This window comes from Amia ocellicauda, chromosome 17 (genome assembly GCF_036373705.1).
Source record: "Amia ocellicauda isolate fAmiCal2 chromosome 17, fAmiCal2.hap1, whole genome shotgun sequence".
NCBI classification, from domain to species: Eukaryota; Metazoa; Chordata; class Actinopteri; order Amiiformes; family Amiidae; genus Amia; species Amia ocellicauda.
The window spans coordinates 11,458,781-11,566,842 of record NC_089866.1 but is presented as its reverse complement, the minus strand read 5'-3'; the positions used below and the strand labels follow the sequence as shown (position 1 = coordinate 11,566,842).

Here is a 108,062-nt window from a genome sequence, read left to right as displayed (position 1 = left end):
AGCTGCAGCCTCACTCAAAGAGATGGGGCAGATAAAGCAAGCATTGTGGTTTATTGTCCCAAAAGAATACGATAACCGATGTCTTGGCCAAATCAAAGCCTTAATCAAAGGAATGTTATGCCTGTATTTCTGGTAAAACACATGAAGGAGAAGACGTGAAGAATGTATAAAACTACGAAACGCTCTAGACTTTTATGTTAGAGCTTGACGATGATACAGAGACAGGGAACAGACTGTTCAGGATCTCCGAAATTTCCCTTGTGGGTTCTCATTTCAGGTCATGTGAATTAATGTCCTTCAGAAATGGTGTTCTCTTTTGCTCTCTTTGCTTTAAATGCATATTGTGAATAATCCTCCCCCCCTCCCATCTCTGATCTGGTCTGAACTGATCTCACCCCTGGGTTCACTGACCTTATTTTGGTACTGCAATGATTTAAAAAAACAAAACAAAAAAAAAACACACATTACAGCATTAGCCTTGTAGTTCGAGGTGGTGCACACAACAGCAATAGCTTAAGCCCTAACCAGACATTTTTCATGTCCAATAATGGACTGTGTTCTATATAATCCTTCAAAGCTTACATCAGATATGAAAAACTAATTGAGCTTGAAAAGCCTTCGTAGGTAGTTGGTGCTAAGAGGCACACACGCACACACCAGTACAGCACAGGGTTACACCTTCTCTCTGAAACACCGAATGATTAATTGCAATTAAGCAAGATGTGTTGAGACTCAGGGTCTTTAATAGGCATATTTGTATTCTTGTATTAAAAAAAGTCTCCACAATAATTGCATTGAACCGAATTGAATATATTTAATGTGCATGTGCACATAAAAGGCAGACACCACTTTAAACTGATCCTCTCTTCCAAGAGCAGTAGTAATGATAGGAATTCACTTCTTGCATCTCAGTCTCATGTCTCATGTTAACTGTCTCATGGTTACTGCACCGGAGTACAAAATCCCACTCTACAGAGTGTTCCTGTTGAGGAAGACAAATTACCATTGGAAAACTGGGGCACCCGATATTAAAACTATAACGGTTTCAAATACAGATAAGCTTTAAGCTCATTCCAAAAAGGACAGTATTTCAGCAGATGCACAAGATTCAGATCATCAATGGCAAGCAATTAACAAATATAGTTGTATACTTTAATGTAGAAGGGAATGTGATGTCCTGTAGGTAGGTACTCTGTAAGTCCCTAAGCATTACAGTAACAGATTATTTCTAGCGCTTAGGAGAGCGTGGATATAGTCCATCTATCAGAAAGGAGGAATTACCAGACTAAAAACACTGTTGCTGCTCAGACCCAGACAAACAGATTAGGCACTATTCCCCCCAACCCCCTCCCCCTCTCCGCTCTGCTTTTCTGAGCAGATAAAGTTGTTCAAACAAGTGGAGGGAATAAAATTCAAAATCCACTTACAGAAGTCTTTGGACGCGCAGCGAGAGCCAGATTTGCTCTGCCGGAGAGAGTATCGGCTTTTCCGGTTTTTCAGAAACTTCTTCATTTTGTTTCAGGATTTAGTCAAAACTGAGGGCTGGGAGGCAATAGCCAAGGGCAGGGTCCGATTGCCCCCTCCCTCACTCTTGCAAAGAGAAAAAAAAAAAAAGGAGGAAAAAAGGCCCCAGACCCTCTATCCTGCAGACATAAGAATCCAGAAGATGGAGAAACCAGGAAGTCAATGGATCATATTGAAACAAAAAGCCTTACTACACATCATCCAGGCCAAAAAGAACCATAAATTCAAATAGCTGTACTGAAAAGGAGTGGAGGAAGACAGCAAAGTGGGACTGAAATGTTGTCACATGAGTGGATGCAGCATCTCTGGCGAATTTGGCCAGTCCTGCCTGTTTGCAGAGTTCTAATCTCAAAACTAGGACACATCGCTGGTCTCTTTAATAATTCTTTCACAAGAAAGGGGACTGTGAGGCCCACTTTTTCTATAAATACCTCTCTCTCTCTCTCTCTTGCTCTCTCTTCATCTCTCTCAGAGGAATGGAAGTTGGCCCAGAAACAGCATGGTGAAACCAGGGAAGGACGAAGTTGGCTAATTGGTGTGTCTGTGTGAGCAGCAGCCCCAGACTCCACTCAGAAGGCCACAGCGAATTAGAGGCCTCAGTCTGGGATAAGATGGATTACTGGAGGAAGCAGCAGCAGATCCCCTTCCCCGCCAGGCAGATGAAGACTGCCCTCTAGAGCTTGGGGTCACACTCACACACACACACACATGCTGATGGGGGGGGGGGGAGTTGAGAGTTATTTACACAGAACTCCCTCCAACACTTGCAGCCCACAGTAACACATCACCGGTCCACAGTTATGGCCAACTTCCAAGATTCTATTCCTCGAGGGCTGGGATCCCCCACTGGCCCCGAAATAACTTTGTGGCTCTCATAGCTTGACTCAGGGTTCATTTTAAGAGCAGCAACTTTTTAACACGGACAGATCTGAAAACCCTGTTTCAGAGCACAGGGAACCCCCAAGGTGGGACACTGAGCAGGCAGCAGTGAGAGACGCAAGCAGAAGGAGGTCAGGGTATTTAATGCCAGTGTCCTGGGGGTGGGGGAGAGTTTGTTAATGTGTTAGCGGGGGGGGAATCTTCACCTACTTTCTATCTGACAGATGTGCCAGTCACAGAAAAGGCATTGGTGTGTCTTCTTACAACATGAGTCTATGGAGAGCCAAGACTGACAGGTGTACAGTGAGGGTATAAACACTTCACTTCCTTTTTAAATGCTTGACATTTGAAATATATTCGATCTCTTTAGTTAAAGGTATTAATGCATATAGTCTTAGTATTGATCTCACTTTAATTATAATGAGGAAGGACCGTTTCTTAAAGGGCTCTGGCAGAATGATTTTGACATGGACGCTGGGCGGGTCTTATCCAATGATGGTGTTCAAGTTCAGTGGTCCTGCCCCCATTGAGTGTGGAGATGTGGAGACAGGCATAATGGTTTGTTATCAAAGTTTATATTAAGTACTCCATCTCTCTCTCTCTCTCTCTCATACACTATAGTAGATATCTGTAGTGAGTGATCTATTTAAGAAAAGAAAACAGCAGTTTTGGGGAGGTGGGGTTTAACTGCTCTGCTCTGCTCTGCTCCCAGAGTGTGATGTAAGATGAGAGGAGTTCAGACACTGAGACCGGCAAGTTTTCAGTGACACTTAGGGCGGACTGCATTTTATTATTTATTAATCACGAAAAGAAGAACCCCAGAACACAATAACGTTTTTTTTTGGTATTATTTCATTATTATTAAGTATTATGAACTTATGGATTATACGAACATATGGCAATGTGAAGCATACATAGAATAATACCACCTTTCTATACTGGTCTAGAGAGGGGTGTGGATGCATGTGGTCATGCTGACAACAACACAGAAGGTATCAAGTTACCTAAGGTCAAATAAAACACAGTGTACAAAATCTGATCACAACAGCAGCACAAAATGGCCTGTGACGCTTTTCCAACATGTGGAAGCCAGTGCGTTTATGTGGGATAGAATTAATATGTTCTAAAAACAAACTTTTTTCTTGTTTGGAAAAGCTTGAGTTATTCATTTTGTCACATATGCAAATCACTGGGGTTTCTCTCTCATTTATAATCTGAAACAGCTACACCAGCAATATGACATGACATGACTTTTCCACACAAACAAAAAAGCTGCAAATTACAATTTTGTGCACAATCCCCATGATACATTCAGCACAAGGTTCTATAGTCAGAGAAAAGGGCTTTGTTTTCATGACACCACACTGACACTTTTGTCGACTTTGATGTTTGTACAGCGGCAACAATGTTGGCATGAGGGATTATTGAAGGAAACAGCCTACTAGCGATGCTCTGACAGCCGTTTTCTTAATACAAGACAGATTTGAAAAAGGAGTAATACTGTCAATGGATGATGGATTGAGGTCATCTCCTTCACAGGTGTGAATTAGAGCAGGCACTATCTTGTCCAGAGCAACACGGTTGAGTATCGTTTGTCATGCAATCAATTCAGAATGAATCTTGGCTCTGTACTTGCCACACAGGATAAAAAATAGTTTAGTCCATTACAGCTAACATGTTTGCCTGGGAGTGTATCTGATAAGCAAGACCAGTTATTACTACAGGTTACACAGAGAATAATTCCTTTTAGAAAACAGGTTCTTCATGTGTCATTATTCAATTAATCAGCAAGAGAAGAAATTAGGGAAATTGATTTCCCTGCTGAGAGAGAGGAGAGGAATTCTTCACCTTTTTTTCTGGGTCTTTTGTTCCGTCTCTCTCCAACTGAATCCATTTCTCTGATTTTGTCCCACACTGTGCTGATTCATCAGTACCCTCTCCTGCAGCACTTTTCCAAAAGAGATTGAGAATACCCCCTCAATCACTGTCAATCTATACCCATCCTCAAAACACCATTATAATACTCAATGATTTGTTTTATACAGCGCTAACAAAGTAACACAATAAGAGCAACAGCTAGAAAATTCAAGCAGGGAACGGCGACTGCAACTAAAACAACACCCATCTAAAACCCCCAAAAATAAGAAAATCACAGCTCAAATACAGTGCTTGATGTGGCATTCCCCCCAAAACATTAAATGTTTATTTGAGGAGCGCTGATCTAAGACAACATGGAGAAATGCAGGTGGTTGCTGGTATCCTGTGGTCTGGTGTGGAGCAGGCAGGAAGCCACAAGGTTAAGAGACTCCTGAATAATTGAGCACCGCTCCCTGGGTCCCCACAGTGCCAGTGCTCCTCAATCAAATTCTCAGCTTACACCCGACTCACACAGCCTCGAGACAGACCGAGGCCAACAGGTAAAGGGGATGGGGGAGTGGGGGTAAGGTGAGATTATGATCTCTGGAGACAATATAAAGCATCAGAGTAGCAATAGCGTTTATAGATTGGTTACTGTGTGCATGTTACATTGCACACAGGGGCATTAGGCAATGATCAACTGCAACCCAGTGCATGATGGGAGAGTGTGTGTGTGTTGGGGGGGGACACAGAGAAAATAAATCAATAAATCAAAGTGCTTTGGCCTCTTCCTGGGAATGGATTAAGAGCACATTTAATCGGAAGCCCCTCAAATTAACTACCTGTAGCCATTCCCAAATGCATGTGGTCAGACATTAAGGCTGCCCCCTGGTGGGAGAAATAAGAAAAGAAGCAGCAACAACAAAAAGGGACCATGGGGGGGCACACTTTTCAAACCACCCTGCCCACACACACAAATTTAAGGGGGATTTAGGATTTTTGGCAAAATCAATATTGATCCAATAACTATTATAATGATGACATTTCAGTTTTGTATTTTTAATTAAAGAAAAATCCACACTAAAGACTTTGGTTCCTCTTAACATTGTGGAGTATGGTGTGTAGATAAGTGGAAAAAACCCTCATTTAAATGCATGAAAGGGTGTACGCTTTTTCTATCTGTCCTGTGTGTGTGTGTGTGTGTATATGAGAAATACATTATCGCTAAATATTGGGAAAATTTTTTTAACTTGCAAGCGTACCGACAGTACTTTAAGATTAATGTGATTTTTCCAAATATTTGATGGAAAAAATGTTTAATTTTTCCAGTTTAACTGTTTGTAATAGACAACCTTCAACCTTTACAGATTCTGTAAAACAAGTAGGCCTATAATAAATGCATTTAATATTGTAATACAGTATTGTATTTACACTCCATTACAATCAATGCAATATCACTTGTCCCAGTTTCAGAAACCCAAATCTTTCTATTCAAGTATCTGAAAGGGTAGTTATAAAAATACATGGGAGGATATCTATTGTTATATTGCTTTAATTTACAATGTTGTCCATATAAATTAGAATGCTGAATGTTCTATTATTTTGTTTGTGGACTGGCTGTTTTACACAAGTGAAGTTAAATTAATTTGGAAATTGAAAGCTGCCTATACCATTTAATTTATATTGTAAAGAAGTAGAGATAAAACACAATTAAGTGGTTTAGCAGTTCATTTCTCCCTGTGTCCCACTAACCAGCTCATACTGTAGTATCACTATTCCATCTGTACGGTATAAAATAGATAGTCTTTAAAGTATCTAAGCCGAGTAGAAATGTGATGTATGAGGGAGTATCGGATAATAACAATTCTATGCTATAGGTCCGCTCCCTGTCTGTGATTCTGGCCCCCTCACTTTTGGACCTTAGGTGGCACCCCTGCATATTTTGAGTGGTGCAAATTGAAAACATTGTGTGTGTTTAACCGATATCTCTCTCTATGATTCCCTAATAACAGACAAAACAAAACAGCATGCTATCACAAAGAAAACCTCTTAACAGGCAGTCTTTTGAACATAGACTAAGCTTATAATAAGAGAGTTCAGAGTGTATTATTGAATGTCTTCAATCACATTAAAAAAAAACAATAAGAAGAATGAGATGGCTGAACAAATCTCCAAATGATCTTTTTCAATTCCTGAAGTAACACCCAGACCATCCTTTCTGTTTTTTATGTTCTCCATATTTTGGACAAATAAAAAGCACACAGTGCCGCAGATTGAGATTAAACTGGGTGAAAGCATTTGAACTTGTTAATGTAATACAGGAGGCTTCCCATCTCATCAGCATCTTATGGGTCTAGAGTTTTCTAAATAATATCCTATGTGTTCACAAGAATATGGTTCTCCAAAAAATTTAAATAAACTAAAATATGAATGTCCTAAAAAGAAAAATGAAACATAGTCCTAACAAAAAATGAAACAAATGTAGGAAACAGCTCGCTCCAGCATTCGTCTCTGATGTTTTTGTCACACTCCTTAACCCTGTGCATTGTTTCCCTGCAAAGAACTGTTGCTCCTCAAACAAATGCCCCTAAAGGGAACAATAAACAAAGGCAGGCCTTCTTTCTTACCCTTCTAAACAACGACCAGCACCCAGAGAAACCCTTCACAGCTCCACAGGCAGACAGATAATCGACCACAAACACATCAGAGCATTTTAGCATCTCTACCGATCGGCTTCAACCTGATGCCAAGTGTCCGCGGTTCCCTTGCTAATTCAATCCAGCCTGTGTAACCAGATAGGCCACTGAGGACGCAGGCAGGTCCCAGCAGCCTTGCACAGCATAGCAGGCACACAGGTTTCAGGTGAAGCTTTCATAGCCACCCCCCAGGCTGAAGGAGCGCACAAAGAACACAGCAGCCTATAACAACCAGAGGGCCCTCAGTGAATGTCCTACATAGTGCCAATTTAGGTGCCTATTAAAGGTAACCAGGCATTTGGGTGGGGGTGCAAAATTCCAAATCTAAGCTTAATTTAGGCTCAAACAGTAGGAAAGCTACAGCAATACAGTTCCCTGTCCTGTACCAGTTTGTATAGTTCTCTTTCAATCACCGACACTTTAAGAACTGCGAAAACTTGAGAATTACTTATAATAAAAATTTTGCAGAAGCAGGCATGCATATTAACACTGATTTTTCCTTGAACAGTTCTTTCAGCATGTATATATTTATTTATACATATCTAGTACACTTAGTGATTTCAGCAATGGTTATTATTACTGAATGGTGAGCTTAACGTTACGATAAAACACGACCAATCACAGGCCACCGAACCACCCGCTCGATTCTAATGCAAGGCGCCCATTGGCTGTTCGTGCCGGCGCTAGTTCCGCAAGTTGAACACCAGGAAGCAGGAAAGAGAAGACGCCGAATGACTGACAGATGTTAAAGAAAACACCGCATGGCTACCAGTGAGTCTGCCATGCAACTTTAATGGGAGGTGTGCTCTTGTGATCTGCTCAAGGACAGGAGGTTAGCACCCCGCTGCGACACTGGGCTCGCACTCTTGAAGATCTGGGACACGGAAGGACACACTAAAATCAGCCTCAAACGTAAGACGTGTATCCCTCCAGTTGTAGTAGGAATGTGCATAAGGTACATATAGCCTTTTCCTGTATTAGTTCATTAAATGTACATATATATCGGTGTGCATGACATGCAAAAGTGTTCACGAAGTTTTAGAAATGTACTGATACTTAGAGCCTAGGTTCCAGTTCACAAGTTCCAGTGTTTTGATTGAAATGTGTGCCGAAAAGACAACTAAATCGAAATGCTGAGATGTGTTATAAGATCCCACTCGACTAAAGTTGAGACATTTTCTTTCTGAAGGCGATCACATGGATTTCTTAAGTCTGTTTGCCATCTACGTGGTTTGCGTGCTGACGTGCATCTTCCTGGTGTGCAAGTGTTCCCGCTATGAGCAGACCCCTGTGGGACGCTTATACAGCTGCTGGAGTGAGGTCAGTGCACAATATGATTACACTTGCTATGTGACACGATCACATCATGCCATGTGTAGAGGAGTCGAATTATTTTGCTACATGTAATTTGTTTATATACAGCGCCACCTTCTGGCAAGTCTGTAATATAACTCGTTTTACAACCAGTCGGTATACAGTAGGTCAAAAATAAGACTATACTGTACACATTATCTATAGTTTACACACTTATTAGAAGCAGGTTGTTTCAATTGGTGACTCACTAAAAAGTATATGAAGATGATTTAAACCAAAAACCAAACAAAAGACAAGATGTTATCCTTCACTAAGTGGTTCTCACTTAATAGGACTAGATGGTGAACCCCATAAGCACTGGAGAGGCTGCAGCTTGTTTCTCTAGTCTACAGCAACATTTGAGTTTTTGTATTGATATATTGAGAACATTTGTATTTGTTCATGATAGTGCGGGGTGAGTAGCAGTGCGCATGGGGGAATTTGTGACCAAATGCAACGTTAAGCAAGAGCTGACACAGAGAAGATTTTAGAGCACCATAATATCCACTGTCAGGGAATCAAAAAGTAGTTTAACATCTCTACAAAAAGTCTGTTCTTGATTCCTGTAAGGAGGCACAGGGGCTCTTGGGTTAGATACACTGAAACAGGCAGTCTCAAATTTAAAACTACTCCTTCCCATACCACAGTGGTAATCTGTGGGCAGCTGTTGGAAGAGGAGTAAAGCCTCTGCCATCTGCTGTCACTGAACTTACTCTTGAAAATAAGTCATGCTTTCAATCATCTTAGGGAATGGGTGTTTTTTTTTTTTTTTTTCTTCGGGAACAGTTCTGAACTGGTTTAAACCCAGTTGAACAGATTTTTGAACAAATATCACCATGCCCTAAAATGAAATACAAATCCCATGGATATAGCAATACCCTCTCATTGATACCTAATTGATACAGGCTCCCAAACAATGTTCTTTCCTTTTGTACAACCCCAAGCTGTCACCTCATTCGATCTTATGTTTGACTGACAGTTGGGGTCTCGCTGGGTTCCAGAATGGATGCAGAGATTTTCCCAGAAGGCCTTACACAGGATCTTCCACCAGCGGTAAGAGGTGACCCAGTTCTAAGAAGTTGCAATGTTGTCCGTTTGCTAGGATACTGTAGAACCGGCCGTAGTTATTAACTGTAGTGAAAAGAATATCAAAATCTACAAGTCATTACTGTAGTAGCAATGCATCTTTTTCACAAGACTCGGAATGCTCCATTTTCTGAAGCGCACAGTTAATCAGATTTCTATATTGCGGAGTGTTAATCTAGATTTGTGATAGAAGGTGGTGTAAAAGGTTTGTCAGGGGAAAAGATTGCAATTGCAGAAGCTGTACTCTCTCCCATTGCAGGAACAGCCTGTTTGTGATTCTGCACTTGCTGCTGGAAGGGGCAGTGTATGGGGAATTCAGCTATGAGGTGTTTGGCTTCTGCATAGAGATGGACACTGGTGTGCCCAGCCTGGTTGTGCCCTACCTGCTGCTAGCAATGAAAACCTACTTTTTCTACCAGTGCTGCCACAGAGATCCTGGTGAGCTAGTGACATTCATCCAGAAACAAACCCTGGCCTGGTTTGGGTCTTTGAGGAATTGAAGTCACAATGCAAAAAGATGTGTACATAACTAAAAAAAAACTGTATGCATTACACTATGTTGTCCACCATTTCCTCCTCCCATACTGTCCTTAAACCCTGTGTAACATTACCACAGCATCAAATGTCTTTTCTTTATTATTATTCAGAAAATAATGCTATCCTTTGCCTCCCTCCTCTCCTGTTTTGCAGGCACTGTGACAGAGGAGAACCATGTGGCCCTGGTGGCGGTGTACCAGTATGACAGGGTGCTGTTCCAGCCAGGCGTCTCCTGCCCCACCTGTCTCTTTGTGAAGCCAGCCAGGTCTAAGCATTGCCGTAAGTGCAGTCGGGAGCAATTGAATGAAACCAGAGCTGCCTTTGTCCTTCCAACACAAAAGCGCCATTACAGAGCTCCTGTTGTGTGGATGTATGGAGCACGTTTGATCCTGCTGCTTACAGATATGGAAGAAGTGTTTCTGCGTGTCTCGTTCTCCATTACAGGCCTAATGTGCTGCTTTGATGAGTTTTGATTACAATGGAGCATTGACAATGAATTATATACCCCAGGTGTGAGTGAAACTGCTCTAGCAACAGGAAATGCTGACTTTGATGATGCCAAGATTTACCACCAATTTTACTACTGCTACCATTTCTTAAATATAGACATGTAAGAAATGAAGTGTTTAGGTACTTTCACTGATCTAACTTCATAGTTGGCACCTTTGGCAAGATTGAAGTGCGTATGCTATCTCAGGTATTTGTCTTTGTGTAAACCTGTCCATTTGTTCGTTCGGACAGGAGTGTGCAACAGGTGCGTGCACCGATTCGACCATCACTGCATCTGGGTGAACAACTGCGTGGGGGCCCGGAACGCCAGGCACTTCCTGCTGTACCTTCTGTGCGTGTGCGCCATGGCGGGGGACATCATGGTGCTGACTGCCGACATGCTTTTCCACGCAGTGCTGCACTCCAACCTCCTCCATGCCTATTACATCGACCAGCAGGGGCAACAACAGCCAGTGGGCTTCCTGTTCATCATCCAGGTGGGTCTAGGCTACGGAGCAACACACACAACATTGTAACAGTGATATCGAAGGTCAGAGCCCATTGAAACATCAACCTTCCTATATTCTCCTACACTGACTTAGTGCAAGGGTCTCAATGAGGGCCAGAGTAGCTTAGATTTTGTTCTGGCCTAGTCCCCTGACCCTCTGTTAGTAAGCTGATTAACCACACATTGTTGCAGGCAGGGTCAACAATCTTAAACAGTGATCTCTAGAAACACATTTAAAATCTGTTATATCCGTCTGTTTGAGAAAATAAGATTAATGAAGTACTGGAGAGGTCCAGTCGGAGAGAGACAATTGCAGGAGTGAGACCCCAGCATCAGTCGCCACACTCTTTCACTTCCTTTGATCCCTTTTCACGTTCTCTCCACAGCACCTCTTCCTGACGTTTCCCCGGATCGTCTTCATGCTGGGCTTCCTGGTTGTGGTCTTTCTGCTGGTGGCAGGATATGCCTTGTTCCACTTGTACCTGGCGCTGGTCAATCAGACCTCGAACGAATGGTACAGGCGCAAGGGCCGGGGCTGCCAGCACTGCAACGGCTCCCCCTCCCAGGGCCACTGGCACCCCCCTCAGCACACCCAGTCCCACCGCTTTTACAGCAGGGGCATCCTGAGGAACTTGAGAGAAGTCTTCCAACCCCTGACTCACAGCGAGAAGAAGGATAGATAGCAAGCACTGCTACCACCTTCATAAATCACTACATACCTACCAGAACCTCATACTCTCGACCAAGAGGCACAATTCCAGTATAGTCCGGTTGCTTTTCTCGCTACCCACAATGCCTACTGCGCATTTCTTCCCTTCTCTGCTTTTCAAAATCTGGCACTAGGCTTGGAGGCAGTCAAGGCAGTTCATCGTTGAATGGGACAGCATAAGTTATAGGTTTTCAACGCTACAGTAGTGTGATATAATTTGGAAGATATTTTTTCCTTTTAATGCTACCAATGTTTTTACTGTGCGTTCGTTAACTTTAGTCAATAGTTTTTGTTTTTATATTCTGAGATGGTTATTGCCCCACCTCGCTCTCATAATTTATTACTGGGTTCAGTTAAATCATTGTTTCTCATTCGTATATTACAAGATCTTTATAGACCCTTCATAAGGGTGATTTTACTGCTGGTACAATGACAGCAGTGAAAGTGTTACTCCCTCACACAGAAGACAATAGACCTGTGCAGCTCTATGGAGCAGTTCAGAGTGACAGAGTTCTGTTCATTTTTTTGAAGAGGGGAGTGTTTTTAGCAAACATCTAGGACATTGACCGGGAAGTGAAATGCCAAATTTACCAAAGTACTGCAGCTTTAAAAGGATGCAAAATATTTTCTACTGCTGGGAGGATGTGGAGCTGCAATCCTGGCTTCAATGATACCCCCAACATTACAGTTGAGGGGTGAAAGTGGTGATACACTTCCCTGGTCTCAGTGACCATGACTGCTCCACTCCCCAGCCCTGATCCCCGAGGGTGCATGGCAGGAACAGGTGTGACTGTGTATGGGTGCATCTGCCCTCATTAAAACATGCAAACCCAAACACTGTGGCACTGCGGCAATGGCCATCTGAGAACAGCACAGCCTCCGGCAAGGGGAAGTACAGTTGCCTTGACCTCAATCCGCAAGACTGAGAAACTGCCAGCCCGCCACTGTGCTAATCAATAGATGTCTGGTAGATGCTACAATATTTCCTTTGCAAATACTTGTTTCAAATCTCTCCTGTAACCAGCTTTGTTTTTTTTTTTTTGTAATAAAAGAAGCCAAGTAAATGTTTTTTTGTTGTTGTTTTTTTTCCAAACTTTCTCTTATGGTTCAGGGACTGTTTAGATGTCTCTATTGATCTGCATTGTAACAGCTTCCAAAAGTACTGTACATGGCCATAACTGATGTACTGTGTATATACATGGTTGGAAAATTACCAAGATTATTCAGTCAATAATTAGTTCATAACACATGGGAGGTATCCATAACCTAAAAGGAAAAATATAATCTGTAGAAAGCTTAAAGAAACATCCACAGGTCATGGGTGCTCAGGAGGTGAGTCAGTATTTGAAAATGCAGCACTTCAGAAGTCATAGACATCCCAGAAACCAGCTCATATTTGGAAAAAAACAGTATATAAAAATAAATAGTTACAAATTTTCCCTTATTTCAAATTATTCTCTCTCATCTTTGTCCGCTTTTCACACTCAGCTTCCACCATGGCTTGTGTCTTCAGCAGCTTCCTCTGTTCACTGTAACAGGCCTCTCTGCAAGAGCTGTAGTGCTGCATGCTGGGAAATTGCTTTTGTACAGTACAGCTTGGCTTGTGTAACAGGTTTCCAACCCCAAAAAGTACATTTGGGTTTCAACAGTAGCCAACACCAAGCTTCTCCATATGTACGGTTGTCAAACACAGAACTGAAAAGTAACACTTCAAGGAACGTTTCCAATTCCTAAGCCTGAAGCAGTGGTATTGCCGAGGAATTGAAAATAAAACAAACGCAAACAAAACCATTATTTTCTGGCTATAGTCCACCCCTCTTTTCTTTCTCCCATGAAAACAAAAGTAAAATCCAGTCATTGATTTCAAATGTCTCGAGAAAAAGTCCAGCACTGTCCATCTTCTGTGAGTGAAGCTAAGGCTACCGTGATCTGGGGAAGACAATTTCACAGATCCAGAAATGCTCCTGTGTGGAATGGACGCCAATATTGAAAAAGGTCTCTGCAATATATTCAGTAGGTAGTACAATTACAGCAAGGGGGGGTGGAAAAGAGGCGGTTTACATAGAGAAGAGCACATTCGATCCACTTTCTTCCAGTGTTTAAGGCCCGTGCAAGGAAAGGCTTCTTTAGGAGAATTGCTTGAGACCAGGCAGAGGTTTTCTTCTCTAAAAACGTACATTAAGGTTTTCAGGAAAACGTTCGGGGATTGTCTCAATAGAAATGTTTCAAGAACAGGCGAGAGAAAAAAGTGGAAAATGAATTGTTTGACTATTTACTTTGCAGTTTTAAATATTAAAACTGCACATCAAAATCTTGGCAGTCACAACAGCATTCAGGACTTGATGCATTTTTCACAGCTCCTCGAGACCCAATTCTTGACGCCAAGTCACAGCTCAGTCCTGTACGATCACAGTCTGGATCTCCACCTCCTCTGGGGAGGTAATGACAAACTCTTCCGCCTGCTCCATCACCTCGATGTCCCGGGCCGCTACCATCGTGACCGTGCCATCTCCCGTCTCCAGCCCACCCTCCGTGGTCAGAATGGTGCCGTCACTGATGGCGGAGGCGAGCGTCATGGCGACCTGCTCTGTAAGGCTCTCGGGCGTCGCAATGGTGATCGTGTCGCCGCAGTCGGAGGAGAGCGCGGCGGCCTCATCCATGGTAACGTTCTGCACGATGATCTGGTGGCCCGCGTGGGACTGGTTCACAATCTGCTGGACCACCTTCATGATGTGGCTGCCCACCTTCAAAGAGAGGGAGATTTAAAAAAAAAAAAAATCAGCAGACAAATCAAACAAAAAAAATAGATCTCCTCAGTTAGTCATCCTAATTTTGGGGGACTACAATTACACAGACTGACACACATTAATTTATTAATTTATGGGACTTACATTAAAAACAGTGAGCACATTTGAGTAGTACTGTTGTAAAAATGCAGATGACAAGATCACGACTCATTGCGCATGTTCAAATCCTTCACTGTTCTGTTAATTAAAATAAAGTCACTTTGAATGTCTATTTTTTGGTATTTTAACTCAAATTCCAAACACTAAGCAGCAATGTAAATGTTGTCAAGATACTATTTGTAATGCTCCAAATGCAGGATTATGCTAGTTTTCTTTGAACAGGCATATTATAAGATGTGCTGAAGAAAAAAAAAAAAAGAAAAAAACTTCCACCCTTCACAAACGCACTGACCTCATTTCTGTCATCCTGCATCAGTGCTACTTCTCCTCCCGACTCAGCTGTTTCTGACGGTGCCTGAGACAAGGGGAACAGGGGTGATACGAGATCTCAGCAGAGGGCGCCAAACCAACAAGGAGAATTCTGACTTTTTCTTTTCTCCATCAGTGGAACCTACATTAAAGCAGTCGGGGGACGGGGGGACGGGGGGGGTTTGCTTGTGTGTGCTGTGGACTCGTTGCAGTTCTCACCTCAATGATGTACTCCTGTGTGTCCGCCACCACAGAGGAAAACTCGACCAGCACGGCGTGGGGGTCCTCCGAGATGATGGTGGCGGCCACACTGTCTGCAGAAGCCTGGTCCTCCGTCTCCTCGGCCTGCTCCCCATCCTTCAGCCCCCCGAAACAGCCCCCTGCGACACAGGCAGACAAGTCAGACCCCACACACAGACAGAACCAAGCCTATGGACCATAAGGAGCTTCCAAAATGATTCCACCATTGTCAAATCGAGTGCAAGATCTTTCTATGTGGACGTTTATTCTCTTTCATTCCTTATATAAAAGTATTTTGTGTTTGTTTTCCTGACAGGCCTTACAGTCAAATGCAAAGGGAATAGGAATGGATTTAGCCAGCGCGATTCAATATCCTTTCTATCCCCCCTCGCCAACACAATCCCATTTAAAGTATCTCCCGAATCCCTATACACCAACTGACTTGCTCCTGGGACTCACCTTTGGCGCGCAGGTGCCGGTTCAGAGTGCCATGCTCGGCAAAGCCCCGGTCACACTTGTAGCACTTGAATGGCTTCTCTCCAGTGTGGTGGCGGATGTGGCGCACAAGGGAGCCCTTCTCCCGGAAACCCCGCGAGCAAAACTGGCACACATACGGCCTCTCCTCCCCGTGAGTCCGCTGATGCACCTGCAGAGCGTTCTGGAGTGGGGAGGGGGAGAGAAAAATAAACCGTGAGAGTGTGGGGGGGGGGGAGGGGAGGAAGGAAGGAGGGGTTGCCATCTTTAAAGCAAACCTTGGTCTTGTAGCCCTTGTCGCACTTGTTGCAGCGATAGGGCCGGTCATCAGAGTGCGCTCTCATGTGCTCCCGGACATGGCCAATGGTCTTGTACAGCTTTCCGCACTCCCCGCACTTGAAGCGCCGCTCGCTCAGATGGGCCTCCATGTGTTTCTTCAGCAGGTACCCTGTGAGGAAGTCCTTCTGGCAGACCACACACCTGAATGGCTTGTACCCTACAGAGGAGACGAACCAAGCAGTTCACTCACCATCTTTCAGCACAGCACAGCTCGGGGGAGGGGACCCTATGGTTTCTGCTTTTTGGTGATCCGTTTTCTTATCCCTGCTTTGCCTTTAAATTGTAATTCATCGTCAGTACGGTATCTGCATCCTTACGTGGAAACATATACCTGGGCCGACACAGTTAACAAAGGGGTGCCAACAAATTCAAAGCTATAGACATCGTGAGCTCACCCAAGTGTCCTTTCACATGTATCCGCAGGTAGTTTGGAGCTTTGAAGACCCGGTTGCAGTGAGGACATTTGTGGCCCTTTTCCTCACCATGTCTCTCCAGAGGCTCCTAAAAGACAAAGAATTGAGTAAAAGACTTGTACTAATGACCAGGTCTACTGTCCACATGCCAAAAATATATAACAGGTAAAAATTCATCAGGAGTCAACAGGTCAATTAGCCTCAATGAGGTCATTGGCAGCCCAAATATTTGGCTACTGATAATGAAGTGCCAAGTAGGAACAACATGAACAGAACTTAGCAAACAAATACATTTCAGTCACGATATGTGAACTGGAAATCTCTTCAATCAGAAGTTTAATCTGAAATATCTTTTGTACAACAGATTTTCACTCCTAGTTTTATTACTATAATAATGAGAACACTGATTCTCAATCTTGGTCCTGGCAACACCCTGCCCAGGTGCTTTTCATTACAACCAAACTAAATTACTTAATTGAACCTTCAATTGAACTAATCTGCTTCATTTGCCTTTTTAAATTGTGTATCTTATAATAAATTGGAGATTTTAAATTCCATATACAGTTTCATGCTTAACATGAATTATACAACGGTTTAAAATAATTTAAGATCTCAGATTAGTCAAATAATTAGTTAAATTAGGGTTCAATACAGGGTACCCTACAAGTAATTAAGTAATTGAGAGATCAGATAGAACAAAAAACAGCAGGGCAGGCAGTCCCCAGGACCAGGATTGATAACCACTGGATTAGAATATTAATCCTGGAATTACATATGATGAGATGGATCCAGCTAACAAATGTGACCTCCGTATAAGATGTAGCCTAACTCACAGTGATGTCCTCTGAGTCCACCTCTACGCACTCCTCTCGGACCTGGATCTCCGCAATCCTGTTCTCTGTGTCATGGGCAGGCAGAGGCAGCTCCGGCTCTTTGCCCTCATCCTCGCCTTCGTCCTCCTCCCTGTCGCCCTCCAGTGCAATACCCGAGTTGATGATGGCCTGGCTGATCAGATTGTCTCCCTCTGTGTGCTCTTCGACCTGGTGCTCCTCCTCAGCAGCAGACTCCATCTGCTACGGTGCAGCTCATACAGATGAGTGAGGGAACGGGGGGGAGGGAATTACTATCTATTAATGACCACAGGCAGTGCCGTAGGATTTTGGAGGGAAGGGATGATTGAAGTTACCAAAACTTGAACTTGCAACTGCTTTTACAGAAACTCGTATTTATGTTTCACCCCTTGCTTTAAAAACAAACTGATTGCCTGTATGCAGATGCCAATTTAATGCAACATGCAGGCCACTTATTGACAGATAGATGCACGGAATGCAGGTACATGAATTGAGCTGTGATTTGTAAAGGATGACTAGTAGACATATCTACTATCAATCCACTGCTGGATGAAGGCCTCCCCAAGAGGTTTCCACACATCAAAAAGATATAGGTAGAGAAGAGGTGTCCCTGGTGGAGTTTAAATGCTGCGGTTCAGGAAGGATGCTCGTACATGTTTCGGTCAAAAACAGAATAAGGTTTGTAGGCAAAGCAAACAGTCACAGATAACGATAGGGACAATCATAAAAACTGAAGAAAACTAGGAGAACGTGGTGAAAGCACAGGAAATCCATGTTTTCTTCTACATTTCAATTTGAACACTCGTGCTAGATGTTTAAAAGGGCGTGGGGATATTTAATATGGGTTCTAAGACGGCAGAAAAATGAGACATTACATCACAAGCCTGGATTCCCTCGTGTCACTGTTCTGTCCATGCAATCCACCCTTTCCAGTAGTCTCCTCTGACAACAGCACAAAAGCTGTACGTGCAACTAACCTGCACATGAACACTGGGCTTTCCTCTTCGTTTGCATGACGATGTGCCAACAGCAGATTTTTCAGAGTAAGAAACTCAACCCCCCAGAGGGAGGGTGTCATTTATTTGGCACGAACAAAACGTCTCGAGTATGCTTTGAAAACACCCGTAAACTCCACCATTGCAGCCAGTCGAACATGAGCCATTTGAGATCAATTCAGTGTGATGCAAGAGCTCGACAGAGACGTACCTGTTGGACCTCCTCAGAGCTGTCCACCTCCATCTGCACGTGGACTTCCTGGAGAATGTCCTCCTCGGAGCCGGGTACCACAGTCACCACGGACACCTGTGCCTCTGTGGGCGTGCCAGGGGGTGAGAGGGCTGTCGGCAGCTCTGTCACAAGACAAAGATGCATAAATAAAATCTGAGCGAAAGAAAGTCACCGTGCAGGTCCCCTTTAAATCAGCCCTCAATTCTTCTTAGGTATTTTTCCTCCCAACCGGCACAGCGAGTGTGATAAAGGTAAAGTCACACTATGTCTCCCCCAATGCTAGGTCCCAAGCCAAATTAATAGATAAAGATCACTCTAGGAATGTTAATCACTAACGCACAGACAAACAAGATTCAACAAAGACAAAAACTACAGGTGCAGCAAGAATTGATAACCGATAATTTTTTTAGACACAAACATTATTTTCGGCATAGAATTACTTGGGGCTGCACTATTTCTTGTTTCTAAAACATATGCAAAATATAATGGGAAAGGGGATGAGGAGAAAGTCCTGGGGGGGCTCTCAGACCCAGGTGTGCGGAGGACTGCCGGACACTCACCTTTCTGCACGCCGTCCTTATTGACCAGGATCTCTTTGCACTGGCTGAAGCGGATCTTCTCCGTGCAGGGGGTGATGGACTTCAGATGCCGGGTCAGCGCCCCCGACTCCCTGAAGCAGAGGCCGCAGAGGTTACATCTGTAGGGACGCTCGTCTGCAAAGGACGGCACACTTCAACTCCAGTGCCACATGTAGATATCAACAAAACTCCGTCGGCCAATGAAATTAAAGTGAACTTGGCAGGAACAAAGACGAGATACTCCGGCCCTCCAGGAGACCCCCTCACCTGTGTGTCGCCGGTTGTGTCGAATCAGCGAGCCCTTGGTCCGGAAGGCGTTCCCACACAGCTTGCACAGGAAGCTCTTCTTTTCACTGTGAGTGGTCAAGTGTGCTCTCAGAATGTTGGCCTGAAACAAGACACAGCTCCCCTTAATCAATGTGGCTCAGTCTCCCAGAAGCCTATGTCCGAAGAAATGCAACTAACCTACACAAGCACAACCTAACGGCAAACAAGCCAGAATCTGATTGAAACATTTGTAACTACAGTACTTTAAATATTTATAACGCAGGCAGACAATAAAGGAAGTCTGCTTTTTTCTTTCCTACAGTTTGCATTAATCTTCTCCAGGATCAAGTCTTGAGAACAAACTCTGGAGTTGTACCTATTTCTCCCCCCGTCGTAGTTCAGGCCCGTTGGGAGCATACCGTTTTAAAGGTCTTCTCACAGAGCGGACAGACGAAACGCCCATCTGAATTCAGCCTGTATGCCGCCTTGTTGACCTCTGACCTGCTCTCCTGCCCGCTATCTGAGCCCTGAGTGGTTGGGGAGCCCCTGGCCGCACTGCCTCGCCTCCGACGCCCCCCATGAGCAGTGCCCATCTCCCCCGCTTCATCTGAGGAGAGACATTGCAGATCAGGTAAGAAACTGAGCGAACATCTCGGCAAAGACACTGAATCAGAAGATGTGAGGAAGATAGAGTGATGTACAGACTTAGTCCCCACACAAACTTCAGATTATAGCACAGACAATTTCAAGTTAATCTTATCCATCCAATTTAGTTTACAGTGTCAACGCCCTGTGAACAATGGCTTATCTTGTGAATGATTTCAAATTAATGTACCTGTGTTTCTGGCTCTGTCAGCCTCTTCTGAGGATGCTGCACTGTCATCTACTAGGATTGTTGTGACCGACACTCCTTCAGACAGTATAACCTGCTGGGATAAAGATACAACTCCAGTGAAGACAAGCACAAGAAAAACAAACATGCATAGGATGTGTTGTTTCAGTACTATTTAAATAATGCATCAAATGCAAAAACAAAAGATCAGTTCTGTCACAGATGCATTACATTCATCTCACTATGAGGCACACTTGTGTATAAAAGAAGACCGTTTAATAGCCAGCTGAAGAAAAATACACAGTATAAAATGTTTTACAAGTTTGCCTTGTTTTGTACAAATAATTATTAGGTAAGAAGATTGTAACTAGCAAACTAATATTGAAGAAAAAAATCCCAAATTTTAAAATAGCAATTATCTTGCTCAGATGTATTATCTTTATCTACCTGGAAATCTAGTTTTGATAGGCTGACAAAATGGGGTTCATAAAATGAGAAATGTGAAAGAGCAGGTAACGATGCTCAGTATTTTGCAAAATAGGATAATTCTTTAGATTTGAAATGGACCATCAGATTGGCAGATATTTCTAAAATAATGCTGGAATTTACCAAGTCATTTTTTTTTTTTTAACCAAGCAAGTCTCCATTTACAACATTTCCTTATTACATTAGAAGAGTTATAATTTACTGCCTTTTCTGTCATTGTAATCATTTGCATTAACTACTTTAAAATTTGAAAGCTCTGTGACAGACAAGAGACAGCAAGTATTTTGAAAACTATACATGTGATATGGATCTTATTTATAGTTTAATTAAAAAAAAAAAAAAAGTATTTAATGAAAGTTAATAAGGCAATTCTGCTACTTAATCTGAAGAGCTGGGGAACATCCAGTGGGCATCTCAAGTTCATTGCAATTGGGAACATTTTTAATGCACACCTGGGGACTATGCCAAAGTTTTGGTCATTCCAATTGAGGAGAACTAGCGCACTAACTTTGTCTAGTCCTGCAGTACTACCTACTGGATCATACACAGCTTTGCGTTTGTTGAAATGGACACATTGTACTATAATCCAACTTCACTCCAATTATTATTTTTGCAGACACCCTTACCCGGTGCTACATAAACTGTGTACTGTACTCCAATTCTGCTTCTATAGAAAACCGTCTACTTGTGGGTGTCAAACCACTCCACTCCAAACCACAATTATAAGATGGAACTTTTCACAGTTCTCTTTACATTTGTAGCGTTTTAATTGAATGCAGGGAATCAGGGTCTTTACCTCCTGGCTGGACCTATGCAGCTCCTCATTGGGCCCTTGAGAGCCTGGGACCTCCTGGATCCTCTGGCAGTTGTTCTGGAGTTTGTGTTGGATGAAAGCTTCCAGGCTGGTGAACTCCACCTGGCAGCGGCCACACTTGTGCACATCCTCATCTGCAATCACACACACACAAAAGCCGGCACAAATTATTTACATCTACTTTCACTCCACGTCCTGCCTCAAAGATTGGCCATTTGTAGTTACATTAAGTAATATACAGACACAAATATTAGAGGTTCTCTCCGTGTGTGAAATGCATTGTTTACCAGACACAAGAATCCTGTGCTGGTAAGACCTACCCTGCACCCTCTGAAGGTCACAGCGATATATGTATGGTTCAACACTGTTTTGTGTTATACTTATTTCCTTTCAATATCATAGTCCAATAAGCATCCAATTGTTGGACACAGTACAGCTTTCGATATGTTGTAAAACTTGTCACTTATTCGCTCTTAAAACGTTTTTATTCCAAATCCTCAGAAAATGAAATAAACAAATAATCAAATACATAAATGCACCCGTTAGCAATATGTGGAATGGGGTCAATACTCAAGGAAAGCGTTAATCACACCGATTTATTTTTTCGTTATCTTTTTGCCTACCCGAACATGTCAAGTTTTTTATTTTTATTTTAGTTGTTTAACAGATGAGCCCAGCCCCTCCACTTCACTACCTACACTGAGAATAAATAACCCACGGTGTAGAAATGTAATTAAGTACATTGTAAATAAAGGAATTATGTTTTGTATCGCTTTTCCAGATATCTCGTGTTCAAAACGTCAGTCATGTACGTAGACGGAGGTACAATGCATGACAATATATTAATTCAAAACGAGCGTGTGGAAATAACACAACATTCCCCATGCACTTGCATGATCAAATAACGTACTGTTATTTTGTAGGATTTAATTAAATGCTGGCCAATTTAACCTACAAGTTCAACGCCGCACACTCTCTCCTCCCCTCCTCGCTTTTGTGTATATTCCTTAAACAGGCATCAATCGAGGCCTAATGCGGGGCCTAATTTATAAGAATATTTTCTGAATCTTTAGCACACATAAGATGTGAATGAGAAAGGCCGCTGCGTCTACCTTCGTCTCCGAGTGTGGTGTGGATGGTGATGATGTTGCCGGCTACCGTTTGCTCATCCACTGTTTCTGCCGTATTATTATTTTCTCCACTCATGTCGTCTGTATTCTCCGTCTCTGTCGCAACGCCGCGACCAGGAAAACATGGCGGATTTACGACCTCGTCGTCATAACAACAATAGGGGAGGGGAGGGAGGGCGCAGATGAGCGCGAGGTCGACGCACGCACGACGCACGACGCACGACGCACGACGCACGACGCACGACGCACGACGCACGACGCACGCCCCCCCTCCCCCGCCGGGCCAGAGCGCACATACACTCATTTGTGATCAGGAGAAAATAGCTTTATTTTCTAAATATTAAAACTCTAACTTATGCATGAATAATTATAAATGCAGATGGAATCACTGGAATATTATATTTAATCTCTCCATTTTCAGATGAGGTCCATCTCTATAGACTATGTAAAACAGTCTCACAGAACATTCATAATTGGTTTTAATTATGAAATTGTATGTGGATACATTATGCTATTACCCAGGAGTTATATACACAATATAACCGTTATAACTTTACTATTTGTGATGTAAACCGGTAATTGTATTAATATATGTATTTAAGAAATTCAATACGATTATAATCCAGTCAATGTAATGCATTTTTGTCTTTAGGTAATAATATTGACAATAATATAAGTTTATTGTCTAGCCTAAATCATATCATTATCTTACATTGTAGAAGTTGCATTTATACACAGCTGTAGATCAATATTTACACATATGATTTGTATACATTGTCCAGTTTCCCACTGTGGGTGACCACTTTTACTGTCATTTTTAAATTGCTTTCCAGTTGTTCAGGGTGTTCATGTGTACCAGTTCAGGATTGCATATATACAGTGAGGGAAAAAAGTATTTGATCCCCTGCTGATTTTGTACGTTTGCCCACTGACAAAGAAATGATCAGTCTATAATTTTATAACAACAAAACAATCCAGAAAAACACATTTCAAAAAAGTTATCAATTGATTTGCATGTTAATGAGGGAAATAAGTATTTGACTCCGTCGACTTAGTACTTGGTGGCAAAACCCTTGTTGGCAATCACAGAGGTCAGACGTTTCTTGTAGTTGGCCACCAGGTTTGCACACATCTCAGGAGGGATTTTGTCCCACTCCTCTTTGCAGATCCTCTCCAAGTCATTAAGGTTGCGAGGCTGACGTTTGGCAACTCGAACCTTCAGCTCCCTCCACAGATTTTCTATGGGATTAAGGTCTGGAGACTGGCTAGGCCACTCCAGGACCTCAATGTGCTTCTTCTTGAGCCACTCCTTTGTTGCCTTGGCTGTGTGTTTTGGGTCATTGTCATGCTGGAATACCCATCCACGACCCATTTTCAATGCCCTGGCTGAGGGAAGGAGGTTCTCACCCAAGATTTGACGGTACATGGCCCCGTTCATCGTCCCTTTGATGCGGCGCAGTTGTCCTGTCCCCTTAGCAGAAAAACACCCCCAAAGCATAATGTTTCCACCTCCATGTTTGACGGTGGGGATGGTGTTCTTGGGGTCATTCCTCCTCCTCCAAACACGGCGAGTTGAGTTGATGCCAAAGAGCTCGATTTTGGTCTCATCTGACCACAACACTTTCACCCAGTTCTCCTCTGAATCATTCAGATGTTCATTGGCAAACTTCAGACGGGCCTGTACATGTGCTTTCTTGAGCAGGGGGACCTTGCGGGCGCTGCAGGATTTCAGTCCTTCACGGCGTAGTGCGTTACCAATTGTTTTCTTGGTGACTATGGTCCCAGCTGCCTTGAGATCATTAACAAGATCCTCCCGTGTAGTTCTGGGCTGATTCCTCACCGTTCTCATGATCATTGAAACTCCACGAGGTGAGATCTTGCATGGAGCCCCAGACTGAGGGAGACTGACAGTTATTTTGTGTTTCTTCCATTTGCGAATAATCGCACCAACTGTTGTCACCTTCTCACCAAGCTGCTTGGCGATGGTCTTGTAGCCCATTCCAGCCTTGTGTAGGTCTACAATCTTGTCCCTGACATCCTTGGACAGCTCTTTGGTCTTGGCCATGGTGGAGAGTTTGGAATCTGATTGATTGATTGCTTCTGTGGACAGGTGTCTTTTATACAGGTAACGAGCTGAGATTAGGAGCACTCCCTTTAAGAGAGTGCTCCTAATCTCAGCTCGTTACCTGTATAAAAGACACCTGGGAGCCAGAAATCTTGCTGATTGATAGGGGATCAAATACTTATTTCCCTCATTAACATGCAAATGAATTTATAACTTTTTTGAAATGCGTTTTTCTGGATTTTGTTGTTGTTATTCTGTCTCTCACTGTTAAAATACACCTACCATTAAAATTATAGACTGATCATTTCTTTGTCAGTGGGCAAACATACAAAATCAGCAGGGGATCAAATACTCTTTTCCCTCACTGTACCTACTGAACTACATTCCCCACAACCCTCCTGTTCACATATTTAAAAAGGCAACGGGTTCTTAAATTAAAATCATTACTTACATTCAACCCTGTCATAACACAATTGTACTAGCTGTGTAAGGTATCGTAAGTTAAAAACAAACAAACTATTAAATCAATAAATAAACTACGTTACACAACCGAGTGTCCGTATAGTGGAGCTTGTCAACGGTGTGCTGTGTTTGTGTAATGATGATTAAGGTGTACTGTGTCTTTAAGAGCCGGCGCGGAAGTGAAATCCGCTACTCGGCAGATCCCGCAGAGGTCAGCGATGAGTGGAGCCCGATGCCTGACAGCCCGCTCTCCTGCCTGCGGCTGATCATGCGGCTGTACTGAGGATCAGATTCATTTCTCTCAGTTATTAACTGTTAGTTTCAGACAAGAGGATATTTTTCTACCTGTGTGGGGGAAACATACAGGTCCCCAGCTGCACTGACAGCTCCGGACACCCGGCCGAACTGCGCTTGCCCGTGCTTTGCAGCGCGCTGTCGATGGCTGTGTCGAAATGCAGCCGGCTTTGCGGTCCCTTAATACGGGAGCTGCTGGAGTCGGTGGACGACGTCCTGTTCGACTGCGATGGGGTTATTTGGCGAGGGGATCAGGCCATCCCGGGCGCCCCGGAGGTCATCAATCTACTGAAGAAGAACGGTAAACGGGTCTTTTTCGTGACCAACAACAGCACCAAGACCCGGGAGATGTACGCCGAGAAACTGGGCAAAATGGGCTTCAACGCCAAGGAGGAGGACGTGTTCGGGACGGCGTACTGCTCGGCGGTTTACCTCAAGCACATCTCCAAGCTCCAGGGGAAGGTCTACCTCATCGGGAGCGATGCCATGAGACAGGAGCTCCAGAGAGTCGGCATCCAGCAGGTGGGCGCCGGCCCCGACCCCATTTCCGGAGGGCAGAGCGACTGGGCCAACGTGCCCCTGGACCCCGAGGTCAAAGCTGTCGTCGTGGGCTTTGATCAGCATTTCAGCTACATGAAGTTGAACAAAGCGCTCCTGTACCTCAGCAACCCGGACTGCATTTTCCTGGGCACCAACACGGACACCAGGCTACCGCTGGAAGGTGGCAAGGCCGTGCCAGGTATGTACGACAGATAAGGAGTACTATGCAAAAAATATCAGCTGTACATTTTTACAGGGTTAATGTATTTGTACTGCATGTCAAGTGATAATCTCCTGAAAAACTGTTTGCCAGGACTGGCATCAAAGTTAATATGTCGCCTGGTGAGGAGCAGAGGGGCACAGTGTTGTAGTCCTGCTCCTTTACTGAACACTTGAACCAGATTCCTGTCCAGAAGTTATTTTCAATACTTTTTACTACATGGGTTGATTTGCATTTAGGACACACCAGCCCCCTGGCTTTGTGAGTGGTGTGAGACACGGTTGCTATATAACAAAATAGACATTCATTCAGAAGACCAAACCGTGCAGTCTTTGATAGATTCAATCAACAGGCTGGTTTCAAGCTATCCTTGCTGTGTGCTGTGCAATTTGCAGGGCTGCTGAGAGACTGGGGAAGAGTCCTGGCTAGAGAGGTTATTGCCAACACCCAGGATGTGGAGACTGTTAAAACCACAAAGTGAGGAAATCATGACACACAGGAGGAAGAACTTTGTCAAATATTTGTTCATCCTTGCCATTGCTTCATCACTGCGCATGAGGTGTCACTTACCTATAACACAGATACCAACAGAGCAGTCTATGTAGCCAGCATCTTATTTATTCAAAGTGTGATATATCTAGTTTTAAATATTCCCCAAAAGACTAGAGCCATTACTAGGCACTGCAGTCAGTTAGTTAGTCTGGGTTGATGCCTGTATAGTTGAACCCTACACCTGATCCGATGTATACGGTGCCTTTCTCTCTCAAATTGTATCGTTCTCCCTATCTCTTTGCAAATGTTATTGTGCTGTAACTCCCCCTCCTGATTGTGTGCTGTAACCGTTTGTAAACTAATCTACTCTACTCTGTGTCCTGTATCCCTTTATACTGCAGCTCTCTCATCCCCTCTCTCCCTCTATTTTATTATCTGTGTGTGCTGTGTCCTTATCCCTCTGTCTTTGCTGATGCCAGTGAGCTGGGCCTCTCGCTCTCCCTGCTGCTCTGTCTCTGTCTCTGCTGATCATGGTCTGTTGAATTTGCCTCCCTCTCTCTGCTAATATTCCCTGCCCCTCTCCCCAACTCTGCTGAAAGCTGATCTCTCGCTCTTCTCCCTCTCTCTGCTAATCCCTGATATGCCTCTGCTGATTTCTCTGTATACTGTGTCCCTCTCTCTCTGCTGATGTCTGTGTTGTGCTCTTCTCTCAATCTTTCTTTCCATTGATCTTTCTTTGCTGTTCCACTCTCTACTCTGCTACTCACTCTCTGTACTGTGTCCCTCTGCCTCTCTCTGCTCATCTTTCCGAGCTGGCCCTCTCCCTCTGCTGACCCCTGTGTGCTGTGCCCCCCAGGAACAGGCTGCTTGCTGCGGGCGGTGGAGACGGCGGCCCAGCGGCAGGCCCATGTGGTGGGGAAGCCCAGCCACTTCATGTTCGATTGCGTGGCCAGCACGTACAGCGTGGAACCTGCCCGGACCCTCATGGTGGGCGACAGGCTGGACACCGACATCCTGATGGGCTCCAACTGTGGCCTGAAGACCCTGCTGACCCTCACGGGTGTGTCGGCACTGAAGGATGCACTGGCGCACCAGGCTAGCGGCTGCCCCACGCGCCAGGGGATGGTGCCCGACTACTACGTGGAGAGCATTGCAGACCTCCTCCCAGCCCTGCAGGGGTAGACGGAGCAGCATGGCTCGGAGTCTGGGGTCGCCCCTTTGATTTTGCTCATTCTACCCTGCGTCACAATATAATCCGAATCATTACTTGACTGATCACCTTACGTTTAGCACATTTTATCAATACCTTTTTAATAAACACTTCCATCCTAAACGAACACATACAGACATCTCTGCAATAAGGAGTCTGCACTAGTCACTGTTGCACCAAACCACAGCTGGGCTCGGTGACAACGCTTTAGGAAACTTTGTTCCTAAAAGCATCTATTCAGAGTCCCTAGTTTTTTACCCTTGATTTCATCCATATCACATCATAAAATATGCTGGATTTGACATTTGAGATTACTATTTTCTAGGGATTCATATACAGTATATATTAAATAGTATATAAATTACTGATATAGAGACACGGCAGCTAGAGCTGTCTTGTATGACAACACACTGTTGTAATGACAAAATTAAAGATACATTTAATATAAACAAGACTGGTTTAAGATGATAAATACATTTATTTTTTATGCTTTCTTTAATGTTAGTGTTAGAGAGATTGATTTGATATACCCTGGAAGACACATGATGTTATTCTCTTTGTAATGTTGGCTATCACAAAGTGGCAACAAAATAACAATATTTTGTAAATGGGGAGTTCTTTAGTCCCAAATGTATGAAAGCCCAAATGTATTAGAATACATAAACCCAGACACAAGTTCAAAGAAATACAAAATAATACATTTACCAGTTTTCGCTTTATTCAACACGAGGAGGAAATATAATTAGAGATAAAAATTGGGATGTCTGTAGTGAATCACTTTTCCTCCTCTTTAATAAAATGTGTTGTTTTGCATTTCTTTTCATTTCATGCACCTCTGTTTATGTTATCATACATTTGGGTTCTACTTACTGCGGAACTCCCTGTTTGCAAATATAGTTTGTTTGTTGCCACTTGGTGGTCATCAACACTACACCTTAAACCTATTCTATGGCATATAACCCATTAGGAAATTTGTAGGCCATCATTTTGAGTATATTGTTAATAGTTTAATGGAGCGGGGTAGCAGGTTCCTTATAAATCCTCCTGGGCCATGTTTTATGCCTTTTAATGACTGATCAAATTTTTTAGTCTGACAAAGAAAAAGGGGATTTTTTTTTTAATAACTTCAGTACATAACTAATTTAAAAATTGCACGTTCTCAATCTTGCTCCTGCTTTCCTGCAAAGTCTAGTGTGGGAAAATCACAGATATTTGAAGACACTGAATATATGCATTGTTGTATCTGCGCTTGATGTGCTTGCTGCTCTGTATGTGACGTTACATGCAGCTACAATAGAAACGTCTCCTATAAACCTAAACTACTGCCTCATATCCACTGCCGAAGGGTCCAGCCGTGTCTGGCCCAGGCCCTGTTTCTGACTTTGTGAAAGCAGCCCACAATTGGAAGTGCTGTAGCAGGTCCTAGAGGGATTGTGGGATAGTATTCTATTTTCCATGTATTAATTTAGGTTTATGTAATGCAATGTTAACCAAACAAGAAATCTGTTCTGTATGGAAAAATTAAGTTGTATATAAATATTTGGTTAATAATAATAGTTGCTCGAAGCACGCTACCATTGTTTAGAAGTTGTGGAAATAATATTATTAATATAAACATTGTGATTATTAGCCTATTATTATTAAGCAAATATCTATTTTTCCACATGGAAGGGATTCTTTTACCAGTAATTTAACATGTTTGAATACATATACATAGCTCTTCATAATGTTGCACTATTTGAACATAAATACATTCACTAAATAAAAATGTGTTCTATTAGTGACAGATTTATTTCATACATATACAAGTAATATAAATAAAATGTGTTTTTTCATAGGCTAAATGCATAAGTAATATTGGTAATATAAAATATAAATGGCATTTGAACAAGTTAAATTATCAATAAGACTAACAATAAAGTAACTATTTGCATAATAAAAATCTGAGCTCGAGTTAAAGCAAAATTAATTAACTGAACGGACAAATCTGTTAAGTTTCAGAGCTCATAGTTTCTCTGAAAGGATGCAGACGTATTTTTTTTTAATATAAATGAATCTTGAAAAAATCTATTTTTTAAAATGAAAAGGAATAAAAAACACATATTATGAATGCAAGAAGAAATACCAGTACCAATACCAGTGACATGTCCTGTTGTTTGTGAAAAAGCTTCTCTGCAGTTTTGTATTGTAATAGCTTTCTTCAATTTTAAAGACTTTATTAGGTTAGAACTATAAGCACTTCTACAAATATGTATATAATACTATAAGCCTTTATTAGTTAGGTTATGTACAAAATAACCAAATTATGAATATGCTAACGCAAATTATGTGCATTGCAGATAGGCAAGAACAATATTAATACTGAATAATAGTTTTATAGTACTATTGTATGTGTAGACCTCACTCCATGCTGCTAATAAAACCTTAATGAATTTCTTAGTTACCTCATAAACATGACATTTCATCTTTCACATAGCTTATGCGTGTCTCCATTTCTTTGGAAGGGCTAGACCAAATCAAAACTTAGACCTACCTGCGAAATCACAAAGAGCAAATCCATCCTCTGTTGCAGTTTAATTTATTGTTACACGTTCTATTATATATCAATCAAAACAACTGGGTACAACTTCCTAATTTGTGATTGCGAAGTTTTGATTTGGTCTAGCCCTAAATCCAAATATCTAAAGCAGTGCTGCCCAAACCCGGACACCGACAGCCCTTATTCAACAGGTTTTATAGGTAACCTTTAATAATTTCTTAACACCTGGAACAACTTAATTGTGATAAATTAAGCAGGTGTGTTGATCAATTAAGTTATTTCGAGATTTGGTATATAGACAGTGAATTACCATTTTCAGCCCTCAATGACCAGAATTCCCTAGGCCCACGTGGTTTAGTGATTTAGGGAAGTATTGGGTCAGTAGTTCTCACATATTGGCATTTCTAACTGTTAGAGCTTTATTTAATTTCTTCTGCTAAATCCTCTTTTTGTCACCCCCTCCTAAAACTGTAGACCCACCCCCCATTTACGACAACATTGGGGTAAATCCCTCCCTCACAAAATATGTAATTCAAGCCTTGATATGACTTGAACGATTTAGAACGATGCTTTAATTAAGCATTTAATTAAGCAGAGCATTGTAAAGTGAGCATTCAAAGGAATTAAATTACAACTGGAACATTAATTTATTATGATTTCAATAGACAGTACAAACTAGGTTTTACCCAGTTACTCCGTAGCACATATAATTCTAATTGCAATTGACCAATACAATGATTCCTAGTACCAAAACCATTCAGTTCAGAGCAATTGATCATTTAAATTTGAGATCTGAATTTGGAATGGGTATGACACAGAAACAAAGGTATAATAAAAAGCCCTGTTTTATACTTTCTCTTTGTCCAAAGAATGCACTATGTAAGTACTGAGATTCTATTCAATCTTCAGTTACTCCTCCTTCCACTGAGGTCAACAATTGTGTTTTTTATGAAATTCTGCATGTTAGTAGCTGCAGGCTCAACTCTACAAGTAAATCTCTTGCTCTAATCCTTTAGATTTCCAGAAAAATTTGTAGATACGATCTGTCAGTCTGCCAACCTGCAGACAGATACCAGAAAAAACAACAACAAAAAAGAGATCCAGTCAGTAAGAGTTTACAAGGCTAAGTCTGCAGCCATTGAAGCAAGTGCAATCATCTAGATAATAAATACAAAATTACGAATTAAAACTGTTATAAAAGTCTTTGCACAATCCACTGGATAAGCTTGAGCACGGTGGGAGTGATATATTTAAAAACTCAAGGCTTTTCATTGCCATAGAACTAGAACATTTCTCCTGGTGCTTCTTAAACGATGCCAAGATCAAAATAGTTGTTATATCTAGACTGTGAGTGGGTGAGTGTAGTTTCTGGTAGCTAATACAGTACATGTTAATTTAATATAGTGTGAGGGTATGGCTGGGAAGCTAAAATAATGTACCCCCTTTTATGAAAGCTGTAATGTCAGTCTTACCCTTCATGGTAATGCAATGGTGATTTTGGAAGGCTTTCCTGATAATTGAAATTGTTCTAATTGTCCTTAACCCTTAGGAACCCAGCGTGGTGCAATTCATATACAGAGGCCTAGTAAATTGGGATGTTTGTCAAACCTGTTAATTTGGTGACCTGTACATCACACTGGATATATAAAAAGGTGAAAAACTCCAGCCAACCTTTAATTTTTCAGCCCTTTAACAATCAGTAGACACAGAAAACACTCAGCTGTTTCTGGTAAATTATTTCAACATTGGTAAAAAAAAAAAAAAAAAAAACATTTGAAAGAGAATGAAGATCTATTTCCAATCCCAGATTCACACACAATGTTTAAAAAGCACTTGACTCTGAATATTAACTTGCCTGTTATGTTTGTTGGAGGCATTTTTTCAAAATCATTATCCATCACAAGTACTGTACTAAGAGGATGTGCTGCAGATCTTCATCCAAGCTGGATTATTTTGTTGTTTGAATTCCTATTGCTGTATTCCTTTCAGACTGTAAGCTGTGAAGTCCTCACAAGTCCCTCGACTGTGCTTGAGCAAACTGCTATGTCCGAACTGGGATGTGTGATGGTTTACAGTAGATTCACCTGTGACTGTATCGTACTGCGGATGTCTGAGAAACTGTACATGTGTCTGTAATTCCTGCAAGATCCTTCAAGGGGCTTTAATTATAAGATTTTTCAACTTAGATTTTTTAAGAAATCAGTCTAATTTGTCATGCAGATATTATCAAGAGATTGCTATGCTACAGCAATGAACAAAATACCATTTGAATTGCAGTCTTCATGTCTGGATTTCCAGTGTGGGTTTCCATCTGTAGTTTAAATAAATGTTTTATGATTAAAGCTCAAATCCTCATAACAAGTATGTACTGTAATCCATGTGCTGTCAGAATACTTGTAAAATATGTATGTTTATGGTCTGTGTGTGTTTATGTTTACTTGACATGCAGAAATATTACATATAATGAAGTATTTAGGGTAACAGGGTTCAGATACCATATATACATTGGATGAATATGATGTTGATATATATGTATTTTTATTCTGTAATTAAAATACAACATATGAGTATTCAGACACCACTGTGAAAGATTCTCCTGTTGACACCAAGTGCAATAGATACATATTTTACCATGCTGTCTAACTACAGTGATTGCAGACAAGTCTGAAAATGTGCTGTAGTTCAACTGATCAAGCACCTAATTGTTCTTGAAAATATGCTTCTATGTCATAAACCCCTTCACCCCCAGTGTCCTAAAATGAGTCTATGCAATAAAAGACACCTAAAACCATGCTCTGCTTTGTTTCATGCAGTCCCTATTTACAAAATGAACTGTTGCGACAATGTCATTCAACTACACACATATTTCATAATTTCAGTGATGTATCTATATATTGAAATGGTTCTAGATTGTTTTAAGACTTCATTTATCTCGTGTGGCTGATGTAGGGTCCAAAACACTGTAACTTCCTGCATTTTCCCCGAGTCACCTTGGTCAGTCATCGGTTAGCAAAAGACTGTGTGCTACTGCTTATCTGCCCCGGCACGGTGACAACACCTGTCGGCGGCCGCGCCTTTCTCCTGCTCTCTTTGTCCATTGTCTGGGATATTGTAACTGGGCTGTATCAGGTGTGTGTGTGTGTGTGTGTAAGAGAGGGATAGTGGGCTGCAGAAGGGGACGTGGCTCAGTCTATGCTGCTCAGGTGTGAGGCTGTGTCGCTCCTTACTCCCCGGTCATGCACACGCCCTGTACCATTGGCGCTGGGCAGTGAAGCCGTCTGACTGGACACAGGATGGAGAGGAGCCGGAACGGTTCTGTGGTTGGTCTGGAGGACCCCCAGTGTGTGGTGAGATTGTAGACTTTTTCTTTTTGTTTTAATTCCTAAACAGAAATTAAGAACTTGGGGGAGTTTTATGTAACCTTCAACTTCAATCTATAATACTTTTTTTTTTTTTTTTTTTTTACATCTGCTGTAATCGTAAAAAATAATCTTAATTGATATTAAGTAATCTTAATCTTAATTGAAAATGGAGACGTTAATGATATTTTGATAGGTTGCCTTTTTTATATGGATGTCTTTTTCATTTAAAAATCATTACAATTGTTAGAGAGTACATTTTTGGTTTGGATTCTCTGCTGTGTATTAAAGGATTTTGAAATGCTTCATACGTGTAGGTTTATTTAATTAAAGTACTAGATAAATAATTTATTATTTAAGTCAAAATACGGAAGTATATATACTAATATTTAGGGAAAGTGAGGTAAACTAGAACAAAAGCTGCTGTTAAATGCTCAAGGTACATTTCCATTTTATAAAGTGTAGCCTACAATCAATAATGTGGCAATAAACCACATAAGAATTGTGGATTCGCCAGTTTCCTTATGGTACCTTGTGGGAGCAGCGACTTTTATCTGCTACTTAGAAACATGAACCGAAAAATGCAGCAGGAGAAATACGAGCAAAAAGAAATGCGCTATGTAGATGAAACCGAACACAATTTCAGTGCAATCATATTTGCGCAGCTGTTTTCATGGAATCCAGCCAACATCTGTGAATTAATCCCAGCCACACACAAGGTCAAGTAAAATTATACTGTCCTCTCTACGTCCACAGGACAGGAGCCCAGAACTGCCACCCCAGGTTTCTCACAGGACACTCTGGGGTTCTCTGACGGCCCTTCTGCTCTTAGTTTTTATAGCAGGCAGTGCTTTAGGAGTGCTGGGGATCAAACGGAACAAACCGCAGGTAACACTAGATTCACCATTAGCTATGCAACTCACTAACTTCAGTTTAGGTCAATAATAAAACATAGATCAGCTTAAACATGGCCACTTGAGTTTCTGTAAGTCCCAATACTCCCATTATATCTTCAAAGATTGCACAGTTGTAAATATCTATATCTATGAATATGTCCCTTTTTGGCAGAAATTGCTAGTATTGCATGTTACCCAATCTCCTGTCTGTTGCACAATTACATTGAAATTATAAACAAAAAGGCATTTTCATAAATCCAGTGTGCTAATTTGTTTTGTTAGTTTTTTGTTTGTTTGTTCTTAATATATTTACACTGCACTGAGCAGGAAAGACTAGGCCCCGCGTCCCTTCACGCCCAGTAAGCCGGCCTGTCCCCATGCAGTCTGTTTTGCAGGTTGTCCGAATAACTCTTCAGGGCCAGAGCGGCTCTCCGGTCAACCAGTCCGTGGTGGTGGACGAGCGCAACCAAATCGTGACATACTACGTGACGTCCCACAGTAACCACACCTCCGTGGTGCTCTTCGACTTGAAGAATGTGAGTTGCACCTTCAGTGCTCACTTCACAACGGCACGCCCTGTATAGTGACAACAACATTGATCTGCATTCTCAGCTTTAAAAAAAAACAAAACTAAAAATCAAACACTTTGTCCAATATACTGGCTGGATTTACTGCTTTATTTGGTTTTGCTTGCTTGTTTTGTTTTTTGTTTTGGACTGAGAGAAATAAATCAAGGCCATTCAGCCTAGGTTCTGAATGTCTTTGAAGCTTGATTCAGTTTTTGGCTTCTCTATTTTGGTCCAGGGTCTAATATGCTACAAACCTGAGAACCAAGGGAGCTGCTTCCTGAGACAAATGGATGTGTCTGACTTAGAGAATGGTCACCTCCTTTTCAACATGTCCAAGCACAAGGTACGGCACACTTTCAAGAACACGATACACATGATCAATCCTGTTTTACACTATCAATGCATTTTTTATTTGCCTTTAAAATCAGCAGGCAAGTTTTTCACCCTGTGCTGTTTTGATGACAAAGAAACAACCTTGGATGAAGAAAGCTGGTACTTTCAGCATTGTATGGGAACCAAGTCAATCATAAGTAATCAAGAAGTGTTGTGGACACTATATTTGAATGAGCGAGTGAAAGTGTGCTTTTCCACTTTTTAAATTAAAACCAAAGAAAAACACTGGACGTTTCCCTCTTAACCTTTTAAGCAAAGGTTGACTTGCAACCCTATTTCAACTGGCATCATAATTTGGCAGGTTAAAAGCAGACTGAGAATTTGCAATAACAGTAGTGTGTGTGTGTGGTCTGCATTCACACTACACTGATTTATTGTATTCTGAATGTTCACTTGTACATTCCTCTGCGCTTAACTTGGCAAACAATGTTCTTAATGAGCCCTTTACCTTTAAATTAACTTTATTGCATTGTGTGCATAGTTAAATTAATATAATATACCACCGTTACATCAAACTAAAACAAATCTAAGAAAACAGAAAACTATCTTATTCTTATCTTATATATCTTAGAAAACTGATGAACCAGTGTGATTATTTTTCTTCTCTGCGGACAGGGTGTAATGGAGCAAGTCAGGAAAAGAGCACTTAGCTCAGCCAGGCCTAAAAACTAATGTACACCTAATCCTGATCCCAGTATCTCATTACAGGACATCCCACACAATAGTTACTGTTGTTCTTTCTTTTCCTTGGTCCAAACCCCCCCCCCCCAAATTACATGCAATTAACGATGTAAGAGAGCATTCTGAACACTACTGAAGTAAGGTTAATGGAGAAGATGCCTTGCAATTGTGTTTCGGAAGAATGGCTAGTTTGTTTGAGCTTTTACATTTAGGTCTCTGACTGGTGTACAGTGATTTTCATGTTTATTCATATTGTTTGGTTTCAGTGAGGCAGTCTTGTGCAACCCATTAAGAAAATCCTGCATAGTCTGTAGTCACGTTGTTCAGATTCAATAATTCAATCATTTGTAAGTGATCGGAAGCAGTTCTTTAAATCTTGTGAGCTACATCTTCTTGAATTATGCACTTTTTCCATATGTGTTCATTGTGAAGTCTTCTTGTTCCCTGCGGTCATCACTACTATGCAGGTTTCTGTAGAATTATCCGACTCTCTTAAAAATTTAATGGCATCTTGTTTTTTTAATTGTTGGACCATCATACAATTTCCGGGCAATGTTTTATTTCTTTCCTGTCAGGAGAATTTTATGTGCTTATTACTTTGAATGGTGTCTTTAATTGAGTTATTTATTTTCACAGACACATTTCCCCTTGCAGGCAAACAACATCGGTTCCCAGTTACACTAATGATTTTCACACATAAGTTCTAAGATTCTCGAGGTTTAACTAATATGAGGACATTTTGCAACTGTCACAGTACCATGTTTCAAAAGCAAGGGGAGTGTGAAAAATATTGTAACATCGAATTAAAGCAGAACTGTACAACTATAGAGGAAGGGGTGGGAGCTCTGACATCTTTAAATTTAGCTTTCTGAGGACTGATGTTCAATTACATTTCTTGCAGAATGCATTGTACAAGGGGGAGAATAGGAAGAAAATAAAAAGTTGCCATGTCTCCCAGGGAGAGCCAGAGTGACTGGGCTCAGAATGGCTTCTCTCTGTATCTAGCGTTGATGGCCTGAGCGCTGGGGGCAGTCCTAAAATAGTTCATCAGAACCGCTTACCACAGCTTACATGAAAGCCAGTCATATAGATACTTTACAAACAGAGTAATTAACCCAACAGTGCTTCAATGAATAACACAGATTGCTTTATCTGTGGCACGCAGGGTTGTAATATTAGAATTGTACAATTTTATTGGACACAATTGCTTGCTGTAGAATAATCTAAATTGTGATTAAAGTGAGATCGGTAGCACGTGAAAATGTTATTTTGTTATTTTTGTTAACTTTTGAAACTGTTTAACCAATATAGACAAGGTACGATTGGATATTCACATCAAAAGTATATGATCATTTCATTACTATTTTCAACACTGCAGCCATGTCTTGCTAGGTTGAAGCAATGACTTTCAGAATTGCAGCCACCTAAACTTTCAAAAATCACCTTGGAAGTATCTAGAAATGTCTAGATTTGTCTCATTTGTCCCTCCTTCTCTTCCATCTCTCAGGTCAATCAGTTCTGGCTGCCAGGGAATGAGACACAGCGGCATAGGGAGTTTGTGGGCATCCTGGGGGGTCATCCCGTGGATGCCCAGACCCTGGAGGAACCCCTCCAAACTCTCTGCCAACACCACCCCATCTACTGGGCCAGGAAAGTAGACGGTGAGATGTCGGAGCCAGCTGGTCTGCTGTTCATATTCATCCCAGTCCTGATAATGTCGTTATCCACTTTAGAGATCCCTTGGCCATTAGCAGCATCAATTTAGTCTGCATTTACTGACGGTCAGAGCGGATTATTCAAGTGCATGAAAACGGCATGGCATGTCATCTGAACCACCAATCAAATATTAGAGCGATTATAGGTACAAAAGAAATCCCGACTGAATTACTACCAGCTACATGTAATTCTCCCATGTCTGCTGTTTTGCATTTAAACTTCATCTTTTGTTGCTCACCTTCATCCTAAGCATCTCTTTTATAATATAAAGTGGTTTTATATATATATATATATCTCCTAATAGTGATGCAGGAGAAATATTGTCACAGTAGTTTAACAGCTCAGAAGCAGCTCTGTAGCCAGGCTTAGGGATAACATGACTGAGGCTGTTACTGTATATGGGAATGCAGAAAGGTCAAACAGGATGACCAAGAACCAGGGATGCTATCTGTGCCATTACAACCTGGCTGCTCTTCGCTGCCAGAAATGCAATACATCTGTAGAGCAGTGCGACCTTTACACAAGTCCTCTCGCTGTACTACTGTAAGTAAGAATGGCAGGTTTGTCCTTCGGGGTGAGGTTACATACTGATATACAAGCCCCAGGGTGAATGATGGAAGTCTGCCATTTTTGGTTCAGCTCCAATCATAATTAAATTTCACCCCCCCACCCCTCACCCTTGTCTATTCACAGGCCCAGGAAAACAAAGGTTAATTTACTTCTGCATTGATATATGCTTCCCGAGCAACATCTGCGTCTCCGTTTGCTTCTATTACCTTCCTGAGTGAGCGGCTGCCTGGCACAGACCACCCGACCCAGGAACAAAGCGCTCCTTCTCCTCGTGATGGACTTGCAGACACTGGGCACAGCTCTGGGGCAGCTGGGGGGGGCCTGAGCCTGGGTTTAACACAGACGCAGCAGGCAGCTTCAGTCCTGCCCATCCCTCTCCAGGGGAGATGAGACAGACGCAACGCATATCTCGACAGGAGCAAAAACATAATCAGAAGCTTTGGACCCCTTTTCCACTGCGCTTCCGCTGTCACATTACCCCACGCTATTTAGAGACCTCCCACTAGATCTTTCCACGCTCTCTTGGCTCCGCTTTTGCAAAACATGTCAATAACTCGCAATGGGGACATGCCCGTTTGACATCTGCTCTGCCATTGCCAGGCATAGATTTTTCAGTCGCATGTTATCTGAAAGGTAATCTTCTCAACATGATCAAACCATCATGCTTCACTTATCAACCCAGAAGACGGTGTCACACTTAAATAGCAGATCTTGAAAATGGCACTGGGGCAAAATCTTTGCTGTTAAAAAATAAATAAAAAGAACATAAAAAAAGGTCTTGCCAGCATAATTACTTTTTCTCCCTTTGTCGTTTTGCTGGAGATGGAAGATGGATTAACTAGCAAGGTTGTACTCCCCCCTTCATGTTTTTCTAACAGGCTGATAACTAACCACAGATAGGGTCACTTGAAACCAATGCCTTCACCCACTAATCCTAGTGAACATTTGTCACTGAAGATAGGACTGACTCCAGCAAACACCTGATATCCCCTGGCACAGACTCGCCTCCACAGAGCCACATTTATAACAGCCAGCTAAGATTCTGAAATGACGTCACGTATACTTTTCAGCAGGTCCAATCTGGCAGCAGACAAAGAAAGAGCTGTACTTTGACTACAGAGCAAGAAACCAGAAGGTATTACATTTACATTCCAATAAATCTCCATTTGTGCTCCTGAGCTCTACATTTCAACACCCCTTACTAAACTTAATCCCTTACAGGTCCTTTACACTGAGCAAAGCATATCGCATAGTCATATTTTCAGCCAGAGCAACATCAGTCCTTCTTGTATCCTAAAAGGATGCAGACTTTACCAGCCTTGCAACAACACCTAGACCAAAGGCTAGACCAAATTGGAAATTAGAAAGTTGTAACCTATCATGTCTTGATTTATAAATGGTATAGTTTACATGGCTGTGCTTAAAAAGCATGATTTTAAACGTTACAGTGGTTAAGTCATATCAGGGCTTGAATTCATGTTTTTGTGAGCGGGGGGGGATTTCCCCCTCCATGTTGTAGTAAACGAGGGGGGGAATTCCACAATTTTAGGGGGAAGTAACAAAGAAAAGTATTTTGCAGAGAAAATAAATGAAGCAGTAATGCCAATATGTGAGAACTATTGACCTAAACCCCTGCTCCTATTCTCTGTATGTAGTCTATGTGAAGGAAGAACCACCGCTTGTGAAACAATATCTAGTTTTCAAGACTTCACTCCTTAGTTTATATAAAAGATGGTGACCTACAGTCACATAGCAACAACATGAATATTTGGTATCATTTTAAGTACCCAGTGTGGTTTAACACTGTTTGGATATGGATGTTTGGATTTAGGGCTAGACCAAATCAAAAGCGGCTCCCAACAATAAATTAAACTGCAGTAGGGAACAGATTTGTACTTTGCAGTTCAGCTATGTAAGCTATGCTGTTTGCTTAAGTATTTGTAGTGTTTGGATTTGTGTGTTGGATTATGATTACATAGAATAAACAGAAGTAAATGCTATGCTTGAGAATATTTCCTTTAATTGTAATCACAATTTCACATATTGTTACGTAATTATCACTTGTCCAAAATGCAAGATCAACCAATCCTGCTGGAACTGTAATATTATTTAGAAGTGTCCTGAAGTCTGCATAGCGAATCTACTAATTATGAAACATCGCAAGGTAGCTCTGAAGTGTCATGTAGGCGGTGTGAGCTGTTGCTTTTGGATATGCGTTATCATCATGAGTTGTTTTTTCACCATTACAAAAATACTAATTAGCACTGAGCAAATGCTTTTAAATGTACCTCAAGACCAACAGCAACACATTTTCACAAAACATTTCAAATTCACTGACCAGGAAGGATACTATAACACACAGGCAGATTTGGGTATTTAAAAATAACCCCCATGAAAGATGTGACTGTCTTTTCCTGTGCCCACACATACTTTGCATATGCGTTGTATATGGTAAATTACTGTCTCATTTGTAAACCTAACACAAACTCAATCTGTGACTAACACTATGGTTTGCTTCACCAAAACATCCTAAATCTGGCGAGACTAATGCTTGGGGTGTAGAACTACTTTAAAAGATCAGAGAATGAGCTGGAGGTTGAGGACATGCTGTACACTCTTATTACTGTGCATCTTGCCATTTCAAAGCGTCTTCGTGGGAGTCTGCCTCTGTCCTATGGAATGTGAACGTGTCAGATTTCAACATTATCAGTGTGAAGAAACCAGTACATGTTTTCAATGATTAAATCATTTTAATAGCAACATATTCCGACCATTCGGAAAACAACAAAAATTGAGGAAGATCAGTATATATATAAAAATATATATATACATAAGGAAAAAAAACAGTTTACAAACAGTGATTTTCCAATAGCTACTTCAACCTGTCAATGTACAAATTGACAATTGTTTGGAATAAATACATTTTTAGAACTGCGCAATTGTTGTCATTCTATGTGCCGCCCACAATGCAACACCACACACACTGTGCAGCAGACTTGAGCTGCCTTCCTTTCGCACCTTTATTCCTGTAAAATGCTCATCACAGATTGAAATCCCAGTGACATAATGTAGGATCCAGTTCAGTTCTGTACAGCATGGATGAAAGACCAGTTCAACAAAGCTTACATCGGCATCATTCCTACCCAGTGCAGTCCTTAAAGAGCTAATGAAGAGGATGATGAAAACTATAAAATTATACCTTTCACAGGTTGACAACAATTCTGTGTGTACTCCATATGGAATGAAGAAAGAGTGAAGCATTGACTTGACAAGGTTAAGCATCTGTTTACTCCGTGGTAGTTTTGTGTTTTGTATGCTGGGATGTGTGCGAGTGTGTGCGTTTAAAGTCTAAAGGCCGACCTTCTGTCCTGATGCCCGTCTATGACACTGCCAGCAGTCCTCAGCCCAGCACGCTGTCGTTGAACGCCAGGCAGACCACGGCCTTCTGGTGCCCGCTGTACTCCCGTTTGATCTCCCCCGTCTCCACGCACCACAGCCGCGCCAGGTTATCCGAGGAAGCTGTCAACCAATTACACGTCAAAGCACTCAGTGAATCAGCCAATCAGATCGTGCTCCAGCACCGCCCCAAAAGGTAATTTTAGCCAGGTTGTACTCAAGGATAGGGTGATTAAGGCATCTTAAAAGAATACAATCAACTAATCCTTCAATCCAATCTTCTTCTCAACACTGATCAGAAGTCACAATGCGTTGAAGAGAGTAACTACAGGAAATGACACTCAAACGTAGAGATTAAAGGATAAAATAGCAGCTGTTCAATGCGGAGAGTCCTGGCACAATACAGTACACCTGAACGAGTAAGCTTCTGCCCACTTAAACCAAAAGTCTTGATATCCTCTCTTCTAAACATAATATGAGCCTTGCCACCCACCTGTGACGATGTACTGTGAGTCCCCGGAGAAGGCGCAGTCCCACATCCACCCTCGGGACGTCTCCCCGGGGTTGTTGCTCTTGATGCTCAGCTCTGTCATCAGGGAGAAGTTGGAGGTCCTCCAGATCTTACAGGTCTGGTCAGCAGAGCAGGTGGCCAGCAGGCTGGGGTAACAACACAACGGATTCACAATACGATACTGCATGTCCCACGGCATCACAGCCCTTTTGGGTCGGTGCAAAGGGAAGTGACTTCCTAGCCCTATGCACTGACCCAGTTCTGGCCCTTCTGGGCGAGGCAGATGGTCACAACACTTCTATTTGTCAGCTTCAGCCTGCACACGGTGACTAAAGATTGCAATAAAGATGTCACCTACTTTCTGTGACTGTACTGTATAATTGAACATCAGCTGCTGTGCCACCAGTCATTCACTGATCTCTGTTTTCTTCTAGCGATAGGATCTGACTCAGTTCCTGCAATGGAAGCCTCTGAGTAACAGTTTCACAGCTTAGTTCTTTTTATTTTTAAAGGTATAGGATTGTGTTCTTCAGTGTTCATGTAAAACTGAGAATAAAGGATTCAAAACACTTCAAAAAAATTATTTTCAGTCTCCTCCCACAGTAAGACCCCAACCCATATCATGTACCTTGCCAGGTCATTACTGTTTTATCTGTATTTTATCTCGGGTTTAATATAATTTTTGCTCATTGAATGCATCTGGGTAGAGCTCAGGGTGGACAGACCAACAGTCCGCTTCCCTGACTAGAGCCTGCAAACTCACGTAGAATCTGGGCTGAATTTGCAGTGCAAGGAGTAGCGTTTGTGGGCCGGGATCTTGGTCTTGGGAATGAGTTGTGTCACTTCGTCCCCCATGCCTCCTGCCAGGTTCCACACGTAGCAATTCCCCTGGGGGAGAGAGAGGCCAAGGCCAAGACACAAACACCAAGGGAGAAAGACGGTGCCAAAAAAAAAAAAAAAAGAGAGAGAGAGAAGGACAAAGAGAAATCAATACACACCAAGTGACTGGATGCTACAGCACATCAAATTTGCATGGAGAGAGAGCTATAGATTGCATTTACACTACAATTCTAGAGACAGAGGCTGACAAAGAAAGATAAAGGCAGACAGGCTAATAGCTAAATGCAATTGATATACAGTTTATACATAGCTTATAAACACACAGTTCAGTTATAAAAAGCAGCAACACCAGTGCTAGTTAATCTTGTGACGTATTGAGTGTGATTATTAATTCAGCTTGATTTATTAATCTGTGTGTGTGTAATTGAATTATTCGATATTTCTAGAAATTTTAGACATTTCCGTGACAGAAAAAAAGCCTTAGTCTCCGAGGGTTCAATTGGTCGGATGAAGGAACACATCTATTCAGATAGGTATGGTCGGAGGAAGGTATTCAGAGAAGGCTATATGGAAACAATACTGTTGTTTTCAGCACCACTGAATAGTCTTAAAAACAGTTTTGTTTTCCATCAACTTCTTTGTGCTCAACATAGCTAAACTTACACACACTAAAACAAGTCCATTGACACACACTTGAGGTTTGAATACAAACTGGCAGCCAGAGACTTGGAATTTGAGTTGAGTTGAATTTGAGTGCGGATAGTGATATTGTTGCCCAGCAGGTGTGTGTGTGTCCAGATGGGGTCTAGATCGTGGCTCCACTCACCGAGCTATTAACTGCAGCCATATAGCTTGCGTCGGGGTCAATGTGCACAGAGTTGACTGACACCTCGGGCTCTGGGATCAGCTGCTCGTTGTGGTCGGTTTTCAGATCCCAGATATGAATCACTCCGCTCTGGTCGCCAACGATCAGCTCAGCCTGGAAACACCAGGACTTCGGAGATCAGCACCTGCATCTCTTTGTACTGCCGACTTTAACGGCTGCATTTACTCACAGTGCGTCTCACCTGTATTGCTTTTTCACGTAATGAATCGGCCATTATTTGTGATTAATACTACTGCTCCCTCTAGTGTTCATAAAGTCCAATACAAAGCAGAATCCACCTGGGCTAGAGCCATGCTTATGCTTGGGGATTCAAGATGAGGACACCTGTATACTACAGGTGCACATTTTTTCCTAGTTGCCAGCTGGATCATAGTATAATAAATTTACATCAAACATCTCACAACATTTAAACATGTTTTATGATTGTTGTTTCATGATATACAGCTGTTCTACAGAGTCTCAGCCTCAGTTTCTGGAAGTGTCACACTACCTCAATAACTGGATAAAACAAATACTTTTCTCCACCATATAATTCATAGGGACTATACACTGAAACAACAGCCTTCAGACGGACAGAGAAGACAGTGACTTCAATAAACTCTTAATTGAACAACAAGCTGTAGATTCACTTCAGCAGTTGAGTTTGAGCAGAGTTTGAATAAACAGTCTTTAGATTAGTATTAATTTCTAACCCAGTCTGACATTTTAAAAGCAGAGAACAGTACGGAAAAATCTAACCTAGCATGTAGTTCCATTAAAGAGTTAAATGAGTTTGAGCAATTCTGATATTAATCCTGATAAATGATCAAGTTTGTGTAAACTAAGTCACCCTAAGGGTATCTGCTAGAAATAAATAATAATAATTCTGATTAAATCAACTGTAAGACATATGGATCCTATGAGTCAAGTTCCACCCAGGGCCTCTATGTGATGTCACTGGACTGACACTGACCTGATTGGGGTGCAGGCAGACGCAGTTTATTGGAGCGTTCACCTGGAAGATTCTCTGGCACTGTAGGTTACGTGACCTTGTGGTGAAGAAACAAAAAAAGGAATTATGCACTTGAAATGTTTGAATCATTAGGGCTATTTAGAAAAGTGCATACACACAAAACATTTTCAAAACCACAAGCCAGACAGGAAAGAAAAACAAACAGAATGGCAACAGCGTGGCACAGAGGATGGCCGAGCGGCAGCCCTGGTCTTCTGTGCTTGCTGGCAGTGCGTACCTGAGGTCCCAGATGCGTGCCATGCAGTCCTCACCTCCCGTGTACATCCAGCGGCCGTCCTCGTGGAAGCCCACGGAGGTGATGTTCTTGCTGACGCCGTCGTAGTTGATGACGGGGTTGGGGTTGTTGGAATTCAGGTCATACATGCGGATGTGCTGGTAACCTGCCAGAGAGGTGTTGCGGGGTCAGTGCGAGTGGGTGACCCCAGCCTTGGATCTCAAACTGTGACCCATACAGGCACACACAAGCATCCGATCCTAAAGTGTCATCGCCAATTCCTCTTGATTACCAATACTTTCACGCACAATGACCCGAATGGATTCTCACCTGCGGCTGCGATCATGCTGCGGTCTGGGGTCACTTCCAGGGAGTTCACCTGCTGCAGAGCCCTGGTTCAGGAAAACGAGGATGACACGTAGACAGCAGCCCACAGTCTCCACACAGCACTGAAACTCACTCACTGCATGGGACTCACCGAATTAACCTCTTGAAAGTGACTACATACTAGTGGACAGCACTTAAAATAACACCTGGATGAATATGGTCACGTACACTAGTGTAATCACTTTTAGGTGGGAAATAGAAAATATAAAGGCCTATTAAAAAAAAAAAAAAGTGCCACCTCCATCCTTAATCATATTTATTTCAGACTATTAATTAACTGCATATGTCAGTCTGACAAGCCTGATGTTTTAGTATAGAGTCGCAGGGCACGGCGTGCTGAAGGATACCGAGTCCTGGTGCTGGACGGTCCGGGTGCAGATGCCGCTGTGCGCCTGCCAGAAGCGCACCGTGTGGTCATATCCGGCCGTGGCCAGGATCACCGGGTCGCTGCCCACAGTCCCCTGGGTCACATTCATCTTCTACCAGTAGTCCACAATGCTCTTAAAAAGAAACATTATTACAAATACACGAATTAACAAATTAAAACATGGGTTTATTTCAATTCTATTCTTACTAGTTGCCAATACACACACAAAAACGTTTTGAACACTTTAGCATCGTTTCGTAGAAGTAAATGAACCAGCGTATGGGCGATAAAAAGCAAAGACATTCAATTAAATGATAAAGTAATGTATTTTTTCTATTAAATGATTATGCAAAACCTCAGTTGAGGCTACCTATGGAGTAATCCACATCACTGTGCATCTGTCATAGTCAACACAAACACGGAAACTTCTCATCATTTGGTTATGAAGATATACAATAACACCTACTTTGCTGGTGCTGTAATATTGCGTTTTTGTTGTTTTATCATATTATATTATATATATTTTTAGTGCGTCTCCAAAACTGCGTTTTATATTCAGAAAGTACAAAAACAAATACGGTTGCTTTGATTACAATTGTGACATACTTAATAACCCCACAGTGCATCACACTGACCAAAATATGTATCTATTCCAGAACAATCAAATAACTACATAATGTCCCATTAAAAATTATGTATATTTGTAAGATTCACATACCCTTCAGATCCTGCTGTTTAGCGTCCCTCACTTTATAATTGTCCCCCACTGCAACACATACCACCGATTTACAGTTCCTAGCACCGGGGGGTGAAGGATTTCCTGGTCTAATTATATATTTGTGTCTATCTCTGAATCCTGAGTGATAGCATAGTCTGTTTAGTAAATCATTAAAGGCATTCATAGATTACATGCATCCTACATAAATACATTTGGATATTTGTTGGCTAACCATTAGTATAAAGCATTTACATACCAAGACCTAGTCCTAGATCAATTGTTCAAATGTATTTAAATTAGAATGTGTACTTGCATTTTTATTCGCAAAATAATACACATAATAACCGCTTAATTACAGGCCTGAGCGCGATTTCGCACAATGAGGAACACCTAACTAAAATAAATGTTCATTCTGAAGCTTTCGTTAGATTTAAATAAACCTCTGTTATTGCAACGGAAATTGAAAGTGCATGCACATCAAGCCTACTAAACAGCGCACCGGTCACCGGTCAGGCAGTTACTCTGCTTTCGGGGGATCAGCAGCCAGCAGCCCATTGCCAACAACACGGCAGATCCACAGGTTCAGGACGCAGCAGACGCGTTCGTGCTGCGCAGTTTTGTGCAGTTGTATGCGGATCTGCGCTGCTCCGCCAATGGGATCGGCGGAATCGTGCAGATCTGCGCAGAAGACCTATATATATATATATATATATAAGACCGAAATGTGCAGAATTATCTTTAGTTGAATAGTAAAACGCTCTACCATAGGTCATCTAGCATGCACTCTCTCAAACACAACTGTGAAACACCTGGAAAACAATAACCCTGCAAATGCTTTGACATTTCCTCCCTCTACATTTCCCTGAAAACGCACTGAGACGGACGCGTCCGAGTTGAGGCGGCGGTGCGAAGGTCGTGCATTTAGACAACAAGGTATGCAAGCAACACAACGGGGGCATAAAGGGGTCAGACGAGTGCAGTCGTGCGGCGTTTCTCTCCGTCCGTCACGCAGCCAAATGCCTGCGTGCGCGTCGCGGCTCAGTAGGTGTGTAACCGTCGCCGTGCGCGCCTGTCAGTGCAGCAGCTCGGTGCATCGCGAAATCCAGCGGTGGCTGAAAGGAGACACGGAAGTAGTTCAGCGGTAAAGTTTCTTTTTCTTTTTGTCTTGCAGTGATTGTGCATTTGTTAATGACGATGTATTTAACCGATATAAGCCTCTTGGGGGGACTATATTACGTGCTGTTGATACTAACAATGACAGCCGCTGCACAGGAGAGGGACGCATTTGCTTCGCTGGTGTAGGCGCTGGATACAGTGATATTATTAACGCTTCACGTCCCAGTGGCGCAGCGATGCTGTACAGGTAGAGGAGACAACCAGGCTGTGAGGTGGGATGTGGATTCATATTGATTTGGATTTGCTGTATTGTCTTCTCGCATTCAAGAGGGGACTGTTGAATACAAAATAAATACAAATAGATATGATACAGTGGTATATCAATGTGTTTTGAACGCAAGCTCACATGCTACTGGTGTGTACAGTTTATTGACTGCTGTGCTATGTATTCAAGTCATGGAAAATATATTAAAAAAAAATGAGCAATACCGAACTGATATCCATTAAGAGGGGTGTGGTGCCCCAGTACACTTTAAAAGTTTCAATATTGTAAGTGTATTTAAGCCACCCAGTGTAGGTAGTTGGCCTGAGAATCAGACCTTGGATGCCTTTGTGAAAGCATTAAGCTTGTTGGTGTTCAAATCTAAGGGGTTTCCCCAAAAGCAGCTTACTTAAGATAGGAGAAATAATGAAATAAGTGTTGATCTCTTGCCTGTTACATCTGCTGTGCTTGGACTTTCAGTGCTGATCGAGAGACATGAACAGACACACCATAAGGAAGCCCACCATGCTACGGCTGCTCATACTCTGCATTGTGGCCCTGGCCTCTGTGAAATTCCTCCTCGGGTCCCAGTGAGTTGCATCTATAGGGCTGTCCAAATACCTATGTGTTAGGCGGAGAGTCCAGCTGAGAGTGTGTGTGGAGCTACTCTGAAGCCCAGAGGAAAGTAGATGCTGTTCTGAGATGACCCTCAGCTATACTTCACACTTCTGCATTTTACTCCTTTTCATTTCCTCTGAAATTTATTGCATTATACTTTGTGCTTCTCTTAGTGGTAGCCTGCTGTATCTCAGCAGTGCTACTTTCAAGCAATACTGGTGAGGTAGAAAAGCAGAGAGGTGGATCCTAGGGTGTATAGCTTGAATGCATTCCATTTGTCCAGGCTTTCAAAGAGTTATGCAAAAGACTGAGCACAGATTGCTTCCAGTTTCTGAGCCTGTTTGGGCAGTTTTGACTTGCAGGACTGGTTGGGCCCATTCAAAAATTGGGCTTCTTTGTTTAAGGCCTCCGTATGCACTTGCTTATGCTTAACTGCTGATGACTCAGCTTTAATAATATTATAATTAATGGTGATTAATAATAATAATCAGGATAATTGTCATATGGCACACCAAACCAATGAGGAGATTTTCATACCAGTCAGATGAGTGTATGACATCATTTTGGTGACATTCTCATTGTTGCACAGTGAAACTCATGTAGGTCAGATGTAGGCCCCTTAACTCATTTGAGAAATTAAAATTATTATTATTGTGATTTTAATTATTATATTTTATGAAGAGGCCTTTAAAACAATACGTGCTGTACATGTTTCACCAACGCTGGTGCAAAGGCAAGGATACAAAAACAGTTTGGCCCACAGAAAAACATGGGACACACCCTGCCAAGACAAAAAAATATAACTGGAATTGTTATTCTCTTGCTTTGTTTAGTCCATAAAGGGACTAATGACCTTTGTGGACTATGGATGACTAATGATTAATGCTTATTAAGAATGGGTCTAGAAAGGAGCAGCTTCAGATCATAGAACTAATCCTAACATGGGTGTAGATGAATCCAGAATAAAGCTACATTTTGACCGGCCTGTCAATCTCGCATTCCAGACCCAACACTTGATGGAGGTTTCTTGTTTGCATGAAGGGCTTTTTGCTCCCCTGAAGAAGCATGCAGTCATCAAATACATGGGCTGTGATTTGGGACTGGCAGGCAGATCAAAGCTTTTGATTTAATCAGGGCCAGGGAAAGAGTGCGTGAGTGCGTGCGTGCATGTGTATGTATGTGAGTGCGTGTGTGTGTGATTGCATGTGGGTTTAGTTAGGACTGTGCCACTGCCCTGTTTGTCTGCTTCTGTGTTCAAGCACCAAGCGGCATGTTTCTGACCCTGGTGTGTTTTGGGGGGAAAGAGTGAACAGAGATGCCGACATGTCGGTAGAGGTCGACGAAGAGAAGCGGGTCTTGCAGCAACGAGGGGCCCTGCGGTGGGAGGAGGAGTGGGAGAAGAACAATGAGGGTCCTGGGGGAAGACAGGTTCCAGACAAACCCAGAGCAACCTCACAGCTGGACTCCAGTCCAACTCAGTTCAGGGTGGTGCACTTTGACCTCAAGGGAGCAGCCCCAAAAGTCTCGTATTTGGAACAGGTGAGAGAGAGATAGAGAGGGGTCAGAGAGCGGGGAAGAGATCACAGCTTGGGTTGGGGTGCATTGGGGAGGATGGAGTGAAAAATCAGTGCTAAACAGATTACAGATTAAACAACACGATTGGTATTTTAATTTATGTAAGCTGTGTCAGTATAACTATATTGATATGAATGCTGATTTCAGACCATTCCTCTTGCCCTGAGCAGCAGCCATAACAGTGGTATTTTAACCTAGATATTCCCGCTGCTCTCTACTCTGGGTGCCAATGGGATCTTACTGGAGTATGAGGACATGTTTCCCTTTGAGGGCGACCTACAGATCCTCCGATCACCCTATGCCTACAGGTGAGTCTTTCTTTGTGGGGCAGAGGTTCAGAACCTCCATCAAAACCATTTTTAATTTGACTCTGCAGTGTGAGAGAGGCGTGCCATAGCGTCCTCTGAAGGCATCTTCTCATGGCTTTGCAGATGCTCACCCAGCTGTCCTTGTGTTTCTCCTCTCTGTGGCACAGTGCGGAGGACATTGAGAAGATCAGATACCTGGCAGGGCTCAGTAATCTCGAGGTCATCCCCCTGGTGCAGGTGTTTGGGCATCTGGAGGTAAGGGAAGCACATGATGATGATAATAAATCATGGCAATCTCAATGACTGGAAACATTCATGCAAACATGGGACACACATAGTCGATAGTAGGGCCTAGACCAAATCACCGCTTGGACCAAGGAATGGCAAATTACAAACTGGTATCGCAGGTTGTTTTATTGTCAGAGGTGCACTTTCTGATCTTCCTTGTGCTCTGTTCTTAAGATGAGACTTCAAACTGGTGTTCAGCATTTTCAGTGACCCTGGTGTGGTGGTTTATGCCACAGTTCCCAGAGAAAAGCACCTGGTAAATAACCAGCTCTCACGAAAGCACTGTCCCTCTGCTCTTGTGTGCACAGTTTGCTCTGAAGCACAATAAGTTTGCCGAGCTGAGGGAGGTGCCGGAGTACCCCAACAGCCTGAACCCCCACACCCCCGGATCGCAGGCACTGGTACGGTCCATGCTGTCCCAGGTCCTGGACAAGCACCCCGGGACACGTTGGCTGCACATTGGGGCAGACGAGGTGAGTACCGGGCCACACTTGGGGGGGTCAAGGACTAGAGAGTATCACTCGCCATCCCACAGTGTCCCTTACCTCACACCACATCTGCAGCCCTGAGAAACCAGTACACAGGATTGGGTAATACAGAGGTGATATACGAGAGCTATCATTTACAGCGTGGATTATAAATTATTATAATCATTATATTTTTCTTGTGCACATGAGTTCTTGTTTACTTACTGAATCTGTAGCAGAACCTTGTGGCAGGAGCTGAAAATGTAACATTGAGCAATTTCAGTTGGGTTCAGTGCTGGATTAAGGCATTTAGAGGTCATGTAGATGTATAGAGAGAGGTTATCTTCATGGTAATCCAGGACTAGGGTGGAGATTAACTTCTACTCCTCTCCAGGTGTTCGGCCTGGGTGAAGGACTGGACTCGAAAAACTGGCTGAATAGCAACAATGGGGATTTGGGAAAGATGTTCCTGAACCACGTGAAGGAAGTGGGCAGCTATGTCACGGACAGCCACCCTGGACTGGGACTTCTCATGTGGGATGACATGATGAGACACATCAGCGTGGAGACACTTCGAGGTTGGGCACAGGGACACTGATCCTATGCTAGAAATATGTTTGATACAATTGACTCAAGATGCACCTGAGTTTACCTGAGTGACGCAGAACTGTAGGCAATCAGGTGGGGGGAAGAAGTCATAATTGAATCTCAACCGTCTAGTTTTTCAGGATTCTATAAATGGTATGACTCTCAGAGCCACACCGAGCTGTGATAAAGCTCACTTTTGTGTAGTACTAGGGGTGAGGCTCAGAAAATCTCAGAAATGGTCTACTCTATAGTCAACTGTAGAAAATTACAAGACAGTCACTATGGCCATAAGAATATATATAACCATCAGGCACAGGAGTGACAGAGTACTCCTAGTACTACTACTAACAATAACAGTTTGAATTTGATGTACCCCCAGAATCCGGCCTACCCAACTTTGTCTCCCCTATGGTATGGCGCTACCATGCGGATTTGGAGACCAACCAGATTGGTAAGGTGTTTAACACTAGGATGGATGTTTCTTGTCTGTTGTGTGCTCCCTAGTGTCTCACGTGCCCAAGATAGGCCTTTGTGCTTTCTGTATTAGGAGACCCAGCCCTCAGACAGAGCCCTCCACAGGCCCAAGTAAAACTGTTATAACACTGAAGCAAAACACAGTGTGCAACATTTGCCTTCGCAGTGCTTTTCAGTAGGGGCACCATACATTTAGTACACAAAGCATGCATAATGTGTATAAATGTATATATACATAGAGGGCTAGGTTCAGTTGTTTTGAATATGGTTAATATTACATCTTGCATAAACCAAACCCTATTGGCCTGGTATTGTGACCATTAACTCCACAGTGCATACACCATAATTTATACTATCTTTATATACAGTATGCATAGCTGTGTGGGTTTTAGTACAAGATCAATCTTCCTGTGAATGCCGCTGAACTGTAGGATTGACTAACCGTAAAATGTTCAGTGCAGTTAATGTGATGAAAAGATATGGTAAGAATGTTAGTTTAGCTGGCCATTCATTCCACCATAAAGATCACATTACCAGTTTCTGGGGATTGGCCTCTGTTAATAAACAAGCTGTCCAGGTCTAAAATCATCCATTTGAATCTCAGTCCAAACACTTTTTTTTTTTTAATCTGAGTCGAAGTGAGTTTCCCTCTATGCCCCTTCTGACGGTTGAATGATCTGGTGAAAACCCTGATTTGTCTTGCAATGCTTCTTTTGGCAACCAGAGGTCTATTCACAACACTACAAAACCTTAGGCACCAGATCAGAGTGTATTTTTCTGCTTTCTGGCTGAAATCACCTTCCTCTCCCCTGTGGTTGTTTTTGCAGAGACCTACATCTCCAGCTACCAGGCAGCAGGGTTTAGCAACGTGTGGTTCGCCAGCGCTTTCAAGGGGGCATCTGGGCCGGCACAAGATTGGACCCCTGTGTCCTACCACTTGAATAACCACCTGGGCTGGCTCAAGGTCATCAATGCCATGTCAAGGTTCCCCTCCATCCACTTTCAAGGCATCGTACTGACTGGCTGGCAAAGGTAAAGCTCTGGGGCGGCGAGGGTGATGGTTAGCAAGGTGTAACAACACACAGGCCATCGGGCATTTGATTTACAGCCTGCTTTATCACTCTGTTCATTGCCGTACCATGAAATATTGATGCTATGTAGTAGAATTCCTGTCATAATTATTTTTATGCAAGAAAGAGTAAATGTCAATATCTTATCACATTAACCTTGTTTGCCGTTTTACAGATACGATCACTTCTCGGTGCTGTGCGAACTCTTTCCTGTTGGCATCCCTTCCTTGGCAGTGTGTCTCCAGACCCTGAAGCACGGTCAGTATGAATTGGGGTGGGGGGCACGCGTAATGTTTGTAGATGAACTGGTGGATAAAAGGGGGTTGCAGGACCTAAGATGATCACCAGGGTTACAACATCTGCAGAGAACTCATTTGAAAGCCGCAGCGGCTGGTGCTATACGGCCACTTTCTCTTTGAAGCCGTGTCAGCCTTTTTTAAGCTTAATACCAAATTCACCCACTCATCTCTCTTTGGCATACCTCCAGCCACTCCCCGTACAGTCAACATTACAATGTCGGCACTGCTGTATTTGCTTATAATTTCTTATTAAAAATCAATAAAAAATGTCTAGATGCGCTTTCTGTGCTTTAGAAAAGACTGGATGTCAATGATCTGTTTCCACTCTTGTCTGCGTTCAGATGGATTTACGGACGAGGCAAAGAAACAGATCCAGTACTTCCTGGGTTGCAAGAACTTCAACCTGGATAAGAATCTGTGGTAAAGTCACCCTCCCTTATTGATATCATAACTGGTCAACGCAGTCTCACTTCGGGCATCCACTCCCATAATGGGGAATTTAGATATTAAGTTAGTCACCTACATGAAGCACAGAGGGGGACACTGAAACTCTTTAAAGTCCTACGCACTGACCTCTAACTTTTGACACAATGAGTTGGCGTTACAAGGTAGAGTTCCTGCAGGTCAAGAACTGTCAGGATAAGGCTTAAAATATCCATAACTTGCTGTGTCCCGGTGGCCCCTGTGTGTTGCTCTAGTTGCCGGTGAGAGGTGTGTCAGTCCTCCCTTGATGTCCTTAGCCTTCCTATTTGTGCTGTGGCTTCCCAAGTGCGTCGTTTCCACCTCTCTGGTGTTGGTACTAAACCCATCACCATGAGCCGAGTCCATTAACGATTGGCCATTCCCTGTTGGGAGAGTATTCCAATTTAAACAGATGGTGGGGGGATAAACTAACTGTTTTAACAACGTACCTTCTATAAAAGTGTGGTTTCCTTTCTCTTTTAAGTAGCTGTCTTTCTTCCCCCCCCAGCGGTGGCCTTGGGGTGCCCTCTGGTCCCCTGTAACTGGTCTCTTCTTTGTGTCTCTTGCAGTGAGGGCGGTGGGTCATTCCCAGGCAACGAGGTGTATCAAATGGTGCTGCACATTCGAGAGAACCTGCAGAATGACATCCAAAAGCTTCTGGCGAACAAGTTGAGTGTCACCTTTGCATTTTATCACCACTCTGAAGAACACCTCTGTCAGTGCACACAGGAGTGCCTAGAAACCAGAAAAACATCAAAACCCTTCTGAAATGTAGTTTCTGGAAATTAGAAAACAATGCTGGGATTCTCTGCCTGTGCTTTCAACTGTTGTCTTTCTCCCTCTCAAAACAGCCTCGTAAGGGGATGGTTCTCCCGCTACCATAGGAAATACCAATTTGGGAACCCACGCAACCTGGAGAAGTTCAAAGACAGACTCAGCAAGTAAGTGGACAAGATTGATGTGAGGGGAATTGATGCTGCACAGTGCTGTACTGGCCTAGTATTCTGTGCTGTGCTATCCAGTGCACCGTGGGTAGCAGGCGGTATACACTGACGTTGTGTTGTCGTGTCAGGTTGCTGGAGGACTGGGAGAGCTACTTGCAGAATTTCCGCACCCACCTGGAAGACATCTTCTTCCCAGACACGGTGGAGGAATGGATGGAGGAGAATGTCAACGAGTACATGGACCAGCTGCGGAGCCTGGCCACCGACTTCGAGGCAGTCATCAAGCGCGGCGGGCAGCCCAAATTGCTCTGAGGAGGACCGGACACACAGGCTGGGGGTGTGGGTGTGGGAGGAGACAGTGTGCACTTACTACAGGACCTTCTCTTGCCAATTGTGGGAGGGCATGTGTGTTTGCGTGTGTGTGCCTGCGTGCGTGTCTGCGTCTGCACAGATGTGCTTCTGTACTTTGTTTAATTGTGTACGAACCCCTACAGCAGTGTAAGGTTTAAACATTTTAACTAATGGTGGGGGGACCTATTCCACAGTAAAATGGTGTCTTATCAAATGTTCAGGGACCACAGATTAAATATACAAAAGACATAATGGATTGTGAATATTGGAGGCAACCCCTTTGGCCTTAATAACTGCTCTTGAGCTTTCAGTAGAGAGCTGGAGGAAAACTGGGCCATTACACCCTCCTCTCCCCTCACAATGAACTCCCAGCAGTGCCTGTATGCTGCTGTGAGCACTAATCCAAACGCATCACACCTCCTTCGGTTGGGTATAGAAAATATGTTTCCTTTTTTTATTTTTTTTTATTTACTATTATTCTGAAGTTCTTTATTCAGGAAAAAAACATGAAATAAAATGTAAACAGGTAGAATCCTTAAACTTGTATAAAAGATTGCACTGGGGTTTACCACTACTATACAAAAATAGCTGAGCTCAAACATTCAAACCCAGTAGTATAGAATTCCCTTTTGGGGTGCTAATGACTGTTCACAGGGAGCAATAGCTCTCTTTCAGTACAGATTCCAACAGCAGTGTACAGGGAAGGGAATCTCAGTAAGGGCTGGTGTGGGGGGCGCCTTGCCGTACAATGATGTAAAACCAGGTGGGCTTCAATCTTTCATTAAGTCCTTTTTCTTTCCCTGGGCTCGATCTTTGGTTTTAACTCTGGCTTCTGGTGTTTTTTTGAGCTCTTCTGTGAAAGTAAATCGATTGGCTATATGTCTGACTTTAGCTCAGGTTATTTATTTGTGTCGTTGCTCTTCACAGAACTGCAGTTACATCTCGGTTCCAATTGGTGACATGATCTTAAACTAAGGTGTCGATACCAAGTTGTTTAGTATTGCTAAGTTTGTATTGTTACCACTGTTTTTTTGTCAATTTGTTTGTTTGTTTGTATGAACTTGGAGAGAGAGAAAACCCAAAGAACAAAAGTAAAAGGGTGAATTGGGAAACTACTGAGTTGCATTGCGTCAGTGCCTGACTTGTGTGTGATGTGAGAGTGTGCAACCGAAGCATTTTAACAGTTGTTGGAAGTTTCCTTATTTGCTGCCTTCTTGGCTGTTTGAGGAGTTCAAGTTTGGGATCTGACAAAGGCTATACCAATGCAAGTCAGATAATATGGGCTGATCAATAATAAAGATTATGTATGTGGGGAAATGTTTATGGTTTGTACATTTATTTCCACTTTTATGATACTTTCATAAAGGCACTATGATATAGGAAACTTTCTCTAAAATAAACAATTAGCACAATTATTGTAAATGCTTAAGGATAAAATCTTCCACATTGGTGTTTGCTTAAGACAAATCACAGGATTTAGTAGGCAAACGACCAAAACACGTGATCTTTTACGCCCCCTGTCGGTAAGTAGAGGTAAGACGTGGCTGCTTTGCGACAGTGTGGCATAACGTTTTACGTAATAGTTGAGCAGTAAACCGAATTACGGCAGTGTGGCAAGATCATGGCTTCTCCCTTCAGCGGGGTGCTGCAACTGACAGATTTGGATGATTTTATCACCCCGTCTCAGGTAAGACACTTGGTGACATATGATCTGTAACGTAAAGATTGAAAGGGATATTTATAAACTCCTTTCGCCTTAAGAGAAAGTAGTTGTTATCTACTTATATTAGAGATCAGCACAGGACTGAGTGGCTAAGGTTAAATGTTTCTGTATCTGGCATGCTGAGCCTGGTCATTAATCATTTCCCTTTATGTACATTTTACGTTATTTAAATAGCAAAATAGTTGGCACTAAACTAGTCTACTGTACGTGTTAGATGCTAGCTAGTCGGGAGTCACATGACGGACTGTGAGATTAAACATTACACCCAATTACAGTCCAAATACGATTTTAAATTATATAAGAATGAGCGAAAATAACTAAGCAGCCGCACTTCACTTTACGACTTCATGACTGACATTGCTCTTACAGAGTGCCTTATGTCTGTGTCAGCATATCTGACCATGACTGGAAACTAAGGGCAGCCTTACCTATATTGTTTACCACCATTATTATTATTATTATTATTATTATTATTATTACCCTGAGAGGGTCTATAATGAAATACAATAGTGTTCTTCAGTCAGGGCCTGGCCTGTTGTGTGCTAGGAGTTTGCAGTGCAGAGATAAGCCATTCCCCTCATCCTGCAGGCCTGAGATATTTCTCTCTGTCTATTGCCTGTCCTGACTGCCCAGCCCCCTCCCAGTGTCAGGCCTTGGGAAGCCAGAGTGGGGCTCTCGCGTTGGGGCAGTGCAGCAGCAGAGGCAGGGGACAGTGCATTGTTCACGCTAGTTTGATATAAGATCGAAAACCATTGCCCTTCCATTTCATTTATTTCCCCCCCTTTTGTTAAAGCAGTCTGTGTTCGTTTGCTTTAGGAATGTGTGAAGCCGGTGAAGGTGGAGAAGAAGCAGGGGAAGTCGGTTGCCAAAATTAAGATCGAGGAAGATGGGAGTTACTTTCAGGTTAACCAGGTGAGTAACCCATGGTTTTAGTTATAAAGCAGGACTGAGCGTACTGGTCTCTGGCAGTCCTCTCAGGCAGAGCTGCCTGCAGGGTGGTCGGATCAGGTTTTGGCTTGGTTCCTCCACTCGGTGGTATCCTGAGCTTGTGTGCGTCTGTGTCTGATCAGGACGGGGGGCTGCAGAAACTGGAGAAGGCGAAGATCACGCTGAACGACTGCCTGGCCTGCAGCGGGTGCATCACCTCGGCCGAGAGCGTGCTCATCACCCAGCAGAGCCACGAGGAACTGTACAGGGTGCTCCGGAGCAACAAGGTACTGGGGGAGCAGCTGTCTCATTCAGCCTGGGGGAACAATAGACCACTCCACTGTGATCGGTGATGCTCAATTTAATTACCCTGGACTCTCTATGTGGCTTTGGCAGCAGAACACTGTTTTGGTTTTGTCATAGTTTTTATTATGATTACTATTTCTTTGTATCATGTAGTACATTATTGTATTTTTTTTTTTTATTATTAAACCACCAAATGAGAATAACTTTAACCTGATTTCTTAACTGGAAAAACCTGACAGAGAACACATGGCAAGAGAAGGGCACAAACCCCCCCACTTCAACTGCCGTTTTATCTCTGTACTGTAATAGTGATTTTCGGGCAGCTGTCATATTGAAATGGGCAGCATTTAAGTATTGTATGTGTGACACAACACAGGGCATAGAACAGAGCATGCTCACACGCTGCAGTGTCTGATAGTCTAGGCCTTTCGTGGCAGTGGCAGTAGGCTGATATTTATATTGCTAATCAGCACTGCAGTGCTACGGGCTGATATCCACTCAAATGTGTGCTGGAGTGGATCAGACCAGGGGGAATCAGTGGAGAGTGTGCGGTGTGTCTGACTCAATCACTCTCTCATCACCCTCAACAGGCCGGCGGGCAACAGCAGGTGGTGGTTGTGTCTGTGTCGCCCCAGTCCAGGGCCTCTCTGGCTGCCCGCTTTTGCCTGAGCAGCACGGAGACAGCCAGGAGATTGTCGGCCTTCTTCAAAAATTTGGGTGAGTCTGCTTGACTGCGGAGGGACAGTGGTAGACAGAAATATTTGTATTATTAAAAAAAAAAAAAAGGGACCGCTCTGTGTACTGATATCTATGGTACCATTAATCTGTCACAATAGTCTGGATACAAACATGATTCACTAGTGTTGTTGGTACAGAATGCAGAGTGCAGAGATAAGCCAAAGTTTGCATTGGAAAATATGTGCCAGTGGCAGAATGACAAGGGCAGGAGCCCACAGGGACAGAGTGCAGGTGACATCCCTGTGTGCTAATGCGGGTGCTCTGCGTGTTGCAGGCGTGCACCACGTGTTTGACACCTCCTTCAGCAGGACCTTCAGTCTGTTGGAGAGCCAGAGGGAGTTTGTGGAGCGATTCCAGCGGCGAGAGCAGGACCGGACCGCCCTGCCCATGCTCACATCCGCCTGCCCAGGTACTGAAGCCAGGGGACCGTCCAGTGATTGTAGTCCAGGACTCAAACACGGACCATTTCAAGACCTGATGCACGCAAGCAGATCAGAGATTCAGTACTAAATATGGACTTTGATAGCAGTCCTATGAGTAATTATGCCTGCCTACACATCCCTACACTGCCTAGGTATCGCACCTCGCCTACACCAGGAAGACTAGGGGGAGACCAGTGAAGTGAAGCATTAGACATCATTGGATAAGACCCAGTGCAGTGACAGTCAAATCCATCTGCTGGATCCCTTAACAGGACTGTTAGGAAGTAAGGTCTCCCTGGTTATAATGAAGGCAATTAACATTCCTTCAGACACATTTCAGTATTCGTCAGATACGATGCGAGTATTTACATCCATGCCACCCCTGGATGAAGTTTGATGGCAGTTTTTGATTGGATGTTGAACACCATGCTAACTGTGCATGAATGTGCGTATGTCGTAGGCTGGATCTGCTATGCAGAGAAGACCCATGGAGACTTCATCATCCCCTACATCAGCACCACACGATCCCCACAGCAAGTCATGGGCTCCCTGGTCAAGGACTATTTCGCCAGCAAGCAGGTACCAGGGCGGCCACAGTGAGGCCCAACTCCTAGCTATGTGGCTGCCATCTTAATAAGCAAAAACCGAACACATTTTACCAGCTGCTACCTTAAAGCCTCTATAGTAACCTGTAACTCTTTTAACTTGGATTTGGTTATGTTTGCATTTTTATGTATTTTAAGTGTTATACATGAAGCAGGATGAAAAATACTTCAGGAATAGGACACCATGATAAAAGGAAAAAGTCTATAGCCTTTTTCTTTTCGTATTTATTTATTGATATGTTTGATATTTATGTAAGTTTTCAGCTTGATTGTGTGGCATGACCTGTAAAGAATCTGCAAAATCAGCCTGGGAGGAGCAGCAGCATGAGGGGCATTTGTGGATGAAAATGAATTGGGAGTGTCCAGAAAACAGCAGATGAAGGTTTTGGGAAGCCAAGTCAATCCCCCACTTTCCCTCTCTTCTCTCTGTGCAGGGCCTCAGTCCAGAGCAGATCTATCACGTGACGGTCATGCCTTGCTATGATAAGAAGCTGGAAGCATCCAGGCCGGATTTCTACATCGACGAGTCCCAGACCCGCGAAGTGGACTGTGTCATCACCTCGGGTAGGGGACGGCGGTGCAGTGCACTGAAATCTCAACCAAACAGGATTTGAATTGGCCAGACCTTGCAGCTGTGTTTGTGTTTGTGTGCAGGGGAGGTGCTGAAGATGCTGGAACAGGAGGGTCTCTCTCTCGCTGATGTTGATTCGGCACCTTTAGATACGCTGTGAGTACACAGTGTCAACCCAGGCCGAGTTTGTTTCTGAAGCAGTACACAGACTGCGCTTTTCACAGGGATTTTATAATCTTAACCCAACAGACTGGGCTGCTCTGCAAGTACACCGCATGTCTCTCTTTGATCCAAGACTTACATCTGTGTTTCCATTACATAAATAACTAGACTATTTTAATTAGACTCTCTAAGGCTGCAAAAGGTGTCTGCTGAATTACATCATTATTATATTATATTATATCATCATATTAAGGTTCTCAAAGTCCTTCTGAATCTATTAGTTGGATCTCAATGTTGCATGCTCACATGACACACACCACTCTAATTGTGACTACCTTCCGCCAACAAAGCCCTCTCTGTCCTCCGATATAACAGATCTTTCAGTGTCAGTTCCTGCCGCTCATCCCTGACTAACGTGTGACCTAATTTCCCACAGCCTCAACACAGTGCCACGATGTGCTCTAGTTCTGCAGTTGTCTTATTTCCTTCATTTGCTTCACAAAAACAGCTTTAGGCACTAGTTTCAGTACTGCAGTGTGTGTTAGTGTGTGTGGGAGAGAGATTCTACAGACCACAGTTTATTTGATCCTCAGCAAAGCCAAAGCTTTAAAAAACAACACATGAAATAAATGTCTGTCTCTCTCAAGGTTCAGCAGTGTGTGTGGGGACGAGTTGCTCGGTCACGCGGGGGGCGGCTCGGGGGGGTACCTGCACCACATCTTCACCCATGCTGCCAAGACCATCTTCGGAGAGGAGGTGAAGGAGCTGAAGTACAAGACTCTGAAGTAAGGCTTGCCCCCTGCGATGGAAGTCACAAGAGCCCTGTTACAATTTCCCCTTTAAGCTATGTCAGACTTGAGTAAAAAAACACATAATCCAAATTCTCATAGTAATAAATCACATGTGTCTTGCAGCCAAGCAGGAATTTTCCTCTGAATGAACCCCCTTGGCTTGCCTTCTGGATGCTCAATCCTGCAGGCTTCAGTGCAGTGTGGCCGTTACCTGACCACCGTGGATGAGTGTCCCTGCTTCAGTAGGGCTGCCCCTGTCTGTCCTCTCCTGCTGTCTCCTAAATCCCTGACCCTCTGCTGGCCGACAGGAACAAGGACTTCCAGGAGGTGACTCTGGAGAAGGATGGCGCCGTGCTCCTCCGCTTCGCTCTGGCGTATGGCTTCCGCAATATCCAGAACTTGGTGCAGAAACTGAAGAGAGGGAAATCGCACTACCACTTTGTAGAAGTCATGGCCTGCCCCTCAGGTAACCAGGCAAGCTCTTGGCCCATAGGTCTAGCAGGGCACACAGCGCTGAGCTCACAGGCCGGGACTCCGATCAGTCTTAACCTTGTACCAGAGTCATAGTTGCTAAGCATGGGGGAGATAAAGAGCTGGCTGTCTTGCGTGCTTTAATATCCCCTCACACATTTTAGCACTGTCAAGAAATACTGTTCAGTTGCACAGCAAGAGGACAATTGAACTTGGGCAGCTCAGCTCTCTGGTAACCTGTGTCCTGTGCTGTCTGTGTGTGTGTGTCTGTTGGCAGGCTGTCTCAATGGGGGAGGACAAGTGCGGCCGACCCAAGACCAGTCAAACAAGGACCTTCTGCAGCAGGTGGAGGCTCTGTACCAGGCCGAGCGCCCACTTGTGCCTGAGGAGGACCAGCGGGTGGCAGACCTGTACGACACCTGGCTACAGAACATGGGGGCAGAGAAGGCCAGGGCACTGCTCCACACAAATTACCACCCAGTGGAGAAGATGAACAATGGTCTGACTATCAAGTGGTGAAAAAAAGAAAAAACCCAACTGACCTTCAGAGAGGAGAGTTGGGGACGGACAAGATCTCAGAAGCCTCTTTTATCTGGGCGATACTAAGTCACAGCTCCCATCATCTACATTCCTGTATCACTGTCCGTGGTTGAGCAGAGCACTACAGCTGAACAAGCAACAGTCTGACCAGTGTTCGGAAGTAGAAGAAAAATTGCCATATTCTGAGTGGCAGAATTTTCCCTTCCTCTTTTTTGGCTGGATATTTTTTCTATGGGCTGGGCAAGACAAAAAAAAAAAGGCAGAAAACCAGTACCCCCTTTTCATGAAATTGATCATGTATAACTAGCACAAGGCTGTAAACGTCTCGTAGTGTCTGCAGAGGACAGTGTGTTAATGTCTGGTGTGCAATAAATAAAAATACCAGAGACTTGTAATTCATTTTAATGGCGCTTTAATTTTGATTAATTTACTATTGATCAAAACCTTCTTTTGAATAGAGTTCTGCAGGCCCATCAAAGATGTGGGGGATTGTGGAAAAGTCACCGTACTTTTTGTTTGTTTGGTTTTCTTTGTGCTCTATATACCTGAGACCATTCAGATATTTATAGTTCACCATGTTTATAGTTTGCCTTGTTTATACACAGCAAACCCTTTTTTTTTAATCAAAACGAAACATTAAACATTTGTTGCTGATTCTCCACCTGTAGTGTGTAGTTATTGGAGCCATTTACATATAAGTGATGGTCAAATTATGGTTACTGGGCAGACAAAGGCCCTTTTGAAATATTGATCTTTTGAGGTACCTTACCAGGCTTCTGCATAGGGTATGGACAATTTAAGTTGGACTGTTTTCTGTGTGTTTGTATTACAAACAGGGCAATACGACAGGAGGAAAATCACACCATTTCAGATCATTTTAAATCATGAAACTAACACAGGACATTTTACACAATCCCCCCAAAAATGTGTAGTATGAATTACACAGAGTAATGTGTGCTCCTGACTAGGCTTGGAACGCCATGCATAGCTCTCTCCTGTACACATTATCAACCCAGCCTGCAAGTGACCATGTTTAGGGGCTTGCAGACAGCATTGTGGGAGAACTCATGCCAGCTTGCTTACGTGAAATGTTGCCATTTTTAGATCAGAAGGGCAGCATCATGCTGAAGAGACTTACTATACAGAGAGCTGTCAGTGCAGTGGGATCGGCTCATTCATATCCAACAAACGAATGATTTTAGCTGCTTCCAACTGTGAAGAGTGTAACAGAGAATGCAGTCAATTTAAGTTTTCAATCATTAATCTGCCAATCAAAAAATATTTTCTCATATTCAGTATGTGAATGCTTCACCAGGTCTCGACTACAGGAAAGGCTTCAGTGACTTCTTGTGGACTCCTGAATGTGATATGAGAGTTTAAGGTTTTTAACACAAAAAGGTTACAAATTCCAGATGGTCAATCAGTCCATCTTTTGCATTTTGATTCTAAAAGCAAATAGTTTACAGACTTCCATCTACCCATTCCTGGAAGCAACACAGAAAGTCTGCTATAGCTTCCCGGTAGGGAAGCCTGTGCCAGAGCACCCAACTCTTTGTGTAAAGCCCTGCCTCTTATTCTTAGGCCTGCATGCACCTGCTCTTAATTTCCACTTTTTTCGATATATTGATTTGTGTGACTGCACTGTGTAATTCTGATAAGAAATAACAGTTTTGAACCAGCATCACGTACCAGGGTAAAAGGGTTTAACTGACATTCAAATAACACATCACTTACACCTTGTTTGTCAACTTGCAAAACAGTTATACATGAGTTATACACACATATATATTATTTTTGTTTCCTTCAGAAGTTCTATTCATTATGAGTCAGAAAAAAGGCGTTACATAGATGTCAGTCAAAATGAACAAAGAGCTAAAGTGGTAAAATATGCCCTGCCACTGACAATTCAAGTTATGATTGTTTTCAGCAAGTCCTGCATAACACCATTTTCTTTTGTGAAAAAATTCCCATGTCAAACTCAAGAGCGACGACTTATTGGCAAATATTTGCTCGTCAAACATATCAAAGGTCATTTGGATGTACAGTCGCTGATTTACAGCTTCTGCTCCCACCAACTTCTCCTCAGAATCCGTGTCACTGGCAGAATTATTATGAAGTAGACACAATTCTATGAGGTGAAAGCATTCAAAAAAGCTTAAAACTTATATTGGAGAGGATCCTGTGCCATTGTCACTGGCAGGGGATCTATTACTATTTTAGCGCTTTGTTCCTTTTGTCTACAGGTACCCTTTCACTCTAGGTTGACCTTTGCCAGGTTTAAAGGGTACATTTAAAAAAAAAAAAAAAAAAAAAAAAAAGATTAGCATTTCTGCTCCCAGCAAGTCTTAAAACCCAGAGGTGAATTTTTCTTGCACAGTCTGAGAGTCAGGCCGCAGCTCGGCTTGAGCTGATCTGAAATTATGTCATGCAGCACACAACTAAAACACACAGGGCTTTTTCATACTGAAGAAAAGCAGTTCATAAACATTATTCATCCCAGAAGAGTTACAGTAGACAACATATCAGGGTGCGTGTGACAAAACAACTTAAGTGTACGTTCGAGTACAGCTGGGACGCTGCCACACACTCCAGCTGAGGTTCAGTCTCACTCACAGTCTCCTTATGAGTGCAGGGAGGGAGAAACGCCCCAGAAGCCCCCCAGGAAAATCCAGACATTTACACCAGAGTTGTTTAACTCCGAGTCCTGATCCAGTCTTGTATGTTTGGCACCTGGCCGTTTTGCACTGACGCATACGATGCAGTTTGGTCTTTATGTCACTATCAGATGATCCAGCCAGCAAATAGATGAATCAGACTTTTGTAACCATCCAGCTGTTGCTCAGCACCTTCTTTTAATGGGTTGTTTTTCGGCAAGGCCATTCCCATGCCTGATAAGCTCCCTGCTTATTCCACTTTGAGCACAACAGAACAGTCCAATGTTGGAGCGTTGTTGGCGAGCAAAGTGGCGGTCAAGTTATTTCTCTGGGTCAAACTTGTTTTCATTGTACTACCGCCGGCTCTGGGCTTTTGTGGTTCCATCACCTTGTTTTACACTCATTCCAACAGTACCTTGGCAAACTACCTCTCGGCATAATCACTATTGCCACGTTTCTTGCAGTTCAAATTGGCTAAATGGACTAGAACAAATAATCTTCAAGAGAATCAAAGCACTATATATTTTTTAATATATATTATATTACTTTATTTGTATAAATATATAGGAAGAAAAATAAATGTCAAACCTCCAGGGAATGACTAATTTTCTTATTTTGGTTTTACTAATAGACCAGTACAGAGTGCAGAGGGTTAATACATACAGTAGTGGCTGCAGTGAAGGAGTCAGTGGAGCATCCTGTCATCATTGTTAATGCAGAGAGGGGCAGAGAGAGCAGAGTGCCGTGTCCGAGACCCATGGCTCCGATCGGAGACGGTGATGCCTCAATGAGCAGCTCTTAGATGCCTCCTCCCAGGACTCAAAGGGCCTTCTTTTCAGAAGAGGAGCTGTCAAATTGTTAGCAAGTGCCAGCTACATGCAAATGAAAACTGACACAGGCTGCTAAAACACCGAAAAGAGAACAAACTTGGATCACTATGGCCAAGCCTCAGAAGGGGTCTTTTTGTCACCTGATATACTGCCAACAAATATAAACCACTGGAGTTGGGGGTCTTAGGGTCGAAGGAGCCCCCACTCGAGGGCCAGCAGGGCGTGGGGGGGCACACGCTCCTTGGGCTTCTTGAAGTTGTCCTTCTCCTTGCGCAGGACCCGGAGAACCTCAATGGGATCCGTCTTCCCCGTGAACTTCTGCACGCTCTCCTCCCTAGAGGTGGGACAGGAAGCAGGCACACATAAACACAGAAGGGCCCGTGCCCTCACCATGAGATGGGCAGTCTCTTAGCCTTGCTGTTTCTGTCTAACAAAAACATTGGCAAAGACCTGGGATCCATTACAAACCCACAGTCTATTTATCTCACTAGTAATCGTTGGTTTCAAAATGAACATTTGGAAATCAGTGGCCCAACTTTCAAACCCCTATGTAGCACAGACATAGTATCTTAGAAAGCACGGCTCCCAATCAGCTCGACTGGGTAAATCAGGCTCACGAGAGACGCAAGAAGGGGTTGTACTCAAACTCCTCCTCCAGGGTGGACGGCACAGTGGGCTTGTCGTCGTCGTCTCGGGCCTGGAAGAGAGGGGGGAGAGGCGAAATGATAAATACGATAAAAGAAAACAATGCGCAAAGAGCTACTGGTTCTACAAGTCCAAATGCCTGAGCTTAAGGGTGAAGCAAAGAAAATGACATCACAAGGCGTATTAACCGAGTAAAGTTGTAGTCTAAAGTATCAGAAAAGCCGGTGGAGTGGTAGTCAAAAGTTTCCACCCCGTTTTAGCCGGAACCTGTCGTTTACACTTGGCTGAATCCTCGTTCAACAGACTCTAAAAGATATCTCTGATACACAAGTTCCGGTTTAACGGCGGCACAGTGTCAGTGAGCGGCGTTTCTTATACCTCACCCTGGCCCAGCACAGCATCTCCCTCACTTTCTCATTGTGCGGCTCCACTTTCAGGGCGAACTTCAGGTTCTTGATGGTGTACTCGTGACCGCAGAAAATCTTCTGCGGGAATAAAACAACAGCAAACCCTCACAAAACTACAATAAGCAAATCTATGACAACCTCTTATATAAGACAAAGGATACAAATGAGGATGATTAACAAGGAAACCAGAAGTTGGACAGCAGTTAGTAATCTACACTTTTTTTAATCAGTGTTACACAGTGACTTACTATTGAATAGCAGTAAAAAAACACCACCAAATGTTATACAAAAGTTGAAACAACCGGTTTGCTACTTCAGCCCATATCTGGGATATCTCTTTAGGGCATACAGTAAGTCTCCTCTCTTAACCCAAAATGCAGTTTATATTAAATTTGTACAATTTGAAGTGTAGTTGCAAACAGTAGCTAGCAGTCTTCTCCTCCCAAAATTGCTCTGCCACCACTGAAGTTTGCAAGTTTATAGACCTCATCCTAAACTGTTGATTAATCGCACGTTTCTGTTGTTTTATTCTTTTTCTGGTAATTTCTTGAAGGAACCAAGAGGGTCAGGTTCACCTGTGTGGCGTGGCAGCCTGTTCCAGACTCCCACAACTCTTTGTGTAAAGACATGATTAAATCTTAGTTTCCACCTGTGTCCTGTAGTCATTAATCCCTTGCCAAAGTTGGCAGTAGATCTTTAATGAAAGTGTGGACAAGGAACACTACTCTTTATACCTGCGGTGGGAGCAGTCTGAACGAAGTGCAAAGACCGAGACCAACTGACCGTGTCTTTTGGCAGGCAGCCCAGCACCTCAGTCAAGTTCTTGTGCATCTGCTCTGCGGTGCCCTCGAAGAACCTGCCACAGCCACCCACGAACAGAGTGTCCCCTGGCACACAGGGACAGAGACACCCAAAACATCAACAGCTTCCCTTCGACACTGGGCTACAAATACAGTTGAGTCTAAAACTATTAACTTTCCAGTTGACTTGAAAAGAGTTTAGACGAGAATGGAGTTAACATTAACACAGACACTGCTGAGATACTTGGCAAGCAGGGAACTACAGACAAAACAGCATGTGATAATAACCTGTAAACACAGCTGGAGCATCTGTGCAGTCATCCTCCCACATGAAGTAGCACATGTGGCCAGATGTGTGGCAGGGGGTGAAGAGACACCTCACATTGATGGTCCCAAACTTGAGACAAAGACAGAGAGGCAAGGGCGAGGCCAGGGTTAATCTTGATTTGGAGATTGTGCCCTTTAAAGCAATTGTTCTTAGCCTTCGGAAATACCTTTAATACCAAATTCCTATCTAGAATTCATGAGCCTTGAAGTCTCCTGTTTCTCTTGCCAATTAATTGCAAATGATTACCTTAAGGATCTTCAAAGAAACTTCAAAGCGGCTATGTGAAAGCGAATAGTCAGATGAGAACAATGCTCATAGGCTCAAAGTCTCACACAAATCTGTGCTTGTGTCTTGGGGTCAGTGCAGGTACCTTGAGTTCTTGTGCGTGGGAGACTTTGTCAGTGAGGGCCCCAATGCGATCGTCACCCCCGTACACCTTCAGCCCCGGGATCTCCTTGGCTAGGTTCTCATTCCCCCGAGCGTGATCCCTAGAGAACATGTAGGCTCCTGTTACACACTGGGCTGCATCTTATCACAGGATGACACAGGCAGTAGCAACGAGACACTTCCTAGTCCCACTCCAGAGAATACCCAGAATTCTCTACTTGATGTCCACAGCACAATTTGAAGGACTGGCATGACATGCGAGATGATTTTCAAATATAGACATTAATCCTTCGTGTTCATATCAATTGGGAATATGCAATTATTCATTACACTTTTTTCCCCATCCTAATTGGAAATCGGCCTTCACTGATAACTGCTGTGGCAGTAGAGGAACCGTATAGCTAGGATTGGAGACCATCTGACTAGGGCCCTGCATTTTGCATTGAATTACAATTTAAAGTGAATTACAGTTTAAAAAGACTTGCACCCATGAATTACTGCTAATACAGCATTACAACACAAAAGCTGCAATACATATGTCAAAATTCAAGCTATTTGGGTAATGAAGTTAAATGAATAGGAGAGGGAAATACTAAAATGGCCTATAATTTGTATTTATAGATTTTTGCCAAGGATCAAAAACTTTAAGCAGCATTTCAAAGCACTCTGAATGGACAGCAGCACCGCATAATGTATGGGACTGCTGGCGATTACACCGCTCCTATGGATACAGTCCTCATTAGCCCCCTCCGGCCAAGCCATTCATCATGATGTCTAGTGGTAACGAGGCAGTGTGTAAACAGGAACAGCTGTTTCTCAGCGGTGCCATCTCATTATCTGTGCATTAGTGGCAGGTTAATGACAAGGCTACTGCCATGCTCTTTACAGTAACTGCCCTCCTGGGTTTCACGCCAAGTGTTAATAGGAGCTGCTCTGGACTCCGAAGTCTCGTTTGTTTTCGGCCTCTCTCGTCTCATCTTACTTTTAATGTCTTTAAAGGCTGAAGGCCATAGCAAACCATATAACTGCAACAACAGCATCCAACAACAACATCAGTCACAAACTGGGCTTCAGTCAGGTCATTCACTGGCTGCTGTACAGTAACTGCTGTGTGAACATGCAGGACGGGCACTATTCTGACCCAAGGCCACCTGATTCCTGGAGTTCAACCTCAGTTCTTACCCCCACACAGGAGAAAGGAAGAAAAGCATTCACGCTAACAGCAGCTGTGGAAATTGATCACAGAGATGCAATATTGATATTGCCATCACCCATGGTGTTTTAATGAGTTTGATTTGTGTGTCTGTGCCAAGAACCCCAGGCCTAAAGTCTTCTTTTAAAACACAATTTGCAATCTCCAATTACACTCCCCCCCCCCCTCATCAGCCAGAGGATTTAATGCAGCTAGAACTACCAACAACCTGAACCTGCAGGCGTGGCATGGGGCAGCAGCTGCCATCTCACCGGATAGCTCTGCCACCTAAACTGCCACCCCACCACCACCACCACCTCTCCCTTCAACAGCTCATCACCCCCATGACCATGTTGCTCCCTCCACTGCCCTCAGGGACTCTTACCAGTGATGGTGCGTGGTGAGGACTGCCTGGAGAGACACTCCCTCTCTCCTCACAATCTCCAGCAGCTGTGAAGGAGGGAAAGTGTCATGGTTATGGGCTGAGCGTTCACATCTCCACTCGCCCTCCAGCGGCTGTCTTATCTGTCTCAGCCATGTTGCTTTTTCTGTCAACAACCCAAGTTCCCCTCCAGACTCTGGAGGTTATGAGAGCATGAGCGAAGTCCAGAGAAATCTCGCTTCAGAAACGGCGCTGGCCTTTTCCACTTCAATAAGCCGCTGCTTACACAACAGGACTAAGCATCGAATACAGTACAGTTATGTATTCATCCCGAACCCTACCTTTCTTGCTTCACCCTTGGCAATCTCTCTTACCACATATTCAAACACATTTGCCTTCTCAAAGTAAATCCTCACAGTGCTGTCCCACTCCCAGTAGCCCCCTGCACACCTTAGTCGTTCTTCCACACCAGTTTGTAATTGCTGTCTATGTTGGTCCAGGACATTTGTTTTTAGATTACTTTACACAGCTTTACAGTTAACCAGTGACCCAACCATCACAGTGACATTTCCCCTGCTTTAAATGCACAGATACTTGATGCAAGTGGAAATATAGGTGTGTGTGTGTGACCTATTTTACAAGGTTAAAAACTCTGGTTAAAAAAGGTTAAAAAAGTCTGTAGTGTTGAGTGGCTTTAATTTGTATCACTATCAATACAAAACAAACATCAAACTTTTAAGATATAGCGTGTGAGATCCATGGCTTTACAGACTAATGTACAGACTGAGATTACAGACTAAATGTATTTAACATTTTCAAAGCTGCAGGCAGTTTTAAGGGCAGCAGGGCAGTGAGAAAGAGGGCCTACCCGGTGGGGTACAGCAGGGTCCACTGCAATGGCCTCCCTGGTCTCCTCCTGTATCACCAGGTACATGTAATTATCCTCCAAGATGGAGATGACTTTAACCTTCATCCCTCTCTGTCTGCCAGCTGCTGACACCCACACCAGAACGAAAAACAGAGGGATGAGAAGGAAGGCGAAGGATGATTACAGTATTTGCTTATTCATTTCAGCAGTGCCTGGATCAACTGCAGTTTGGGGTTAAAAACTACATTACAAAAGTACAAAGAAACAGTAAACGGTCACAGTGTAGACCAGGATCTTATTACACTATATAAGACAGAGCTAATGAGCTGAATCCTCGCAGTACAGTTTGCATGATGTAGAAGTAACAGTGAATGGGCTTAACTTGGCTTCATATACCAAATAACACATCCTGTTAGGAACTGGACATTTCTGAACTTCTAAATACAGTAATTTTCTTTTCACCAATGATTTCAAATGGTACTCCAGAAAGCTTTTTTTTTTTTTCTAAAACTACGAGCCATATTAAAACAAGCTGGCATGCTTATAAGAAGCTGATAGCATTTAATATTTCCTGCAGAAGCTTATTTGACCCATTGCTGCACAAAGTGCAGTGTGTAGCCTGAATATAAAATATAAATTCAGTAATAATAATAAAATATATACAAAAGACACATGCTGAAAGTCTAAAATACTTGTACAAGAAGAGACCAAAGAACACTGGGCTTGGTGGCATTCTAGGTTGGTGATTATTATTTCTCTTCAAGGAGAGAGAGAGAGAGAGAGAGAGAGAGAGAGAGAGAGAGAGAGAGATCCTTCTTTCTAGCTTTTTAAGGTTTTGGCAGGAAAAGCGACAAGTGTGTCGGATTAAGCATTGGGTTGTCGACAACTGTCCGTTTCGTACTGCAACAGAATCCATATTATAACAGTAAGGTAGCCTGTAATTTATGTAATAATGTATTTATTTTAAAATCTTATTGCACACATTACACAAAATATGCAATATTGTACATGACAAGTAATCTAAATTCTATCAATGTAGTGTTTTAACACAAATATATATAAAAAATAAACACAGCAATGGTCGAATTAAAAGACAGCATATCTTAATAAACTCAAGGGGGATACTGACACAGCTCATTAAAATAGCTCTCAAATAATTCAGCTATCCTTTACGATGCATGACTAGTTACCAGTCGATGCACTTTTTCATCATTATGACTCAAGACTTATCAAAGACGTGCAGTGCTCTGTACATATTAATAAGGAAATTGCTGTTGTAAGTGTAAGAGTGCCTGTGAAATAATATACGAAATGTCAAAACATTAAGAAGCTCCTCCGATGATTTTACCTTGTTCAGGGGACTGTGATTCCACTTCCTGGTCTCCTTCTGAAGGAGACTGTATGCCAGTCCAGCAAGCAGATCGCCGATATGCGCCATCTTTCCCACCAAGGCATGGCCAATCGATCTCGCACAATCTATGGGATGCAGGAGTTGAACTGGTCAGTGTCAAACCAAGAAATTGTGAACTTGGGGAAAAAGCGACATCTCCATTCTATCATAACCTGCACCAAATAACCAAAGAGAGCCATCCATATCATTACTTTAATCCTGCAGAAACGGTGTACTGGTGTCTTTTTCTATATAGTCTGTATTTTGTTTTACATTGTTACTGGCTAACCATGTTTGTGCAACAGAGGGATTTAAACACAGTCAGTAGTGTAGGGGTCATGCATATCCCAGGTAACATGCAGTACTACTACACTCCATGTTTGTAAAGTACAATATTTTCCCATATTTGTTTTTACCCATGGTGGGCTCTGCCTGATCTTAAATGTATGCAACATATTCTGTCAAGCCACAGATAATTCAGCACCACCCCACTGTACATTTATGATGGAAATTACATTTAAGTTTCTTTCTGCAACCAAAATGCTCTCTCTCCCTCAACCCCAAAACAACATCCAATTATCTTTTCTTTGTCCACTCTTAAAACTTCACAGAAGAAACAACAGAATTTGCTATTGTTAATCACCTTCAACCACATGCTTTATTGCTGATATATGGATATGCACAGGCTCCAACGCTGCATTGTTTAACAGAAACGTGGAAAATGACAACTTCTTACAACTTACAGCTATATTTAAATTATATTTTTAGCTGGTTTAAGTTAAGCAACTTGAAATAGTCATTTTAAAAGTAAACATAAAATACTTCATAAGAAAATAATGTGACACTAATGTAACCACTTAATTTATTAAAGATTAAAAATAAAATTGTAAATAGTCTTCCCGTTATATAAAATAATTCCACATTAAATATAACTGCCAGCTTAAAATGTAATTTCTGCACATTTCATTTAGACATGCAACTAAATGTAAATATCAGAATTCAGACAAAAATAAACTTTTTTTTTTTATTTAGCTAAACTAAAACGGGTAGTTTGTCATTTAAATTTAAAGAACTATGGCTTAGGTAACAAAAGGTTTGCATTTGTGCTTAGTGCTTTATAACGACATACAAAAAGAAAAACAATTGTAACACTATTGCACACAATGTTAAGACACACATTTTGGATTTGACAGTTTCCCTGCTATTATGTTCTCATGTTCTATTAATTTCTTCTTTTGTTTTGAGTCCCTTAAACAGGAAAGGTGGTAGATTTTTTTTTAGACATTAAAATATAGATTTATTTTTTGTACATTCAATTTACAGAGAAATTACACATAATATGTATAATTAAAGAGCGTGCAGTGTTGTTCACTATGGGAGCTAGTTAAAGCTTGCAGTGCACGGGGATGAAACGGAGAGTGCGGAGTGTCTCTGTCGCAGGGTCAGTCCTTGGGCACTCGGAAGTTGTCCTTTTCTTTCCGGAGGCTACCCATCGTGGCAATGGGATCCGATTTTCCTGCATGGTCCTGCACGGACTTCTCCCTGTAGCCAGCAGAGGCAACCAATGAGATTTCTCTCATATTATTATATGTTCAACTGTAATGCAACCAGATTAAACCACTGTGAAACATTTTCACCTTTCAGTGTTGAGCTGGAAATGTGCAATCACAATAAGTCACACAATTATAGCATAACAAAACAAACTTTAGTCAGACAGCACCACAGAACCAGCGACACAAAATATAGTTGTAACTATAAACAAGAGCACATTTTTCCAGAGCAGGTTTGCCCGAACAGTATGCTGCAACACTGAGAGTCAGTGGTATTTTAGGTGCTTTGGGCTTGAAAAGGTGGGGAAACACTGTTCTAGAGGATGAGAGTGTCTGATGATCGTAGGAACAATTCACACACACTGAGCCTCATACCTGACTCTCATGAATGGATTGTAGGTAAATTCTTCAGCCACAGTAGACGGGATAGTTGGTTCTCCATTGTTGTACTTTTCCTGTTGAGAAATTAAGCAAATACCTCCGTGTTTTATTGCAAAACATATTATACTAAAAGCTGTAGGACGGGTAGGCATGTGTCAGGGAAAGGTTCATCACAGAGTTGTGAGAAAGACCGCAGGGCGCCATTAAATCCATAGCAGACTGTGCAGCCACAGGCCTCGTCTCCCATTTATCGTCAATACGAACAGTTTTAAAGGGGGCAAAAAATATTTACCTTTGCCCATGCCAGTTTTTTTCTGATTACATCATTTTTGGGTTCCACGTGTCGCGCAAACTTAAGGTTGTTGATTGTATATTCATGTCCGCAATAGACACGCTGAAACAGAAACACAGCGTCACTGCACAAACATCCAAAAGGACTCCAAGAATACGTACTAAATATGTAAGACTGAAACCAAACCCTTTCCATCACAGCGATTTCTATTTCAAACTGATGAAACCATCCCCTCCCCCTTTATAGAAGAAAGACCCTCTACATAGAGTTGATCATATTTAGGGCACAATCACTTCTAGTATGGAGTTCTGCATCAGCAAGTGAAGGTTAGATTTACTTTCCCTCCCCAATTGAAATGTCTTTTACACAGAAATAAATATCTTAGAAATTCGTTTTTTTCAATTCAGTTTTGTGAAATGGATCGTTTCCTTCCATGTAAAGGACACCGACAGAACAGCTGTTATCTTGTTGTTTTACTTACTGTCTCGGGAGGAAGACGCCCCAGAACATCGATTAGAGCCTTGTACATTTCATCAGCAGTGCCTTCAAAGAACTTCCCACAGCCAGCCACAAACAGCGTGTCCCCTATAAACAGGCAATTTACTATATTCCAGCAGTGCTGCTATTTACACAGCAGTTTTAAATTCAAAAAGGATGAAACTAGGCTAATTCCTCTGAGGTTCATAATGACAGCACACAGCTAAAGTGCGCCTTGCTTGCAGCAAATATTGCTTGGGGAAATTATTACATTGGATGTATTTATCGCATCGTAAAACAAAAGCTTGGCTTTTGAAATGAACTTCAGATACTATAATGAGAATGTGTTATATATTGAGGAGCTGGGAGGCCCTTACCTGTGAAAACAGCTGGGGGCTCAGAGCTATTGTCTTTGGTGACAAAATAGCAGATGTGACCAGATGTGTGACAAGGTGTAAATAGGCACTTCACATTCAAAGAGCCAATCTAAATTTGGAAAGAAAATGTTTAGTTGGGCTGATATGTGGCTTGTATTAAAAATCATTATGACCAACATATTAATGTATTTATTTTGGCAAAACCAGAAATGGTTACAAATTCAATCAAACTGAGTATAAACCACTCCCATTGTGAAAAGGCAATGCGTTTATAAATACTGTAAATACTTCCAAGCGTTCACTTACTTTGAATAAAAGTTTGTAATCCAAAAACATCTAAAATGAGATGAGTCAAAGTCCAATCACATCCACTCCTGATCTTACCTTGAAGGTATTATAGTGCGTTACTTTCTGAGTTAAAGCCCCCACCCTGTCATCTCCTCCATAGATCTTCAGCCCTGATACCAGCTTCACCAGCTTCTCATTCCCCCCAGCATGGTCCCTGTGGAAACCCATTCAGAAACATAAATGCAGCTCTGCAGCCCAGAGACACCAAGGAACAAACACACACAGGGAAAGGGTTTCACAGAGACTCTGAATATATACCGCATACATATTGAAGGAGTCTTTAAGATTGCAAAAATGTCTGCAAGTTGAAAAACTATCCAGAAGGTTATATTTTTAGAAATAATTAAGTTAGTCCGTTATCGCACCAGGTGCAGCAGTGTGCTTCTGAGAAACCTTGTTAATCAGGTAAAGCTGGCAGACTATGAAGGAGCTACTAGGACAAACTTGTAGTTAAGGGACATCAAAGGGCTGCACACGATTATAGAGATGAAGTAATACTATGTGAATAGAAACAGAGAACATAAGTGTACAAACGAGAGGAGGCCATTCAACCCATCATGCTTGTTTGGTGTCCATTAGTAACCAAGTGATCCAAGGATCCTATCCAGTCTATTTTTAAATGTTCCCAAATTTTCAGCTTCAACCACATCGCTGGGGAGTTTGTTCCAGTTTGTGACAACTCTCTTGGTGAAGAAGTGTCTCCCGTTTTCCGTCTTGAATGCCTTGAAGCCCAATTTCCATTTGGTTCCCTGGGTCCGTGTGTCCCTGCTGATCTGGAAAAGCTCCTCTGGTTTGATGTGGTCGATGCCTTTCATGATTTTGAAGGCGTGAATCAAGTCATCATGTAGTCTCCTCTGTTCCAGGGTGAAAAGGTTCAGTTCCTCAGTCTCTCAGTAGGACATTCCCTTCAGACCTGGAATAAGTCTGGTTGCTCTCCTCTGAACTGCGTCTAGAGCAGCGATATCCGTCTTGAAGTGTGGAGCCCAGAACTGTCCACAGTATTCCAGATGAATGTGTGTAATGAACTGAAGCATAATATTTAGATGTTTTTATGACTTAATTAGGATAATATTGAGTTTGTGTAACCTCCTGATTAGTGAATCTTAGAATATACACACCTATCATTTGCTTCTATAAAACTACTTGTAATCCTATGTTAGGACAGACCGCCTGGATGGGTTCTCTCCTGAGTGGGATCAACAACATGATTTCATCCTTGCCTGACTCTCTCAAACCCTTCAATATATATATACACATACATACATACATATACACACTAATGATTTTGCCACTTATGTAAAGATACATTAATAACAGTTCATTAATTCTTGCCAAGGGTATCTCACCAGTGATGATGTGTGGTAAGCACAGTGGTTAGCTTCACTCCATGCTTCTTAACTGCATCCACGACCTAAATAAAGGGAGAGCTATGAAAGGTGTTTTTTTAATGACTTATGACTCCTCAAATGTCCAGTATATCATACAGTTACCAAACCTGGGTTACACAGTGAAAATGAAGGACTAACTCCACACCCCATGTGTCTGACTAGTTCAGCACACAGGAATTAAAGAATGTCATGGAACACCCAGGAAATGCAGAGGTACCTTGGACGGCTCCACTGGGTCCACTATGGCAGCTTCCTTGGTCTCCTCATCAATGAGAAGGTACATGTAGTTGTCTGTCAGTGCAGGGAGTAACTCTATCTTCATGTCGGATTGAGCGAATACTGAAGGCTTTGTGCAGGAATGGAGGCTGGCTGCACGAACCCGTGGCGGAACTGTGCAGGAAAAAACATGCGACTGAATTAATTTGCATCATCACACAACACATTTTACCACTTGCATGACTACTACTTGATGACAATGCAGCCACAAGAGGGATAAAGACAGAAACTAACACTTCATTCAACACAAAAAAACTAAAACAAACATGGACAGAGGCCAAACCAACTTATTTTTGATACAACAGTACTGCAGTAGTGCTGGATGGATACAATCCCTTATGCTTACACTTTACAGCTGTATCACTTAAATTAGCACAATCACTTTTCGTAGGGTTGCACATAAAAAGCTTTTCCCAGGTACTTTTAATAGGGATTGACAGAAGGTCAAGTTAGGGGAATACACAAATATGTAATGTGATTGTTTGAGGGTTACACATGCTTTATTTAACAAGTTCACTCTGTTCAATTGTTTCACTGTTCTTTATTTGGCACATTCACGTTTATTTGGTTATTTAATTTACATAATCTAAACTATACATGTTAATAACCAATCATTTCATTAATTCAAATGAGTTGTAATTTCTGTTTCTGTAATTTCAATACAAATGCGTTTCACCCATTTATGTGGATGATGTAACACTGCAACTTATCAGTGGGCGCGTCATGGAGTTTGGAAAAGTCGATTTGTCTGCAAAAATTGTACAGTACGTTGGCATAAACAAGAAACACATAACACGCTTTTGTCCATGCCCAAAGGTGAACGGTTTCTGCTGTATGACACATGATTTCGAAAAAAAAAGTAATATTTAAATGTATAATCCTTGTAATTGATTTAATTGCAAACATATTAGAATAATTCCCTTGCCGACAGCTAGACAAGCCCAGTCCAGCACAAGAGGGCTGATGCAATAATATGAATATCTCTAAACCTGCAGCAGGACGGCTGAGCACAGCTGTGACAATGACAGGGACAAAACACAGAACAAAAAAGTGTCCCTTCAGCCACTACACACCGAGCGACTTATCAAACGCAAGATTTCCATTAATGTCTCCAATTAAAAAACGGCAACATACCGATTTTATACGCAGCAGCTCCTACTACACCAAGAGTGCAGGCACCCAGCACTGACCTGAATAACATAGCAACTCAGCCGCTGTCTGCTAATATTATCGCATGTACAGGAACTAAAAACTGTCCGGTTTTAAGCACCGCGGAGCATCACTACCTTTAAACTTTCACCCGCAGCACTCAGCCAATCCAACACGGGGGTGTGTCACCAACAACTGTGCGTGTTTCCTGGCTGTTTCGTAAAAAGACCATGTTCTATTGTTTAAAAATATAGATCATATATACATATTTCACATTGTATCAATCGGCTAAAATTAATAAAGTCGTTCCACGTCATATTATGCATAAAACGGCTTAGCCATGTTTCCAGCTGTGTGGTGTGTTTTGGCTCTTCGGGCATGCCGTAGGATCCCACAGAGACTGCGCAAAGGTCACTGTGGCGTGGATCAGTGAAGTGACAGGGCTGGGTAGTCATTTGCTGCTGGTACAGTCGTTCGCTCGCAGCACTTTTGAAGCATGTCCTCTGCAAGGAGTTTAAACAGATTTTGGGAATGGGGTAGGAAAATAATCTGTGTCGGGAGGAATTACATCGATCATGCCAAGGAACTGAATAACGCCATCCCGTCCGAACCCGTGCTGTTTCTGAAGCCCCCTTCTGCGTACGTGAGGGAAGGCAGTCCGATACTGGTGCCTTTCTACTGCAGCAACCTGCACCATGAGGTGGAGCTGGGGGTGGTCATCGGGAAAGGGGGCACCGCGATCCCGCAGAAGGCGGCGATGGAGCATGTGGCCGGGTATGCCCTGTGCCTGGACATGACGGCACGGGACGTCCAGGAGGAGTGCAAGTCCAGAGGTCTGCCCTGGACACTGGCCAAGGCGTTCAACACGTCCTGCCCGGTCAGCGAGTTCATCCCCAAGGAGAGGATACCGGACCCGGGCAACGTCAGGGTGTGGCTGAAGGTGAACGAGCAGTTGCGCCAGGAAGGCAACACCTCCAGCATGATCTTCACCATCCCTTTCCTCATCAGCTACATCAGCCAGGTGATCACCCTGGAGGAAGGCGACCTGATCCTGACCGGCACCCCCAAGGGCGTGTCCAGTGTGCAGGAGCATGACGAGGTGCAGGCCGGCATCGAGGACATTGTCAGCATGACGTTTCGAGTGGAGAGACCGTGAGGGACAGAGACTGCACTCTGCGACGCCATGGCATATGTGTCTGTATGAATGGACCTTCTCCCAGATTTTACAATCAGACAATAATAATGTTATATATATATATATATATATATATATATATATATATATCTTTTTTTTTTGTAATTAAATCTGTTTCAACCACCTGACTTGGACTATTCATTCTTGATTACCAAAAGCAACCATTGAGAAACAAATGAATAAAGAACTGCACGTCTTAGAGGATGGCAACTGAAGGACTGGATCCATGCATTTCCTCAAACTAGAAAACAGATAAGATGCATTTGAGAATTGCATTGCTGTGGTCCAAAATGCAGACACCCCCTTTCTCACATGCAATGTTGTGTAAATATAAATCTATTTACATTTGTAAATTCTCACAGATCAGCATTTAATTGTAATCTGTAAACTTTGTTTTCTTAAGTACATTATGTATTTATTCAGGCAAATATTCAAGCATTCCGTTTTTTCAAGTTTATTGATAATAAAAAGTCGCATAACATCATGTAATAAACCATACCAAATATACACAATATCTGATTAAAACAGATATACTAAACATAGTCTTTTCTCAGACATTAATGTCTTACATTCATATGAACTCAATTTTGTAAATTCCAATCTATTGTTTCTGACAGTTAAGAATATGCATTCATACATTTAAGGTGTTAGAATTTGCCACCTCTTCAGTTAGTTTAGTTAAAAGAAATACAAATCTGGGTCTTTTTTTTAACATGTTAAAAAGGTAATATTGCCCATGCTGGCCTGGGCTTGGCTCTAATTCTGCATTAACAGTCCTGAACTGGGTAAGCTCTGCCTCACTTCCCCAGGGTCAGCCAGTGTGCAAGACAGGACATTCACTCTCAGACCACTCCTGGCTTTATGAGTTAGAAGCACCTGAAATAAATCACACGCCTGACTGAAACAACATAGACTCGACTGTTGTGAATATATGCTTTGACCTTGGCTTACATGTTGCACTGCACAATTCCGACAGTTTTGTAATCCTTATGATCAAGGTAAAATGACAACATACATCATGTTAGTCCAGCCCTAACTGCTGTTTTAATGATACAAAATGCTGAAAGTACAAACCAGAAAGTAATCATGCCAAGTTTTTTCTAGCATGATGTAGGTAAAGAGGTTAAACAGCCTCTCCTATTGGATGGAAGTTCATTACATACATAAGGTAATGTGACACAAGATTTTTTCCATACCTTCAAGTAAACTTTGCATCTTTCCAAAAGGAACCTCCATTTCAGAGCTGTTTTCTGACCATCTGTCAGGAAAACAAAATCATCAACCTGCCAAAAAAAAAAAAAATGTAGGCGATCAATCCAGGCCTATATACAGAAGTTATATGAAGTATTCACCCCCCTTGAGTTTTTCACATTTTGTTGTTACAACCTAACATTGTGATGCGTTTAAATGCAATTTTTCCCTTTGATTTATACAACCTAGCTTGTCACAATTTTAGGTCGCAACGCAACAAAATGTGAAAAAGTCCAAGGGGAGGTGAATACTTCCTATAACCACTGTGTGTATATTTCCTGTGAAAATCTGTAAGTTCTACAAATAATTACACATGCATCTTTCCACGGATGTGTAATACAATATTAATTGTAAGCAAATGTGTCATAAAATACAGAATTATTTACCACCAGCTGAGTAACTGTCCACAAAGAATGTTCAGACAGAACAAATATGAAGTGAGATAAGTAACAACTCTGGACAAAAACTTCAGTGCCAAAGCAGCACAGATAACGATGCTATTGTCGTTGGATGTTCTTCACTCACAGTACAGCCCAGGGTCTTTTCAGCAGCAGTGCCGGACAGGTTACAGGACTGCAGTGTGCCTGTGTGATCAGTGAGGTCCACCAGTAAATCAAAGCCAGTTATGACCTCTGCAGAGTCTCCTAACCCTGGGCATGCCACATTGGAGCAGCTCTGTGTTTCTTCACTTACTGTGAATCTGCACTTTGCACTGGAATACAAATGTGATACTTTCACTGAGTGAATTGGGAAGACAGTACGTGCTGTGCTTATTTCTGCAATTGGATAAGCAGGGTCAGCTTGTTATTATCATAATATTCAAACCTAGATACTAAATGTCAATTGTACAGTTTTTTGATTAATTACAAAATGACAAAAAGTATAACAAAGTGGTATTTGTTTTTTCACTGGTCTACTGTTTTGAACACAACATATATAGTTGTAATGCAAGATTAATACAGAATAATTAGTAACATTACTGACATTTGAATGACTGAATTTAAATGAAGATATCGGCTGAAAGGAAGTATTTGACAAAACAACGTATCTATGTATTCTTTTCTTAAACTGGTACACTTACCACCGGTTTCGTATTAATTTGGAAAGGGATGAGTCAAGATTCATTGTGGTGATGAAAGCATACATGATTGCATAGATGGTTTCAGGCTTGTCGGGATTTTGCTGGGCTCTGAGTTTCAGCTGATGCACATTAAATACATCTACAATAGTGTCCACTGAAATCATAATGATCAAAAAGAAAGAATGTAAGTGTGCATTTTTATTAACTCAATCTGAGTCAACAGAGCATAGACCATTTTACAGATGAGTGTAAAGCCAAATACATCAAGATAACTATGTCAAGAAAATACCACATGTACAGGTCACCAGTGCTTATAACATCAGTAAATGATTACTACATCAGTATATAAGATTACATACAATTCACTTGATCTCCTGTCCTGTCCATGTGTTCATCCAGTCCTCCAGTTTCAGCAAGCTCCCTGGCATAGTTGAATAGCAGGTTGGCTTCTTTTGTGTCTTATATAGTTATGAAAAAGTGGCAAGTAATGCAAAATTAAAAAAAAAGATTTCCTGTTTTAATATTAAGTCTTTGTTCCCTCTTTGAACTTGAAATTAAAATCTACCCTCCCATTACATGCAGTGTGATGAACCTGGTATACAATCATAAGGTTACCATTTGGTATTCAATTACTATTAAGCTTGATAGACAGGGGCCCAATGAGCCATATGGGAAGTGTATCCGATGTAAATTAAGCAGTACCGTGTCACTGACACTATTATATATATATATATATATAAAGGTTTCTTTACATGCATTACTGAGGATGGAGTATATACATGTAAAGAAACAGTTTTGAAGTGTGCCATACCATATATCACCTGCAACCCAGGGTAGGGTTTCTTTCAGGAACCTAAAGTCAGTACAATTTATCAGTCTGTTTCAAAGGGCTAAAGCAGAAAGAGGGGTAAGGTTTCATGCATTTGACAGTAGGAGTCCAGTGCTATAGGATTACATATAGATTGGTTTTCTTAGATATTAGGTAATATTAAATTAAAAGAAACACCTGGAAAAGAGAGGGTGTGACTAGGTACTACTAAATGGGTGTCACAGTAACGGCTGTCTTAAAGGAAACTCTTTGGTTGTTATTGTGAATCCATTAAATGTCCACCTACCAGGGTTGACCGTAATGATGGTTTTCGAGGTCACTGTCGCAATCATACTGTTGCGAAATCTATCAAAGGTAATTCGGACGTCGGCAATGAAGAGCACTACAGTTAAGAGAAAAAGCAAATCAGTGAACTGAAATTGGAGCTGCAGGCCGTGTTACATCTTGTGCAGAGTAAGCGTACCTGTCTCTTTTGGAATCCATGTCTGCGCAAGCTGAATGGCCTCATTGTCCCAGCTAAATGAAATAGGAATAATATTTCCATTACAAAAAAGGTTTTAAAAGAAAAAAAAACTCTGGGATACAATTTATTCATCCACCTATGTGTTTAACTCACCAGACCAAAGCAAAGAATGGAACAGTGTCATCAAAGAGATTCACTTCACACCTCTGTCCTTTGCGTCTGTCAGCAGTCGTGAAAAACTTTGGTTCTGCCACCTACAACACAAATGTCTGAAGTAATTAATACAACTGGGGATCTAATTAATCTGCATGCTCTGAGCCTTGCCTTACCGAACCCAGGGGCAGGATAGGGTAGGATACTTCCAATTACAGAGACGGTCCCCCCATCTGATCATTGTTCACAACATACGACACAAAGCACCAACAAAATGTTGCTTTAGGTACACATCACGTTCAAATGTATAACTTAATTTAATACAAATAAATAAACGTATTCTAACAGTCAATAGATTTAAATTTTCTGGACTGTTACTGTGAGCCCAGAATCAGTCTAAATCTGCCATTCTTCTGTGGACCATGATCCTGGAACAATAGCCACAATTTGCATGTCATCCGGAGGACAGATGCATAGTTCTCATTTAAAACGGCCAGTCATGGCTGGTGTTATAGGTCAACAATGCGCAATAAGCCAAGGATCCTCCAGTCAGCTCCACCTCTGCTAACCCCAGCTGGGCTCAGCTAATTATGCACTGACACTGGGAGAGCCTGGAGATAACCGCCAAGGATCATGACAATGATTACAGACCATCAACCTAAAGCTTACAGGATTCATCATCATCTACTTTGCGAGAGAAGATAAGATAAGAACCCCAAGATTTGACACAGAAGATCAAATGACTGCCTCTTGGCCTCCTCGAAAGCCAGGAACCAAATCTGCTTACTGATCGAACAGCTGCTAGAATATTAATGACTCTTCCATCCAAGCTCTGTCCATTTGCAAGAATGTCCCCCAGTGAGTAAAAATCTTGTGGATCCTTCACAGGCAGGTGGAGTAAAGACAGAAGCCGGGCGTCTGCTTCAATGTCAGAGCAGACCCTGACTGTTGAATGGTTTTCACTCACTAACAACCTGTAGAAACTGGAGAAAAAACAAAACGACACCAACAATAAAAATAAAATTAGGTGGTTTTGCATGGTTCACACCTATCTGTATATCTGCCAGGGATAATTCTATCAATTACCTTGGTGTTGAAGGGTTGTATCGCTCCTCTTTCTCTGCATCTTTTGTTACAATTAAAGGGTTTTCAATCATGACTAGAAGAACAAAAGAGAATTCCAATTAGAAAATTGCAATACGATAAAAATAATCTCTCAAAAAAAATTTAGGCGTTCTACCTGAAATGACACACTTTCAGGACATGCCGAAACTGCTAATTAATAAAAGATCGAAACCTTTTTTAAGAGGTATTTGAAAATGTCAGTGTTATTCAGTGATGCTGAAATGCCATTTGTCCTTAAATGATGAATTTCAAAACACTAAACATAACAAACTAGTAAAATTCAATGTAGTCCTACCACAGTCTCCAATCCTGAAGTTATCTGACAAAGCACGGATGTAGTCCTCTCTTCCCCACGATGAAACATTGATGAAATGCTCAGGAGAATCCTTGAGGGTAAAACTGAAAGTGTATCTTTCTGACCCAATATCTAAAAGAAATAATTACAACAAATGCTACTTAATTTCACTCCCACAGAGAATGATATTTACCCCTTAGGCTTGGGAAGGTGGAAGTCAGGCACAAGATTGGGGTTGTCCTCCTCTCAAAACTCAGTTTAAAACTCCATTAAACCAAAACCACAAGTAGCCCACCTTAAAGTCCCCTACTCCTGAAAATTCTTACCCAAGTGCAAAAATAAATATATTGTTAAACTAATAAACTGAAACACATCCTTCCATTCATTAACTTCCAAAAACTCATCCAGTACAGGGTCACAGTGATTAATTAAAACCTACAGTTAAGTCTAATAGTTTATATTAAAAACCTCACATTAGTGGCTGGTTTTACAGACCCTTGATCAGCACAAGTCTTGAACTACTCTACCTAAAATAACGCTGGGTAGTCCATGACAAGAGCTAATTTGGATCTGTGAAACCAGCCCTTAATCCTTTTGACATGCAGCATTACACGGCTTCCAGCAGAGGGCAGTGGTCACTTGCCCAAACACAGATTTCAATGAAAAAATGTGAACACCACTCCAATTCAAACTTAGCCACATCGTAAACAGGACTTTCAGAATTCATACCCATGATTTTAAAATAATTATCAAGTCAGATTTAATTGTGCTGTGCTATTAAAGTAGGGGGCTATTTATATGCATTTTATTTTATGGTGATTAATCTTAAAACAGTTATTAGTCTGTTCAAAAAACATGTAGTTAAGGACTCTGTTCATTAACATGGCCCTTTGAACATACTCAACTCTTCCTGTCTGGAAATCCTTTGACATCAGTTTTTCCGATAATAACTCCTGCAACATTCTGCAAAACACATAACAGCAAATTCTGTAATGAAGAGTCATAAACCTTTACATACAAATATAGCACTTCATGTTTTTGACATTTCCCTACTTGCACACACCAGGTTACATACAGGAAGACCACAATTGCTGAGTGGTACAGTTTAGAAGTTGAACCTAATGATGATAGAACTTTTAGCTGTTACTGCATTTAGTTATTTCTGAGAAAGGCACAGCGCAGTACGCTCTCCGCAGATTGTACACTGGAGAATCTGAGGGTGCCGGGGAAAGCGGCAATGGCCAAGTAGCTTCTGTATAGATGTGAATTAGTGCTTTCTGCCAACTAATTAGTGCTTTTCTGCACAAATAATGCACAAAAACAATTGATACAGCTCTGCTCCAACATGCATGCCATTAAACAAGTCTGATGTTTAGTTTGCAGTTAAGGCACTGTGTGATGCATTTATGCTTTGTTGCATTGGAACTAAACACTGTCATGTACATGTAATCTGCTGTCAGACGGAGAGCGCAAACAAGCACAGCAGGCAGGTGACTTACAGGATGAGAGGTGTTTGGGTGCAGATCAGAAATGGCAACGCATGTCTGGACTGGAGCATTAAACGCCATGTTTTTTCTCCCAGTCTAAAACTCACAATCAGAGTAAAGAAACAGGGAATGAGGCTGATACATCAATCACACTTTAGGAGACCAAGTTTCCTAGAGAACAATAATATTCTCACTGCAAGTGCCCAGTCATTTTCTCATTTTCTACAATTCTTCTCAATAAAACATGAAAAAAGTCAAAAGGTAAAAGGTCAATTATTATTATGCAATAATAATCATAATAAATCCTCAATCCCCCTGCATTGTTTTGGACACCATTCATTTTTAAAGGTTTGCGTTGAGTCCTGGTTGAGGGTAGTTTGTCATTTTCCCTGTAAGAGTCTAAAAGCTGCAGCAGTTTAATGCACCTCTGGAGACCCTTTCTTACTGAGATATTGTAATAGTTACAAATGAACTGATGTCGGAGGCCTCAGCCTCAGGGTACACAGGCCTGTATAATAATGGACAGAAATTACACATACAAATTACTCTACTCATGACAACTCATGTAACGTTGGGTCCCATGTAGAATAGTTATTACTACTACTACTACTACTACTACTACTAATAATAATAATAATAATGATTTACCACAGTACGTACTAGATAGACAATGTTGACTCGACGGTTCCTACGCGAGCGCCTCGACTCAAGCTGCGCATGCCCAGTTGTCTGAAGACTGCAGAAATAATATCGACGATAAAATAGAACGCAATTAAACGTGGAATGAAGTACGATCTTATTTTACCCATTTATAATAAAAAGTCAACATTATTCGATGTCAAATAAACGGTGTGTAGGGGTGTGTGAATCAGCAAGATCGCTGTCCTGCTCAGTGCGTTAAACACGATCAATGACCTTCATCTCCATTCCTCAAACACAGGCCAAGACACCACCACCGCAAAATTAAAATATTCAATCAATGTGTACAACCAAAAGACTCCATCTATAGCATATTATATCAAGAGATGTGCAATATTAAACGTTACCAAAACGTCAACCCGAATTACAAACCACTTTAATACCAACACATGGGTTTCAATTTTAATTAAAGACTTAACCTGCGAAGTTCCTCTCTAAGGGAAGAAACGACTCTGGAAAGGCAGCTGCAGCGCCCCCTACAGGTGCAGAGGTCTCTCCAGAGACAAAAGAGGACAGCACCACCTATCTTTAAGATTAAATACTGTATCTACATTTTTAAATAACCATTTGCTCACTCAATGCATACATGAACCTAAGACAACCCACACATATAGTTTACCTGACTGTCCACTCTTTCTCCTCCCATTCACCCTGGGTACATATCATATAACCTTTTACCTTCCACTCACTAATCTCTAGTGGATCCCACTGACTAATGAAATGGCAGAAGAAATTAATATTTTAGAGTTAACCACGGCCGGACAAAGGTCACGACTGAAAGATGTGACACGGATGGTATAATTACAGAATTAATAATTAAATAAATACTAGCTTTGTAATGTGTTAAAAGCAACATCTTGAAAACAAATGTCTTTGTTGGTGCTGTTTTTCAGCTGTTAACCCATTGCCTATTGTAACACGAGAGTAACAATCCAATATTTGCTGCACAATACCTACAAAAAGGATTCAGTTAAGTAGTTGCAGGCTGTTACTCCAAGGTAACAGTCCAATAAGCCAATGGCAGGACTTTTTTATTTTTTATTTTTTGGTGTCAGAGGACCCTGGAAGCCCTGAGGCACAATAAGTGAAAGTTTTTTAATGGGCTTTAATGTATAGCAGCTTGGTTCAAAAGTGTTCAGAGGAATGGTTATTGTGATAATTGTTAATTTTGCTAAAATAATACTTAATTTTTCATGTATTATAATTGGTTACTTCCAAGGACAAATACCTAGAACTGATTTCCCAAAATATTGGTGGGAAAAAATGATAATAAAGAAAACATTGTTTTCCATTGTTTTCTTAATACATGCAATAGGCATTTTATCTCTCCCTCATCCACTGTAGTATAAAATTAAATGCTTTCTGAGCTACATGACTGTTTTTTCTGCATTTATCCACCATATATTTGTACCAATCAATCTGAAACATTTGGGGAGCATTTTGATTTAATTTTAAGTTGAATATTGGTAGTTTGTTGTGAAATTCTTGATAGTCTTGAGGAATACTGAGATGCTCTGTGAAAGGGGGTATGCTAATTTCCCTGTCTGTGCCCCTGGGGCTGTGAGCTGTCAGTGTTGGTTCATAGTTGACAGCCCAGACCTACATCCATTTCAGGCAGGGAAACAGCGCAGTGTGTTTTTTGTAAGTGTTACATACTGAGCCCTTACTAATTGAGTGTTTTCAGTAGGAATGAAAACCATAAGAGTATTAGATGCCCTCCAGGAAAAGATATTGCGGCCACAGTCACCTATTGTAATAAAGCTCAGCGTGATAGACATTGGTGATATTTAGCCTTGGTTATGTGACAATGTTGGGCCAACGGTATCCCCATGGGCAGTGCACAATCACCTCACAGTTGCAGCCTTGCAGTGTCAGAGACATTGGCCCACTGTGGCCAGGCATTCTGGGGTTGCCATCGTCCTTTTGTGTATGGAAAGACAGAGAGAAAGAGAAAGTATTCTGGTTCAGCCTGTTACTTTTATGATCATTCTTCTCCATTTGCTCTCGTTACACACCTAAAACAGAAATCAATATTTCCCAACGACCTACAGGGATATTCCTGGCCTTGTTGTGTGGGTTTATGACCCTGTGGCCAGGAGTGATTGAAGTTCTCTACAATGTACGAGCTGTATGAGGTGTGCTAGTACAGCATCGCGTCGGACCTTTCATTACCTCATTTTAAACCAGATGAAACGCACGCCACCTGGGCTCTCATATTTATTATATCAGTAAAACAGCACTGATGAAATATGGACCGTCATCTGAAGTCACTCCTGGGGGCAATAATCCCTACTGTCCGGTGTTGGGGTAAAAATGAAACTTTAAATAAAAAGTGAAAGGTTGTGGAATGGAGACCCATCAACAGTAGGGCCCTCTCTCTCTACAATAATGACTGTAGGTATTGATTCCAGACATGAATAACAGACCAAACTAGAGTAGGGCAATTTACATTGTATTTCCAGGCAGAGAGAGCATTTAAAAAGGTAATGGAGAAACCACTGTAAAACATTTTGAATTTCCCCTTGCGTATGACACCAAGAATATAACATAATCTACCTCTGAGATTATCAATGATATCTGTATAAAAATGCAGGGAAAAGGAGACCCAACCAAATTATCAATATTATTGCACTGCCGGTTATTCTGTAATATACTGTTAGCTTGTGTATGTTCTTATGTCCAGCATGCAGCATACTGTATTCCATTAACACAAAAGCATGACTTGTAGATGCTACAGCTTCCCATTGAAAAGATTCAGCTGTTCAAACACAGGGAATCCCAAAACCCAACATGGACAGAATATAAAAATAAAATAAAAAAATATAAAAATACTGGGCAGAGTTGCTTGGCCCAGGCTGACTGCCACTGCCTTGCTTATTGTGTTGTTAGTCGGTCCTGTGTTACGGACACAATGGTGATAGCACTGCCCCCAGGCCTGTGTATTCTTCTTTGGTCATTTATATCTATATTTTATATTCTAATGCTCCCCATGCACCTGGTACAGTCTTTTGCATTAATGAGCTGCCTGGAACCTAATACGGGGAGATTGCACAGGTGAATAACATATTAAAGGTGTGACAGCCCGGTGCCGTCAGTTGGATGGGGTGAATGCTGCCCCTCTTGGATTATAGTGGGCTCTGTTCTCAAAAGAAATGTGAAATCCTTTCCAACACAGTGATTGTCTGCATGGCTGAGGCTCATGTGCTCAAAGGAGTAATAAATACTTAAAGCCATATTATTTCAGGAGTAGTTAGCATCACACCCTCCTTTATGTTAATATGTTGCCAACATGATGATGATGATGATTATTAATGTGTTGTTATAATAATAATAATAATAATAATAATAATAATAATAATAATAAGAAGAAGAAGAAGAAGAAGAAGAAGAAGAAGAAGAAGAAGAAGAAATAATAGTTAATTACACATTAAACAGGAATAACCAGAACAGGACCTGAAGGAGACACAGGGATTTAAGACACACTCAAAGAGTTAAAAAAAAGGAGCACAGAGTAAACAATGGGATAGGAGGCAGTGTCGGAATGTGCTATAATAGCTTGACCTCCCATCAGGGGCAGCTCCCTGCAGTCCCGCACGGGGAGGCCAGAGTCGAAGCCACTGACCCTGGGATTGTTAATCAAGTGCGGCATACATCAGCTGAAAGAGCAGCACTGTGGTCCTCAGGGGCAGTGCTGCTCATTTCAAAGGGGTCACGCCATCCCCCTCAACCCCCCGCCTCCCGCCAACACGTGCAAGTACAAAACCATCATTTCTGATGCACCTCTCAGGCTTTGATATACACTTGTTGTTCACACTTTGTTGGCTGTCTCAGTTGAAACCATCTACCCGCCACGATCCATCTTGCGTGACCATATTATTCAGCTTGAAGCAGACCCTGGAGTACCATCACAGATGAATCGAGGTGCTCAGGAAAGAACTCCTTTTTAGTTTTTGGGTGGAAACTTGTTTTCATCAAAATTGTATACCAGTACACTCCAATACAGGTAATACAGTTTATAATGGGATGCTTTGGACATTCCTTATCTGTGGCCAGTCAAGAGAACAGACACTTTCACATAGTGATAGCCCTGAGGAACATTGTTTGATTTACATGTCATTTTTACTCCTTTTTTAAAATATTTTTTTTGTTCTGAAATAAGCTCAACAAACTAATCTGTTTCTAATATATTAACCTGTGCTTACCACGCAGTGTTTGGCTGTTGATGCCATATGCCACCTGGTCATGTCATTGCTCTTCCAGTGTATGCTATGTTCATCACCAAAGACTTTCCTACTTGCCGTCTGTGGTTTCTGAAAACGTTTCATTCAGCGAGCATATTTTTTCTTGGCCAATACAAATCCCACAGCCATTCAATTTTAAACTTTAGCTTCAAACTGTAATAAACCCCCCACACTCAAGAGGCTTACTTTGGCGTTGTGAGTACGCTATATATGGATGTCATTTTATCATTTGTTGGACACCAACAAATCTCGTTGTGTAGATCACCATGATTTGTATAAACAGGATGCAGTTGAATTTGGCTTTATTCGCCTTTCCTTCATCAACTGCATATTTATGTAACACGTCTTTGTGCTCATTTCAAAAGTTTCAAAAGATAGAAGTGGAGTTCTGTGCAACAATTTAAGCATGTGAATGTCTGGGTGTTTCCAAGTGTCAAAATGTATTCTCTTATCAAACGAACAGAGGTTACAGCCCAACATTTCGATCCATGAGTGGGCATCCTCAGAATTCATCCCCAGGTCCATGTCAGATGAGACAAATGCAAATGTGCCAAAAAAAAAAAAAAAAAAGGAAATTAAAAAAGAAACCATTTAGGCCTGTTGGCTTTGATTAGAAAGCCCTGTGATAAGAAGTTGCTTTTGTGGAGTGTTAGAAGCGTTTAATTTGTCTCTGCAGGCTTTCTTTATTTAGCTCTAATTAATTGTGAGAGAACCCTCAGGGACAGCTGCCCATGAACGTACAGTTGGGATGAGTAAGTGAAAATGATTATTTTTGACTTCATTGTTCAGGCTTGGTGGGGGCTGAGATGGCCTCTCTCTCTTTCTTTTTTATCAGGGATTTACTATATTTGGTTGCTTTAGTGTGTCCCCCAGCATTGATAATCCTCTCTTTGTATTGGCATGTGAAGCTCTTTCTTTTATGCACATGTGGCAGCTTACCCCCGCACCGTCTGCACTAAGGAGGCAATGCCCATCGCCTGCACTGCCAGGGGCTTACAGTGTGTGTCGGGTGGATTTCTGCTTCCAGCTCTGAGAAAAGGAAAGCTGAGTCCTGAAAACGAAAGCTGGGGAGATTGCAGTCCCTTAAAATGAGGGAAGCCATAATATTGCACTTGCAAAGAGGAAAGAGATGGATGAGAAGTGGCAAGCAAAGGGGAATACTTTGGAATATTTATCTTTAAACCAATTCTCTCAAATTATGTTATTTTTATAAATCAATATCTCTAGCCCCACCTCCCTCCCGCAGGCTTCTACGTGGATCCTGTGCTGGGGGTCTAGCCTTCACAGTCCTGCTTTCTTACTTGTGTGTTCAACATCTGTTCCCGGTTCAGTTACCCATCTCCTCTCTGATCGGCTCCTCACACTCTGGCCCTGTCACTCTCCCGCTGTAACCCGAGTCCCTGTTTACGGGGCCTACCCACACCTCCGGGGCAGAGCGTCGCTATCCAGAAATGACAGGCAGATGAACAAGGGGGCTGTTGTCTGGCATCTCTAGCCCAGCTTCTTTTTTATTTTTTTATTAATCCTTATAATTCAGCTGTCATGTTCTTCCTTAAACTGATCCTCAGCAGGATTATCCATTGATATATGGCAGATATTGCCATGGGTTACTCTCTCTCACTGTAATAAAATAGCAAACATAAACTTTAACTGTTAAGTGAGGTGATAGTTCTTAACTCCCCCATCAAACTCCATCCACTCTATCAGGTTTGTAACCATTTTTGAAAACCCAATCAACGAGACAGCATATCAGCTGCATCATGCAACTGAAAATGACTTTTATGGTTTTATTGAGCTGAATATGGGGAGAATTTGAGGAAAAGGCTGTGTATAATGTTGGCACATTGGTTACTAACCCCAGAAAATGTGTTGGTGTTATTTACTACCTGGTGCATCAGAGACGCAGTATGAGAGTTTGCTACCCTGGTGACACCTGGGGGGTGTGGCAGTAGCTTGGACACTATAAATATGGCAGTGGCCGTGGATGTAACAGTGCAGTTCTGAACTCAGTAAAGATGTGTTAATAGGAGCACATGGTCTGAAATGTGCTTTATTCATTTTTATTCAGGTGCGTCTGATTTACACATTTTACAAAAACAGTACTAGCTAGTGTGAGTGTAATGAACTGTACTGAGTCCTTTTCATGTCTTTCCCTTTTCATTTTGTGGTAACAGAGAAGGCCACAATATACTGTAGTGCAATTATAGCTCTTTGTACGCTGGGTAAAGATTGACTGGAAGAATACAATATCCTTGACTTGGCAAGAAGGGAAATATTGATTGATGTAACGTGAAATTTGTGGGGTTCATTCTGTTTTATTCTGGCCATAAAAACATTGCTTCATCATAGAGCAGCAATCTGTGGAGCAGCAGGAACTACAGGGGGCAGTTCAAGAAGCATGATTCGGTTAAGCTTTGAGAACAAGGAGACAGACAGCGCTGGGATTTAACAGAGAGAACAAGAAAGACTTCCAAATAGAGTAGGAAATTAAATCGATGCAGCTAATGAAGAACTACAGTAAACAGAACCTAGTAATTGGCATTTTGGGAGGAAGGCTGAGGGATGCAATTAACATTCTCCTGGGCTGGGTTACAAGTTACAGTAAAGGCTGCACTGAAAAAGATGGGAACAATCTCACCTAATGCAAATTCTTCACTGACTGCTCACAATGTGTGTGTCTTTTTAGCAGGGTTCCTCTGGTTAACTGACTGAAATTGGTTACAAATTTGTCTTTTGCTGTTGTTACTATTATTATTAAATTGATGTATTTATTTATCTATTGATTTATTTTTCTAAGAACTCTTGTGTCTTAAGAATTGGTTTCAAAATATCTTTACGTAGGTCACAGATGCTATTGACAAAGAGCGGGATGAATGAAATATGCTGGTTTAAACAAAGCCGTATTTATAGGCATTCCAGTCCAGTGTGGATGCATTCTGTCGGAAGCTCCATGGTGTATCACGCGTGCAGCTGCTTTAGACGTTTACACAGTGATTCGTCGGTCAACGTTATGCGTTATGTTTCACAATACCACTCTAGAGTTGTTTCAAGGGGGAGGGGTATCCTCACATTAACCATGTGAACCCACCTCCACCACCCTGCCCCCCTGCCCCCAACTCCGTCTCCAGTCATCCAGACTCTAAACGACTCCTATGAAAGGGAATCCCTGAGATCCTTCAGTAAGATCATTTTGAACGTTACAGAAATTATCTGGCTCTGACTGATAGGCAGAGCTGAAAGGCCACGTCTCTCATTTGACTGTAATTGCCAAGCTGGACTGTGTAAGTGGCTGACTGACTTGGTGAAGGGGAGTGGGGGGGACAGGCAGGGGGCATGGCAAAGGCATTCAGACTGATACCCGAGCCCTGTGAAAAGTCAGAGGATTGGCAATCCGAGTGGGCGCTACTGATTCAAAGTAAACCACGCAAGTCGAACAAAGCCAGGACCCACTTCTTTCTTTACTGGCAGGGAGATCTAAAACACCAGAGCATGGCCAACCAATCCTACCTGTAACACAGCAGACACTCATGCAAGCGATAGAAAGGCCAGGTATCTGTTTCCAATTGAGTCCCTGTGGAGCTGGCATTCCCAGAATAATGTGCTTAAATCATTTTAATAAAATGCTGATGAAAAGCAGTCCCGGGGGAGTGGAATCTAAAGCACAATACATCATGTCAGTACAACCTTTTTTCTGCGAGGGGGTTAAGTGACCAGATTCATTTTAAGTTACAGAAGTCTTGAAATCCAACACTGAAAAAAACAAAATAGACCTTGATCTGAGTCTGCAGCCTTGCCGTGAAGCCCTTCTTATTTATGGCCCCTATAACTCTTTATTGAGTGTTGATAAATCTCTGTATACTTCAGGACCCTGTCAGTGAGCATGCACCTTCATCTGGAACACATTTATTAATTGAGGCTCCTGATAGAAATAATTATTTAAGGAAATACAATACAGAGAAGGTAAGACAAAGCATCACATTCTTCTCTGGGCAAAATTGCCCTCCTCTGAGAAGTCAATGGGACAATATAATGCAGAGTGATGTGAGATGGCTACAGCGATAGTGCCACAGTAAGGGATAGCTTCATGTCAGTTGAAAGATGTGTTTTTCATTGTTTAATCTTATCCCCACTGATCAAACTATGACTTGTATCTTGCTTACGTCTAAACCTCTGGGAAAAGTAGGAATTATATATAAATACATATTGAATTTGAACCCTTTTATGTCCTACTCAAAAACAGGATCCTGGTTTATATCTCTATATGGCAAAGACATCATAAGCAAAGGCCAAGCAAAATCCCATTGCAGAGAACTTTGCCATTAAATCACCTCCTCTTACTCAGCTTCTTTAAAAAAATGTTTAACAAGCTGCTGGATCCAGAACTGGATCCCTCTCTCCTTGGTACACAGAATTTCTATCAATATGTTGTGTCTGTCTTCTTTTTCCTTTTAAATTGCCATGTCTTTAATTGTCCTCTTCCAGGACAATGAGGCACTGGAGGGATCGAAGTAGATGCTGCGGTGATAAAATTGTGTTATTGATTAGGGTGCCATATTATTACACTTTGTAGTTCAATTTACAGCTCCACAGACTGCACTGCAGTGGGCAATTAAATTATTGCGAGTCTGTTGTCACATGCTGGGCCCAACTCAACCTACCATGCTGCTGTTATCTACAGAAATTCTTGCGATTAGATGGCAGCTGCAAGAACACCCTTATAGCTCAAGTGTTTAAACACAGCGCTACAATTGTGTCAGTGGTACACAGCTGTATACATAGATGAGGGGCAGCTGAATGGAGGGAAGAAAAACACAACTGATGAAACTACCTACATAATTTAGGAAAGTATTTCTGCCCTATTATCAGCATAATGTCGGAAGTGCAATCTAGAAAAACAAACACACTGCCATAACTTTTCAATCAATTAAGATGTATTATGTAAAAGCAGTGAAAAGCCAACAAACGCCATATTGAATGATAATAAAGTGAGTTAGTTCAATGTTTTTATTATTATTATTATTATTATTATTATTATTATTATTATTATTAGTAGTAGTAGTAGTAGTAGTAGTAGTAGAAGTTGTCATAATAGTAGTATTAGGTAGATGTCATCCCTACAATAATACAATTAATTTGACTGTGTATGATTAACAGTCAAAAGTTCTCAGAGAGTTCATATATGCCGATTGCTTTTACTGTAGCTTTTTTTGTTTTGATAAATATGATAAATGGTATGCAGTCTGTACTAAAATGAAGAAAACTTTAGCATGGTAAAAATGGAATTCGATACACTTCCTTGGTAGCTAGTGCTTTATGGATGTCGCTTAATTGAGCAAACTCTGGCCAAAACTAATTGCCATTTGTGCTGGGTGCTGGGCCACATTTCTTCATAGTCTCATAATAGTTTGTCTTTGAAGCACTAAATAAAAAGGCACACAGACTTGTTCAATTATTGTTAGGACCTCATAAATATCTAAAACAGGAGCTTTCACAACTCAAGAGCATATGTTTCCCAGTGCAGAGAACAATGAAACCATTTCACTGTTCATGAAAACCCCCAAATATTCTCTTCCCCCCGTTTTCTGGTATAAGGGAAAATGCAGTGGGTTGCTGTTTCAAAGCCTGCCAGAACCATGGTATTCAAACATCATGGAGAAACGCGCTGTATGACAGTCGATGCCATAAAAGATATCCTTTGAAGAAAAAGAAAAGTAGTACGTATTCCGTTAATCCTGTCCCTGACACACACACACACACACACACACACAGATTCCATCTGATAGGTCCCTGTCAGTTTGGCATGTAAGAAAATCCCACAGTGCAGATTTGAAAGCTGCAAATCTGTAACTTTAGCCTGCTGCCAAACAATGATTGCCCTGGACAAGGTTCACAAAAAAAATCTATTTAAGAAAAAATAAAAAAAATCTGAAAAAATAAAAAGCATGATAGGTTTTCACCATAAACAGGAAAGCACCTAATAAAACACCCTGCTTTGGGGCATTCACTATCTGTACAGAGATTAAAGAGCTGGCCTTGGTCAATTAGCAGATGTGCAGGTGTTTCTCCCTCTCCTCACAAACAAGGGGGGTCTGGCTCATGTTGCGCAATGAAGAACGCTCCTGGCGCTGGCGCTGGCACTGCCACCGACCCTGGTCCCTGTGTAACAACATAGTCAGGTTTACCAATGCAAGGCTTGAAACACTTCACATTGGAGGAACTGAGGCGGAAAAGCATGTGGAGAAATAGATGTGTTGAATGTTGCTGAATTGCAAAATGCAAATCTGACCCACCTAAAGCTATAATCATACATTGAAGTTACCCAGTGTCCATCTACCCCTGAACTGGATTGCCATTCGCAGCCACTGTATGCTATGTTACAAATTGACAAGTGGCACACTCACAATAAGAACAAAGCCATCAAGTGCATTGATAGTAAAATTGATAATAACTGTTACATTGGAAACACAAGGAAGTAAATCAACCAAAACGATTTAGAAACAAATAAACAAGAGAAGGAAGTGAATAATGAAGTGTAATAATAATATTAACAACATCAACAAAACAGTGCAGTGCATTTCAAATAATTTAGAACAAACTCCTGTTTACCCCATTCAGCCCCCCGAGGACCAGATTTGAAGATTGTGAAGACTGGAATTGTTTAATTGATGAATAAATAACATGTGTTGCCATTCTGTATAAATGTGTGATTCAGGGTAAGTTATAATAAAACTGGACTGAGGCTCTCCCAGACCAAAGTCAGAGACCACCGCAATAGGGTAGATGAAAATGAAGAGGCAGTAGGAGAAACGTGGATTTCACTCTGAATAAAGTGCTAAATTCTCCAGTCAGTTTAAATCAAAATGAACAGAAAACAGAAAACAGAAATCGCCCCCTGCTCACTCTGTGCTCCCCAGTTGTAAGACAGATTCATTTCTCAAACAAATTGCTGAAAGAGGAAAAGAACCCCCTGAAAGTAATATATTTAAATGAGGACAATGAAAGATGCAACATATTGGCAGAAGATAGTCCGTTTAAAGATGTGATTGGGTTATTATCGTTACCAGATGCAAAAGAAATTGTTAGAAACATTCCAAAAAACCGAAAAGGACTTGACTCATTCTTCAGCCCATATTTGAATAAGAACTGATTTGAATAGATTTTTCCTCAAGCAGAATAATTCCTGCAGTGGCTGAAGAACTATAGAACAGCCACACTCAAAAGAAATATGCCAAAATACAGAAACTACTGTACGTTTGGAACGTTATCATTTTTCAGAGAAAGCCAAATCCAAATCCTCTCAAACAGGCTTTTCCTGGTGCCATTTAATGTGTCTGATGTAATGTAATCTCTCAGTGTATTTGAAGCACCCCCAAAAGAGACCAGCCATTGAGTCAGCGAGTGCCCTTGTTCTGTGAGAGGTAAACTGCCTCCATATGCTTAAGGAAGTCATTAAGTTGCACGCAGTGATATATAATGAGTGACAATGGCTTCATCAATCTCCTGTTTACATCACTCACTCCATATGTTATCTATATCTCAGAGGTTTGACTTTCACACATATTCTAAAGGGAGGAAACAGGGAGGGGATTGGAATTTGGAACTCTGTGAAGTTAAAGTAAGATCTTGGATGGATGCAGTTTCCTCTGATGCTGTGGCTCTCTTTCACTCAATCAATCTAGTTTGTTTTTATCAGTCAAATATAAGGTATACAAGGGTTTCAGGGTATTTTGGGCTTAATAAATTCTACTGATTAAAAAAACATGAGAAAGGTTACAAATGTGAGGAGGCCATTTCAACCATCTTGCTAATTTGGTTGCTAGTTGCTCAATAATCCACAAATCTTAAGTATTTTTTTTTTCTGTAAAGTTTGTAGTGTGGCTGGAGAGTTTGTTCTGGACCGTCTCTGCTCTCTGTGGGAGGACATGCCCCCCTGTGCTCTGTCCCAAATGCATCTGTATATACAGAAGTTTGGATTCCTGTCCCTAGAACCTTGTATCATTTGATATTTGATTCAAGGTGGCACTATAGATGTAGTTTTAAACTACGGAGGACAACCCCAATTTCGCACCTGATTTCCCTTTTCAAGCATAAGTCTCCAGCAACACCTGTGCTTTCCCAGCATTCATTGCTTTGCATCCCTCCTCCACCGCAAACACAACCTTAACCGGGAGACAATCCAGTCAATCAGCTAATCAGACCAATGGAGTGCTTGGTAACCTGGATGGATCAGAAGCCAGATGACATTGTGGACTTCCAGGAATTGAGTGACCCTTTTATTGATGGGTTGAAAGGGCCCATTTCCAAGAAAGGTCATCCTTTTTAATACCCAACAACTTACATGTATTGGCAGGGGAGCTGACAGAGTACAATCACTCTGTAGTACCAGATTCAACCTCCATGTGTGTTCCTAGCTTTCACAGACAGTGGCTTTCAGGATATCGGTTCTTACTGTTCCCTCTGTTCGTTTTGGCCTGCATGGCTCAAGCGCGCTGAGGTGTAGATTGGGAAACGGATTGAAACTAGGGCCATAATCGCCATAGTAACCTCTCAAGAAGAGATATCAACTCAACCTCAAATCCTTATCTCCTCTCCCTTTCTTGTCCCTGCTTTCATCAGAGCCTTTAGGATGTAAAGATTTCCATCTGCAACAGGAAAGGAAACAGTGTGTGATTTGGTCTGTTTGCTGTTGGAGTCTGTTTTCTCTATTTAGCCCTCATGTGATCCCTAAATGTCTCAAAAGACTGCCTTTTCTTTTCTTTTTGTCTATGTAGCTCTTTATTTTTTCTTTCTTTCTCTCTCTCTGTTCTTTCTTTCTCTCTTTCCCCTGGCTATTCACATTGTTTTGTCTGGGAGTCTGCGATGCAACTGGCTTCCCCTCAGACGACAGTAGATCTGCGGGTGCGGTTTACAGTGCAGCCTGCTGCAGTACTTCTGATAACGAGCGAGCGAGCGAGAGATAGGGAGAGTTATTCCAATTGAACGGCCTGTGCAAACAATACGCACAAGAACTCAGGCTCCCACAAAAGGGATCAGGCCGGATTTGTATTTGTTTACTCGGCTGGGCTGTGTGAAATGGATGCAAAAGGCCCCCCCCACCCCCCCTTCCTCTCTCTCTCTCTCACTGTCTCTCTCCATGTCTGTCCAGGTTATCTCTCTTTTTATTCTGTCGTTCTCACTCACCTGGAATGCCCGTCTTGTGTTCCCCTTTCATCAGACGCTATTGTGTGGTCAGTGTGCTCCAGTGTGGGTGTGCTGGATTACAGCTTCTCTTTGTCTGGTCCCTCTGCATGTGTGTGTGTGTGTGTGTGTGTGTGTGTCTGTCTGTCTGTCTGTGTGTTGGTACTGTTGTAAGTTCACTGGGGCCACAGTCACTAAATGGTGGTAAATGACCACAATGCATGGAAGGGGGAAAACACAATGCATGTAAAAATTACCCCTCTAGTCACATTAAGCTAATTATATACACCAATGAGTCATTAGTCAGTTGTCACCACTGTATTTTACACACAGGATTCACATTGTTTACATATATTCCAGTACTAGCCAATATAAGGGAAATAGAAACGAAGGAGACGTTCACAAGAGGTCAGTCTGTAGGGTGTTGGATGGGGAAAGCTTAATAGGGGAATTACTATATTTTCAATTTACATGCGTTACCCCTTTCCACACTGTGCATTTGAGCAGGACGTACCCTTGAAACGGGTCTTTCTGAAACCTCTGGCGGCCGACTTATTTTCCAATGTACAAGGAGACATATGGAGGCATTGAAATTAAAATTCAGATCTGCAAAACAGGCCGCCAAGTGGGGGATTTTACCTGTGTTTTCAAGGATTTCAATTCCATTTGTTTTCTGACATATTTCCAGTTTCCCCCTCACCAGCTAAGCTATAGTCGGAGAACGTGACTATATCAGACTGTATCATGTGTTACAAAATGTATTTTTTGTCCTGATCTTGTAAAAGTGCGTTTATATGGGGTAAGTTCTCTGCTAGTTTGATCAAACATGTAAGTCACCTTGAATAAAGGCACCTGCTAACCAAAAACAACAATAACAATAACAATATTTCAGTTGCTCTTAGATTTCTGTGCTACAGCTCTCACATGTGTTGGCCAGTGTGCGTTCATGATGTGAGCTCGCTCTATGAGCCTTCTCCCTACAAACCACACAGAGGAAACTACGCTTCACACGGGCTAGGAAACCAGCAGTCTCCGAGCCAGACTGCACCAGGCCGATGTGCACAGCCCAGAGAAAACAAGAACACACACCAAACAATATATCACTCTCTCTATATATACACACACGCACCAAACACATCCGGCTCTTAATATCTGCAGTAATTATTCTGTGGCTTCGCTATCCTCATTACATGTCATTTATTGGGCTTTATATGATTCCCATTTCCCACAACACATCCTTACACAACAGAGTCTGAAATCACAGTACAAACAAACAAACAACATAGGCACAAACAAAATCTTGCAAGTTGACAGGTAAAGTAACACAGAGTACTTTTTATCTTGAGTATTTCCCTCCATATATTTATTTTTTTATTCACCTCAAGATAATTTTATTTAGCTAGTTATTTAAGAGATCTTCATCCGGTCCTCTTCTGAATCAAAACCTTGACCCTTGGCTAAAGAAAACATGTTTGCTTTTGGAGCATAACGCTGAAGAAAATGGATACTCTGTGTTTACATTTTTAAAATAAGCTATTGGAAACATAAGGGTACCTAGAGATGTGGGGGGGTATAATTCAGCACTGTGCAGCCTGGGCCTATCGAATCCTTTCCTCTCTGTTTGTATCCTCAGCTAAGCTGCTCTGGCTAGTGATTGACAGGCCTTCTCACAGGAATGTCAAAATCTGTTCTCATTGGCTGGCCCACAGGCTGTCACCTCTCTCACAGTGCGTGGCAAAAGGGTCAGGGGTCATCAATTATATGAAAGGCTAGCAATGCACAACTACCCACGTAGGATAGAACAGACAGGTTCAGAAAAAAAAGCTTATGGCTGCACTCTAACACTTCATTTCAAAGCACACTGAAGGGGACTTCAAAATATAGAAATAGACTAAATTCCTCACTTATCCCAGGAAAGAAAACAAATATGAGAGGATTTTTATTCCTCTTACAGATGTTGCCAACTTTATTTTCCATTGGAGAGGGTGGAAGGATTTTCCTGTCATGAAAAAAAAGAAACATTTGATTCACAGAAAATTCAAGTTTTGGTCCATCATTTTCTAGTCATTTACTTAATTTGTCTAAAAAGATGATGATGATGATGATGATGATGATGATTATCATCATCTTAGAAGATACACTTACCTAGAGAGACTTACAATTGTCACAAGATTACTTACTTATTACAAAATTGAACTGTATACTGCAGGGCTGGCCAGCCATGGTCCTGGAGAGCCACTGTTTCTTTTGCTTTCTGTTTTAACTGTTTAACTGATTCAAATATGGTGCTTAACCAGTCAAAATGGCCATGTGCGCCAGGTATTCAGCAATGGATGATTTAGAGAGCTCTATAAAACAATAAGGATTGTCACTTTCCAGGAATAAGATTGTCCCCACACTGATGTTGTGTTTCTGTTTTCCCTTTTCAAGAGTAGTTTTTTTACCGCTTCACAGGCAGAACAGTGCTACTGGTCCATACGGAGTCATTACAAGTCTTTACTTGGCTTTCCACCAAGTGTCATCACGTTTCTCGGCCACTGCACCACACTTCATTGGCTCTGTGAATTGCCCTCAGCTTTCTCTGACAGCTTCCAGCGGGAAATCTTTTGAGCAAGAGTCAAGAACACAGACAGAGGATGATGAAGGCAGCATCCCTGTCTGAAAGTGAGAGGTCTTAGAGCCCTGGTCATCCCACAGAGGAGGTTGTGCACTGTAGCTTGGTGGCTATAATTATGGTGTCGATGGGGATACCTTGTGACTTAGGTGGGACAGAATCCTTGCTGTGGATTTGGCCTCTTTCACCCATTGGGCTTGAAGATGTGAACTGTGGTATGAGGCTGGTGAAGCTGGGGAAACAGCTGTTTGAGAGGTGTACAGTGAACAGATGGAGTAGACTTGGGGAAGCGGAGGGATGTAATGTGGATACCACAGTGGGATGCCGGGTCTGAGGCTTTCATAAGAACATAAGAACATAAGAAAGTTTACAAACGAGAGGAGGCCATTTGACCCATCGTACTCATTTGGTGTCCATTAGTATTTAAGTGATCCAAGGATCCTATCCAGTCTATTTTTAAATGTTCTCAAATTTTCAGCTTCAACCACATCGCTGGGGAGTTTGTTCAGATTGTGACGCCTCTCTGTGTGATGAAGTGTCTCCTGTTTTCTGTCTTGAATGCCTTGAAGCCCAATTTCCATTTGTCCATTGGTCCCTGCTGATGTGGAAAAGCTCCTCTGGTTTGATGTGGTTGATGCCTTTCATGATTTTGAAGACTTGAATCAGGTCCCCACGTAGTCTCCTCTGTTCCAGGGTGAAAAGGTTCAGTTCCCTCAGTCTCTCAGTAGGACATTCCCTTCAGACCTGGAATAAATCTGGTTGCTCTCCTCTGAACTGCCTCTAGAGCAGCGATACCTTTCTTGAAGTGTGGAGCCCAGAACTATACACAGTAACATTACTGCCCTTGTTCTAAATTCTACACTTTTGACAATATACCCTAGCATTTTGTTTGCCTTTTTTATTGCTTCCCCACATTGTTTGGATGAAGAAAGTGAGGAGTCCACATAGACTCCTAGGTCTTTCTCATACGTTACTTCATCTAGTTCTATTCTATTGAATTTCATCTGCCACCTATTTTTGTGTCATCTGCAAATTTGACAAGTTTGCTAACTATTCTAGAGTCCAGATCATTAATATTTTGCAAGTAATCCAGGAGAGACTGATTGGTCTGTAATTTGCTGGCTCAGTTTTGTCCCCTTTCTTGTGGATAGGTATGACATTAGTAGTTTTCCAATCATTTGGCCCATCACCTGTTCTAAGTGTCATTTGGAATAGTTTGGTTAGCGGCCTATAAATAATTTCCCTCATTTCTTTAAGTACCATTGGAAAATACCATCTGGCCCAGGTGATTTGTTTGTTTTTAATTCTGCTAGTCCCTTTAGTACCTCCTCCTCATTTATCCTGATCTCTCTTAGGGTTTGACTGGACTGGTTGTTAACCTGTGGCATGTTATCTGTCTTTTCTTTTGTAAAAACCTCTGTAAAATACTAATTTAGAACATTTGCCACATCTTGTTCGTTTTCCAAGATACTTCAGTTTTTGCCCTTTATCTGTTTCACTTCCTCCTTTATTGACCTATTGCTGTTGTAGTATTGAAAAAAGCTCTTTGCATTAGTTTTAGAGCTATGTGTCTTTCTATTTCCCTCTTTGCTTTCCTGATCCCTTTCTTAACATCTCTTTGTAGTTCAATATATTCTTTGTATTTTGTTTTCTGGTTAGTTCCCTGACAAACTGAGTTAGAAAGCAGTCATTTACCATCTCAACCATTTCTATTTCTGCTTCTGTAGTCCCAACTGGGCTTTCCCAGTCTATGTTTGGGAAATTGAAATCCCCCATTATAACAGCCACATCCTTGCTACTACATCATTCCTTCAGGCTGGGTCTGACCGATTGATGTGGCTGAGTGCTAGGTTGGTTGGTCTACTAGAATAACATTGGCGAGTTGTCCCAGAGTGTTCCTCTGGTGATTATTACAAAATCTCACCAAAATGAAGGTCATTGCATATGTAGCCAACAAAGTACATTAAATAAATAAATACATACATACATGCTTACATAAATACAGAAGAAGAAGATTGCAGTCAGTCACTATTTCCAGCTATCTGTGAAGCTCTGTACCTGAAAGGCAAAACCTGAACCCAGCCACCTCTAGGAAGGGCCAGACAGGATGGGCTGCAGTGTCTCTGTCACTGAGTGAATCACCTTCCTGTTGGTGAGCTCTTATGGGTGTTCTGCCACATATGGTAATGATCACATCCAGAACAGACAGCCCTTCACGAAGCACTAATGACAGGGTGGTTAGGGTTTAATAGAGAAGCATGGAACGCATTATCAGCTGCTGCACATGATCGCACACGGCCTGCAGCTCATTCAGGGTCCAATTCAGATTCTCACAAATCTAGGGAATGACTCAAGGATTGTCTCTCAGCACCTTGGGCCTGCAGTGGAGACAGCCCAGGTCCATACATGGTCTTGGGGAGCCCCAATCCAGCAGCCTTGATATAAATGTAAGTAGGTGTGTGCTTTGGGAAATTAGGTAATTTAGAGATATTTTGGAACACCTGAATAGCCTTTAAAACTGTTGCACTAACTGAACTAGAGACATGCTTAATCGACCAATCACTGCCATGTGTTGCCTGGTGTGTCATTTTAAGGCGATTTACGGTGACCTATGAAGCACAATGTATTGGCAAGCTCCAGGACTAGGGTAAGAGACCCCTGCGTAGCCCAACAACTGACCTACTTCCTGCCCAAATGAGGATGGGTGTCATGACCCCTTGCTTCTCTAACAGGGCTCATTGTGAATGTGAGGTCCATGCCTTTAAAAGCTTTGTAATCTTGTACACCTTGTTATCCCCTAAAAAACAAAAACAAAATACATTTCCTTATTATTATTTTGATTAAGTAAGTGTACCTGGCGGACATGGGAAATGTGAGTGGTTAGATCTGGGGAAAAAATGTAAATGTCATCTATGTACACGGTAACAAGGGGATTCGTTCACAGAGGACTGGAATTGGGGCATTATCCCGACCGAAGGGCATAACCAGATACTCGTAGAGACCACTGTTATTAATGAATGCTGTCTTCCACTCATCTCCCTCTCGGATCCGGATCAACTCCTAGAACTTGCTCCAGTGCAGCAGGCACTAATGGCAAAGGGCCAGCTCCAAAGCTTCCTGTATGTATGCCTCCATATCATGGGACTCGGGAATGGGATGTACCAGAGAGCAGCTCGATGGCACAATCCCCTGGGCGATGTGGAGGCAGGCGGGAGGCCCGGTTTTTATTGAATACCGCTGACAGGTCTGTGTATTCCAGTGGGATCTCTGGTGTGATGGAAAGGGGAGGGCTCTCTATGTGCGTAGCTCGACATGGCAGGGAGAGACATTGCGAAAAGCACTGTGGACCCCATGCTGTTGCATCCTCCACTGTCTTTCCTCCGTGGTCAAGTGTGTGCGACCGAGTTGCATGGATTCCGGATCGGAGACAGGAAGGGATTGTGGAAAGAACCTGGTCACTTGCTGGGAAAAGTCAGTGGTGGGAGGCCTTCATCTGGCTTTTTGTAGGTGTTCCAGACAGACCGCTAATTGAATTAATTCCTCCAAATTGAGATCCTCATCCCGACATACCAGTTCTGACTGCAGGTTGGAGTGCAATCCCTGTCTGAAGACGATGAGGAGAGCCCGATCATCCCATCCACTACTAGCAGCCAGTGTGCGGAACTGCAACCCATAATCCACAGCTGAGGATGTGCTCTGTCGGAGAACCTAAGTCGCTAACCAACATCTCTTCACTCTGCAAGGTGATTGAACACCTCCTTGACCACAGGGAGCACTGGAGGGGGAAACCCTCACACTTGTCAGGTGAGCCATCATATATTTCAGTCATGGAAGACGGACGGCTCTAACCTCGTTTGCAGGAGCACCGGCAGAGGCCAATACGGGAGGGCTGTCTGTTGTCGGTGGTTGATCTAGTGCGCTGGCGATCTGGTCCAACTTCGCCTCATGTTCACATAGGTGAGCATCCTGACAATACGCAGCATAGAAGGAAGTGGCCAGGAGGGTTAAATAGTCAACTGTGGCTAAGGTGAGTGACGAATGAGAGAAGAGAGTGAAGAGCGTGTGCACGGAGTGTAAATGTAGAGTGACAGATTAAAATTCAGGCGATGACCTCTGGTGGCGGACAGGGGTAGTGTGGGCAGATAGTGTCACAGGCACGTTATGTCACGTACAGAGCAACTACAGCCCCCTAACCCGCTCCCCTCTTTGTCTCTGTGCAAAGTACATAAGAACAATCAGCATTATTTTGTTTTTGTCTATTAAGTAAAGAGTATTTTTTCATACATATTTTTTTCAGCTGTCCTTCAGGAGGGTGTAACACAGGCCCACCCTTAGCTACTGCAATCCTTTTCATAGATGGCTGAAGGATGAGTATTTCTAACCCACCGTTCAATTGGAGCAGGGCTGCGAAA

The 108,062-nt window shown here is 42.2% G+C and overlaps 11 protein-coding genes across 24 annotated transcripts; 6 read left to right on the top strand and 5 right to left on the bottom strand.

Annotated features, from left to right (window-relative positions):
- Window positions 1-7,642: 7,642 nt before the first annotated feature.
- On the top strand, window positions 7,643-12,706 carry zdhhc4 (zDHHC palmitoyltransferase 4). 2 transcript variants are annotated; one of them, XM_066689044.1, is made up of 7 exons: window positions 7,643-7,868; window positions 8,146-8,276; window positions 9,289-9,362; window positions 9,655-9,833; window positions 10,086-10,211; window positions 10,674-10,918; window positions 11,316-12,706. In XM_066689044.1, exons 2-7 carry the CDS (start codon window positions 8,154-8,156, stop codon window positions 11,610-11,612), a joined length of 1,044 nt encoding a protein of 347 aa, XP_066545141.1. In that variant the 5' UTR covers window positions 7,643-7,868; window positions 8,146-8,153; the 3' UTR covers window positions 11,613-12,706. The 2 variants fall into 2 exon arrangements, with proteins under 2 accessions (XP_066545141.1, XP_066545142.1); XM_066689045.1 differs by having other exon boundaries at window positions 7,643-7,911.
- Window positions 12,703-22,635, bottom strand: e4f1 (E4F transcription factor 1). Of its 3 annotated transcripts, none has more exons than XM_066689041.1 (14): window positions 22,487-22,635; window positions 21,357-21,508; window positions 20,078-20,171; window positions 19,662-19,849; window positions 19,243-19,363; window positions 18,958-19,110; window positions 18,377-18,519; window positions 17,153-17,392; window positions 16,302-16,407; window positions 15,846-16,063; window positions 15,553-15,751; window positions 15,073-15,233; window positions 14,837-14,899; window positions 12,703-14,382 (listed from the first exon to the last, which is right to left on the bottom strand). In XM_066689041.1, the coding sequence occupies exons 1-14, from the start codon at window positions 22,578-22,580 to the stop codon at window positions 14,032-14,034; spliced, it is 2,283 nt and encodes a 760-aa protein (XP_066545138.1). In that variant the 5' UTR covers window positions 22,581-22,635; the 3' UTR covers window positions 12,703-14,031. The 3 variants fall into 3 exon arrangements, with proteins under 3 accessions (XP_066545138.1, XP_066545140.1, XP_066545139.1); XM_066689043.1 differs by having other exon boundaries at window positions 17,153-17,389; XM_066689042.1 differs by having other exon boundaries at window positions 20,078-20,168.
- A 2,582-nt stretch (window positions 22,636-25,217) lies between these two features.
- pgp (phosphoglycolate phosphatase) lies at window positions 25,218-33,117 on the top strand. Its single transcript, XM_066690313.1, has 2 exons — window positions 25,218-26,064; window positions 27,434-33,117. Exons 1-2 carry the CDS (start codon window positions 25,470-25,472, stop codon window positions 27,757-27,759), a joined length of 921 nt encoding a protein of 306 aa, XP_066546410.1. The 5' UTR covers window positions 25,218-25,469; the 3' UTR covers window positions 27,760-33,117.
- Window positions 33,118-33,217: 100 nt separating this feature from the next.
- bricd5 (BRICHOS domain containing 5) lies at window positions 33,218-41,356 on the top strand. 2 transcript variants are annotated; one of them, XM_066690315.1, is made up of 6 exons: window positions 33,218-33,673; window positions 34,442-34,573; window positions 34,977-35,117; window positions 35,386-35,493; window positions 37,732-37,885; window positions 38,634-41,356. In XM_066690315.1, exons 1-6 carry the CDS (start codon window positions 33,620-33,622, stop codon window positions 38,726-38,728), a joined length of 684 nt encoding a protein of 227 aa, XP_066546412.1. In that variant the 5' UTR covers window positions 33,218-33,619; the 3' UTR covers window positions 38,729-41,356. The 2 variants fall into 2 exon arrangements, with proteins under 2 accessions (XP_066546412.1, XP_066546411.1); XM_066690314.1 differs by having other exon boundaries at window positions 34,965-35,117.
- Window positions 41,241-47,488, bottom strand: mlst8 (MTOR associated protein, LST8 homolog (S. cerevisiae)). Its single transcript, XM_066690312.1, has 9 exons — window positions 46,842-47,488; window positions 46,104-46,256; window positions 45,700-45,751; window positions 45,373-45,535; window positions 45,096-45,171; window positions 44,084-44,236; window positions 43,181-43,305; window positions 42,400-42,563; window positions 41,241-42,029 (listed from the first exon to the last, which is right to left on the bottom strand). The coding sequence occupies exons 2-9, from the start codon at window positions 46,230-46,232 to the stop codon at window positions 41,911-41,913; spliced, it is 981 nt and encodes a 326-aa protein (XP_066546409.1). The 5' UTR covers window positions 46,233-46,256; window positions 46,842-47,488; the 3' UTR covers window positions 41,241-41,910.
- A 347-nt stretch (window positions 47,489-47,835) lies between these two features.
- LOC136713246 (hexosaminidase D) lies at window positions 47,836-56,980 on the top strand. Of its 3 annotated transcripts, none has more exons than XM_066690305.1 (14): window positions 47,836-47,974; window positions 48,700-48,809; window positions 50,142-50,376; window positions 50,611-50,720; window positions 50,888-50,975; window positions 51,317-51,481; window positions 51,870-52,053; window positions 52,443-52,514; window positions 53,365-53,569; window positions 53,783-53,865; window positions 54,248-54,326; window positions 54,938-55,036; window positions 55,220-55,309; window positions 55,441-56,980. In XM_066690305.1, the coding sequence occupies exons 2-14, from the start codon at window positions 48,715-48,717 to the stop codon at window positions 55,622-55,624; spliced, it is 1,689 nt and encodes a 562-aa protein (XP_066546402.1). In that variant the 5' UTR covers window positions 47,836-47,974; window positions 48,700-48,714; the 3' UTR covers window positions 55,625-56,980. The 3 variants fall into 3 exon arrangements, with proteins under 3 accessions (XP_066546402.1, XP_066546403.1, XP_066546404.1); XM_066690306.1 differs by having other exon boundaries at window positions 47,858-47,982; XM_066690307.1 differs by lacking the exon at window positions 47,836-47,974 and adding an exon at window positions 48,034-48,229.
- A 276-nt stretch (window positions 56,981-57,256) lies between these two features.
- On the top strand, window positions 57,257-63,196 carry narfl (nuclear prelamin A recognition factor-like). The gene is made up of 11 exons (XM_066690308.1): window positions 57,257-57,350; window positions 58,203-58,298; window positions 58,457-58,600; window positions 59,210-59,336; window positions 59,632-59,766; window positions 60,240-60,358; window positions 60,819-60,948; window positions 61,039-61,111; window positions 61,765-61,902; window positions 62,217-62,374; window positions 62,657-63,196. The coding sequence occupies exons 1-11, from the start codon at window positions 57,285-57,287 to the stop codon at window positions 62,896-62,898; spliced, it is 1,428 nt and encodes a 475-aa protein (XP_066546405.1). The 5' UTR covers window positions 57,257-57,284; the 3' UTR covers window positions 62,899-63,196.
- Window positions 63,197-63,314: 118 nt separating this feature from the next.
- LOC136713248 (hydroxyacylglutathione hydrolase-like protein) lies at window positions 63,315-72,868 on the bottom strand. Of its 3 annotated transcripts, none has more exons than XM_066690309.1 (9): window positions 72,761-72,867; window positions 71,413-71,534; window positions 70,548-70,612; window positions 68,954-69,071; window positions 68,544-68,652; window positions 68,239-68,342; window positions 67,427-67,533; window positions 67,021-67,100; window positions 63,315-66,737 (listed from the first exon to the last, which is right to left on the bottom strand). In XM_066690309.1, exons 2-9 carry the CDS (start codon window positions 71,515-71,517, stop codon window positions 66,424-66,426), a joined length of 1,002 nt encoding a protein of 333 aa, XP_066546406.1. In that variant the 5' UTR covers window positions 71,518-71,534; window positions 72,761-72,867; the 3' UTR covers window positions 63,315-66,423. The 3 variants fall into 3 exon arrangements, with proteins under 3 accessions (XP_066546406.1, XP_066546407.1, XP_066546408.1); XM_066690310.1 differs by having other exon boundaries at window positions 66,482-66,737; window positions 67,432-67,533; window positions 72,761-72,863; XM_066690311.1 differs by lacking the exon at window positions 63,315-66,737 and having other exon boundaries at window positions 66,792-67,100; window positions 72,761-72,868.
- Window positions 72,869-73,427: 559 nt separating this feature from the next.
- LOC136712447 (hydroxyacylglutathione hydrolase, mitochondrial) lies at window positions 73,428-79,170 on the bottom strand. Of its 2 annotated transcripts, none has more exons than XM_066689052.1 (9): window positions 79,026-79,170; window positions 77,833-78,005; window positions 77,574-77,638; window positions 76,264-76,381; window positions 75,880-75,988; window positions 75,507-75,610; window positions 75,026-75,127; window positions 74,728-74,807; window positions 73,428-74,344 (listed from the first exon to the last, which is right to left on the bottom strand). In XM_066689052.1, the coding sequence occupies exons 1-9, from the start codon at window positions 79,090-79,092 to the stop codon at window positions 74,245-74,247; spliced, it is 918 nt and encodes a 305-aa protein (XP_066545149.1). In that variant the 5' UTR covers window positions 79,093-79,170; the 3' UTR covers window positions 73,428-74,244. The 2 variants fall into 2 exon arrangements, with proteins under 2 accessions (XP_066545149.1, XP_066545150.1); XM_066689053.1 differs by having other exon boundaries at window positions 79,082-79,170.
- Window positions 79,171-79,277: 107 nt separating this feature from the next.
- fahd1 (fumarylacetoacetate hydrolase domain containing 1) lies at window positions 79,278-80,363 on the top strand. The gene has a single exon (XM_066689054.1). It carries the CDS (start codon window positions 79,537-79,539, stop codon window positions 80,194-80,196), a length of 660 nt encoding a protein of 219 aa, XP_066545151.1. The 5' UTR covers window positions 79,278-79,536; the 3' UTR covers window positions 80,197-80,363.
- Window positions 80,364-80,673: 310 nt separating this feature from the next.
- On the bottom strand, window positions 80,674-88,063 carry meiob (meiosis specific with OB-fold). 5 transcript variants are annotated; one of them, XM_066689048.1, is made up of 15 exons: window positions 88,038-88,063; window positions 87,568-87,655; window positions 86,932-87,015; window positions 86,338-86,395; window positions 85,433-85,564; window positions 85,099-85,171; window positions 84,800-84,995; window positions 84,013-84,113; window positions 83,860-83,912; window positions 83,683-83,778; window positions 82,927-83,025; window positions 82,568-82,721; window positions 82,012-82,198; window positions 81,432-81,518; window positions 80,674-81,111 (listed from the first exon to the last, which is right to left on the bottom strand). In XM_066689048.1, exons 3-15 carry the CDS (start codon window positions 86,998-87,000, stop codon window positions 80,992-80,994), a joined length of 1,425 nt encoding a protein of 474 aa, XP_066545145.1. In that variant the 5' UTR covers window positions 87,001-87,015; window positions 87,568-87,655; window positions 88,038-88,063; the 3' UTR covers window positions 80,674-80,991. The 5 variants fall into 5 exon arrangements, with proteins under 5 accessions (XP_066545145.1, XP_066545143.1, XP_066545144.1 ...); XM_066689046.1 differs by having other exon boundaries at window positions 87,580-87,655; XM_066689047.1 differs by having other exon boundaries at window positions 87,580-88,059.
- Window positions 88,064-108,062: the final 19,999 nt, after the last annotated feature.

Bases quoted from the DNA above. Each gene is read 5' to 3' on its own strand.
- LOC136712447 (XM_066689052.1), bottom strand. From the start codon at position 79,092: ATGTTATTCAGGTCAGTGCTGGGTGCCTGCACTCTTGGTGTAGTAGGA. The intron at 78,006-79,025 runs GTATGTTGCCGT...TTTCCTGCACAG, and splicing joins AGCTGCTGCGTATAAAATCG to TTCCGCCACGGGTTCGTGCA. The intron at 75,989-76,263 runs GTAAGATCAGGA...TTCCAAATTTAG, and splicing joins CGCACTATAATACCTTCAAG to ATTGGCTCTTTGAATGTGAA.
- fahd1 (XM_066689054.1), top strand. From the start codon at position 79,537: ATGTCCTCTGCAAGGAGTTTAAACAGATTTTGGGAATGGGGTAGGAAA.
- pgp (XM_066690313.1), top strand. From the start codon at position 25,470: ATGGCTGTGTCGAAATGCAGCCGGCTTTGCGGTCCCTTAATACGGGAG. The intron at 26,065-27,433 runs GTATGTACGACA...TGTGCCCCCCAG, and splicing joins AGGTGGCAAGGCCGTGCCAG to GAACAGGCTGCTTGCTGCGG.
- bricd5 (XM_066690314.1), top strand. From the start codon at position 33,620: ATGGAGAGGAGCCGGAACGGTTCTGTGGTTGGTCTGGAGGACCCCCAG. The intron at 34,574-34,964 runs GTAACACTAGAT...GTCCCCATGCAG, and splicing joins TCAAACGGAACAAACCGCAG to TCTGTTTTGCAGGTTGTCCG. The intron at 35,494-37,731 runs GTACGGCACACT...TCCATCTCTCAG, and splicing joins TCAACATGTCCAAGCACAAG to GTCAATCAGTTCTGGCTGCC.
- LOC136713248 (XM_066690309.1), bottom strand. From the start codon at position 71,517: ATGAAGGTTAAAGTCATCTCCATCTTGGAGGATAATTACATGTACCTG. The intron at 70,613-71,412 runs GTAGGCCCTCTT...CCTCCTTCACAG, and splicing joins ACCCTGCTGTACCCCACCGG to CTGCTGGAGATTGTGAGGAG. The intron at 69,072-70,547 runs GTAAGAGTCCCT...CATGTTCTCTAG, and splicing joins CTCACCACGCACCATCACTG to GGATCACGCTCGGGGGAATG.
- zdhhc4 (XM_066689044.1), top strand. From the start codon at position 8,154: ATGGATTTCTTAAGTCTGTTTGCCATCTACGTGGTTTGCGTGCTGACG. The intron at 10,212-10,673 runs GTAAGTGCAGTC...TCGTTCGGACAG, and splicing joins AGCCAGGTCTAAGCATTGCC to GAGTGTGCAACAGGTGCGTG. The intron at 10,919-11,315 runs GTGGGTCTAGGC...TTCTCTCCACAG, and splicing joins GCTTCCTGTTCATCATCCAG to CACCTCTTCCTGACGTTTCC.
- LOC136713246 (XM_066690305.1), top strand. From the start codon at position 48,715: ATGAACAGACACACCATAAGGAAGCCCACCATGCTACGGCTGCTCATA. The intron at 52,515-53,364 runs GTAAGGTGTTTA...TTGTTTTTGCAG, and splicing joins TTTGGAGACCAACCAGATTG to AGACCTACATCTCCAGCTAC. The intron at 53,866-54,247 runs GTCAGTATGAAT...GTCTGCGTTCAG, and splicing joins TCTCCAGACCCTGAAGCACG to ATGGATTTACGGACGAGGCA.
- meiob (XM_066689048.1), bottom strand. From the start codon at position 87,000: ATGGCGTTTAATGCTCCAGTCCAGACATGCGTTGCCATTTCTGATCTG. The intron at 83,913-84,012 runs GTGAGTTAAACA...TATTTCATTTAG, and splicing joins CCATTCTTTGCTTTGGTCTG to CTGGGACAATGAGGCCATTC. The intron at 82,722-82,926 runs GTATGTAATCTT...TTATGATTTCAG, and splicing joins GACAGGAGATCAAGTGAATT to TGGACACTATTGTAGATGTA.
- mlst8 (XM_066690312.1), bottom strand. From the start codon at position 46,232: ATGAATGTGACCCAGGGGACTGTGGGCAGCGACCCGGTGATCCTGGCC. The intron at 45,752-46,103 runs GTATCCTTCAGC...AGGGCTCTGCAG, and splicing joins CCGTCCAGCACCAGGACTCG to CAGGTGAACTCCCTGGAAGT. The intron at 44,237-45,095 runs GTCAGTGTCAGT...TGGTGTTTCCAG, and splicing joins TCTGCCTGCACCCCAATCAG to GCTGAGCTGATCGTTGGCGA.
- narfl (XM_066690308.1), top strand. From the start codon at position 57,285: ATGGCTTCTCCCTTCAGCGGGGTGCTGCAACTGACAGATTTGGATGAT. The intron at 61,112-61,764 runs GTGAGTACACAG...GTCTCTCTCAAG, and splicing joins TCGGCACCTTTAGATACGCT to GTTCAGCAGTGTGTGTGGGG. The intron at 61,903-62,216 runs GTAAGGCTTGCC...GCTGGCCGACAG, and splicing joins CTGAAGTACAAGACTCTGAA to GAACAAGGACTTCCAGGAGG.
- e4f1 (XM_066689041.1), bottom strand. From the start codon at position 22,580: ATGAGTGGAGAAAATAATAATACGGCAGAAACAGTGGATGAGCAAACG. The intron at 16,408-17,152 runs GTGAGTTAGGCT...TTTGTCTTTTAG, and splicing joins TGGACTCAGAGGACATCACT to GAGCCTCTGGAGAGACATGG. The intron at 15,752-15,845 runs GTTTGCTTTAAA...TCCCCACTCCAG, and splicing joins ACAAGGGCTACAAGACCAAG to AACGCTCTGCAGGTGCATCA.